The sequence below is a fragment of the Trichosurus vulpecula genome, chromosome 3, assembly GCF_011100635.1.
Source record: "Trichosurus vulpecula isolate mTriVul1 chromosome 3, mTriVul1.pri, whole genome shotgun sequence".
NCBI classification, from domain to species: Eukaryota; Metazoa; Chordata; class Mammalia; order Diprotodontia; family Phalangeridae; genus Trichosurus; species Trichosurus vulpecula.
This window is the reverse complement of record NC_050575.1, coordinates 382,794,416-382,938,594: the sequence shown is the minus strand read 5'-3', so window position 1 is coordinate 382,938,594 and position 144,179 is coordinate 382,794,416. Positions and strand designations below refer to the sequence as shown.

General features: G+C 38.3%; 1 protein-coding gene across 2 annotated transcripts; it reads right to left on the bottom strand.

Annotated features, from left to right (window-relative positions):
* Positions 1–38,415: 38,415 nt before the first annotated feature.
* On the bottom strand, positions 38,416–123,391 carry USP10 (ubiquitin specific peptidase 10). Of its 2 annotated transcripts, XM_036750518.1 has the most exons (16): positions 123,265–123,391; positions 78,935–79,003; positions 76,960–77,020; positions 76,694–76,708; positions 73,614–73,712; positions 70,125–71,156; positions 56,256–56,347; positions 55,603–55,712; positions 55,148–55,203; positions 54,753–54,856; positions 53,256–53,355; positions 52,405–52,579; positions 47,907–48,072; positions 43,294–43,438; positions 41,331–41,396; positions 38,416–39,476 (listed from the first exon to the last, which is right to left on the bottom strand). In XM_036750518.1, exons 1-16 carry the CDS (start codon positions 123,283–123,285, stop codon positions 39,289–39,291), a joined length of 2,499 nt encoding a protein of 832 aa, XP_036606413.1. In that variant the 5' UTR covers positions 123,286–123,391; the 3' UTR covers positions 38,416–39,288. The 2 variants fall into 2 exon arrangements, with proteins under 2 accessions (XP_036606413.1, XP_036606414.1); XM_036750519.1 differs by lacking the exons at positions 73,614–73,712; positions 76,694–76,708.
* Between the last annotated feature and the right edge of the window lie 20,788 nt (positions 123,392–144,179).

The window sequence follows — 144,179 nt, the reverse complement described above, 5'->3', positions numbered from 1 at the left end:
ACAGTCCTGGCACATGTTATATAGGTACAGTTTGTGTGTCTCAAAAATGATTACAATAGTAACACCAAAAATCACTGATGGTACAGCCAGGTGATGCAGTGGATAAAGCACCAACCCTGGAGTCAGGAGGACCTGAGTTCAAATCTAGCCTCGGACTAGCTGTAAGAGTTAGATTAAAAATTTTTTTAAAAGTCAATCACAAATATAATAATAATAAAATAAAAGTTTGAGATATTTGTAGAATTGCCAAAATGTGACACAGAGACACGATGTAAGCACATGCTATTGGGAAAATAGCACTAATAGACTTTCTTAAACCATGGTTCCCAAAATTTAAATTTGTAAAAACACAATTGTCTGCAAAGCACAATAAAATGTGGTATGCTTGTATGTGCCAGGCACTGTGCTAAGTCCTAGAGATACAAAAAAAGGCAAGAAACAGTTCATCCCTTCAACAAGCTTACACCCTAATGGAAGAGACAACATGCAAGCTATATGCAGGATAAATTTGTTATTGCTCAGTCATTTCAGTCATGTCCAACTTTGCAACCCCATTTGGGGCTTTCTTGGCAAAAATACTGGAATGGTTTGCCACTTACTTCTCCAGTTCATTTGACAGACAAAACTGAGGCAAATAGGGTTAAGTGATTTACCCAGGGTAACACAGCTAATAAGTATCTAAGGCCAAATTTGATCTCAGGTCTTCCTGATTATAGGCCTGCCACTCTATCTACTGAACCACCTATGTGGTATGTTAAGATCACACTGGAAAGATGTGTTAGAGACATACCATGGGGACAGGAGGTAGAGGTTGATTTCAGGCATAGTTCCCTTATTTGTTTGATCAAACCCTTCGATAGGCAAGGTCAGAATCCTAACTAAGAATTCACGTAGCTGGAGCAAATTCAGTTGAATGTGGGAGGGATAATGGAAGCACCATAGAGGTCAGTCAGACAGCAGTTGAGAATAGTTGGGAAAGGGAATTTCCACTCCTTCAGAATGTCTAGCTCTCAATTTCACAGGACTCAGGACAACAAACCGCCCACAGGAGGGGAGGGACACAGAGATAAGACACAGGTGGTTGTTACCCCAAAAAACAGCCACACTGTGGCAGTGGAAGACCAGGTGGCAAAATTTAGGGAGAGCAGTCACTGTTGGGAGAAAGTGTACCTGCTCCGCCCCAAAATGCAGTCCCACTGATGACTATAGAATTTAGAGCTATAAGAGATCTCAGCAGACACCCCTCCCCAAAAGGATCCCTACTACCAGATACCTAATAAGAAATTATACAGCCTCTCCATGAAGACCTCCAGTGAAGGGGAACCCAATATCTGCCAAGGCAACTCATTTTAGTTTTATCTCTAATGGCTAGAAAGCTTTTCTTGACATCAAGCCTAAAATAGTGTCTCTGTACTGTTTACCCATGGTGCCTAGTTCCGAGCTCTGGGGTCGAGCAGAGGGTTACAGGATAAGCCTGCAGCAAAGGCGTTCTACTGAAGTCCAGAAAACCAGGAGCATAGCTCGGAGGGGGAATGTAAGCTCCTAAATCAGGGATAGGCTAGGTTTTTTGAGTAGAACTCCTATTACTATGCATACAGTAGGTGCTTAGCTATTACTGAATTGAATTAAACAGCACTGTAACTAGATAATTTTGTGTCCAAGGCAAGAATGTCAAATCATACCTTTTCTATCCTAGCTAGGCAGTATGGTGCATTAGAGCATTAGGCTTAGAGTCAGGAAGAATCACCTTCCTGAGTTCAAATCCAGCCTCAGATACTTCCTAGCTAGTGACCTGGGCAAGTTACTTCACCCTGTTTGCCTCAGTTTCCTCATCTGGAGAAGGAAACAGCAAACCATTCCAGTATCTTTGTGAAGAAAACCCCAAATGGGGTCATGAAGAGTTAGACATGGCTGAACAGCAATTTTATATTTTTATGTACCCATAATAAAGATCCTTATAACAAGTCTAAAGTTGCTTTGAGAAAATGAAATTACAGCTACATCCTCAGTAACATCTCTCACATCCATCTCCTTCTCTCTACCCAAGGCCACCACTCACTTCAGGCCACCACCATCTCTCTCACCTAGACCATTCTAATTGTTGTTGTGGTTGGTCCTTCAAGCCCAAAGAGGATTGATGATATCAAGACAGTGGTGTCTTGATTTACAAATGAATTGGATTTAAGTGAGGCAGAGCTGTAAAAAGTCATCAGCCTCACTCTCTCCTCCAGAGTCATCCAACTCCAGTGGCAGGACAACACTCTAACTGGACTCCCAGACTCCAGTGTCTCCTTCCTCTTATCTGTCCTCAAGACAATGCCAAAATAACTCACCTAAAGCAAGAATTTGGGGATGTCACCCCTCCTCCACAAGACCTTTCCTGATCTTCCCAGGTGACAATGTCTTGCCTCCCAAATTACTTTTAACATAGTTGTATTGACTTACCTGTAGGCAGGTTGTTTCTGCACAGTAAAATAGAAGTCCCTTGAGTGCAAAGAGAGTTTCACTTTTGCCTTTGGATCCCCAGTGGCTTATTCAATAAATGTCTGTTGAATGAATGAATTGACTTTTTGGGGACTCCCTATTGCCTCTAGGTTAAAATTCAAATTTAAAATTCTTCAGCTGGGTAGTGAAAGCCCCTTATAATCTGTATCCAGCCACCTTTCTTTTTTTGGCACATCATGACTTCACATACTCTGCCTCCCAGTCAAACCGACCTAGCAGCCAGTCCCTGGATATGGCATTCCATCTCTGCCCCATGCCTTTTTCCCAAGCCCTCTCATGCCCTTTCCCACCTCTCAGATCTCTACCTTCTTTCAAGGCTCAGCATAAGTGCTACTTCCTATGGGAAACCCTTTCTGATTCCCTCCCCTCCAAAAGCTGATTTTCTCTCCCCCATCAAAGATCAGGTAGTTAGTTACTTCTCAGTTAGATGTTGCATTCCCTCATAGGAATATAAACCCCTTGAAGGCAGGGATAGCTTTTCATTTTCTGATCGTACCCCCAGCATGCAGTAGAGTGTCTTACACATAGTAAATACTTACTTGTTGGAGTGGGGTAAGGATCACAGGTGGGGCAAATTGCATATGGCCTCAGACCTAGTACTTACAAGACTTAGTTTTCTTTCATTGTTTCTCTTTGTTACAAGGATAGACTCTTTGGCAGGGGGATGACCACTGGGAAATGTCTATGGTATTTCTAAAAGGCATAAATAAAGCATGGCTTTGAAAAGGAAAAGAAAGAAGAGGAGAGAAGAAGAGAAGAGAAAAAGAAAAAGAGGAACGTTGAGCTGGATGTGACCTAGGTCTAGCTAAAGTAAGAAATGAGACTCCTAGGGCTCAATTTCTAAATTTACATCTCCCACTGGCACCCTAAAATGTCTTGTCCCATAAATACAGTTTGTTCCTGCTGTGCCCTTCACTCACCAGCCTGTGATATGGATCATTAAATGGCATACTGGACTTTTCAGCTCTCCATAAAAAAGGCTGTCAAGATGAGCTCCAGGTCAGGGTGGGGACCTGGGAAACAAAAGGATTGGGCTCTTGCTCCTGGACGCCATGACCAGAGTAGCCACAAACTGCTCATTCTTCACTGGCAGAAATCAGGCAATAAACCTGACCCAGTACAGAGAAATCCAGCTGTCAGACAGCTCTTCACATTTGTAATCAATGGAGTCCTGACAGGGCTATGAAACAGAGACGGTTTAATCTTCCTTTCTGAGAGCAGCTGGTAGGGCCATTAATTACACCTACCCATAGTAAAGGGAACAAAACCCTAGACAATATTGTTTTTTTCCTTTTTCGACTGAACTTGATCGATTCCAACTTCATTTTCAAGGCAAGAGCCCAAGTCAAGTAGGCGGTGGATATTGGCTCCAGAAAAACATTCCTATGGATTAGAAAGCTTGCCTTTTCTCAATGAGTAAGCAGCTTCTGATACCTACAAGCCCAAACTCTTGCTTTGACCTGAGGACAGATGCAGGTGGGATCTCAGACCTCCTTGCCATGCACTCTGGATCGTTGTAACCAGTAGGATTACTCAGCTCTATGTTACATTGATTTGCTTTCAAACCAAGTCAAAGTGAGAAAATAGAGAGGGCATCCACAGGTATTCAAAGAATCTATGATCTTGTCAGATAAAAAACACCATGAGGGAGTGTGCATACTAGAAGTCATATCCCTTTTCTTCTTTTCCTTGGGAAACCATCCATTGCACAGTTTTGCTGGTGACCTGTTTTTTCCACCGAATTCTTTGGGTAGCAGTCACTGTGCTCTTCAACAATAAAGATTTGTTATTCAATTCTGCCTTTTCGTGGTGTAGAAGAGTCTCTGGGCTCTCACAGATTATGACAGTGAATTGCAAGTTCTGGCACATCCTACTGTGGACCATGAACTTTTTTTTAATTTTTAGAATATTTCAATAACTGTATTCAACATAACTGGTTTCCCTTGTATTTTATTTTGTCCATTTAAAACCATTGTTCTGAGAAGGGACCTACAGACTTCTCCAACCTGACAAAGAGGCCTCTGACACAAACAAAGCTAGGGAGCCCTCCCCCACCCTTTCCAGCTCTCTAGCTCTCTATGATCCTACTTTGAGGACAGGCCTGCAAAGTACATCCGTGACTAAAGAAGTGTCCACTGGAAGCAGTCATGAGTCCTTGAAGCATCGAAGTCTACTGTAGAATTCTAGATGTAATTTCAGGTCCCAAAGGGCAAGTTGCAGAGGCAATGAGATGCCAGGGCTCACCCCACTCTGATCGCATCTGCACTTTGTAGAGAACAAACTCTTTTCAGATGTGAGTGGATCATTCTGGCCTCACTCTGACAAGTAGAGGGTGAGATTCTTAAGTGATGGTGGATCATCATAAAACTAAGGATTCTTAATTTTTTGTATCATGGAGCCGCAGTCTGGGGAAGCCTAGGAACCCCTGATAAGAATCTTATTTTTAAATGCATAAAATAAATTTGTAAGATTACTAAAGAAATTAATATTTAAATATAGTTGTCAAAAACTTTGAAGTTCCCAGATGGTTCATTTGTATATGAAAAGGCCTTTAGAAACAATAAACATCTTGTATTTGTTCAGTCGTTTTATTCTTATCCTATTCTTCATGGCCCCATTTAGGATTTTCTTGGCAAAAATACTGGAGCAGTTTGCCATTTCCTTCTCCAGCTCATTTTACAGATGAGGAAACTGAGGCAAACAGGGTTAAATGATTTGCCCATGTTCACACAGCTAGTAAGTTTCTGAGGCCAGATTTGAACTCAGGAAGATGAATCTTCCTGACTCCAGGCCTAGTGCTCTGTGCACTATGGCACCACCTAGTGTTGACTCAATGAACTTACCCCAAGTAAAATTGCCTCACATCTTTTCTCTAGTCGCTCATTCATTTACATAGCTCAAAAAGGAAACTCTTAGAATTGGAAAAAAAACAACAACAACAGAGAACCCTGAATCCCAGAGGTGTTTGGTGATTATTGAGCAAACAGTCATTGCCTAATTTGGGATTTGTACTACAGACTTGGGGAAGTTTTGGGAAATGTACTATGTGGTCTCTATATGTCAGGGTGAAGTCTCTCCCTGAGGGGACCCAGACCTAAAGTAGGAAGTTATCCGGAGGAAAAGCTAAATCTTCACCTTTCATATCTAGCCTAGGAGATGGCAAACCTCAAAGCTGAGACTCTAAAGGAATAGAGCTAGAAGGGAAATATACAACAAGATACATAACCGAAGATTGCTGCTAACCCTGAACCTGGAGGTAGCAGTACCTTCAGCTGCCCTTGGGAGCAAGAGAATTTGTGTCCATTCTCCCCATGTACAAAGTATCTATTTGTACATGAGTTCAATAATGATGTCACTATTCCTCTTGCTATGCCATTTAAGTAAATGGCTTTTGCCAAGAACCAATAAAGTCTACTGGCAGATTGAATCACATTGGTGGGGGCTCAGGTTGCATTTTTATAAGGGTCTACCATCTCCAAATTCTAAAAGTAGTTACTCTTCTGTGTCCCCAACCTACAAGTACTGGTTCAAGGGTGGGGTTATTACCTAAAAGGGCTGCTACATATTGTGTAGAATAATTGAATAATAATTCACCATCCCTGCAAAATAATTTCACAAGGTCAACGCAGGCTGGGAAATGAGCTTTTTTCTTTGTACCAAAAGTGATTCACACTGCAAACCAAAGAGACCCAGAGATGTTTAACTCCAGGCCATCTAACATTTGGCAAGAAAGCCCAGAAAAGTACTACAGGACCACACACCACTCTCCTATAACACTGAGTCATCTGGCTCTGAAATGGTACCTCATTAATGCTTTTTTACCAGAAATGTCCCTATTTCTTCTTGCATATTTTTCTACAGATCAAGTAACAATTTCCAGATCCACAAATCTGACATTGGCAATTCTCAGACTAGCCAATGTCCCTGGGGCTTTGAGTGTGCGGAGCCTCAGCTGTCCCCATGTTCTTTAATTAAAGTAACAGCCTAGTTAACTTGCAAACCAGAACCACCAAGCAAAACACCATGGGCAATCCTAAACTTCAGGACCCAAGAGCAGAAACTGAGTGGAACCTATGCTGGCTTGAAGAACTCGATTCAATCCAATTCCATGAGCATTTCTTAAGTGCTTACTGTATGCCAGGCATATAGGGTCACAAAGAGGAAAAGAAGCAATCCAGGCCATTGAGTGTATATTCTATTAGGTGGAAACAGAATGTACACAGATAAGTCAACATAAAATTAGTACAAAGTAGTTGGGGTAGGGAGGCTCAAGGAAAGCTCAGCATTTGAGCTAAGCCTTAAAAGGAGCAAAGGATTATAAAATGCAAAGCTCAGGAAGGAGAGCATTCCACGAAGAGAGGACAAGCTTTGCAAAGGCGGGAGATGTAAGGATCTTCAACAGGTCTAGTTTGGCCAGAGTATCTTGCAGGAAAAAACAGATAGATGGGTGATAAATAGATAGATGGGAGATAGAGTATTTATTAAGCAGTTATTCTATACCAGACACTGTGCTAAGTGCTGGGGGTGGGGGGAGGAGGGAGATACAAATATTAGCAAATACTTCAAGGAGCTTGGAGGAAGACAACACATAAAGAGGGCCTGGAAAGCAAAAAGGGAAGCGTCCAAAGAATGAGAGTAATACAAGCATGGTTTGAGCCCCTCTTGAAATGGTGCCAACTAAATGGCTCAGTAGATAGGTCACTGGACTGAGAATCAGGAAGACCTGATTTCAAATCCAGCTTCAGACATTTACTAGCTGTGTGGCCCTGGGCAAGTCACTTAACCTCTCTTTGCCTCAGTTTCTTCATCTGAAAAAAGGTGGGAAGTAATAACACCTGCCTCCTAGAGTTGCAGTGAGGATCAAACAAGATAATAATTGTATAACAATTAGTATAGTGCCCTGGCACATAGTAAGCGCTGTATAAATGTTAGCTATTACTATTAGCTATTGTGGTGGCCTAGGCTAGAAACGCACAAAACAGGAGGCCCAGCCTCAGTGTGGAGTTTTCTCCAGAGTAGAAAGTTGGCTGGAGACAAAATGGAGAAGTCCAGAGAGTGAGTAATTTGAAATTAGTTTAGAAAAAAAGATTAGAGCCAGATTATAAAGAATTTTAAATGCCGAATAGAGGAATTTTTGTTTTTCTTGGAGGCAACAGAGAACCACTGAAGCATTTTGAGCTGTTAGATGACAAGGTTGGACACATGCTGTAGAAATTTCTGTTCGGCAGTTTAGTGGAGTTTGGATTGTAGAAGCAAAAGAGTCTGGGAGACCAATGAGGACACTCTGGCAATCATCCAAGTCAAAGGTAATGAGGGATTGATGTAGATCATTGGTCATGGGAGAAGAGAAAAGTGCTTCAAGAGACGTCAGCTAAGTAGAGTCAGCAAGAGTTGGCAACTGATTGAATGTAGGGGGTGAGAGAGAATGAGGAGCTGAGGATGACTCCAGAGTTCTGAACTGGGATGACTAGAAGATTCCCCTTGACAGAAATAGGGAAATTCAGAGATGGGGTAAATTCTAGAGGAATGCTGATCAGTTCTGTACGGGACATATAAATTTTTGGATGTCTAAGAAACATCCAGTTGGAGATGTCCAACAGGTAATCAATGGTATAGGACTAGAGTTCAGAAAAGAGACTGAACAGGTAGATTTGGAAGTCATCTGCATAGAGCTGATAAATGAACTATTTTTTTAAAAAGTTTTTCTTACCACCCCCTTTAAAAGAAATTACTTATCCTCCCTCCCCACCCCAAAATCTACTTTCTTTAACTCTTTAATGTTTTTTTTTTAATTTGCATCATTTCAAAAAATACATAAAATATTTTTTAAATGATGCATCTTAAATTTAATATTTTATTGTAAATTTGTGGTGTTTTTTCCTGCATTGAAATTTTGATGATACAATATTGTTTCGTGTAACTGGATAGTACCATATTGTAAACAAGTCATTACAAACACATATTCCTGCCAATGCATACTAGACTTCCCGAAAATGAGCAATATGCTTGCCTGCCAACACTTGCTTGTTAAGACCTGTCAGTGGACGTGACCACTGATCAAATATAATTTGCATATTGTGTATTTATTTGGAAAATAATGTAATCACTATGACTTTAATTCTGTTATACAACAGATGAAACATGTACAAATGGTTTTTCAAAATTTTCTTCTTTCTCTATCCTTCCACCACCCCCTTATTTTTATTCAATAACTCTCAATTGTACCCAAGGCTACTACCACCCCCCCTGATTGTTCCAGTGTCCCCCAAGGGATGGTATCTCCCACTTTGGGAACCTATGATAGAGTGACGCTCAGCAGTGTAATACTATACCAAATAAGAATTGCCATGGGGAAAATCAAACTGAAGCTTCTTGAGTAATCAGATTTTTAGATATGCAAATTTGAATTGGTTTCTGAATCACTTGGCTAGGGGAGGAATAGAACCCAACTCTGGTCAGATAGAATTTGCAATTTAGATTTTATCATTACCACTTTAAAACTTATCACTCTAACAAGTACAGGCAGACTGCATGCTCCCTCAACCAAAGTTGTTTCACAATAACAAAAATGATACATAACAATAGACCTGACACTAAAGTTGTGAAACTACGCAGAAACATTGTGCAACTGGTCTCTCATCTATAACATTGTTCCTGTGGCATCAAATGCCCCCCAAAACATTGTTTTGCCTAAAATTGTATTTCATCTGAACTAGCAAGCTATACTTGGTAAGGTATTCTTGTATTTTTCCATTACTTCTTTTTAAGCCCATGACCTAATTAGTGCAGCTAAGTCAAGAAGAGCTATGGTGGACTCAGCTCCTGACCATGCCAATAGTGGAGGGCAGGAGTCCAGAAGACTCTGACTCCATAAAAAAGGTGAAGTTTGGAGATGACAAGTTGTTAGTCTATTTCTTGATATTCCTTATATCTTGACTACTAATCTGGTGCTGACCTAGTAGCCTGAACCTCCCCTCCTACAACCAGTTTTCATGTTTCCATTTGAACTTCCTTGGGTCTTGCTTCCTCTGAAGAAACCCTGGTGCTGACCCACTCTCATCTTTTTGGCTTGAATATTAAATCAGCCTCTGTCTTTCCTCACATCAAAGGGCCTTCCAGGGGTGTGTTGGAGTTTTCATGTGCTGGCTCCAAGCTGGTTGTTAACATTTCGTTGCGAGCATTTACACTTTGGAAATTGGCAAATACTACAAGTCAGAGTTTGGTTTATTGTTTTGTTGAGGGTCAGTTTGAGAAAGTGAGGGAAAAGATGGTAATGCTGCAGATTAAACTTAAAAGTATGTCATACATACTTTTTGAGGGGGAGGAGAGGCAGAGCCAATTGATCAACATTTAGCAGCACAGCACTGAGACTTTCCTTCTTTACCTATTCTCTAACATGTCCAATCCAAAAAATATATGTTAATATCTGGTCTTCGAAGGTTTCTTCTTACTTGAAATTCCTGGGCAAAATTTTAGTTTTCTTGTTAAAATTTGATCAAGGATTATCTGTGTTATTTGGAACAGGACTTGGGAGGAGAATGGTATTCATGGCTTGGAATTTGCAACCAAGGTCCCTCTTACTCTCCTCCAAAAATATACCAAAACCAATAATATTGCAATGATGGTTACTAGATGGTTGCAAGAACGTCATCCTACCCTCTGGATTTTTTGGTCAAAGAAGGCACACAAGTAAAACATAATGAATCCCACTGTTCAGCAGCCAAGAGGAGAAGAAAGTAGAATGTAGTGTAGGAAAATCTGACAATATTGGCAATTGAAAGAAGTTAGTAAACTCTGATATGTATACAATGTCCTCAGTGGGATTCTGAGGATAACTGCTGGGAGAGAAATCCATAGTGGAACTTGTAACTGAGATCAACCAGGACAATATACAAAAAGAGGTGGGGGGGGGGGGGCAGGGGAAGAACAGGGACTAGTGTTCTCCGCTGATTAAAAACTCTAAATGATAAGTAAAGATTCCCTCCTGACCTTTTATGGCTGACCTTTTATGATAACAAGGTAAGAAATTAAGTCAAACATATATGTGAAATCTCATTGTGGAGCAAGGTACTGTTGTAGATGCAAATGAACATATAAAGATGGTCTCTGGCCTCAAAGAGCTTATAATCTAGGAAGTGTCATGAGACATATAAATGTGGTCATTCAAAACAGAATATGGTGAATGCCTAAGAGAGTACAAGATGCTGTGAGAGATCCGAAGTGAGAGAGATTTCCTTTGCCTAGGTGGATCATGTAGAAGAAGGAGCATTTGAACAGAGCCTTAAGAGATGGGTGGCATGCTTCCTTCCTACTTACCTAGAAGGTTGGAAGGATTTGTAAGATATTGTCTTTGCAAGGGATAGATTTAAGGAAAGGCAATAAAGGTCCTTGGACCTATACTGACCTTATAACATTATCCAAAGTTGCTGGCTTACACCCTGAAATTATGAAGTTCTTCTATGATTTGCATTTGACCCAGATGTCTCCAATTTCTTAGAATTCTTCATATAATACGATCATAAATTTCAAGCTGGAAGGGGCCTTGAAAACTGTCTAGTCAGTATCATAGAATCAGAATTGAAATAGACTTCAGAAGCCACCAGAGTCACCTAACATTACCTACCAAATAATCCTTCTAGCACATACCTGACAAGTAGGCGTTTGGTCTTTACATAATGATCTCCAGGGAGATAGCATTCCTTCCCTCCTAGGGCCATCCATTCCACTTTTGGAAAGCTCTAGGTATTAGAAAGTCTACATGTGTCTCTTTGCATATTCTACCCACTGTTCTTGATTCTGCCTTTGAAGGCTCAAGAGAGAAAATCTTCTAACTCCTCTTTCACATGATATCCTTTTGAATTCTTGAAGACAACTACCATTCCCATGCCCCCCTCCAAATGTTCTCTTCTCCAGGCTAAATATCCCTAGTTCCTTCCACTGATCCTTATATGGCATGATCTCAAAGCCCTAGTTACATCCTGGCTGCTCTCCTCTAAACATTTTCCAGTTTATCAACAAGCTTCCAAAAATGTGGTGTCTAGACTGAATATGACACTCCAGATGTGTTCTGACCAGGGCAGAGTATAGTGGGACTGCCACCTCCCCAATCCTGAACACTAGACCTTCTTTAATGTAGATGAATATTACATTAGGTTTTTCTGCCTGCTGTATTAAACTTTTGACTCATGTTGAACTCAATGTCCACTAAAAACTCCAAATAATTTTCAATTGAACTGCACACCTTGTCTATTTGTGAAGCTGATTATTTGAACCCAAGGACAGGGCTTTTCATTTATCTATTAAATTTCACATTAGTAGATTCTGCCCAGAGTTCTAGCCAGCCAAGACTTTGGATCCTGACTCTGCCATCCAACAGGGTAGCCATTGTTCCCCAGTTTTGTATCATCTGGAAATTTGATTCTATCTCTCTCTTCCTTTAAGCTACAACTCAGACACTACCTATGAATCCTTTCCATGTTCTTCCCAACTGCTAGTGCCTTCCTTCCCAAGCCACCTTGTATTTAACTACTTCATGTGTGTATGTATTATTTATTAACTTTCTATTTATGCTATATATATTTATATGCGTGCTTGTCTCCTCCACTAGAATGCAAGTTCCTTGTGAGTAGGGATTGTTTAATTCTGTGCCTAGCACAATTCCAGGCCCATGGCTCTTAATGCATGATTTTTCATTCATTCATTTGTTCTAGAAGTAAGCTAGACATTTCTGTATCCTTCCAGGAAAATTTTTGCTCTGGGTAATTTAGCTTTATAAATGAGTCACCCATAGTTACTTGGAAAATCCATTCTTGCCCAGTAACTGAAGTGTTCTTGTATATAGTAAAGACGTTTAGATCTTGAGATTATCAGTAAGGATATAGCATAGAAGAACACATGTATAGACTAAGGATGACGTTAGTCAACGTGAAAACTCTTGTCTTGGGTTGACTTATTTCAGAGTAGGATGACCATATTCCTAGAGATATCTTTTTGTTTTCCATTTAAACTTAAGCACCTGGCATAACTGACTTTTGCCTTCTCAAAGAAACCATCTGGGTCTAGAGGAAAGAACACAAGATTGACATCAGAAGACCGAGGCTTGGATCCTTCCTTGGCCACTTGATATCTGTGTGACTTTGGATGACTCACCTCATCTCTCAACATTTTCTTCACTAGGAAATGGTCAACCTTAGGGACACATGATTTCTTCAGCCTGGGAACTTCTTCCACCAATCCCTATCTGCTGGATCAAAGATGTCTGTGTCTTACAGTCTTAGAGAGCTGCCTGAGACTCAGAGAGTGTAAGTAGCTTGCCCACAATCACAGGGAGTGAAAGAAGGAAGAATTTGAACCCAAGTCTTGCTAATTCCAGAGCTCTCTCCACTGGACCACACTGCCTCTCTTCATTTGTCAAAGTGGATAACAGTATTTGATTTACATCTTTCCCAGGATTATTGAGAAGATCCAATGAGACAATGTAAGTAAAATGACTTGTTATCACAAAGCCTTACAAAAATTGTCATCATCACCACCACCACCACCACTATCACCTCCATCATCATCATCGGTCCCAGATGTGACCTTGGACAAGTTATTTCTTACCATCATTAAATATTTATTGAACGCCTACTATGAAATCATGTGCAAAGCATTGTCCCAAGTGCTGGGGAAAGAAGTGGATGGGATTAGTATTGGGGGAGATAGAGGGTTACACATAGTCCCTCTCCTCAAAGAATTTAGATATTTCTTTGGGAGATTTGTGAAAAGATCATAGGATCATTGATAGAGCAAGAACCAGAAAGGATCCAAGAGGCCAACTAAGCCAACCCCTTTATTTTACAGATGAGGAAATGAAGACCCAGGGAGGTTGTGATTTACCCAAGGTCATGTGGGCAATAAGTGTTAAAGATGGGATTTGAGTCTGACTCCAAAGCCAGCAAAATTTCCCCTCTACTACAGACTCTCACTAAGGGATCACTCATACTGTGTGATTCTCCAGCTAGAAAAGGGGCATATTAATGCCTATTACCCCTTTAGCAGGGTTATAGAATCATGAATATCTATTATGTGTGCATAGGTATACATATATAATACATTATTTATATTACATATATCTAATAAATGTGTATGTAACAAATAGGTTATAGATCGTGAAGTATTCCAGCTAAAAGGAACTTTAAATTCACTTAATTCAGCTGTCCAATATTATAAATTGAGGCCCAGGGCATGAGAGCAATTTGTCCAAGCTCACACAGCTAGCAGGGAGTGGAACAATAGACATGCCAAACATACACAGGCTTAACAAAAATAGGGAAGATTATTCTTTCAGTTTGGGACACATTGAGTTTGAGATGTGAACAGGATATCTAAATAAACATCTCCGGGAGGCTACTGGTTGCAGAGCTGGGGTAAGCTGTAGATAAACAGAGATGGGCCAAAGGCTATGGCATAAGTCCCCAGGACTGACCGGTAAGATGAGAGAGGGGGGGAACTTGACTTGGCTCAAGAGCTCCCCTACTTTCACCCAACCTCCAACTTCCCCAAAATAAAATTCTCCGAATCGATGCCTCCTGAACTCCAAAAGGAATAATACTCTACTGAAATCTCCCCCTACCAAGCCAAATTCATTAAGTGTCAATTAGAAGGAAGAACAGGAATACCCAGATTAACTTGGTTTGGCAAAATATCTTCAGATTGTTTTCCAAATGTTTGATGAAACCCAAGATGTATTTTTCCCATGCATATTTTCCCCCAGAGTTAGAAACCCATATACATTTAAAGGAAAACTTAATCCTTATGTTTGGAATTCACTTATGCTTAGCTCATCAAGATGTAACCTTATAAAAGCCAATAGATGGCCAAGATGTCTCAGGAGCCTTTTAAGTCTTAGAACTAGATACTTCCATGTTGCCCACACTAAAGAGAACTACTATTTAATTCTAAAGCTGGTTCTTGGATTTCAAGAAAAGTGGGTCTGTACTTGGCAGATTTTTTCCCCATCCCCAATAAGTAAAATCAATATAAATCCTTTCAGTGTGTCAGGGCCAAAGAGCATTGAGTTTATCAAAGACAATGATTCTGTGATCAATCCTGGATTTGGAACCAAAGGATCTGGCTTCAGATCCTGACTCTCCCCTTGCTACGGGTGATTTTTTTAAACAAGGCTCTTAATCTCACTGGTCCTTTGTTTCCTCAAATGCAAAATAGGGGTATTTGACTCTCTGATCGTAAAGGTCCCTTCCTTCCATCTTTAAAACCATCAGACTATAAGGTTGAGACTGTAGAGGGAAAGCTACGAAAATCCACTGTGAACTTTTTAAAATGCCCAATTCTAGGGATAGAGATAAGCATAAAGTTCAGTCTCAGAAAGAACAAACCCATGCATGCAAAGGTGACCTGACTTAGGCTTATAAAGCATCCTAATAAAGTAAATACACGCATTATTTCAGTTGATATTTATACAACTCTGAGAGGTAGGTGGTTCAAATATCCCAACTCATAAATGAATATACTGAAGGCTAGAGAGATCCAGTGATTGGTCCCAGGTCTCACATAGAGCCCAGACATCTGACTACAAGTAAAATGCCCTTTCTACCATACTAGACTGACTCTTTATTTCAGGTAGCCTAATGTGATCTTAGATAGCATCAAAAGAAACAGAACTTCTTAGAATAAGATGGAGAGAGTCTCACTGTCCTTTGTCCTGATCGATAGAATGTTAAGTTACTTGATATCTGGGAACATTTCGTTTTTGTCTTCATATTCCAGCACCTCACACAGTGCCTGACATACAGCAGATTCCTTTTTTCTGCCTTTTTTCTAATTTAATATATTTTATTTTTCCCTAATTACATGTTAAAACCATTTTTGACATTTTTAAAGTTTTGAGCTCCAAATTTTATCCTGCCTCCCCTCCCCACTTCCTGAGACAGTAAGCAATCAGATATAGGTTATACATTAGCAATCAGGCAAACCATTTCCATAATAGTAATTTCATACAGTAGATTCTTAATGAATATGTAATGACATAATGAGGTGAGCCCTGATCTGCTTGACTGGGGCTATCCCTGGAGCATATATGGGAATGGACCTGAACATGCTCCGTGTTAAAGGCCACTCATGGTCAGAGTTCATAGTAGTTGGTCACCATGTGTTTGGAAACACTGGCAAGGAGGGATGGTTGCACTCCTCTGGGCTTCATTAGAATCTCACCATTATCCGAGGTTAAATCAACTCTGAAACACACCTGCTCAGCATCCCTTGCCCCTGGGACCTCTTCCTCACTCTGATTGGAGAGGATGGGTGATGGAGGATGGACGGGGGAGAGCTCTTTCCATATCTGCCATTTGAGGAGGGAAGGGGGGAAGGTAGCACCTATGGCAGTCATTTCTTCATTTCCCACCCAGCTGCATCCCTCTGAACTTCATCACATCATCACATCCCTCCTGCCCACCTCCCACCATGCCCAATCACTACCTCACCCTTTTCAGGTTCTTTTTACGTGTTGTCTTCCCCCATGAGATTGCGAGATCCTTGAGGGCAGGGACTGTCTTTTGTCTTTCTTTGTGTCCCAAGTGCTTGGCACATCATAGGCATTTAATAACTGTTTATTGACTGTTTAAAAGGAATGACTCTGCCCTATTTTGCTCTCTTTCTTTCTCTTTTTAGAGCATAATTGCCCAGATTATCAGAAGAAAAAAAGACTTAAATAATCCTATCTTAGAAAAAGAAATTGAACAAGTCATAAATGAATTATCCAAGGGAGAAAAAAAAACAGGACTAGATGGATTAAAAAAAATTCTATCAAACATTAAAAGAACAATTAATTGTAGTAGTATATACACTGTTTGAAAAAATAGGTAATGAAGATTGTTGTTGTTCAGTCATGTCTGACTTGTCATGATCTCATGGACCATATTGTTGTAGCCAGAATGGACTTTGTTTTCTTTAAATGACTCAGCTCGCCTCGTTGAGCTTCCCCGGACGCTGGGGCTTGCTCTTCCGGGGCAGGACCAGAGCTTCCTGTGTGATGAGTCGTGGCTCTGGCTGAGGGGAGGTGTGTTAACGTGGTCTACGCTGGGGGAGGGGCCAAGTCAAGAACCAATCGGCCCTAGTCGTTCAGGTGGCGCTTGATGATGTCAAAAACTCTATAAGAGGGGAGAGGACAGCTTGAAGATCCTCCTTTCCTTTTCCAGTTGGAGCCAGAGACACCTACAGCCGAAGCTGAGCTGCCGGTAGCAGAGCTGACTGGAGGCTAGTGGGTAATCTTCTTACCGTAGAGGGGAAGCATGTATACGATTTTGCCTTATACCATCTCGCTTCTCTGTGGCCTCCTAGGTAACCCTTGTGAAGCGGACTTATTGGGCCTGGAAGCTTTTGATGAAAATATCAAAATGGGGATGCTGGTTTGTGGGATTGTTACTGTGGAGTGTAAATACATGCTTTAGTTCTCCTGCCTTCTGCCTAGAGAATTCCTTATATCCTGCGGTTCCGGACCTTTTAGGCACATATGAGATTCTCTTTGAAATCATAAATTCTGCCTTTCTAATAAAATTGTCTATGGGGTTTTCTTAGCAAAAATCAGGGAGTGGTTTACCATTTCTTTCTCCAGTGGATTAAGATAAGCAGAGGTTAAGTGACTGGCCCAGGGTCACACAGCTAGCATGTGTCTGAAGTAGGATTTGAACTTAGGGCTTCCTTACTCTGGGCCCAGCACTCTATCCACTGAGCCACCTAGCTACCTCCAATAATGGAGTCCTACCAAATTCCTTCCCTGACACAAATATGGTTTTGATACCTAAACCAGAGAGAGCAAAAATAGAGAAAGAAAACTATAGACCAATTTCCCTAATGAATATTGATACAAAAACTTTAAATAAAATTCTAGTAAGGAGATTACAACACTACATCAAAAAGAGCATATACTACGACCAAGTTGAATTTATACCAGGAATACAGGACTGGTTAGGAAAATTAAATATTTAATATTTATAAAAATATATTAAAAATATTTATAAAAAATAAAATATTAGGAAAACTATAACACAATTGACCAAATCAATAACAAAAACAACAAAAATCATATGATCGTATCAATAGACACAGAAAAGCTTTTAACAAAATAGTTATTAAAAACCCATTCCTATAAAAAACACTAGAAAGCACAGGAATCAATGCAGCTTTTCTTAAAGTGATAACTAGTGTCTATCTAAAACCAAGAGTAAGCATCATCTATAAGGGGGATAAGCTAGAAATCTTTCCAATAAGATAGGAGTGAAGCAAAATGTCCATCACCACCATTTTTATTCAATTTTGCACTAGGCATGCTATACAGCAATAGGACAAGGAAAAGAAATTAACTCAATATGCATAGGTAATGAGGAAACCAAACTGTCACTGTTTGCAAATGACATAATGGCGTACTTAGAGAACCCTAGAAAACCAACTAAAAACTAGTCAAAACAATGAACAACTTTAGCAAAGTTGCAGGATATAAAGTAAACCTACACAAATCATAAGCATTTCTATATATTACCAACAAAACCCAGTGGGAAGAGATAAATTGCACTTTACATAACTTCAGGTTGTGTAAAATACTTAGTAGCCTACCTGCCAACACACACATAGGAACGGTATGAGCACAATTATAAGACATTCTTCACACAAATAAAGACAGATCTAAGCAATTAGATATATATAATTTGCTCATGGGTGGGCCGAGCCAATATAATCAAAATTACAATATTTGTAAGTTAATTTATTCAGTACCATTCCAATCAAACTACCAAGGAATTACTTTATGGAGCCAGAAAAATGATAATAACAAAATTCATCTGGAGGAACAAAAGGTCAAGTATATCAAGGGAATCAATGAAAAAAAAAGAAATGAATCACAAAACAGTAATCATCAAAATAAGAAGTAAATAACTCTGGTAATTTAGTGTTTTATAAACTCAAAGAACCCAGATATTGGGGCAAGAACTCACTATTTGACAAAAACTGCTGGTAAACCAGAAAGCAGTATGGCAGAAACTAGGTAGAAACCAAAACCTCACACCATAAAACAGCATAAGCTAAAAATATGTACACCATTTAGAGATAAAAGATGATATCATAAGCAAGTTAAAGGAGCTTAGAAAAAAAGTTACCTGTCAAGTCTGTGGATAAGGGAAGAATTTATGACCAAAAAAAGATAGGATCATGAGACATAACTTACATTACAGTAAATTTAAAAAGATTTTGCATAAACAAAACCAACGCAGCCAAAATTAGAAAGAAAGTAGGAAACTGGGAGAAATTTTTTACAGTAAGTTTTTCCGGTAAAGGTCTAATTTCTCAAATATATTGGGAACTGAGCCAAATTAATAAAAATAAAAGCCATTTTCTAGTTGATAAATTATCAAAGGATATGAACAGGCATTTTCAGAAGAAGAAATCAAAGCTATCAATAGTAACATAAAAAATGCCCTAAGCCACTAATAATTAAAGAAATGTAATTTAAAACAACTCTGAGGTACCACCACCCATCAAATTGACTAAGATGACAGAAAAGGAAAATGACAAATGCTGGAGGGATATGAGAAACTAGGCACACTAATGTACTGTTGGTAAAGCTATTCATTAGTCCAACCATTCTGGAGAGCAATTTGGAAATATGCCTAAGTGGCTATAAAACTGTGTATACTCTTTGATGCAGCAATACTACTACCAGATCTGTACTCTCAAAGAGATCAAAGAAGAAGGAAAAGGACATTTTTGTACATATGTACAAAAATATTTATAGCAACTTTTTAGTTATTTAGTTATTCATGGTGTCAAATAATTGGAAATGGAGGGGATGCCCATCAACTGATGACTGGCTCAACAAATTATGATATATGATTGTGATGGACTATTGTATTATAAGAAATGATGAAGAGCATGGTTTTAGAGAAACCTGGGAAGACTTATATGAACTGCTAAAAAGTGAAGCAAGCAGAACCAGGAGAACATTGTATACAACAAGGGCAATACTGTAGTGACAATCAACAAATGAAAGACTTAGCTATTCTAATCAATGCAAAGATCCAAGACAAATCCAAAGGCCTCATGATGAAAAATTCTATCTACCACCAGAGAGTGAACTGATAAACTCTCAGTGCAGATTGAAGCATATTTTTTCTTAATTTTTCTGCCCCCACCTCACACAACATGACTAATGTGGAAATACGTTTTGCATCACTTCAAATGTATAACAGATATTGTATTCCTTGCCTTCTCAATTGAGTGGGAGAGAGGATAGAGGGATAGAGAGAATTTGGAATGAAAAATTAAAAAAAAAAAGTAGTACCCTGGCTTGCCAGGAGATTGGACTTCTGAGTTGGGAAGACAGCATGTCAGACTTGAAAGTAAAATATCTGTTCAGTAGTTCCATGAGTGTCCTTAGAAGTCTGCCTTCCAGGATGATAAGAAAGAAAGGTCACTGTTTCATGGTTTAAGTATTTGTCAATATATGTTTATGATTTTTTGGTATTTGAAGTACTTATTTTGTGGTAAGAGGAACAAATTACTGTTCTATACCTAGTATAGACTACTCTGTACATTGATTAACTTTCTAGAAGGGATATTTGTTAATTCTTTAAGATGAAAACTGAGACATGAAGCATAACTAAGTATCATTTAAGAGATTCTCCCAGAGTTCTGATCTGGGGGGTGGGTCAGAATGCAAGAAGAACACGTTCCCTATGGTTTGGGATCAGGCTCCTTTTAGGACATAAACTCAGTCCATGAGAATCCATCACTTGGGACCTTTGGGAAGAAGGTGTCTCCCTCCCCAGGCTACTGTTGACAAATAAATTGAATGAATGGCCAGATCACCTCTAGAGTATTCTATTCACGTCTGGGTACCAGATTTTCAGAAAGTTATTGATCAACTGGAGAGCAACCAGGATGGATAATGGCTTCATGATCATACCATATGAGGGTCCATGAAAGAACTAGGAGAATTTAGCTCAGAGAAAAGAAGGCTTAGGGAGGAAGTGGTAGATATCATCCAGTATTTGAAGGACTGTCATGTAGAAGGGAAAAGCAGACTTGGTCCTTTTGACCCCAGAAACACAATGAGCAGAAGTTGAAAAATTCAAATTTCGGCTTAATGTGAGGGAAACTTATCTAACAATGAGAATGACCCCAAAGTGATTTCCTCTCACGTAAAGTTTTTAAGCAAAGACTGGATGACTACTGCTTAGGAATGTTGTAGAAGGGACTCTTGTTCAGTTATGGGGTTGATTAGTTGGCCACTGTGGTCCTTTCCAACCCTGAAATCCTCTCATTCTGCTTGTGAGTGGCAGAGACTGAAAGACCTGGAGATGTAGTGGTGGAGAATGAGTTCATTCGAGTAAATATTGTGAATAAAATTTGTTATAGACATAGTGAGTAACTTGGTGCTTAGGACAAATAGTGAATACCATGTAGGTCCTAATATAGGCCACACATTTCCCCCAAAGTCTGGTTTGCATAAAACCTGAGTGTAGTCTATAATCAGAATTATTTTTCAGGACAAGTCTGTGCTTCTTTTTCCTTTCAAAGAGATCTTATTTTAGGGGGCTTGAATGTAATCAAACCAACATGGTAGCTTATTGGTCCCAATATAGGTTGCCCCTGGAATCAGTCAATCCACAAAAATTTATTAAATGTCCACTATGTGCCAGGCACTGGGGATACAAATATGAAAAATGAAATGTTCCCTACTCTCAAGCAGCTTATATTCTCTTGTTTCTCTAACAATTTATTTAAGACCTGGTTTAAAAAGTACCACTTCTATTTAACTATCAAGACTGCAACCCAAAAAAACACTGGTGGGGGAGGGGAAAGGACAGAAGACCTCTCTGTACCAGAGTATTAATAGCTGCTTTATGTGTAATGCCAGGAGAATTGGAGCAACGACCTCAAAGAGCATGAGGAGCCCAGCAGAGAAAGCCCTGGGTTTGGAGTCAGAAGAGCCATGTACCACCTGTGTGACTTTGAAATATTCCGTTGGATTGATGATCTCATCAAGGGGAGACTTGAGCACTGAACTTGAATTCAGAGGACCTGGGTTCAGATCCTGCCTCTGTCATTTACTGCCTTGGGCAAAGTCACTTATCTCTCTGAGAATATAAAAAATGAGAGGGTTGGACGAATGGTCTCAGAGGTCTCTTCCAGCTCTTGATCTCTCTGTGTCTCTTGACCAGGGTAGATTACAAACCTGCTAATCCTAAGCTGCTGTCCCCTGCTTCTTTTTGCAAATTATCTGGAGTGGGTTTGACCAAAGCTCTGGTGGTCTTCCTCTGATTCTTTTCATGTTCTTACGGATACTCCTGAAATAAATCAATAGCTCAGGGGTCTGCGGTTTCTTCAGTGTGGGAACTCCCTGCACTGACAAATTATAACTTTGCTATAATTCAAGAGATAGTGTTGGAGTGTTGCTATGGTCAAAAAAATCCCACCATGAAATTGGTGATGTGCTGAACTTGGCTAGGCAGATATTTGGAATATGGAAATATGGATACTGGACTTCCGAATTTATTCATTTTTTAAGGGGGAAGGAGGGAAGAGTCTGTTCTGTGATCTCATTGGGAAACTCCTACCAAAGCAGAGCAGCAATTCTTTGTGATTTTTCATCTTAGTGAGTTACCCCAATGACATTGAGAAGTTGAGAGCCTCACCCATGACTACACAGCTAGAATCTGTCAGAGACAGGTGAAGTCAGATCTTCTTTATTGCAGGGATGGCCTTATATTTGGGTACAATGGGAAAAGGAGATGTTCTGGAGCCAGAGGACCAGGGTTCAAATTTCACCTCAAACTCTTATCACTTGGATGAACTTGGGTAAGTTGCCTTATGTCCCTGGGCCTTGGTTTCAACTGTAAAATGAAGGGGCTGGACAACCTGGTCTCAGAGGTACCTTCCACTTCTACAGCCTTTTCCTCTAATCATCTTCAACAAACTAGGCTACTTCTCTAGTCTTTAGATAATAAACCTGTGGTCTGTCACTGGGTCTATCCTAGATCCCTTCAATCCCCATGAAAAGAGCTCAAGTCAGGGGCCAAGTTTTATATAAGGCCTTTCCAGACTCTTCTCCCAAGGTCCTAGAGCTTCCACCCTCCCCTCCCTACAAAATTTCCTATGTATTTATTTATTAATATTTATTTATATATGTACATATTATCCTCCATTAGCCATATTGTAAGAAGCTTGAGGGCCGACTACTTTACTTTTGTCTTTTTGTCTCTAGTAACAATCACATACCTGGTACATAGTAGGCATTTAATCAATGATTATTTATTGATTGTTCCTCCATGCCATGCTTTTGCAAATGAAAAATAACTTGATTTGGGATTTTGAAAACAATTACATAATATTCAATCAGCCATCTTTCAGGGTTAAGAATAGGAAGCCAAACTTCATTTGATACTTGGATGGATTTCTGATCTCACTGATATGACTATTGCCTGATATCAACCAACCCACCCATGTCTGCCCATCCTACAACTCTAGTGCATGAGTTCACCACAGGGTCCACCAAACTAAGGGTCTTCCATTTTTCCTAACATTGAAACACTACCATTGGAACTCACAAGATAGTCATTGCTTTATCCCTGGTTCTTTCAATACAACCAGCCCATCTTTTTTACTTACACATTTCTTTGATAAGAATATGTTTCACATCTGTTTTGTTTACTTACACATACCTACCCAGTGATTTTCTGTTGCCTTTTTAGTTAAATGCATTTTCAGTTCTTCAATGATTGTTCATTGGAACACACTCATTCAAAGAATAAAATAATTTAAAATGACTTTATTTCCATGGTGTGGTCCATTAAAGGAGAGAAGACTAGGAAAGGTAGTGGAAGGGAAAGAGGAGAGGAGACAACAGGGAAGAGGAGAGAAATTGCAAAGGGAAACAGAAGGGAACAGAAGGGGAGACCAAAGGGAAATGTCTTAGAAATAAACTCTTGTCACATTCCACTCATCATGGCTATGGACATCAAAGTCGGTTATTACTTGTTACTATTCCCTTTTGAAATTCAGATTAGCGATCCAGTAATTTAGAGGACTCCTTTCTGTACTAGGAAACAGCTTGTCTGCTTTGATTTCCAACTTCAGAGTTTATTTTTGAAACAAAGTTTGCTTGCTGGAAGTTTTTCGCTCTGTGAAGGAGTGACAGATTTGAGAAATTAACTTTGGAATCTTGAAGGTGTCTGTCAATTTACAAGCTACGTCAAAAAACTTCTTTGACATTCAAAAGCTGTCTGGTTGGCTTATTTTTGTTCTTGGGGAAATTTTGCCTTTTTCCAAAATGCCTTAAGGTCACCTTCAATTTTAGCATTTTTTTTTATTCTTCTGCATCTTTTTGATTCTAACTCCAAATTATATCCAAACTATATTTTATTTAGTTGAATCTGGTTGGGCATAATATATAATGGAAACCCCTGTTCCGTCTCCCTAAAAATCAATAATGAAAAAAAAAACTTCTGGATTAAGTGGGTTAAGTACTGTTCATAACACTTCTATTGTCCTCACTAAACGGGCAGAGGCTTAACTTTAATAAGGTAAAGCTTTCTAGTCTTCAGCATCATGGCCAGAGGCTAGATGGAATTAAACCAAATTAAGAACTACCCAAAGGGACAATTTTAGGAGCTGATGGACTCTGGGTCGATGCAATACGGGGACAGAGCACTGGATCTGGAGTCATTCAGACCTGTGTTCAAATCCTGATTTTGCTACTTACTAAATGCATGGCCTTCAGCAAATCATTTAATCTTTCCGGCCCTCGCTTATAAAAATAAGAGAGCTGGACCAGATGACCTCTAAGGTCCCTTCCGGTTTTAAGTTTGTGTGACTCTGTGTGTATGTGCCCGAGCAACAAACGGACTGGATCTTCTGAAACATTCCTGTCAACTCTTTGGTCTTTTAAGACATTTGTTTTGGGTCGTAGCAAATTATAGATGTACTAGACTTTTTGCATATTTTCGGGAAAATGATTTTTTTTCTGCATCAGCATTGCCAAAGTAATAAAAGAAGATTTAGGGGAGCCCATAAACGCTAGGTGCTTGAGTCTGCTTGCTCGCAAACAGCAATGGTAGTGGTCTGGAAAATATTGTGAAAGAGACTGAGATGGCTACCATGAGTCTGCACGTTCATATGTTTCATATTTGACTTGGAATATATAAAAACCAAAACCCCTTAATTTCACAAGTGATCCATTTACGAAAATGTTCTGTCCTACTTAACTGTGAGAGGCGGTAAGAAAGATGATGTCATCCCAAACATTGAGCAGGCATTTGGTTTGAGTATCATCCTTGTTTTCAGTCTTTCTCTAGTGATAATGTTAATCTTGTGAAATACTTGATGTGTATTCATTTTTAATTCCATTTAATAATAGCTCTACATTATAATAGCTACTGCCTGGAGGCAGAGGTTGGAGGGCCATAAAGTTTAGCTGACCATCTTACTGTGTGGAGGGGACCGATGTCTAATAACTTTGGAAAGGTAGGTTGAGGACAGGTTGAGACAGACTTTAAAAGCCAGAGAGGAATTTTTATTTGACTCTGGAGGTAATGTGGGTCAACTGAGTAAGGGAGTGACATGGTGAGACATGCACTTTAGGAAACTCACCTTGGCACTTGTGTGGAGGATCAGCTGAGAAGGGGAGAGACTTGAGACAGAGGGACACCAATTAAAAGGCTGTTGCAATCATTGAGGCAGGAAGGGATGAGGGATTGCACTAGGTTAGTGGCTGTGGGAGTGGAGAGAAGGGGTCAGATGGAAGAGGCACCATAGTGAGAGAATTGAGAATGTGTCAGGGCAGAGAGTAGGAGGTGATGCCAAGGTTGTGAACATGATTAACCGGGAAGATGGTGGCGTCCTCAATATGAAGGAAAGTTCAGAAAGGTGGTGGGTTTGGGGTGGGGGAAAACAAAATGAATTCTACTTTGGCTAGTTTGAATATGAGATGACTTCCAATTAGAAATATTAGAGGAGACTAGATAGATAGATAGATAGATAGTTGGATAGTTGGATAGGTGAATAGATAGATAGACAGATAGACACAGACAGATAGATAGTTGGATAGATAGAGAGATAGACAGACACAGACAGAAAGACAGAGACAGATAGATAGTTGGATAGATAGATAGTTGGATAGATAGATAGATACACACAGATATAGATAGATACACACAGATATAGATAGATACACACAGATATAGATAGACAGACACAGACAGATAGTTGGATAGATAGAGAGATAGACAGACACAGACAGATAGATAGAAAGATAGAGACAGACACAGACAGACAGATAGGTAGTTGGAGAGATAGATAGTTGGATAGATAGTTGGATAGACAGTCGGATAAACACATAGATAGATAGATAGATAGATAGATAAGATATAGTAGGCAGACATAAATAGCTATATATGTGTATATGTATGTATATGTGCATATACACACTATTATATTTTTTGTATATTTGTATACACACATTTGCAAAAATTCCTACTGGCATTTTTGGTTGTAGCAAAAAACCTGGAAACTGAAGCAAAGAGGATTAAGTGACTTGCCAAGTAAGTAGGCATTTGGTAATGGGCTACTTACTGGAGCTCAGGAAAGACAATAGGGGAGGAAATAGAGCTCTGGGAGTCATTAGTATAGGAATAATCATTAAATCCATGGATGAAGTCACAGAGTGTTGAGAAAGGAGGGCTATTGATAGAGATTTTGGGGATATCCAAAGTTAGAGAAAGTGATGTGGGTGATGGTCCAGCAAAGAGGACTGCCTTGGCAGATCAATTCTGGCTTTGGAGAGGACAGTTTCAGTTGGACTGTGGAGGATTGAGAAGGGAGTGGTACCAACTCTCAGTGCCCCTCAGGCAACTCCCTAGTGCTTGGCATTACAGAAAATGGTAGAGGTGCTTACATTGATGAAATCACAGGTCTGCCCCACCCCACCCCACCCCCACCCCTCAAAAAGTGAAAGAAGAGAAAGTAGAGGCAAGGAGAACCAACAGGCTTGGGGTTTTGTTTGTTTCAGAAGTTTGGCAGTGAAAAGGAAGAGACAAAGGCTAATAGTTTGAGGGTCTAGTTTGAGGTTTTCTTTGTAGGCAGTAAAAAAGTTGATTAAAAGGGAGAAATTGAAGGCTAGAAAGGGGAGGAGTATGATTGAAGGAACAATCTACCAGAGAAGACAAGAGTAGGGATGGGACCAATGGTACATGGAAGATTCAGAATAATTCAGCTTGTGTCATACAGGACAACATTTCTCCATTAAAGAATGTGGCTGAAAGTTTTTAAGTCATAAACAATTCTTACTGTTTTTTAAACCTATCTCTGGGAGGCCACGTGCAATAGTAGAAAGTATACTGAATTTGGAGTTGGGATTTGATTCAAATTCTGGCTTTGTCACCTATGTGACCTTGAACCAAACCGTTAATCTCTCTAGGCCTCAGTTTCCTCATCAGTGAAGTGGAAGACTACAACAAATGGATGAAGATGGTAAAAGACAGAAATCACAAATCCCAAAGGGGCTATAGGCAAAGGCACTAAAATGGTTAGTGGAGCTATGAACTGGTCCAACCTTGATAGAAAACAATTAAGAATTATGTGAGATGTTACTAGGTGCTTTGACTCAGGCATCCCACTACTGGAGATATGTGTGTGTGTGTGTGTGTGTGTATACATACATACACACACACACACACACACACACACACATATATATATATATATATATGACATAGAGGACATCTTTTCATCTGTCTATCCATATATATAATACACATATGTATGTACATGTGTATACATACACACAAATTCCTAGTGGCATATTTTGGTTGTAGCAAAAAAAAACCTGGAAACCGAGGCAAACAGGGTCAAGTGACTTGCCCAGGGTCACACAGCTAGTGTCTGAGGTCAAATTTGAACTCAGGTCCTTCTGATTTCAGGACTGGCACTCTAATCATTGCACTACTTAGGTGCCCCAAGCATGGGTTATCTTTCCCCAAGGCCTGTTTAGGGCTTTCTTCGTTTTCTCCCTTGATAACCTCATTGGCTTATGATTGAATTATCACATTTATGCTATTATCATCGTTGTGCAAATTTCTGTCAAATAGGTATCTGGTCTCATTCATTACATCCTACCCACTCCAAACCATCCTCCACAGTTGTCAAAATAATTTTCTTCAAGAACGAGTCTAACCACAAACTCAGACTCCAAGTGGCTCCTTGTTCTATGGTTCGATACAAAGTCCTCAGTCTAGCATTAAAAGCCCTTCATAGAATGACTCCAAATTTCCAGCCTTTTTATGTTAATACCCTTCACACTCTCTACAATCCAACCAAACTGGTCTTCTTGCTTTCCTCACATGCATAATCTCTCACCTTTGCACAAAATTCTGTCACGGCTTGAATGCACCCCTCTGCCTCAGCCTTTTAGAATCCATAGCATGATTCAAAGCAAATCTCAGGCTCGTCTACATGAGGCTTCTCCTGACTTCCCTCTTCAACCAATCTCATATTTTATATATCTATTTATCTATCTGAGATATACACATAGATGAGATATATGTATCTCATATACATGATGTGAAATATATGACATCTGTATGAGATACTTCATATATCATATATGAGATTATATTTGCATATACTTATACATCGACCTGTTTTCTCTCTGGAAATAAAATAGCTTCCTCAAAGACAGGGAATATTTCTTTTTTTGGTGAGGGAATTGGGGTTAAGGGACTTGCCCAGGGTCACACAGCTAGTAAGTGTCAAGTGTCTGGTATGTGGTCACATTTGAACTCAGGTCCTCCTGACTCCAGGGCTGGTGCTCTATCCACTGCGCTACCTAGTTGCCCCCATTATTTCTTTTCTTCATATCCCCAAGTGCCTAGCATATATATATATATATAGCATATATAATAAATACTTGATGATTTATAGATTACACTCTATCCTCTCAGGAAAAAATTTAAAACAAATATTATAAAAACAATCATATGATTACAGATCCAGAGCTGGAAGGAAATCTTAAGCGATCATGGAGTCCAATCCACTCATTTTACAGATTTAAAAAAAAAAAAACTGAGGTCAAGAAGTTTTGGATAGGGGCCTTTATTAAAAGATAGACTTGTATTGATACCTTTTGTCTTGACATCCACCCACCCCCTTCCAGAGAACCATCCTTTATAAAGACAAATAGAGGAAAGAAATAAAAAGAGGAAAAACCTTTGAACAAAACTAACAAACACAAAATTATATTTATTTTTTCACATGGACCACCTCTGCAAAGGATTAAGTATGTGGGGGGGAGAGGAAGGGGAAAGGGAGAAGGTATTTTCTTGTATCTCTTCTTAGGGTCATTATAATTTCACAGCATTCAGTTGCAATCATTTTGCCATCCTCAGTTTTTTTTTTTTCTATTTACATTGTTGTAGACATAGTTTTCCTGGTTCTGCTTACCTCACTTTCTGATAGTTCACCTAAGTTTTTCTAGGTTTTTTGTTCATAACCCTTGTCATTTTTTACAGCACATAAAATACTCCTTTATACGTGGGTATCTCAATTTCTTTAGATATTCTCCAATCAATAGACATTTACCTTGTTTCTTTCCTACTACAAAAAGGGCCACTATAGTTTGGTGCATATGGAGGCTTTCTTCCTGGCAGCGACATCTTTAGAGTATATACCTAGCAGTGGCAATTCTGGGTCAAAGGATGTAGATGGTTTAGTAATTTTGTTTGCATAATTCCAGCTCCATCCACAATAAATTCATGTACCCTTTCCACAAACCCAGCAGCATTGACTATTCCTAACTTTTATCACCTTTGCCAATTTGCTGGGAGGTGAAACCTTGGGGTTTTGATTTGCATTTCCTTTATTATTAGAGGCAGGGGTATTCTTTCACATGATTGATAATACTTTGAAATTCTCCTGAGAACTAATTTTTCCTGTCCTTTGACCACTAATTTACTGGAGAGTGATTATCAGTCTCTTATACATTAAGACTTCTCTAAATTTCAGATATCAGATTCTTATCAGTTATTTGATACAAAGATTTCTTTCTTAGCTGACTTATTCTCTGTCTAAGATGACCCAATGATTTTGAGTGGAAAAAAGTTTTAAAATTTTATACCCTCAGAATTATCCAATTTAAGCTTTGGTAATTGCCCCTACCACTTGTTTGGTTTAGGATTTACTCCCTAATAACACAGCTTTTCAGAACGGTGAAGATTTTTTTTAACATCTCCATTTCAGCCACCTTCTCAAGCTGGAGAGGGGTTTCAAGCATGGAAGGCACACCCATGAGCACTGTTTCTCAAGCTACTTAAATTCTTTATTTCTTTAAGAGGTGAGTGTTATGTAATTGAACCTTCAATGATACTGAGTGGATTCTGGTAAAAATGAATTTCAACTGTTTTGTTCATTATGTTCTTATTCTGAGTGGAACTTTCTATTATTGTCTCTTAGGTTTTATTATATAGAAATGCTGTTGACTTTTGAAGTTTTATTTAGTAGTTGGCAACTTTGCCAAAATTATTGTTTCGATTAGTTTCTTCACCAATTTTCTAGGATTTTCTAACTAAACCACCATGTATGTCATTAACAAATAGGATTGTTTTGCCTTCTCTTTGCTTATCTTTATGCCTTTTTGTTATTACTAGCATTACTAGAACGCTATCAAATAGAGAGGTGTGAAAGGGCATCCTTGCTTTATCCCTGTACTTATTGAGAAAGCTTCTGATATTTCTCTATTGCATATTGTGCTTGCTTTTGGTTTTAGATATTTTGTTAAAAAAAAAAACCTATATGCCTGTAACTTAAGATTTAAAAAAAAAAATAAAAAATGAGGGCCATATATTGGCAAAAGGCTTTTTCTGGCATCTATTGCAGAACCTAACTAGATCATGATGATTTTTGACAAATTGCTATTCTTTTCACTAGTCTTTTATTTAAAATATTTGTATATTCACCAGTGATATTGATCTATACTTCTCTTTGCTTTATCCTTTGCTGGTTTAAATATTAGAACCCTATTTGTCTCATTAAAGGTTATTAAAATTCTAGTAGAATACTGCTTTTGTTTTTGAGAATAATTTGTGCAGTATACACAAGAATTCTTTTAAAGTTTAACAGAATTCTCCAAAAAAAATCCATCTGGAAGGATCTAGTTCTGACTGGCCTCTAGTCCCCCCCACCCACCCAAGTTGGTAGCTTAATTATCATTTCATATACATCCATGTCAACAGAAGTACTCAGTTGTTACTAAGGATATTAGAAATACTAAGAGTCATGTAAAAGGTGGCATATGATAGAATTAAGCATAGAAAACAGGACAATTGGGGGGCGGAAAGCAGGGACTTGATTAAGCTCCCCACCAGGTCCCTCCAAACACCTAGAAAAACGGATCTGAACAAATTCTAGAGCTGCAGAACCCACGAAATAGCAAAGGGAAGCAGGGCTCCAGCCCAGGACTGCCTGGATGATCGCTGGTAAGGGTGTATTTCATGGAGCTGGGAGCAGACCCCAGCGTGGACCATGCCACAACCAACCAGATCAGGAGCCAGGCTGAGTGGGTCCTAGTGCCCTGAATCAGTGAGCTGTGGCAGTTACCAGACTTCTCAACCCACAAACGCCAAAGACAACAGAGAAGGTTAGTGGGAAAAGCTGCAGGGAGTAAAAGGAGTTCACAGTTCGGCCACTGCCCCAGGGGCAGCAAAGGTGGTGCAGCTCTGAGGCTGCTTCCAGAGCTACAACTGCAGTTGCTTCCAGGCCCAGGCCCACCTGGTGGGAGGAATTAAGTGGAAGATTAGAGCTGGAGTGTAAAGCCTGCTTTGCCCTGCCTGGATCTGGGCTGCAATCCTGGTTGGAGGTTCTTGGGGGAGGAGAGCCAATGTGCCAGGGCTTGCTGTGTAGAAGTACTCTGAAGGGAGCCAAGATGGCAGCTGGAACGCAGGGACTTGCGTGAGCTCCCCTCCAAAAACCTATAAAAAAACGACTCTGAACAAATTGTAGAACTGCAGAACCAACAAAATAGCAGAGGGAAGCAGGGCTCCAGCCCAGAACAACCTGGATGGTCCCTGGGTGAGGTCTATTGAGCACAGAGCTGGGAACAGAGGGGAGTAGAGCCTAGCGTGAGTGGTGGCAGGACCAACCATACTGAGAGCCAGGCAGAACAGGCACTAGCGCCCTGAATCAGTGAGCTGTGGCAGTTACCAGACTTCTCAACCCACAAACGCCAAAGACAGCAGAGGTTAGTGGGAAAAGCTGCAGGGAGTAAAAGGAGTTCACAGTTCAGCCACTGCCCCAGGGCAGCAGCGGGGGTGGTGCAGCTACAGAACTACAGCTGCAGTTGCTTCTGGCCCCAGGCCCACCTGGTGGGAGGAATTAAGTGGCAGATCTGAGCAGGAATGCAGAGCCTGCTTAAGATCTGAGTCAGGTCCCGGTTGGCAGTTCTTGGGGGAGGAGGAGAGCTGGTGTGGCAGAGCTGGCTGTACAGAAATAGCTCTGAAAACAGCACATCCCCTCAAGGTTGGAACAAAGTACTCTCTACTCTACAAGCAGTCATACCCCAACAAAAAACTCAAGGGTCAAGTAGTTGGCTGGGAACATTAACAGGCAGCGAAAACACTCTCAGATTCAGACTCAGACTTTGGAATCTTTCTTTGGTGACAAAGAAGACCAAAACATACAGACAGAAGAAGTCAACAAAGTCAAAGAGCCTACATCAAAAGCCTCCAAGAAACACATGAACTGGTTTCAGGCCATGGAAGAGCTCAAAAAGGATTTGGAAAAGCAAGTAAGAGAAGTAGAGGAAAAATTGGGAAGAGAAATGAGAGTGATGCAAGAAAACCATGAAAAACAAGTCAATGACTTGCTAAAGGAGACCCAAAAAAATACTGAAGAAAATAACACCTTAAAAAATACACTAACTCAAATGGCAAAAGAGCTCCAAAAAGCCAATGAGGAGAAGAATGCCTTGAAAGGTAGAATTAGCCAAATGGAAAAGGAGGTGCAAAAGACCACTGAAGAAAATACTACCTTAAAAATTAGAATGGATCAAGTGGAAGCTAGTGACTTGATGAGAAATCAAGATAACATAAAACAGAACCAAAGGAATGAAAAAGTGGAAGACAATGTGAAGTATCTCACTGGAAAAACCACTGACCTGGAAAATAGATCCGGGAAAGATAATTTTAAAATTATTGGACTACCTGAAAGCCATGATCAAAAATAGGGCCTAGATAATTATCTTTCAAGAAATTATCAAGGAGAACTGCCCTGATATTCTAGAGCCAGACGGTAAAATAGTAATTGAAAGAATCTACTGATCACCTCCTGAAAAAGATCCCAAAAAGAAAAGCCAATTTTTTGGGTAGCATCTTCAAAATGTCCTTGTTCTTAATTCTGATTAAAGAAAGCAAAGAAACCAAAAGGGAAAATTCTGACGGCAAAACTTTATAAATGAATCACAATTCTCAGAAACTGTGGAAGGAATCCAAGAGACTGTTTTAGTCCACTGGTGTGAAATTCAGGCAGCTAGTAACTCCAAAACTCCCCCATTCTCGTCTGAGCCAGATTAAAATGAAATTGGGAAATGTTTAACATAAAATAAAAAATATAATACAACGTAATGTTTCTCTGTGGTTTTCTAAGTCCATATGCTGCTACAGAGATGACTTTCTTTTTGAGTTTGATCCCAGTGTTCTAGTCCACCCTTCCCTGAATTAAATCCCAGGTCCAATATTTACTAGTTGGGAAAGTCATCATATATTAAGAACTGAAAAGTCATCTAATTCAGCCCTCTTATTTTGCAAATGAGAACATTGAGGCCTGGAGGTGGTTAAATAACTTGACAGAATCACAGGATGATAGATATGAAGCTGGAAAGGGCCTCAGAGGTCATGTGATCCAACATCATTTTACACTTGATGAAGTTGAAGCCCAAGGACGTAAATGATTTGCCCAAGGTCACGAAGGTACTAAGTGGCAGATCCGTATTTTTAAAATTCAGATTGTCTAACTCCAAATCTGGCATTCTATGCTATCTCATCACTATACTTTTCTAACGTTTACTTTTCTCATTTGCAAAATGGAGATAACATTATTCAAAGTACTTACTTCACTGGGTCAGTGTGAGGAAACTGCTTTATAAAGGGTTTATGAATACAAGTACCACCTCAGAAATTAAACAACCCAGCAGGCAAAATAGTTTAAAGTACCTTTAATGTAAATACAATGACTTAAAGTATAACTTGGGAGTTGAGTGCATGGACATTTTGAGCTGTAAAAGACCATTCTGACAAAATATCATATTTAGTAAATAAGCACTTGGCTAGTCACCCTGAATCATGATCACAGCATACAAAAGGAAGAATTAATTAAAACAGGAATATAACAATCTTGGACCTCAACTGCAAACCAAAATATGAATTTAAAATTTATATCCATACAAAATTACATACTTACCACGGTTTTAAATAAATTTATCTTATTAGGAGACTTAAAGACATACATTTCATAGAGAGGATAGGTAGAGGTTTTGTTATTTTATAGGATATTAAAAGAAAAACATTGCAGTGGTGATAAATTTTTCTACAAAATAATTTATTTCCTTATAAATGGCCAGTCCCAAAAGATAACCATGTTTTGTTTTGAAATGTTTATAGCTCTATGTTATAAGTAACATATGCTATATGGTTACTTTTCTATGATTACTTTTAATCAAATTGTTTTAAATGTCACAAAATAAATGATAAAACAATTGATTATTAAATACTCTGCCTCGCTAAGGATGAATTTTTAAAAATGAAAATACAAATGCAATGTCACTGTCTTTCACATCCATTATCTTATCAGTGTTTTTCAATGATGAGCAAATAGTCTTGAAATGTCACTTGTGTCTTCAACATAACAATTTCAACTGGCATTTCTATCTTCATAGAGAACCAAGCATATGAGAATGCATCAGAAGGGGTACAATCATCCACTGTACAAAGGAGGAAATTGGGGACCCTGGAATTGATTTGCCCAAGGTCACAGGTAGAATTAATAATGAAGCTGGGATTTGAACTTAGCTGTATGGACTCCATAACCTATGATCTCTTTCCACTTTTTCCAGGCAATGACTACTATAAAGAGCACTGGACCAGAAATCAAGAGACCTGTATAATCTGCTGGTAACTGTGTAACCTTGGGACTTCTACCTTTGAACTTCTGTTTTTTCATTTGTAGACTGTACTATTAACTACTTTTTGTCTCTGGGCCTCAATTTCATTAGTAAAATGAGGCATTTGGATTAGATAATCTCTAAATACTTTTTGCTATGGCAAATTATCTGTTTCTCCCTTTATCCCCAAAGATGAATTGTTGCATTTTCCAGCCCACTTCCAATGTTATTTGCTGACAATTATATACTAACCCCACCAAGGAAATGTTAAATAATTATCTAGTTGATACCAAGTGTGGCAAAAACAGGCATAGTTTACTAATTACTGATAGGGATGGAAGTAAACTATACACTCTCCAAAATACATTCTTTTATTCAGTCAATTCAATAGAGAAAAATCCAATGGGCAAACCCATCTGCAGCCAACAACAGTTAAGTCAAACCCAACCAAACCAAACCACCAGCTGACTGAATTTTTCTCTTTTAACTGGTTGAGCTGGTGTCAGGTAGAGACAGCCTATAGGAGTTAGATATTTCAGTTTCATTGCAACTTTAATGACGTAATGTTTCCTGCAGCTATTACAACAAAAAGCAATTGGACTGATTTGAAAGTTTAAATTAACTAAAAAATATTTTACTATCGAACACTCTACCTTACTAGGCACATGGGTTTTTTTCTTAAACCAATTAAAATACAAATCTGTGTCATTCATATTCACAAGTATCCATGTACTGAGCAAGTGATACAGAACAAAAAAGACAGTGTCCCCCTCTGTGGAAACAACAAAACACTGGATTCCATTAAACATGACAGATAGGGAGAAAAGAGCCTCTGTGCACAAGTGTGGAAATTAGGCTTCCCCACCCCCCACCTCACACCCTTTTTAAAAATAAAATTTATAAGCCCAGTCTTTCCTGGACAATGAATAGGATGTCTCTTGTCTGCTTTGTTAGCAGATAATCATTTCAACTTAGTTACTTCATCAACTCTTTCATTACAAAGTAGAACTATATTGTGAAATGCACTAAAATGCCTTCTTTTCAGTAGGAGCTTAAATATTAAAGAAAAACAATCCTGTCACATACATTTTCAGATCCCTTTGTATTTATGCTGGGAGTCGTGACAAGATTACAACGTAATTCACTACCGTGGGAATGTAACTTCATGTTTTGAGCGCAAAATGAGAAAATGACCAATATGAAGAGGTCCACACACTAGGTTAATAATTCACTTCTGGGATTTTTGAAGTCTTTTGTCTGGATTTGCTGACAAGAAGGCTGAAATACTGTCATATACTGGAATGTATAAACCAGTGATTCTCAAACTTTTTGGTTTCAAGACCTCTTTACACATTTAAAAATTGAGGACCCCAAAAAGCTTTTACTTCTGTGGGTTCTATCAATATTTATCATATTGTAAATGAAAATACCTTAGGAAACAGTTTTAACCTGGAAGATCTCCTGAAAGGTTCTCATGGACCTCAGTTTCCCCCAGACCACACTTTTGAGGACCTCCAGTATAAACTGTAACAATTCATTGGGCAATCAATTCTCAATCATGTTAGCCAATTACCCACTCTGGCAACCATCTGTGGCCAATTCTTAATTCCAACCTAAACAATTCAAGATATTTCTAAGCTCTGTTGGCTTGCTGGTAATTGATATGTGCCCAGGGAATAAAAACTCATTTCACTATCAGGATGACCAGAAAAGAATATCCAATTCTAAGTTACATACAATGCATTCCAAAGTTAAGTAGTTTAAGATTATCAACCACTTTGCTGCCTCTATTAGTTGAATGATGAAGAACTGACTTGAAAAAATCTCCAATCAGCATTTCAAACAAAAAATAGAGAACCTAAAGGATAGATATTAATACCATCTGGATCACTGGCAGAAAAGAAATAATTAATTTCCAAACTCCTATTAAAGACTAGCCTTGTTTCTCTTGTAGTTAGCATGTACAAGTAGGAGAGAACAGTTAATCTATTGACTACTAACAGCCTAATAACCTAATGCCCAGATGAATCCAGTGACGGCGACAATTTAGATACTTTAATTAGAATTTGGTCAGAACACTAAGGTTTTTTTGTTGTTGTTTACTACTATCAAATTCCCAACATTTTCCCATTATTTTTTTCTTCATAGAAAGTGATATATAAGGTTTTAAAACTAAAATGACTTTTGGGGGCAAGGGCAATATCTTGGGGAATAATTTTTGCATTTAAATGTATCTAATAAGGCCTCACCCTAGATCTGCCTCCCATAGATTATGTACCTAGCTGTGTGCACACACACACAAACACATGCAGAGTGTATAAATAATGGTTGATATGATTCACTAACAATTACTCAATAGCTAGCTGAAGTTTAGGAATTGTGGGAAGATAGTGGCATGAGTGGAAGCTGAAAAGGGACAAGGATAAAGAAAACCAGAGAAATAGCTATAATACTGAGGTTAAGGAACAAAAACCACCGTCAGATTACACAGGATGAAATAAGCTCTCTATGATCATATCCATGAGAAACAGACTTAACCCACATTGTAACTGAATTTGTGGTTTAATGAGGTGCTTCAAAATTGGATTTTACATGATCTTTGGCCGAGCTGTTGCTGGTGTGGCTTTCCTTACAAGTAATTTGACTTCTAAACATCATATAATTCCTAAGTTTTAGGAACTGAATGTGACATAATTTATAATTCAGGGAAGAAAACCAGAGTTAGCTATAGGTGTTGAATTTGAATTGTAGTTGCCCACGTATTTTTTTTCAAAAAGGAAAACAAGATTTCTAGGCCAGTGATGTCAAACTCAAATAGAAGTAGAAGCCATTAATCTATACATAAGAATCCCTGTAGGCCACATAGACTTAGTTTTAAAATGTAACACTATTGACATTTTATTATATTTTTGTTTTTCTAAATATTTCCCAATTACATTTTAATCTGGTTCGGGCCACACTCGGGAATCTTTGCAGGTCACATGTTTGACATCCCTGCTGTAGGCTGTCACCAGACCATAATCAGAAACCACAAGGGGCTTTTACAGGCTCTTAAAAAAACATTCAGGACTATGGGCGTACAAATTACTAAAGTCCATAGTGGTATGGGGAGCCCAAGACACTGGTGGCTAATGGAGAGCGTGGGTGTTAAGTCATGGTTGGTGACACACCATTATTATGTTCACCTTTCTCTTTATTCCTTTGAGTCTCTTATTTCCCAACTACCGCTTAATGGTGACAGCTCAGGATTTAATCCCGCCAATGGCACTCCAGGCTAAAAAAGTTCTTGACTTCTATGAGGTTTATTTTAAATAACATTGTTGGGCAAAAAAATGTAGATTTTATAGTCACTTTACAAACACTCTCTTGTGTATTCATTTATCCAAAATCACTATAACTGTAGTGAAAAGTACTGCTCAAGTTCTAGTCAGGCTTGTATAAACAAGAAATAGGATATAACATTTAACGCACATGTGACCTTGGGGAAGTCACTTAACCTCTTGGTCTGTTTTTCCATCTGTAAAATGGGAAGAGTACAAGCCCTGCCTACTTTATAAAGCATTATGGGAAAAGTACTTCACAAACATCAAAGCATTAAAGAAGTGAGTTATTATTATCAGATTAAACCAGTGTTCATTTTAACATCAAGATACACAGTTCTCAAAATGAATCCCCTAATACTGAGGTAAGGCGCTTATATTCAAAGAAACACGCACCTCTTTAAACCAACTTTGTGATTTTTATTGATGGGTGATAACTTTATATTCCTAAATATCACTAAACTGTGTACAATTAGAAACTCAACATTAGAGAAGAGCAGACAGCAAAATTAAACAAAGCAGACAAAGAAATATCAAACTTCATTATTTTGCCCATTTTAAAATCTTGTGTACACAGAAGCATAAATGCAGTTCGAAATCTTTAATAGCAATAAAGTTACAATCACCCATCTATTTAGCCTAACATCTTAACTCCAAATATTTGATCTGCAATGTATACTTCAGCAGTTTCCCATCGCATAATTATTAAAATTTTTTCCTATTTAGAACCAGCAACTTATTTTTTGTTCTTTCTGTACATTTTCTTTTAAAGTAAGAACTCTTTCTCCTCTAAGAACTGGCTCATATTTATCCTTTATCAAAAACTAAAGGGGGTAGGGAGGAGAAGGTGTTGCATTTTAAAAAGTTTTTCACTTTTATAAGGAAAGATAAAATTCATTCTCACAGAAATTCACAAGTTGTGTTGCTGGTGCAGGATTTCTTCTATTAGGCAATTAAATTGGGAATCAGATGCAAATCCCCCTTTATCATCACAGGAATCAGCATTATTCAGAAATAAAGGGGCTTTTGTATTTTTTTAAATCAAGCAATAGTCTTTCAACCAAATGATTTTGATTTGGAAGTTAAAAATCAACATAAACTATGCTGTGCACAAACTCCAAGGGAGTTAATTTCTTTTCCATTCTATCCCATAGTTGCAAAGGAGAAATAAAGTTTCACTCAACAGAGCCATTAGAGAGAGGAAAAAAAGTTAGTAAGAGTTGGTATTCTAGAAAGCAGGTATCTTGCACACACAGCACAGAGAAAGGAGTTTTAGAGCAAGTCAACTCGGCGATAGTACAGGAGGTAGGCTGTGCGCTCAGCAGAAGGCTTCACCACCTGGTACTGGTTTATTACTTTCACTGCCTGGTCATCAATACGTAACCAGCCATTCAGACCAATTTGGAAGACATCCGTAGTATAATGACCACCAGTTGCACTGTTTCCATGATGATAGACCACTGTGAAAAAGAGAGACAGTAATAAGCTATAGCATTTCTGATTTGAATCAAGCACATTTAAGACAGAAATTAAAAGTGTGAGAAAAATTTCTCAATTTACAAATACTTTATAGTGTACAAGAGAAGCAGACAAATAATAACAATTTCTGTGTTAGGGTTTTCTGACTCAAAACCAAGAAACCTTAATTAATGGACTAAGATACCTACTATTCATTTTAATACTTCATTACAATTTACAAGAAGAAATTCTCTTCCCTCTCCTCAAAATAAAATAAACACACACACACACGTGTACACATGCGTGCACCCACACACACAAAAAGTAGTAGTTATTTTAGAGTAGAAAGAATGCTGGATTGGGAGTTTTGAAGACCAGGGGTCAAATCCCAGCCCTTTTTATGTGGCCATATAAACCTTTCTAGATGTTTGCTCATTTGGACAACGAGGGGATTGGCCTATATGACTTCTAACGTCTCTTCTAGCTTTAAATCTGTAAGCCTATAAGTCTTTTTTAACCAGAATATTTATTAAGTAGACATTTTTATCTTCAAACATGAAACCTCAGGGAAAAAACAGTGATACAAAATGTTAGGCTATGACACAATTGGGGCTAAATCTTCTTTTGGACAAATAGAACTCTGGCTTAATCTATCACTATTTAGCTGATATATTATTTTAGTAATGCAAATCTTCACCCTAACCAGATTTCATCTATAACTGTGGCTGCCACTAAATATTACTTACCACTTTCACACACTTTGTCCTATGACCTCAGGTCAGGCTATATATATGAGCTTATATATATATATGTATATATATATATATATATATATATATATATATATATATATATATATATATATATATATATATATATATATATATATATATATATATATATATATGAGTATCTCTTTCACAAATAAAAACTGGTTAGAAGTGGGACTAAGCAAAAATATGGATGGCACAGTAAAGTCCAGCAAAATATCAAGCGTGCATGAGTATGCACAAATGCACACACACATGTACGCATGCAGTAACATGTTTAACATCACTCCTCTGCGCTATAAAGCATATTCAAATTCAGATTCACCTTTGTTTCTTTAAACACACACACACAGAGGTCAGTTTGGGAACTTTGGTATTTTCTGGTGTTGTGTTTTTGTATTAACCCGATAATATATCCTGATATCAAGTATGTCGATGGGAACTACAGCTTAAGGCCAGGATGGGATAAGTTTTGCCCATTCTACCACTAATCAACATCTATAACAAAAAGCCCTCACTCACTTCCACACCACGCTGTCTGCTTTCTGCCCATCATCCTCATGCTCTGAGTGGGCAGTTCTCCCCTTCTTTTGCAGGACCCAGTCCTCCTACCTTCACCATACACCATAGGATATGTGAGTGCATGTGTGTGTGAGAGAGACCCTTACCCCCTAGAATGTACGCTCCCTGAGGTAGGGACTACTTTGCTTGCTGGTTTTTGTCTCCCAGTGTTTAGCACAGAGTTTGGTGCATAGTAAGAGCTTCATGTATCATATCATATCATACCATATTATATCCATCCATCCATTAAGCATCCGTCCCTTGCAATGTCTGCTCTACACGTGTCCATAACCTCATAAGAAACCGCAATTGCAATTACCATCTCACACAGTCAAAAGGCCAAAAAAATTAAAATTCTGAGCTAGGTCCTATTTTGGATTGTATTTTGGAACTGGCTCAGGGCTAAGAATCATTTTCAAATTATAGAAACCTAGGTTTCTAGATGAGGTATACCTGATTTAGTGATTCCTTAACAAGATAATTATGAAAGCTACACTGTTCAATACATTACACAAATTTACATACCTGCAAAAAGTCGATAGTTTCTGTGGCCTTTAAAATTTTTATTCTTTACACCTGGAGAAAGCAGCTCTGAAAAACAAAATGCCAGCAGCTCTAAGGCACGGGAAGATTTCTAAACACTGAACACAACATTAGAAAGTCATCAAGATTTCAACGTAATTTGAGAAACACCAGGGATCACCCAAAAGACTAAAATATTTCAAGGGGCTTAACAATTGAGCCATGACCAAAGCAACTCTGCTTAATACAGTAACGTCAGAGTTTTTTAAGCTGTTTAAAAACTGTCACCAGAGTAAACTAAGAAGTCCATGCTAGAAAAAAAAAAAAAACTATACATTTGCCTCCTCAAGAACAGCTGTTCAGACCATCAAACAAAGGAAAAGTAACTTCAGAAACTGTTCTCATGTACTTTTCAATCAGAGGTCATAAAACAAACCTACCATCTGCATCCACTCAGGCCCACTTAAATCTAAGACATCAATTAGGATTATTGAGAATCAAAGTTAACCTACTTGCTGGACATCATGTGAAAAATAATGTGCTGAAACTTTCTACCACCTACTTCTGTAAGTGTGTTCTGCAGGGGATACTTATCAGTTCAGATCATGTCTAAGTTTGTCTGCTAATTAAATGACTCCAAAGCAACTTCAGATGTATGTCTGTCTGCTTTTTCAGTTGTCTCAACATATTACCAGAATCACCTTTACATTTGTATAACCCTACTCAAATTTTTCCTCTGTATTCCCATATATTATAGATTCTGCTGATGCCTCATGCTTTCTTCTAGTGAGAACTCTTGGGGAAAGATTTTGTTCTTCTATCAAGATGTATATTAGCTAATAAAATCATCAAGACAACTCTGTAACTTTGTATTTTCTTAGATGTCTTTTAAAATGCATGGGAACTGATGATTATTTTGGTTAACGGATTAAAAACTTCTCAATTTGTCGCTATAGCTATACTCCTATGAAAGAGCCCCAAGGACAGATCCCACTGAGTAACTGGCTTTAATTCACTGAGCCAGAACATCCCATTCCTCAGTCATGCTGCTTTACTTACAACTGGATTTAGTGTATTACAAACCACATGTGCTTATACTGGTGTAGATACTTTGCCCTTCACTGACACAGACTGAAACACCTTAACAGGCTGGCTTTGTGAATAAGTATGACTAACTCTTCAGTGATGAGACTCTGAATTTGGATAGTCTGGTTCTCTCGGATGGCACACCCAAGCTGGAAGCCTTTTGAGCTTGGTAGTGGCAAGTAAAGCTTCAACCATTGGCATAGCTTTCAAAAACCCTAATCACAAGGAATCAGACTAGCACTTCAGCAGAGGGCACTTAAGATATAAAATAATCAAACAGTAACTACTATCAGAAGTTATCCTAAAGTTGGAAAATTAATAAATTCTACCTTTAATGACCATAATAAAATAAAAATAAAACCTAAACAACGAATGATAATAATATACAAAGTTAAAGCACGTTTACAACTTTTCCAATGTCTACCACCAGAATAAAATCAGGAAAATAAGAACAAGGTCCTCTTATAAAAAGTTTTCAATTTTTTAAATGAGAAAATGCAGGATCAGAGTAAATATTAACATAGCATAATGATGAACAATAACTAGACATTTCCCTAATCCAATTTTGCACTCTTTCAAAGCAAAAAAAAATGTAGACTATGGTTTGCTAACTTAAGAAATTTTCCTCTTTGAGAAAACTTAAGACATATCCACCAATCTTCCTCAAGACAATATCCAGTATTCAAAAATACAAAATAATATTCAATCAGAATGTTCATGTAAAAACCTAACAGGATTTAAAAAAAAAAAAAAACTTTTTTCAATGTTAACATGAAAGATCAAAACAAAGGTCTTAAATCAATATATCTTTAAAATATCCTATCTTTTAAAAATATCTTTAAAAACTTTACGAAAACATGTTTCCGATATTGAATATTACCTCTGCTAATTTCCAAGTCCACAGGATACTCGATATTCTTAATAAGCTTTTGACACCCACCAGTCTTCTCATACACAAACCGTTTGAGGTGTAGAACGAGAACAGGGGGGAGCTTTTCCAGGGTCACTCTCCGACTAATCTCAACCTAAGACACAGAGGGCAAGTGAATGCATCATGCCTGTCTGAAAGCAGAAGACAACCTGTTTGCTAACTGATGATCCCTCATCTCCTACAACTGTCTGCTTTGAAATGAGATGTGAAACAATCCCTCGAAGTGCTTGAGTTGCTTAGGGCAATAACGAATTTGAGACTGAAACCAAAAGGAATTAGAGAGAGAGTGACTGATTCCCTTTGCTAGTGAGAAGTCTGTCTGCTTTAACATTGCCATGACCCAGCCTCTCTCTTGAGCCCACACACCTTGTGACAGCTTTACCATGGCTGAAGAATTAGTCACCCGCTGCCAACCTGGAGGTAGACAACAAGAAGGTTCTCAAACGACACCCATTTGCTCTGTCACCAGTTGCACACTCTAAGCTTTTCCAGAAGTCCACATACCACAAATGAGTTGGACCCTAACTTCTGGTAGAGCCAAAAGAGCAGCACAGTTCCAGACAAGTGGCTAAACTGCATTGGGAAAGGGGGTTTCCATAGAATAAGACACCAGGTGTGAATCTTCCTTTTTCCCCTGCTTTTTTTCTCTCTCTCTTTACTGGACCTGTGACTTCTTTGGTCTGGGGAGCTGCCAGCAGGCTCCTGTCATTTGCTCTGAAACTGTGGTGCTGAAGCTCTACTAGGGACTCAAGGAATTTCAGTGACTAGCCTGGGGTCACACATCATAGGCAGGGCTTGACTCTCAAGACCAGTATTCTGCACCAGTCTCAAGACCAGTCACATACCATGCTCCTCCTCCTAAACAATTATACTTGTTAATACAAACAAAAAGTGACTGGAAGGGGGAGAGGGAAGGAAACGGGACAGTGCACTGTGAGTAAGGAAGCTCTGCCACCAACTGCATGCAATCACTTGGGCAGTCATTTCTCCAGCTTCGGTTTTTTCTCTGTAAAATGATAGTTGGACTGAATGATTTCTGAGGCCCACCTGGACTGACCTTCTAGGTATAGGTCTAACAATGACTGCTGCTTTTATACTTGGCTGCGTTTCTACCACATTTCTCTTTAAGATACACCTTTTGTATTACAGTAATGTTTCTGTACACCTACCAATCCAATAATTTTTTCGTATTTTAAATGATTTTACTGCTTTCCGATCTATCAAACCTTTACTCAAAATTTTAGATGGTAGACTCTAAATAGAGAACAGAAACAACTTTCAGATGACAACACAAAATTCCAAACAAAAAAAAGCCCTTTAAAGACATTAGCCGCCAAAAGGAAAAGGACCGTCATTTAACATTTATCCCCAATTCTCTTTACTGCTAATTAGGCAATGTGTACATCTAATACCTAAAGGGGGAGGCTCTTGGAATTGAGCTTTTGTGTTTTCTCATAATCATGTCTTAAACAAAGCAGGTGCTTAACAAATCGCTGACCAATGAAAAATATTAATGCATTTATTTTACCAGTTAGTAAAAGATAATAATTTAAAAAGATAATAATAATTAGTAAAAGATGATAATAATTAAGTCATAAGAAGTGAAAAACCACTATGTCAGTTACATCATCTGAAAAACTGGTTTTAACATGTTTAAATGTTTATTTCATACCTTGGAAGCAAATATCTTTTTACTAAAATATTTTTGTATCCTATAAATAAAATTATTTTATACTAAACTTTTTCTCATTTTCTTATTCAGTTTTTCATGTTTTCATTAAGTCTCACGAATTTCAGAGGGCACACCTAGGTGATGTAGTCGATAGAATGGCAGACCTGGAATCAGAAGACTCTTCTTCACAAATTCAAATCTGGCCTCAAACACTTCCTACCCATGTGACTCTGGCCAAGTCACTTCACCCTGTTTGCCTCAGTTTCTTCATCTCTAAAATGAGCCCGGGAAGGAAATGGCAAAGCACTCCAGTATCTTTGCCAAGAAAACCCCAAACGGGGTCATGAAGAGTCAGACATGATTGAAAAACAATTCAACAACAATTTGAATTTCAAGTTACAGTAAACAATTTGTAGCTAAAGTGAAAATGGTCTTTTCAGATATAGTACTAAGCATAGTTTAATCCTACGAGTCCCAGATCCTCACATTTATGAAATAATTGTTTTAGAGTGTAAAGTATACTACCTGTTCAGTTCTCAGCTAGATTGAGTGCAGCTAGTACCAGAATAAAACGTAAATGGAAACTGTTTAACAAAATAAGTAAAAATACAATATATCACAGATAATGTTAATCTGTGGTTTTCTAAGTCAGCATGTGGCCTGCAGGAATCTATTTCTATTTGACCCGACTTTAGGCCCTAGAGACAAAAAGATACCATAAAGGACCTTACAGTCTACTAATTGAGAATATGGCATGGCAACAAATAGTATGGGAAAGAACAAAAGTACTACAGGAAAAACTGACTAGGGACAAAATAATTTCATATATACATGTGTGTTTCACATATGCATATAATGTATGTTTGTGCATGTATGCAGATATAACAATAGCATATTCTATGTATGCATATGTGCCTATACACATATACTCACATGGATATAGACATACATGCAAGTGGGTAACCCTTCCCCACCCCCCCACCCCCCATTTCTGCTGGGAGTTTCTAGATAGGCCTCACATAAAATATTAGACCTGAGCTAGGCTTTCAAAAAAGGGGATTTTAATAGGTAGAGATAATGCATCTGGGCAAAACCCGTAGGAATAAAAGGGATAATCATGATGATACTAATAGCTAGCAGTGATACAGCATTTTAAGGTTTGCAAGGTGCTTTGCAAGTATTATCTCACTTGATTCCCACAACCTTGGAAAGGAGGTGCTATTATCATCCTCATTTTACAGAGAGGAGTCAAATGAGTTGCCCGGGGTCACACAGCTACTATGTGTCTGAGGACAGATTTGAACTCAGCTCCCCCTAATTCCTGGTTCAGCACTCTATCCACCGAACCACCAGCTGCCTTTTGAATACACAAGATTCAAGAAAACAATATAGAGAAAGGAGATCAAAGGATAATACTACAGAACAGATATTAGTTCACTTTGACTAGAACATAAGTATTCATGACCAGAATAGGGTCAAATAAGGCAGGAAAGATGGCTTGGAATGAGGGTAAAGAATCCTCGGCTAAGGAGTTTGTAGTTTCCTCTTGCAAGTACTAAATAAAAAGCCATTTAAAGCAATTATTGAGTAATCAATTAACTGTATAGGCCACATCACACAGAAACCACTGTAAAAAGTAGCAGCATCTTATTTTTGTTCAGCAGCACAGATTAAATTATAAATTTCTTTTTTCCTCACTTTCCATTCTTCACATCTTGAAGTAGTCTTCTCTCCCTAAGCTGTGGTTACAACCTTAGAGAACCCGGATGATGGAAACATCTGTTTCTTTATGTGTGTCAACTAGAATGAATCACCAGGTTCACAGAACTTCTTAAAAAATCAAAATGGAAAGGAACCTTGGCTCAACCCTAGCTCAATTTTCTCCTTTTACAAAAGAGAAAATTAACCCTATTTCTCTGGGATAAAGTATAAACTCTTCCGTTTGGTTGTCGACGCCTCCTACAATCCTGCCCCAATTTTTCTTTCTGGTCTTGCTTACACAATATGGCCCTCACCGTGTTCTCTGGTTAAGCCATGCTGGCCTTCTCTGTTCTTCACACAGAATCGGCACTCCATCTCCATCTGTGCGACCTGACAATGGCCATTCTCGAAGCCAGGAAGGAATGCCCCACCTCCTACCCATCATCTTGGAATCCCTTTATTCCTTCAAGATGCAGATCAAGCAATATCTTCTTTCTATCTGAAGCCTTTATGGATCCCTCCCAACTCTAACACCTTCAGTAATCACCTTGTCTTCTGTATATCTTTAATATGTATATGCTTGTGTATAATTTTATCTCTGATAGTATGTAAACTTCTTGAGTAGGAATTAACTCATCTTTTGTATTTGTACCTCTAAGGGCCTATCATACTGCCTGGCACATAGTAGGAGCTTAATAAATGCTTGTTGATTGACTGAAATCCAGAAAGGGAAGGTAATTTAGCCAATGTCATACAATACCACGGGATCATTGAATGCTGGGAATCTAAAACTGAATGCATGTTTAATTCACATTAAGGAAAATAGTAAATGGCATTGTAATGAATCCAAGGGAACCTGAATCTATTGGGTTCCGTCTTCTTAGGTGAGGCTAAATTAGTAATATAATGATTACAATAACAATAACAAGTTATTGGTAGTTTTAGGGGGAAAAGTGAAATCAGACATGTATTTTGGATAAAAGAATTAATCCTTTCATATTCTCTCCCCTGGAGATCTAATTTTTAAATTTCAACACCGACAGAATTGTTTTGAACGATCTGGTGTAATGGCATAAACAATGAATTGCGAGTTGAATCTGGGGACCTTGGTCCAAATTCTTGCTCTGCTCTATTCTCCTGGCTAGCCCAGGGTTCTCTCTCTCACAGCTTGTTGTCCCTGTGAAAATACCTCTTGCTTGGTTTTTGTGGTATATCCCTGGACAGACTCTCTTGCCACCAGACTTTCCAATGCATCTTGGACTGTGTGGATCTTCTCAGACTGGATATCCAATTGCAAGGTAAAAAATGGCTGCAAAGTAGCAGATTCCTTTGAACTCTGCTGGTAAACTACAGATCTAAAAGAATAGAAAAACAAAGATTATAGAAAAATATAACTTTTGCCACTCACTACCTCCTGAAGCTAATCATTAAGGGGGAAAGAAGATACAAATTATTTATTTCAAAAGACCAAATAACCAAGATAATCTGAAATAGAAGATACCATTTCCACCAAGTTGAACGTTACTGACTCCTACAAACACTTTCAATACACTTCTAAATCTCTAAATCTTTTGAAAGAGAGCGGACTTCCTGCAGACAGCATAAAACACTTGGGAGTCAACCTGTCAAGACATACCCAGGAACTATATGAACACAATCACAAAACACTCTTCACACAAATAAAGACAGAGCTAAACAACTGGAGAAATATTACTTGCTTGTGAGTAGCTTGAGCCAACACAATAAAAATGACATCTCTACATAAATTAACTTACTCTCAGTGCTATATCAATCAAACGACCAAAGAATTACTTTATAGAGCTAAAAACAAAATTCATCAGGAAGTAAAAAAGGTCATTTATCAAGGGAATCAACGGGGAAAAAAAGTGAAGAAAACCAGCCTAACAGTACTAGGTTTCAAACTGTATTATTAGGTGGCAATCATGAAAACAATTTGCTAATGTCTAAGAAACGGCGTGTTTGATTAGTGGAATAGATTAGGCGCACAGCCCAGCCGTAAACGACCACAGTAATCTAGTGTTTGATAAACAAAAAAAATCTACATTTTTGGGACAAGAACTCACTAATTGACAAAAACTACTGGGAAAACTAGAAAGTGGTTTGGCAGAAACTAGCCATAGACTAATATCTTACACTGTATACCAAGATAATGTCAAAATAGGTATGTGGTTTAGACATAAAGATAATGATAAGAGCAAATTAGAGGAGCATGGAAAAATGTGCCTATCAAATATATGGATAAGGGAAGAGCTTATGACCAAACAAGAATCATAAAGGATAATGGGAAGTAAAATGGATAATTTTGATTACATTAAATTTAAATGTTTCTTGCACAGACAAAACCAAGGCAGCCAAAATCAAAAGGAAAGCAAGAAACTGGGGGAAATTTTTACAGGTAATTTTTCTGATAAAGGCCTTATTTCTCAAATGTATTGGGAACTGAGCCAAATTTATAAAAATAAAAGCCATTCCTCAACTGATAAATGGTCAAAGGACAGAACAGGCAATACTCAGAAAAAGAAACCAAAGCTATCAAGAAAAAATGCTCTAAATCATTACTGATTAGAGAAATGCAAATAAAACAATTTTGAGAGGTACCCCTTCCACCCATCAGATTAGCTAACACGACATAAAAAGAAAATGATAGATGCTGGAGGGGATGAGGAAAAAGGACAATAATGCATTACTGCCAGAGTTGTGAACTGATCCAACCATGCTGCAGAACAATCTGGAGTTATGCCCAAAAGGCTATAAAACCATGCACACCCTTTGATCCAGCACTACCACTTTTAGGTCTATATCCCAAAGAGATCAAAGAAAAAGGAAAAGGGCCTATCTGGACAAAAAATATTTATAGCAGCTCTTTTTGTGGTGGCAAAGAATTGCAACTGGGAGGAATGCCCATCAATTGGGGAAAGGTTGAATGAGTTGTGGTGATTGTGATGAATACTATTGTGCTCTGAGAAATGATGAGGAGGATGGTTTCAGAAAAACCTGGGAAAATTTATGTGAATTAATACAAAATAAAGTGAGCAGAACCAGGAGAACACTGTATATACTAACAGAAATATTGTAAGGATGATCAACTGTGAAAGACTCAGATGATCCGATCAAGACAATGATCTGGGGCAGCTAGGTGGCGCAGTGAGCAGAGCACCGGCCCTGGAGTCAGGAGGACCTGAGTTCAAATCCGGCCTCAGCCACTTGACACACTTACTAGCCGTGTGACCTTGGGCAAGTCACTTAACCCCAACTGTCTTCCCTTCTCCCTTCCCCCCCAAAAAACCCAATGATCCAAGACAATTCCAAAGGAACACGACAAAAGATGCTTTCCACCTCCAGAGAGAGAACTGGACTCGAGTCAGATTGAAGCATATTTTTTCTCTTTATTTTTCTTGCTTTTAATATTTTTTTTGCAACATGGCTAATACAGAAATATGTTTTACATGGCTTCACATTTCAGGAGGGTGGATGAACACATTACTCCAAGTAAGGAAGTACCAATTCTACCATGTTTTCTTAGCTGTATTTTCCATTATATTTTTCCTATTTCTGATGCTTGAGGTGGCAGGGGTATAGGAGGGACACCAGCAGTTGACTTGATATTAGATGCTCTCTGTCTCTCATCTTGCCTCAGAGACAAAAAAAAAACCAAAACATTCTAGTAGTTCAACATGTAATACTATTTCTGTGGTCTGCTGGGTGACTAAAACTGAACATGGTCTTAAGTACAAGTATCTCTTCCTTTATAAAACAAACATGATGATGAAATAAGTTAATTATTTCCCTTGATTTGTTTCTATATTTAAAAGAGCCTTGTCCATTTGAGATTAGTGTCATAGAACAAGCTAACTCAGTTCTACCGTGTGCAAAAAAGCTTAAGCAATACCCGGTCTCTCAGATCTGAGCGACTTAAAGTCATGAGGACAGCTTTGACTTTGCATTTTCTAATGATTCCAGCAAAATGCACTGGCATTACTGATGTTTGTTTTTGTTCCTAGATTGGATCACAGAATTTTGAGCTAGTAAAGGGTTTAGAGATCATCTAGTTCAAACTTCTTTTCTAGAAAGAGAAACTGAGGTTCTCAGAAGAAAGTGACTTGCCCAAGGTCACATGACAAGTAAGTAGCAAAGCTACTCATTCCAAATCTACTACTCTTTCTGGATCAGTTACATCTCCAGGTCTTGTCATAAACTGTAAAATGAGAGAGTTCAGCCAAACTCTGTTGTTCTTTCCAGTTCTAAATCCTAGAGTGCCTAGTGAGGCAGAATTTAATTTCAACCTAGAGGGCCCACTGGCATGCCCCAGGGAACCGTGTTTAGGCCTGTGATATTTCTATCAGTGGTCAGTATTTTTAATGTCTACAAAATGCTACACACACACACACACACCATGACCCTCCCAACCACCCTGGAAGGTTTCTGCATTTTACAGATGGGTAAACTGGGTCAGAAAAACCCAGATATTCCTGAGTGCTATGCCCACAGGTCTACCAGCTTTGCCAGAATGCCCTCCTTATGGCAAGTTTCCAGGTGACACCAAGCCAGTAGGGAGAGCTAACACACTGAGGCAGAGCCAGGATTTAAACACACCTAATGAAATTAAAGTTGATGGGGATAGATGTGAAATATGGGTTCAAAAGAATAAACTTCCCAAAATTTAAACGGGGGTGGGGTCGGTATAATTGCCTGAAATGTGTCTAAACAAGGTCTCAACTACAAGCTTCCAAGGAGCCCGCAATGCTGCATTCATAGGGCAGAGCTTCCAGGCAGAGGTGGCAATGTCTGCCCCATCTCAGGTCACACCCAGAAAACAGTTCTCTGTCCCACACACCACATTTTTGGTAGGAAACTGATGAGATGGACAGCATTCAGAGGAGAGGGAGCAACCAGGAGAGTAGAAGGCCTTGAGTTGTTCTTGACACATGAGGACTGTCTAATGAGACTTGGGGGAGACAGGGCATTTGTGGAACAGGAATTAGACTTGTTCAGTTCGGCCCGGACAGGATGAATAGGAACAAGTGGTGAAAACTCAAGAGGAAAATGTCTGACGTTGCAAGGAGATATTCCCCAAGAATTAGGGCTATGCTGAAGTGGAACAGGCTGCTGCAGAAGGCCAAGCCATTGAGGTCCCCTTTGTAACAGCAAGGCAATAAATCTTCTATTCTGAAGAGCAATAAAAGCGTTTTGGAGCCAAATAATATTAAGAAGTCAAAGTATTGTGAGGCTCTCACTCACTAGAAGAGTGTGTGTGAATCGACTAGACGAGACTCTGGGCAGCCGTTGTTAAGAGCTCCCTGACTTTGAAGAAAACCCAGATGTTGGTGCTTCTCTTTTTGGTAACTATGAATACCTCTCCCAAGATCAACGACAGAAAACTTTATGAGCCAAGCTGATGGACCACCATGCAACACCTGTGTACTCTTCACACCATGCTTGCTGACCATCATCCACACTTGCTCACTTTCTTTCACTGATACCAGCCTGGGTTACTGATCAGCCCATCATGATTCTACTATTTTGCCCCCTAGAGAATGCTCAGCCTCCACCCCTCATGTCTTCCCCAGGGACCAGGGTCTTAGGATACACTAAATTCCATGCAATTCAAAAAGTCAAAGTACTGAAGCAGCTATATAAATGGTAAATCTTTTAAAAAGATGATGTACCTTATGTGTCCCCCAAAGATGCCAGTAATTGGAGTCTGAATAAAGTCAGCTTGCCGAGTGACTGATGTTTTGTTCCGGGGGCCGACTTGTTCCCACTCATCTTCACTACCTTCTCCTTGTCCCTGTTCATCTTCAGGTATAGACTGTGTCTCAGGTCCATTGGAAACTGAAAATTCTGAAAGGGAAATATAGTTTATATTTTCGTTTATAAAAAAATGTTAGTAAAATTTTTAGCTACTTAAAGACTTCTAGTTTAAATTTTTAAAAACTTTAGTCAATACACAAACTACCTAATCAAAATAAAAAAGAAGAGTTGATGTTTCTCCTTGAATTTATTTTGAATGCACATATTATTTTTAAGGTAGAGGTGCTAGAATTCAAAAGATAATCATTTGGAATATGAACTTAGTTTGGTGGAAAAACCTCAAAATTCAGCTTTAAAAATTTTGTACATTAACTAAAACTGGTTTAAAAGTACAAATATTCTGACAAAAGCTTTGGAAAGTATTAACATAAAATGGTGTTCAGATTTTACTGACCTGGGATATTATCTAACATTCACACCTTACATGTGGCATGTACTTCAAGTCTGTCAGTAATGATGACAGCACCTTACGTTTCTTGAATATATTTCTTCTCCAGAAATAACATTCCTTTTGAATACTTTGTAAGACAATTTTCTAGAAGTAGGCCCGTAGCTAGGATCACCAGACATTTAGTAAGTAAACTACTGTTTTTTAAGGAAGGCAAGAATGGTGGGAAAAAACAGCCACCAAACATTTATTTGAAACAATTCTTGGGAACTTTCTCAACATAGTTTTGTGGCAAATAGAGCAATATGGATAGCCTACTTTCATTATTTGGTAAAAGAAGCTTCTTTAAATTCAACATTTCTTCATGTAGTCCATTTAGAATAAATCCTAGATATTCTTCAGCATCTTCCTGTCGACCCTAAAAAGAAAAACCAAGACTTATCACTCTCAAAATATTTGCAAGGTATGCAGCAAACTATTCACCTCCCCATCTCTCCTTTTTGAGGAAACAAGGTCATCTATATTTAGATTCTGAATACCCCTTTGGGAACTTATATCTGATCTCAACAGGGTACGGGAAAATGTGTAAACCTTGTGTCAGGGATTCAGGATTATAAAGCTAGAGTTGCAAGGAACTTCAGAAGTCACCTCGTCTAACTTCCTTATCTTTTTTGTTTTTTTAAAAAATGAGGCAAGAGAAAAATGGAGAGGTTAAAGAGGTTGCCTGAGGTCTTACAGGTAATAAATGGTAAAAGCTGAGATTTGAACATAGTCTGTCTCAATTCCATCACTCTTTCTGTTGCCACACTGTAAGAATGCAGAAGGACTAGAAGGGATACAAAAAGGTGGTGAATTGGTGATAACTAGCTCCATTTGAGATCAAATATCTATGAAGCAAGGTGACTTAGTGGAAAAAAGTATTGAACCTGGACTCAAATCTCACCTCTGACACTTACTGGCTGCCTGACTATGGGTATACAACCTCTGAGTCTCACTTTCCTCAACAATAAAATGACAATGTATCTGTAATATTTATCTCACATCAGTATGTGGCTCTAACAAGATAATTTATATAACCAGCTTTGTAAGTGCTATCTAAATATTAGCTGTTAGAAACCCTAAAATAAATGCAGATATAATATGTTAAAGAATTGATTTCAAATGCCACCATAGTTCCTTAAATAATTAGGTATTTAAAATTAAATTCCGAGTAATCCAAAGCATTAAGTTCTGCACTGAGGCAGGTGCCTATTAGTGTACTGTTACATTACAATGTAACAACTATCCATCTTTCTCTTTCACTGCATACCTTGATCCAACTTCAGACTTGTGGAATAAATGCGTTTGTTTGTTTTTTTCCCCCTCTGAATAAATACTCCTTAAGCATCAATGATCCCACACTGATGATTCTAGGCTACACTTGAATCTGATCCAAAGTCCTGGTATTCCTAGTATTTAATCCAATGCCAGAAAGTATTTTTTACATAGAAGACTAACAATCAGACTGGCAGTAAATACAATTAGTAATCATAATAGCTCAGATTTATAGGGCACTTTTAAGGTTTTCAAAGAGCTTTACGAATGGCTCGTTTTATTCTCAGACACCCCTGCGACACAGATGCCATTATTATTCCCATTTTATAGATGAGGAAACTGAGGTAGACAGGTTCCGCGATTTGCCTGGGGTCACAGAGCTACTACAGTGTCTGAGGCCAGATGTGAAATCAGGTCTGCATTACTCCAGGTTTAGGCTCTATCCACGGAGGCCCCTAGCCACCACAACTTAATATTAAATACACTAGAGAAATCTCCAACCTTTTCAGAGATGCTTGACTTGATAACTGTCAGTAGTCTATATATGTAAGTGGGTTCAAAGGCAGCTCCAGGGCGGATATCCCTCACTATCTTATCGCCAAGAGCTACAAGAGAAATAAGAAACAAGATATAAAAATTAAAGCATATTCAGAAATGGAAGGAAGCAGTTACAACAAAAGAAGCTTGGTTTGCCTATTTCAAAACCAGGCATATAACAAGTACTTATTAGTTGTTGACTGATTGATATGTACCCAGATCTCCTAACCTATAATGAAGTATTTTAAATAAAATGAGAATATTGTTTTATAAGTAGTTTAAATTAAGCGAATTTAGTCCTTATCCTTCTCTATTATTCATTTTCTATAATGAGAGTATCACTTAACTAATCAACTTACCTTGTTTGGCTTTTGGAGGTATTGGCATATTGGTGAACTCATTCATTAGTCGAACACTAGAAGTAAAATGAAAAGGATGTAAAAAATGCAATGGAAAGGGTTTTTGGATGAAGTTTAATTCCACATCACAGAATATCATATTAAATGATACTTACAACCAAAATAGTCCCTAAAAGCCCAAAACCAAGAGAAATTGAGCCTTCAATCGATAATTCTTCAGAACCATCTCCTTTATGTCTATTTTTGAACATGCTATTTTTTTCCATAATGGTTTTAAATACCTAGCCTCTGGACACAGTGGCCAAAATTAATCCATAAGCTCATAAAACAGGCATCACAATACTCAAAAGAAATGCATATTCATTTTCAGAAAGCACATAATCCTGTTAAATTACTCAGTCTCTTAGTATAAAAGACAAACCACAGCAATAAACACTCCTAAGGACACTACTTACAAACTGTCTATCATGGGTGTCGATGTGCATGGCCGCTGCACTTTGGAATACAATGGAATGAACTTCATTAGATGATACATTGGGGGGCAAGCCACCAATGCCTGCAGAGTCTAGATGACAGCATTAAGGAGAGATAAAGGAAAAGCAAGAAATGATCTTTCCTTAAGACAAATCAAACTCACAATCACTTAAAACTTCCATAAAATAAGAAAATCATAATGGTTCAGTTTTTGAGCACACATAAGGATTAACCAATCATATAATCTTTTCCCTTTCTCATGCAAGTCAATGTAAGAATTTATTATGAAAACAAGATTGTACATATAAAATGTTTTTAATAAAAATTCTAGCTGATCAAAAAAGTTTTAATTCCATTTCAATCTGGTAAATCCACCCTGATTACACATGACTAGTGATGAGTAAATCAAACTTTGAGCAAGCTCCAAATGGAAGGAACCTCAAAATTTTGATTCAACACATCAGTCTTGGTTTATCATCATTTACAAGCTAAAGGAAATCAAATCACACTGAAATAGCTATCAAAATATTTTTTAAAATAAGTTCATAGTCCTCAAGTTAAGCGCTCCTGGATTAAACTGAATAGAAAGATGATTTGGGAAAAAAAAAGGTAAGTAAACTTTGGGAAAGGATACAGCATTGATGTAGCACCAGTTTCCTTTATTGATCAGTCCCCGGGGTTGCAAAGATACTGGTTTATGTATTAGCGTTACATTTTCTAGTAATTCTGTAAATTTAAAGATAACACACATTTAATAAATGAAGACAAGTGTCATGTAAGTCAATTTTTTCATTCCATTTTCCAAAGTCCTACCTTTAATAAATACATACACAAAATGGAAAACATTAGTTAAGTTGCAATTATTTTTCCCTATAAATTTTAAAAATAACAATTATTTATTTTTGGTAGAAACAAAATTGGAGTTAACTAAAAGAAGAATGTAACTGCCCAAATTTATAATCTTTTTAACTATTCTACACTAATTCAATTTTATTTTCCTAATGAAAAGCATCTTTTTTTCCCCTAAATACTTAGTTACTGTCTATATCAATGATGTCTAACTCAAAATAGAAATAGGAATCACTAAACCACACATAAGGATCCCTGTGGACTGCATACTGACTTAGAAAACCAAATATTAATGTTATCTATGTTCTATTGTATTCTAAGTTATTTTGTTAACTGTGTCCCAATTACATTCCAAATAGTTTCACCGTGTCTTGGGACTGCATGTTTGACACCTCTGGTCTATATCACAGTAACATACATAACAAGATTTTAGATGTTCAAAGAACAAGCATAAAAACTGCTAAAAAACAAATAAAAACTGTCAAGACCTTAGTATTTCCCCTCAAAAACCCAGGATCATGGGACTTTACGCTATCAGATCCTCCAGTAGAACTCTGAAAAAACTGAAGCCCAGAAAAGTTAAAACTATTTGCCCAAGGTCACACAGATGGTCATAATTCAAACCAAAGTTAGGACTCCAAGATCAATGCTATTTCCATTATACCACGCTGCCTCCCTGTTTTAAAACTGATTTAGAAAAAATTCTAAATAGAAACATTTCTGATACAGCCATGCAAAGAATAGTATGGAATTAAAGATCAACTTTTTTCTAGAGACAAATCATTCACACAAGACAACCCTCAATTTAAAAACAACTGGCTTTCAAATCCCATCATACAAAATTTTGAGTCCAAAGTTACCACCATTTATAGCAGTAACTTCTCCCAGCTCCTCAATTCAGAGTGCATGGAGAGTGACTAACTTAGAGAGGTTAATTCTACCATACAGATGTTGGGAATATAATGACTTCTCTTGTACAGATGTATATAAAGTTAAAATTTATTGGTTCCTCCTCCACAGCCTCTACAACCTAACCCTCTCAACAGGGTGGACAGAGTAGTAGTGTTTTGAATTTGAACTCAGAATGCAAGTATAAGATTAATATAAGCTACTTTGAAATGTAGAGAAACGAATCTAACTTAAAAGTTTTTATTAAATAATTCCCTTGAAAGTCTGTAGCTTTTTGAATGCAGAGAACATGGATTAATTATACAATCTTCCCTTGACTCCCCCCACCCTAAGTATAAGCAATTATACAAATGTAAATTAAAATTCTAGTTATGGTAGGTTTTAGAATTTCCATTACTAATATAATGCTTTACAATTTTCCAAAGCACTTCCACATCTACCTGATTCTCCATGCTATAAAGTAGGCACAACAAATATTAGTATCCATGGGAAGCTGACTTGCTCTATATGGCAGCTAATAAGTGGAACAGGTTAAAACATGTGTTTGGGTTTTCTGACTCTGGCCCAATAACTTTCCATTATACCATATTTAACATGGGTTTTCATATTTTGCTGGGGACTGTAAAGGAGTGCTTTCCCTATAATGAAGACGCTTATACAAATTTTCCTGTGGTTACTAAGTTTGTGAAACTAACAAAGTAATACCACACAAGGCAGTATTCAGGAAATGGAGTAAATGAGTAGCTGATGTGTTTGTGACACCTGCCATTTCCACCTAAATGAGAATGAAGCACTTTTCATTTGTTACTTCATAACTGGGAACTTGTAGGATCAGTTCTATTGTACTCCCTGAGCCTTCTTCATTCCCTGAAAATTTTCTTTCCTTCTTTAGACCTTGGACAGAAATTTGTCTATCTCAGTAAACACTGTCCCAAATTGGTTAAGAAAAAATTTAATAGGCATAAATGCAAAGTCTTATAGTTTACATATCTATAAAAATGAACTGCAAACATATAAGATAGGGTAGGCATGGTTAAATAATATTTGCCTGAAAAAGATCTGAAAGTTTTAGTGGTTTGAAAATTCAATGACTCAACAGTGTGACATGGCAAACAATAAAGTTCATTCAATCCTAGGGTGCATGAAAAGGAGCATAATGTCCAGGATTAGGGACATGATATTTCTTGCTATACTCAGGCCTAGACAGACCACAAGTGTAACATTATGTTCAGTTCTTGGTATCACATGTTAGGAAGGAAAGCAATGAATTTATTAGGTCCAGAGATGAGTGCCCAGGATGGCAAAAGGTTTTAAGATAATCCCACATGAGGGTTAGTTTTAGGAACTAAGGATATTTAACTTGTACAGGGTGTTCCCAAAGTCTGGACACAGAGGCAAAAATACGTATTTTCAAGAAATGTAATGAAATTTTCAACATTTTATTTAATTGGAATAATAACAAATAACATCTTCAATATGATTTCCATCATTTGTGATGCAAAGGTTGATGCACTTTGCAAGAGTCACACGAACGTGATGCAATAACTCCACGTTGCTGTCAATTTTAGCACATTCACTCCTCGTGCTTTCAATCAAGTGTGTTGCATCTGTGATTTTCATTGAGTACACCTTCTCCTTTATACTCCAGAAAAAGAAGTCAAGAGGGCTAACGTGTGTTAATATTCTGATTAAATAAAATGTTACTGAAAATTTCATTCATTTCTTGAAAATATGCATTTTTGCCTAAGTGTCCAGATTTTAGGGATACTCTGTAGAAGGGAAGGCTGAAGAGAGATGTCATGACTGCTATCTGCAGGTACCTGAAGGGGCATCTTGTATACAAGACTTGTGTAGACATGTTGCATCTGGCCTAGAAACAATGGGCAGAAGTTGCAGAGATAAGGAACAACTTCTAACAATGAAATCTACCAAAAAAGGAATGGAGGGCCTCAGAAGGCAGTGATTTCCCTTTCATTATATATCTACAAAGACTAGATAAGCACTTGTCGAAAAACAGTAAAGAATCTTTGTTCAAGTATGAGTTAAACTACATAGCCTTCTGAAGTCTCTTCCAACTGTAAGGTTTGGTGATAATAATTACATTTCAGTCTATTCTGCTTTATCGTGACACTAATTTTATGTGGCGTTACATATAAAATACAGATATCTCACAGCATTAAAACTACATTATGCAATCATGGTATAGGTTTTGTATAACCGTACATGGGCCATAGATTTACCTTAATCTCACTCCCATTAGACAGAGTTCCATGAAGGCAGACAGGCTTTAACTTCTACCTTTCCCACAGTCTAACACAACACTCTGGACATAGAAGGCATTTTGGAAATGGATACTGAATTTATCTGAAACTTGTATTAATTAAAAGTGAGTTTTAGAAACACAGTCAAAATATTGTACTACAATCTAACAAGCGGACGTCCCATTCTCAGAAAAGGGAATTTACCAATTAAACAACACTCAATAAAAGACAACTTGATAACCTACTTCTCTCTACAGGAGGCTTAGTCCAATTGCATTCGGAAAAATTTTCCATCTTTGCCCTAAACTCAATCCCTTTTAATTCTCATTGGAGCAATATACTGCTTAGACTAGAATATATACTACACTTAAAAGTAACGAAACTGCCTATGTGCTTAAATTCCATTAATTCAAACTTAATAATTTAGACTCTTCTCTCTTACTGCCTGTCAATGAAATTTTACTTTTTTAAATAAATGATCATGTGGTCATTCTTTTATTGATCTCTTAATAACAATTCTCCACAGCAGCCAATCTAGACATTTATCTCCTACACTCCCCTTACTTGAGAAGGTTGAGGCCATGTGATACTCTGAACTTCCCTCCACTCTATAAAATTTCAAGAGTCACGAAACAATTCCCTCCAGTTTCAGAAAGCGGTACCCTCCTTGACAAAGTTAACTCCCCTATCCCCTCAATGGCCCTGCTCTACCAATCAAGCCCTTTCTGATGTTTCTTCAAGTTTGAACCTTTCAAAAAACAGGAAGCACTAAAAAATTATTCTATAAACAAACATGCAATTTTTCTACATATAGTGAGATCATGTTACATTTTCTTCATAAGAGTGAAGTTCTTGAGATGATGTATAAGATTGAAATCTTACCAAATATGTCCTACATGGGGATAACAATATCCAGAATTAGTTATTTCAAATAGGATCCTGGTCTCCAGAAACATCAAAATTTTAATGTACATATGGAAAATTTCAAAGGCAAAAAGACAATTTCTAGTTAAACTAAGATTTTTTAAAATCATATGCAAGTGCCTCAATTCTTCACAAAATATTTAAATGCAGTAAAATATCTATTTGGGAGGCATTCTGTTTAGGTCATAATTATCCAGGGGAATGACAAGATGTAAATTCAATGGTTCTACAACATTAAAATCAAGTCTCTGGCATCCCCTTGTGGTTTCTTTACTAACTGCAAACATGTTTCATCCATTTCAAGACGATGGTGTCAATTTACAATCTGACATAAAAGATCATAAAATCATAGTTATGATAACTAGAAAGAACTTTAGAGGTCACTTAGACAAAATCTAGAGATTAAGAGACATATCCAAGGTCACACAGGTACTAAGTGAAGGAGGAAGAATCGAAACACAGGTCACTGAACTACTCCAAATCCAATGTTCTATCCTAAACATATTTTAAAACACTGGATTCATTTATTACAGTTATATAGCAGAAGACTAATACAATTCTAATGTTTTTCCATACAGAAGAATCTTCTAAAAGAGAAAAATTGCTTCATGTAAATACCATACGGACCAGTGTAAAGAGAACTGAACTTGGAGTGGCAGATCTGACCTTAAGTCCCAGGTGCAACAATTACTAACTGCGTGATGCTGGGCAAGTCACTGAACCTCTCTAAGCCTCAATTTCTTCATTTTAAAAATCAGAATAACACTTATACTATGTCGTTTTTTGTGAAGAAAGTACTTTGTAAAATGTCAAGAGACACATAAATGTGACTACTGTTACAATCACTTTTCTAATTTCTTAAATGATAGAACTCAAACAAGGACTGTCCACCGATTACTATTTATACAAGGCAGCATGATATAGAAGAAAGTGCTCTGGTTTTGGAGACTAGGATCTGAATTGATTCCAAGTTCTGTGATTCATTGGTTGTGTGACCCTGAGCAAATCACTTCTCCTCCAAGTTTCTTGACTTTTAAAACCAGGATAATACTGCCTATTTCCCAGGAATGTTGGGGAGGATTTTATAAACTTGAGAAGTTAACAGAAATGTAAATTAATTAAAACATAAAAGGAAATTGTCCCTACTCAACCTTAAAACACAAATTCAATTTTAAAAGATTCTGCCAAGTGTCCATCAGTGTACTACACACTCTGAAATATTAAACTATATAGGACATACCCTCAAAGAAGCTTAAATATTCTCAACTGACTACTGATATCTTAGACCATTTGTTTCTTTACATTTCTTACTGAATTTTGCCTCAAAGTAAAACACAACCACTCATATATCTGAAATAAAACTCCTTATATACCACTTATCTTTCAATGAAATGTCACTACTTCAAATTATATGAACCCTTAAATTTTCCTTCTTTCCTCAAAGCATGTAATCAAATAATAAATACTCATCTGCATGAAAGGAAGGGCTACTACAGCAACAAATTTCTTTAAAGTGAATGGAAACATTAAGAAAATAGTTTACAAAGGGCTTTCATTTACAATGTAATCAAAGAAATATATGATACGAAAAAACGATGGACTAATCATGTGTTAAGAACACAAATAACCTAAGTTCAGTCCATATGCTCTCCTGGTAACCACATAATGTCAAGAGACACAGAGGAAAGCCTCCACTATATTTGGTGAATATGGACAAGAGTCATAGAGGGTGGGAGGGAATTGGTAGAAGAGGTCTCTGCATTAATAAAATCACAGTAGATCCACTCAAGTATCCAAGTTCACCTATACCATAATTTTCATTTGGTTCTCATGACAACCCTATGGCAAAGTCATAGCAAATAATAATAATAATAAAAAATAATATTCCACTTTAGAAAGGTGAGCTTGAAACTTAAATAATTTGTTCAACTATGATACAAGTAAACCTAGAATAACTCTCCGAGCAGTGCCCTTTTCATCCATTTCAAAAAGTTTATAGAATGTCTACTTAACGAAATATCACAGGAAAAATATCAACATTAATTCTTTAAAATTAAGCTTTTATTTTTTATAGCCTTCTTATGATTCTAAATAATTTCCCTTTCAACAAAAAGATTTAAAACTAGGCCAAAGGTTACTAACCTATTTAATATTTTAAATAGTAAGACCATTAAGAAGGTATTATGGTCTAGTTACACTTATGATGCCCATTGATTAGACATTTGCTTGGGCAAAATAATTACAAAGGCCACAAAATAAACAAGCTATGGATTAATATTGTAAGTGTTCACTGATGAATGTCCTCTCCACCTTGTGGTCAAAGAATACTACTGCACAAAAAGATGAAACATTCTCATGCTACCATTCAAAACAATCAATTACTGATTATAGGCAAACTAAGACAAATTTTCCTTAAAGTTTGCAGTTTTATTGTTTCCTTTGCTTAAATGAAGCTCACTATTCTACTGTGTTGAGCCTTTAGTTCAGTGAAAGAACAAATGAGTCTGAACACATAGTCAGAAGCACAAGGCAGAGTGATACAGGCTACTAAGTCAGGAAAGAAGTCAGTCCACAGTAATCAGGTGGGAAAAATATAAGAGAAGACGGAGGATACAGGACAGGGAATGAGGAATACTGGTATCAGAATCAAAGAGAAAAACAGATAAGAATAGGAGACTCAACAAGGGCAAGAATAGGGCAGGAGTGTAAAAAAAAAGTAAGGATAAGAACAATTCTATACAACAAACATTAAACACCTACCATGTCTAAGACATTGTTCTAGGTGCTAGCAAGAAAGTAAGAGAGAGGGATGTGGAGACAGAACACATGGGTATCATCAGTGATTATGAAAAGGCAAGGAAACAAGAGAGAGAAGAAAGGGAAGAAATTAGAAAAACAACCCTAGGTCAAAAGTTAGAAAAGGTTTATAAACCTTTAAATTCAAAATGAGTAGCTCTCAAGGAGAAATTTCCCTTAATTGTCCCCTGACAAGTGGCTGCTTGGTTAGTATTCTTATTGATGGGGAAAGAAAATCGGGAGGAGACAATAAACTGTGATATGGCTTACTGTATGACTATGAGACTTCTGGCATGATGATCTGATATAGCTCACATTTGTATAGCACTTGACAGTTTATAAAACGCTTTCTTAACAGCCTTGTGAGGCAGGTAATTCAAGTATTATTGTCCCCATCTGTAAAATGAGGAAATGGTAGCTCAGAGAGATGAACTGACCTACACAAGGTTACAGAACCCAAGCACCTCAACATCAAGTCAAGGTTTTTTCAGCAAGCTCTGATGCATGTTCTTCTTATTCAAAGATGAAGCAATCATTTATGTCTAAAAAGTAATGCATTCCTCCCGCCACCACTCTCCCCCATCCCCTACCCCTGCTCAAACAAAGAAACTACAAGATGTTAACTTCTGCATGGAATTTACATATTTTATACATCTTTGGCAACTCAGAGCCAAGTTACTTGGGATATATTTATGGTAACAAAGTATCCCTTCGTCAACTATAAACCTTAAGCTATGTCACGTGATCTGTACCTGACTTTGACCAATGCAAGTAATCAGGAGTTGACTATATTGACTTTTTATTTTGTTTGAGAGGTAGCATTCTTCCATTAGTACACATTTCCAATACCTTACTGGCAACACACTACAATTTTAATCAGCAACTCTATGTAGATGATACCACACATCTATCCATCCTTTTCAATGTACAATACCACCTAGCTGCAGAGGATTTCAGAAAAGGCTATAATTAATAGAATACTTTATACTATATAATCAAAAAAAAAATGAGAACTTAAAAATAATCAGAAACACAAGTGCTGGTTCAAACTACACTCAGTGAATGAAAGAGTTCAAACTCTCTATGAAATCTGCTGAAGCATAAAAAAATGCAGTCACTTGATGACCTATTTTTTTAATGTACACCATATACAGCTGGCGCACATTAAATTTCTATATATCATTCAATTAGTTATAATGAACTCTGTGTCACTTCTCAGGCATTGTACATTTTCTTATACAAACAGTAACATTTTGCTATTATGCATATTTTATGCATCTAAAATTGGCTTCCCCATCAAAATTAGGATTTAAAGGTCATATTACCATTTAAAAATCCATGAAAACTTCAGGTGCAGAACTTTCATTGATTCATAAGACTCATTAATTGACACGTAACCGACATTCAGATGTTCTTGACCTGCTTTTCTGTGATCTTCCTAACTGTCCAGAATATGCTCCAAGTCTCTTTCTTTTCCTCATTAACACACATTTGGTAGAACACGCTATCTTGGTCACCTGATCTGGTGAAGGACAGCAAAGTGACCAACATTTACTACTACCTACTGGCTATAGAAATAGCTTATGTCTTATGAGTGGAAGTGTTGAACTTTAGTTCCACGGAATAGAGACGCACACATCATAATTATCTTTTTTGGCAATTTTTGGCAAAAGAACACAATACGGCTTTGGTAATGTCTTGAACTACCAACACCTCAAATCTACAAGTGATTTTTCTAAAAACCACTGAAGCAACTGGGCAATGTAAAGATTTAAAATGAACTTCAACTGCTTTGTTCATTTTTAAGCCAAGAAGATAAAAAATATTTGTTTACTTTTGAGACTACATAGGTTTTTAAAAATTATACCAATGTAGAACACACGCTGGTAGGTTTTACCAAGGTGAAAAGGCTTTGAGTCTGTCCTAATTGACAAACCATGGGCTGTCCAAGAGAAAGCTTAAGTAAATTATGAATATGATATGACATTTTCATCTCTAATAATACAAATAAAGACAGGATGAAAGGCATCGTTTAACGAAAAGGCACTGCTTTATGAATTTACTTCTCTGGGACTTCACTTCCTTATTTGTAGGTGGACAGTCTCTACTTCAAGATAGTCAGACTGAACAGTCTCTAAGGTCCCTCCTAACTCTGATATTCTATGACTGCATAAGCTTTATTAGGGAATTCTAATCTCAAAGACATACAAATAGGCTCTAGTTAATGATGCATTGTTAGCACCTCGCCTCAAATCATAAATGACATACAGAGCAACAAAAACTGAACATCAACTATATTTCTTCACTGAACAAGTTGAATCATTTTTTTAAACATCAAAAGGGACCTTAAGAGATCATCTAGTTCAACTCATTTGTAAGATGAAAAAATTGCAGCCCAGAGAAGTGCCTTGTCCAGAAGTCATGTGGGTAGCTAAAAAAGAGGCAGAGGCAGTGCTAGAACCAGTTAGCCACTTTTCCTACCAATTTTGTTCTATTTCATTTAAACATTTACCAAATTATATTTGTTTCCTGTTAACTACATAGTTGACAATTCTTTTAAAGTAATCCAAAACAAATTTTGTCTAAGGAAATGTAAATTACAAAAGAATACCCTTAACAAGGTTAAGACACTTTACAGAATGGCTATGAGATGATGTGTCATGCCACCCCCACCTCCTACCCCCCAAAAAGTTCACCTACATGGAAATAAACAATGCAAACCTTTAAAAAAAATCCAATTTTGAAAAAAACTTAATAAAAAGATCAAACTCTAGTAAATACATCAAAGGTACAGCAAACTCTTCATTATCTAATGGAATAATGAGCAGTCTAAATGATACACTGTAAATATATGGTTTACTTATATATCAACATAAATGATTCAAAGTAATTGACTTGGGACAAGCTATTTAAGTTCATCTGGCTTCTCACATTGAACACCTGTTCAGCTGCTTCCTACTCCTTGCTGGAAAGTATAAGAAATTACCCTCTGAAGCTCTATCCTTCTATTCCCTTCCCCATTTCTCTTCTTTCTGGCTCAAGCCTTCCCTGGATATACCTTGCCTGGATATAAGAGGAAACTTAGTGTTTTGCTTTCTAAAAACCTTCTCTTCCAGCTGCTACTTCAATGCAGAATGCATAAAGGAAGTAACAGTAAATAGACACAATTGGTAGTGTTAAGGGATTTGGGAAGAGTGAATGATGTCAACAAAAAGATGGAAGCAATAATGGCAAGAAAAAACTATCAAGAGTTGATTGTAGTTGGCTTCAGGATACTCTGTGGTTTTTATTTCTTTTCCAAATAGTATACCTTTACATTTCGCCTTTATTTGGCCTCTGGTGATTTTGAAATTAGACTGTATTCCTCCCTCAGCACACACCAAATAATGTCAGAAAGGTGCTTACTAGACAGCAGGGAGGAGGAGCCAGTTAGGCATAATAATGGACCGTGGAAAATCTTCAAAAAGGATAGCCCATAAAGATAGTTTATACTTGACTTCAAACTAAACTCAAACAACAATAAACATAAAATTACAATGCAAGTGGTATATCCATCTTAATAATTTAATATAGGTCAAATCTCAGTACAACAAAAGTCCAAAAAACTTTCTATGTAACTAGAATTCAATATCTTATTTTAAATAAGTCGACTTGAAAATCCTAAACATTTTTGATGTTATGACCTTTACCTAAAACAACTTAAAATCTTCTCCACTGTAAAAACTAAACTGTCTAATATTTTAAACTACAAAAAGGGGAAACTTTAATGAAATAAATGTTCATGCTTTTCATGTCACTAGGACAGAATTAACATAATGGGAAAGCCATCACAGACCTAACTTTAAGAGAAGTTAGGAGAAAATTTTGAAAACTGCCATCAACTCATTACAAGTATTCCCAATAACTGACACAGAAAGACAAAGCAAGGGGTCTATGTGAAAAAAGAATTGTACTTTCAAAACACACTAGAGTTTTGTTGTCATGTGGCTTCCACAATTTGCATTATTTTGAATGAAGTTGAATAAATTTTTGTAAATTGCTACCAAGTATTTTTAATACCTGACAGAAATATCAAATCAAATATATATATACATATGTATGGCTCTTCTCAAGAAGTATGTCATAGAATTAGTTCACAGGAGTAATCTAACATCATAAAACTTATTTAGGTTACATAATTTCCCTTGGCAAAGGAGTGATAGGGGTGCAGGTCCAAAGACCAACATGGGACTTCCAGTGTATTTCCTCTTCATGTTAATCTCTTAGTAGACTCATTTCAAAAGAGGAAGCAGTATTAGTCTATTTCTTAATTATCTGAATGTAATCAACTCTGAACTAACAGTATATCTATTAAATGGAAATTTTTAAATTTCAAGCTGATTTCCCCTATATGGGCATCATGCTTCACAGGGAGTCTTCTTCAATTGTTGGTATCCAAGCATTAAAAAATTCTAATACTGGCCTAAACAAAACATGAGAAAAGTCAATTAAGAGCTGCTAAGAGAAAAGAAGGGAAAGAAATTAAACACATGCTAAACCTCACAATGAATTGTACTGGGGATATCTGATGAAGTTTTTTACTCTGAACCAGGATGACCAACATAGTATAGATCACAGTATTATAATCACATTTAGAGATAGAAAGGACCTGACAAGTTATCTAATCAATCCAACCTCATTTGTTTTAAAGATGAGGAAACTGAGGCAAAGGAAAAGTTAAATGACTAGCCCAGGATCAGAAAGGTAATAAAAGTAGCAGAGCCAGAATTTAAACCCAGTTCTTCTGACTCCAAAGGTCACATAAAAAATTTAAGACTGAATATAAAGCATTAAAAATTGAATGCTTCCAAAACTAAACATGCAAAACCGAAAAATGAAAGTTTATTTCACCTCAAAGGCATCTAGTTATGGAAATAACATTTGTAGAAAGTGACAAAAATAATAATTTTTGTAGAAGTAAAAGTAAAATACAGCTGGGAATAGGGTTTTTCCTCAGGAACAACAGTTCTGCTATAGGTAATGATTTTTACTTTGGTATCAGAAAGTCTTCCCTAGTTTTTAAGCATTTTTTAAATATCTGGTTCTAAGAATGCCATTGTACAAACCACTGCCCTTTTAAGTTTTATAAGGGCAAAAAATAAACTTTTTCTGTTTTATCTGTAATAATTGACACTGTGTTTAACTCAAAAGTATGATTCTTTTACTGATGTGGTAATGAAAAAGCTCACATTCACATCAATATACTCTGCAACTCAATAAAAACTAAAAGGTGATGATTTACAGGTTTTTTTTTTAAACAAAGTACACTGCTAAACGAAGTAGAATTAGTTGACTGAAAATGAGGGATTTTTAACAGGATTCTAAAACACCAAAAGAAAAAAAAACAACTAAGTAGCTTTTATACATATAAGGTAAAATGCCCTAAAAATTTTTGAACCAAAAATACTGTACTGAATTTTCTTTTCATAAAAACTTATGTCAACCAACTGTTATATAAAGAATTTCCTTTTTAAAAAGATAAATTCTTTGATGCTTTGTTATTCTGATGTAACAAGCGAAATTTTTGAAATTCTGGATCAAAAGAAGTTTACTCAAGGCACAATAATTCCAAAAAAAATTGGGGGGGGGGGGGGGAAGAAATCAGGGTTAAGTGACTTGCCCAGGGTCAAAGAACTAGTTCAGTGTCTGAGGCTAGATTTTAACTCAGGTCTTCCTGACTTCAGAGCCAGTTCTCTATCCCCTGTACCACCTAGCTGCCCCAATAGTTCAATATTAAAACACTATGCCAAATGCAAATTTGTTTGAAAGGGGCAGTTACATAACAAGGCAGACTCAATTCTGGATATGATGGAATTTTTTTTTCTTGGTGAAGGGGGTGGCGTGCCAAGGCAAGGTTAAGTGACTTGCCCAAGGTCACACAGCTAGTAGCAAGTGTCTGAGGCCGGATTTGAGCTGAAGTCCTCCTGACTCCAGGGCCAGTTATAATGGAATTTTTAAAATAATTATCTTTCTTTTTTTTGGTAAGTGTATACGTGCCCTGAAACCACAGTAAATTTTGAACATTTAAACAGAAAGGAGCCTTGAAAGTGAATTGTGTCATTACTGTGAACACATAAAACCTAAGCTCAGATTTTTTTGCATATTGGAGTTTTTAAAGAAAAAGTTACCTCTGGACAAAAGCATTCCATATTTTTTTTCCTGTCCAAATCTCATCTTTGGTTTGTTGAAATACTGAAGAAAATCAATTTCAATTTCTCATATGCTGGCATTCCAAAAGAGGTACTTTTAAAAAGCCAACTATTTGCTTCATAAAACTTTCTCACAATTAAAAAAAAACTTGGAAACAGACTAAAATGATACAGTACAAACTAGAGAAAGTATATTATATTAAGCGTATGTAACCCTTATAGACTAAAGCGGCAAGGCTACTTCATACCACCATAAAACTGCTAGGCAACAGAATGGAACTACTTAATCAAAAACTGGAGAAAGAACAGTAATGAGACTTTAAACATTTAACACTGAATTGTAATTATTTCTTTGTGCTTAGAAGTATGTATTTCATTTTAATCATAAAGTAGGCAGATGATTTATAATTGCAATACTTCAGAATTTCAACAACTTAATTTTGGCCCTTCAATCCCAGATTCAATGTTTAAAATATGACGTTGCATTTTATTTATAAAAACTTTAAAATTCTTAATCAAAGATCAATCACAATTGCTCATGTCTTCACTTTCAGTTGTAATCTTTGTTAACTATACCTGCAATCTTTATGGCTACAGGATCCTCTGAAACTGGAACAAGCCCTTCTTTGACTTCAACCTGTTTTTCAGGGACCAGAGCAGATGTGGCAGGAGGGGAATATTTAGTTTCAACATAAGCCACAGGTGTGGAAGCAGAGGGCTTAGAATTGTGAAAAAGGCTAGCCCAAGATTTAGCAGGCTGATTAACAGAAACCGATCCTGTAACAGGGGTTGTGACTTCAGCAGTAGGTGAAGCACTGTCATGCTTAGCTGGATCTGAGTCAGTGCTTTCCACAGTGTACAATTCCACCCCATTGGCAGCTGGGCCCTCAACAGAGGATTCAAGTGTTTGTCCATTAGCAACTCCAAGATTTTCAGTAGTACCAGTAAAAGGCTGTGCAACAGCTGTCCTTAATGGGCTACTCCTGCCAGCCTCCGAAGGGATGCAAGACTGTTCAAAATTAGTAACATGGCATACCTCAGGCTGCCCTGCAGTCCTGATATTGTCTAGTGCTCTAGGAAAAGAATCATCAGTCACAGTGTCACTGATGAAGTCCACAGAATTTTCAGGGCTATTACAAGTCCTTGGTATAGCTGATGGTGGTATATTTCTCATAAATTCTGTATCCTCTGTGCTTATACTGTTCAGTACTGATGAATTTGCATGACCATTTAAAAGGGTTTCTGTAGGGATATGGTCATTGCCATCTTTCAAATAACTGTAGTATCCAGGTGGCCTTTTTTTCTTCTTTTTACGTTCTCTTTGTCCAAGGCCTCCAGAAAGGCTGTCATTTTCTATATTTTCGGCTTCGGCATTAGAACCATTATCCAAAGCAAGTACAGGGCTTGTGAATTGGCAGTCGATGGAGTTGTAGTTGGTTTCACTGTGTATGTCATCATGGTTCTTTTTGGAAGTTGTGCAACCGAGAATAAATTCTGGGGCCTGAGGATTCAGTGTGCTTGAAATACTGTAGTCAGTGTTATTCAGTAAAGATTCATCTTGTTCAATAACTTCAGTAACACCAAACTCAATTCGTTGATACTCTTCCCCTGTTTAAAAGAAAGGATAATAACGTCCCTAGTTAAGTTCAATCTTTAATGAAAAATCAAAATTAGTTATCCTTCATATTATTCTTCTTTCCTATCTGTTTTGAGCATTTACAGTATGCTCTTTTTGGTAATTAACAAAAATCTATGAAATCCATCATCACTGCAAGAAATGCATCTTTTGTAACGAAACAAAATTAGTTCTAAAGTGTTATGGTATCATGAAAAGCACAATCTTGTGTTTTTATTCTCAATTACCATGCTATCATCAATATTTTCAGAAATCATAAATCAAAGGAATTTCCAGTCAAATTAGCCAAATGGTATCCTGCTGGTTTCCTTAATACGTATCTTCAATAATAAATTCATATCTTCACTACACTATTTTATGTAGTAGTAAATGTCAATTTGGCCAATTTATTTTTTAAGTATTCACAGTAAATAGCTTAGGAAAATTCAAATCACCATTAACAGAAACAAAACCAAACCCCCACTTACCACAATCAATACTACCTTCTGTAAAATTTTATAGATTCTGTACCTCAAAAAATAATTTTAAATTTTTAAGAGACTACATAGCTTTTATAAAATGAATAATATTTTATTCTTTCACAGGTCCAGACCAAAAATCTTTCTAAAAAGTGAAAAGGAATCCATTTAAAAAGGCATACTTCTGACAGAACAACATGAATTGCAAAGAGGATTCAAAGTCCCAATCTCATCCATTAAATTCCTCAGTGTGGAACTGACCTCTATAAACTATTGAGCAAAATTATTCTGAGAAGAACCTTATTTGAGTCACTCAGTCTTCATGCCATGTAATCATCTACATTCATATGTACAATTTAGACACATTAAAATTTATAAGGTTTGTCCAGTGAGCCTTTATGCTAAAAGATTCTTCCTTTCAAAACCTCTACCTACTCAGCTCGCTAAGTGAATAAGAAAGTTATTTCCCCCAATCTTTCTACCTTGAAATATATTAAAGTAATAAAACCTGTTTCATTAAGTGTCAGAGTAGCACATACAAAAATCAAACTATTCAAATGCCTTAACTTTAAAAATTAACATAATTAATGATGCAAAGTACCATAATTCAACTTGCACCTACCTAATTGTACTTAACCATGATCATCCTCATCCAGGTGGCATGTAAAAGTCATCTACTTAAGAAATATCAACATTCTATTCCCTTCTCACTAACATAAACTTACATGGGAGATGTGAAAGTTTAGATATAAAAATGAACTTGGAGATTAATTTGAAATTATTATTTTGAGTGCCCAACAAAGGCAAATAAAATACATACAAATCCTCACAGCTGCTACAATTCACTATATCTTCTTCTTTATTTTAACACCTGCATCAAAACTCAACAAATAACTTTTAAAAATACACAATCATTTCCCTCCCTTCAACCCAGGTATAATGTAAGTCACTGTCAGGTTCCTTCTAGCCTGTAAGGCAGTTCTTCACTTGGGGTCCATGGACTTCCAAGGGGGTCTGTCAATCATTAATTCAGAGGGTCAATGAACTTGGATGGGAGAAAAAAATGTTATCTTGTATTTCAGTAAAATTGTTCTCCTTTGTCATCTTATTTTATGCATTTAAAACCATGATTCAGAAAAGGGGTCCACAACACAAAAGGTTAAGAACACCTGTTTTAAGGTGATGTATACTCCCACAAGGATGTGTAACAGGATGGGGCAAATGGGTAATATAAACGGACTCTTCCTGAAGGAGGCTTCTTTATTTTAACTGCTATCAATACTGAGGTTATCATATAGACAGTATTCAAATGCAACACCAAAGTAGCCTAATGTAAAACTGACAAGAATATAGTGTCTATATCCACACGCACATATGTATGTAGATATGTGTGCATGGATGTATTTACCTATATCCACACACACGTATAAACATGCTTCTAAACACTTCATACACATGGAGCTCCATGACGAGGCCATTTCCTAACGGGCTGTTGTTCAGTCATTCAGTCGTGGACCACAGCAAGCCAGGCCTTTGTATCCTCCCCACACTTTAAACAAATGCGCTTTGTAAATCTCCCACAAATTCCTCATACTCAGCACACATAACCTATTGCTTAAACCTCGAAACTGCCCACAAGCGCGTGTCCTCCCTTTTCATGCCTAATTGTGGAGAGCTAGATGCTGAAGTCCACACCTTTTCTAAGTCTACTTACAGAACAGTACTGTAACGTCAGAGGAAATGTGCTTCAATACGTAATGAGATGCAATTTGTTTATAATACATTCGACCACTAGTTATTTCTTTAACAACCAAAATAAATATTCATAATGCCTATACAGAGAAAGTTTAAATAGAAAGCAGTCACTCTTATTTCACTGCTAGTGTTCATCACTTATGGATCTAGTTGCTTTTTTAAAATGAATACTAAAGGAATGACTATTTCAATGAAATCAACTTTTCATTATTGTACCTAGAAGTTGACAGTCCACTTTGCTTCCACGCATCTTTGTTTCAACCCATTCCGTGATGTTTCGAGGATGCAATGTTGTATGGACTGAAATGGATGTACCTGAAGGTATGAAGAATACTACACATTGACAAGATACCCCTTGGAACAGTTATAATGTATCCTGTCAATGCGTTATGGTGTATGCTGCAAATGTATATTAAGAATTAGTATGCGCTGTCATGCAGCTTGAGCAGGATTTGGATTATTCATAAGAGGCAGAAATAGCTCCTTCCAGCATGTGTATTGTCAATTTTAAAAGTGGCTACTGTGTAGTAAATACAGATGTACAATGTGGTCTAACATTAATGGAACTTTGTGACCATTTCAATCGCTGGTGCATCATTAAATATTGACTGAGCACTAAAACGTGTTTAGATTATTAACCTTAGAAGAGAACAAGACACACCTGCCCTGCCTAGTTAGCTTGAATTGCTCATCATGTTTCTATCACAATGGACATACTCATGTACACTGAAGGGCAAGAGAGTTAAGACAAAGCCCAATTTATCAATTCAATATACTGGTAGGGAAAGAAAGAAGGCCAAGAAAAATCTTTTTCTAAAAACCCACATTTTGGGTAAAAGTTAAATGAGCAAACAAGATAGTTAGGCAGTCAGTTTTCTAGAAAATAGAAAGACACCTCAAGTACTGACAAAAACATTTAAGTTTTAGTGAAGTCAACTTTGATGGTTTACCTAGTACTAACTTCTTATAAAATGATTTTTATTGAAAATGGCTTTTTTTCCTGCCTGGAGGAATTAAATGTAACCAATTCATAGTAACAAATTTCAAATAGGGTTACAAAATAGCAATTTTTCTTTAAAAAAAAAAAAGTCTTAGAGCTCTTTCAAAATACTAGAAAATTTAACCAAAAGCTGTTTTAAAATTTCAGAGTAAGACCTGCACCAGGATAACACAATTTCAAACTGTACTATATACTCACTACTAGAAATTACATGTCAATATACAAGGTACCCCACAAGTCTTAGTGCATTTTAAAGTTACTAAAGTTCAGAGGTTCCCAAATTTATTTGGTCTACTGCCCCCTTAAAAAAAAAAAGTTACTTAGTACCTCCCCTGGAAATCTTTCTTTAACCTTTAACCTTTTAACCTTTTTTTTTTAAATTTGCATCATGTCAAAAATATAGAAATTTTTTTAAATGACCCATCTTAAATTTAATAATTTATTGTAAATTTGTGGATTTTTTCCTGCATTAAAATTTTGATGGTGCAATATTGCATTATGTAACATTTATATATAGTATCACAGTAAACAAGTCATTACATTTCTGCTAATGCATGCTGGACTTCCTGACAATGTGAAACATGCTTGCCTGCCAACACTTGCTTGTTAAGACCTGTCAGCGGACTTGACCACTGATCAGTTATAACTTGCTTTTTGTGTGGTTATTTGGAAAATAATGTAATCACTATGACTTTAACTCTGTTACACAACAGATGAAACATGTATGAATGGTTTTTCAAAATTTTAACTTCTCTTCTTTCCTTATGCTTCCATCACCTTTTTTTTTATTCAATGCCCCTCAAATGCACCCAAGACTACTACTGACCCCCTGGATCATTCCAGCTCCCCCCAGGAGGTGGTATCGTTCACTTTGGGAACCTCTGCTAAAGCATTTTTAATACATTTAATCTACTAAAACTTAAAAATACACTGAGAATTTTGGAGTACTCTGTAAATGTACCATTTTCCTGAGTCCACTAACAGATCCATTGCTGTAGAGCATATTAAGAGAGTTGAAAACCAATAAGCCTGGCTTACTACAGTACTACAGGCTCTTTAAAAAGGACAAAAAGATCTACACAAAAGGTCAGTTTGGGCTTATCTATGTTCTTTTAAAAATATGACTTTTAATCTGTGTAAGAAGCAATGTTTTAAAGAGTGCCATGTTAAAATGCACAAAATAAGAGGGCTTTTCCCCACTCTAAGCTTAAGACCAAACTGCTAAGGCCTCAAAGAATTTCACGTAAGTGAAATCATTTTAGATAAAGAAGCCATTTATACCTGTATTTGGAAAAAAATCCATTTAGTCACATGCAGCTTCAAAAGGTGCTGATGTTCAAGCAAGTTATTTTAAAAAAAAAACCCTAAATCTGGTTTTTAATTAGGAGAGCTTTCTCCTTTACTGATATGTTTTTTGACTAACACCACCCTGGTAGGGGGAGGAGGTAGGAGATTTACAAGCTGAACAGTTTAGTCAGTGACCCTATTGTAGCATTTCAATGCCTCTTAACACTCCTGTTTTATTTTCTTAATTATCAATGAGTAAAATGTCTCTTACAGCTTTGACTTCCTAGAACTTCACACAAGCCAAGTAGATAAATAAAATTTGCCTTTCCTTTTTCTTTCATCTTGTTCCTTGCTTCTTATAGGGTTGAATGACTTTTTAAGATGGAATCATTTTTAAATTTTATTTTAGCCCAAGACTTTGATCTGACTTTTAAAAGAGTATACATCATTATGAGTTGGATAGCATACATTTATATCCCTTAATGTGAGAACTCCATATGAGTTTAAGCTCCTTAAACCTTCAAGGAAATTTCTGGTTGACAGGTTTTTTTTAAGGTCAATAGGAAAGTTAAAAGTGATCCAAACTAAAAACACTAGAGAAAGTAGAACTCTCTGCCAGCCTCAAAAGGGACATCAGGCCTACATCACCTACTTCGTACTGTAATAAAATGGTATACTATAAAGGCAACAAAGTGTTCCTATCTCAATAAACAAGGTCTACAAAAATCAGCTCAGGTAAAGAAACAAAAGACCCACACTCAAGTGACAAGACATCAACAAACTGGCAGGCCAACAAGGTACCAAAATTCCCAACATGGCAATAACAGGCTCAGAACAATTTTAATCTATGAGAACAGCCAACCCAAGCTACCACTCACCAGCAATATGAACACATAACATGCTCCAAGATTAGCAAGCCCCTGCACCTGGCAACATCACCATCAATGCAAGAAACCCTGTGGCAAACCTTGGAGGAAGAGGAAAGGTGGCAATGAAAGATAATACATACCTGTGACACTGAGAACTGTTAAGGGAAAAAGAAAGAATTAACCACTACATGCCTTATGCTAAAGCAAAAGTTGTTTTTAAGATGGAACAAACAGTAATAAGACATCAGGTTTGCTTAGGTACACAAAAATAAAATATTAAGAAACAAGGTAACAAATATTTCTGAAGCAACCTGCCAGGCAACAGTACAGAGTATACAAGTCTAGAATATACAAGAGGGGAAAACTTTGAATGAATTTAAAAATAAAAAGTAAGGAATTAACTTACCATCACGTAATTCCTCTGGGGTTTCAGTGTCACACAAAATTGTTTCATTATATGGTGGAAGCTACAGACATATTTGAAATAATTTTTTAGTTCAAGAAATTTCAACCCTTCATTATAATATTATTTTATCGCAACTAGAAAACCTGGGTTGCCTCTCATGTACTTTCCTATGTAACAGCTGCATTTATAAAAATGGCACAATCATTTAAGAAAGCAATTTTATAGGACTAGCTCAGTGCTTTAATGTTTTTATCAAATAAACTCTTGTACCATTAGAATACCACTAGATATATGTTGCTTGTTACTGAATTTGGACTAGCTACTACTATGTACATGAATATATATGCCATAAGCAACCTACCATCAGTAGGGTATGTTATTTTTCTGTAAGAAAGTATTATTCTGAAGCTGATACAGTCATCCTTTCCTGCCTAGTCCTGCACCCTCACGATCAAGAGTACAAAGTCATGGAACAACTAGTAGAGGACTGGAAGTAAGAAAAAAAGTTAAGTCACAAGCTGGAAGAGGCAATGGAGTGGGAGTTACAGGGCCTAGAATTGGACCCTGAGGCTGCCACTAATGTGTGGTCTTGGGCAAGTCATTGAATTTCTCTGTGCCTGAGTTTCCTCATAAAATGAGGGTGCTGGACAATCTCTAGAGCCATTTCAGTCCCTTTGGAACAACAGCTACATCCTGGAGGGCTTTTAGGGAAGGAAGGTAATGGCTAGATACATGACTGTTCTGTAGAATAGAGAGCAAGAACTGAGCCGTAGTACCCTCCCTCTCCACCATGAATGACTAAATGGAATCTAGGAGGGAAAGTCAAGAGGCATGTACAGACAAGCTCATCCCTCCCCCTTTCTCCTTCTTAATTGATGGATTTTGTGTCAGTTGTTTTTGTGACTGGTACAGAAGTATGGGGAGCTTTATTTAGGTGGTTACAAGGTCAGAGGTAGAAACAAATGAGGAAAAATCAAAGTAGGGGGGAAAGTACAAATCTGTATACATCAATGTAATTCTGTTTATAACCTGTCATCTTTTTTTAAGGAAAAGTAATAAAGGCATTACAAGTACTACATATAAGGACTGCTGTTCTCTATTTTTATTCTAACTAGTTAAGTACCACTACTCAATTCTAACAGGATAAAAACACACATGGAAGGTAAATGACAAAATGAAATGAAAAAATCTGAAAAAAGGGACTAAGGAGAATCCTACATAATTTGTTCACAAACACATGCAGTAAGTTTGCTCTACTGGGCTGCCACTCTTGTCTTTGAAGACATAACACCAGCTGACATTCATCCTGTGCTTTGTTTACAAATTGTTTCTGCACACATCTTACTACTTGATTCTCATTACAACAAGTATTACCCTCGTTTTGGAGAAGAATAAATGGAAAACGAAAGAGGTTAAGTGGCTTGCCCAGGGTCACAGCAACTGAGTCTCTGAGGCAGAATTCAAATGCAGGTCTTCAGGATTCCAAGCTCAACAATCTATCCAGTTCCCAACATATTTTATTTGGAATCAAACTGTTCAATTAATGCTGGCACCAGTTAAGTGGGTATTAAATCTATAAGAAGGCCATATGCGATCACAGAAACCAAGATTTCAAGGAAAATTTTCTTTTTAATTAAAACAGCTAGCGATACAAATGAAGAGGAAAAAACACATTAATAAAATGCATTTGTTTTCCATAAGCCAAACTGAACAAAAAAAGTATCCATGCTCAGATTGTGACCAGTATAGGTGTTTGTATACATATTACATACACAAGTTGCATGAAGAGAATACATTGTGTATTTTATTCATTATTATGATTTTTCCCAATTTTGCCTTCTTTTTTAAAAAAGTCCAAATTTCAACTAGTTTTCATGTTTGGAAAATAAAATACTTCCTGACACTTTTAACCAAAAAAGTAAAAACTGAAAATAAGATCATTAAATATGCCTAATATACAAAATGGAGATCTTACCTCAACAGAAGAACGAGGAGTCACAAAAAATTGATTGAACTCATCAGGAGTAAAATCTCCAAAAACATACTGAGGAGGAAAAAAACATATTGATTACATAAAATGTAAAAGTTTGAAATGTTAGCAAAATCACTACATGTTTTAACAATTCATCAAATATACTTTGGTAACAAAATTCTTGAGACCCATTTCAGCAGGCTAAACCATGGAAAGCTCTGATACCTAGGATTTCTTATAGTCACTGAGCTGCTAAATTTTCCCAACCTATAAAACATCAATAATACTATTTAACAAATTAAATAAGTAATGCTCCAAAACTGAGGTCTATTAATAACAATTTTGAAAACATACTAAAACTTTATACGACAAATTCACTACAAAACCTTTTTCTAAACTAAATCAATTTCCAACTAAAGACTATTCTGTAGCCTATCAATTTCTGACTTGCTTCTTTACTCTTCTGGTTCTCTATATTCACCTTTGCCTCCAATTTTCTCTAGCAAATAATGCAGTCTATGCCAACACATGATAACAGCGAAAACCCAAGAAATTAATCTTTAAGCAGTAGCAAAAATGCAAATTTTTAGATCAAAACAGAACAAATAAGTTATTAAAAAAATTCTTATAGAATCATAAAGGCATTTATCTAGCAAAACTTATTCATGAAATAGTGAAATTAAAACCCATGGAACCATTAAGTAAATGTCTTCCTCAAGGTAACACAAAAGATGTAGGATTAGAGATATCAGGCCTTCTGGCTGCCATTCCAGTGTTCCTTCCAAGAACTAAACCCAGGAACTTTAGGAAATCAAAATTATTATTATTGTTTGGCTGCTTAAGTTGGATCAACTGCCAGCCAACTGCCAGGGCAGGCAAGCCAGCCTAGCTTAAGTAGCAAGTCACCCTAAGAGAGGGAGAGGAGGCAGCATGTGCCCGGCAATTGAAACTATCGCCACCACCTTCAGACCCTGAACCCAAGACATTTTGCATCATCAGTGATTCCATGCCTGCAGCCATCATCCTAGGAAACAAACCATGTGGAGATGTACCCTGGTAACTGTTTCTGACACAGCTACTGAAGATCCAGAAAACAAAGTTCTTGTCATCAAAGTCTTTGGCACTATTAAAAGATTCAACACCAGAAACTGATAACTATTTGATCAATGGAAATGACATTAAAGGAGGGACATTACAATTTGCTTTGCCACTGTACCCTAAGGACCATGGGACCTTACCATGTGATTTGTAGCTGAAACTTTCCATAAATGTTGTCTCTCCAATTAGCATGTGAGCTCCCTGAGAGCAAAGACTATCTTTTCTATTTGTATCCCCAGCAGTTGGTGCTTTGACCATATAAGAGCTTAGTAAATGACTGATTGATTGATTGATTGATTCATTCATTCATTCATTCATACTGTACCAGATCTCCCAACAAGATACAAATCTGATTTTGTCTGGAGGGCAGCTTGATTTAGGAAACATAAATTCACTTTTAATCTTTTAATTTTTTCCAATGTAATATTTTTATTGAAGAACATTCTAATTAGAAACCTTTTTTAAAAAATTCTTTTCTTTAAACTTTTAAAAGCATATATCAAAGTATCATCAGAACTTGACTAGAAGGAATCTTTGGACATTATTTTGTCCAATTCCTTTATTTTGTACATGAGGAAACACTGACCAATAAAAGGACAGTGACTTGCCCAAGGTCACACAGATAAGTAAATAGAAGGCATAAGTCCAGCTTTTCTGATTGAGAATTCAGCGTTCTAACTTCACATTTTAATATTATCTTTGGGGGCAAATATCTTTGTACCACAGGAGTACATATCTAATTTTATTATAAAAGTTGAGATAGGTGTAATATACAAAGTTCACTGTTCAAATAACTCCAGCAACTCATCTATTTCATATACTGAGATCTAGTTGTTTAAAATTAACTTCTTTTGATTTGTCCATAGTGTATTATGAAGATCACTGTGGGCTCACAATCATTTTAAGCAAAACAGGTTCCAACTTGAAAATATTTTATCCTTCGCAGAGTCAAGCAATTGCTACTAGGTATGCTATGTTTTACTGTTTATAATTGACAAATGAAACTATCTCTTTAAGAAGTTAATAAACTTGGTAAATGGTGTAAGATGCTGGCCTATGCCCAATTTCTGCCAGAATGCTTTCCAGTTTTCCCAACAATTTTTACCAAATAATGAATTCTTTCCCCCAAAACTTAAGTCTTTACGCTTGTCAAATGCAAGGTTACTATATTCATTTGCTGATGTAAATTTTATTTCTACTCTGTTCCATTGATCTACCTTTCTATTTCTTAGCCAGATACCAGATAGTTTTGATAATTATTGCCTTACAATATAGTTTAAGATCTGGTATAGCTAAACCTTTCTTTACATTTTTTTTCATTAGTTCTTTTGATATTCTTGACATTTTGTTCTTTCAAATGAATTTTATCATTTTTTCTAATTCAGTAAAATATTTTTGGTAATTTAATTGGGATGGCATTGAATATATTAATAAGTTTAGACAAAATTGTCATTGGCCCTGCTTATCCATAAACAATTAACATTTCTCCAATTATTTAAATCGGATTTTATTTTAAAAAAGCTTTTTATCATTTTGTTCATATAGTTCCTGGGTTTGTTTTGGCAGGTGTACTCTCTGGTATTTTATACTGTTAAGAGTTATTTTAAATGAGACTAATATGACTGAAGGGGAAAGGGATAAATGTTGAAGGGGATGTGGAAAAATTGGGACACTAATTCTCTGTTGGCACAACTGTGAACTGATCCAACCATTTTGGAGAGCAATCTGGAATTGTGGCCAAAGAGTTATTAAACTGCCTATACCTTTTGACCTAGCAATACCACTACTAGGTCTATTTCCAAAGATGATTAGGGAAAAGGGGAAACAACCTTTATGTTCTAAAATATTTATAGCAGTTCTCTTTGTGTAGGAAAGAACTGAAAATTGGGGGGAGGGTGCCTATCAACTGGAGAATGGTTGAACCAAGTTGTGGTATATGATCACATGATACTGTGCTATAAGAAATGATGAGCTTGTTAATTTTAGAAAAACATGGATAGACTTGCACAAAATAATGAAAAGTGAAATGAGCATTTCAATGAGCAAATCAAGAGAATGTTGTATACAGTAACAGCAATATTGTTTCAAGAACTTTGAGTGACTAAGTCATTTGATTATTATAAATAACCAAATTAACAACAACAACAAAAAACCTAGGAAGAAGACACTATGTACATCCAGAGAAAGAACTGATAAATAGAAGCATATGTAAAGTATATATGTACATACATATTTGTGTCTAATGGAAACCATCTTGGAGGGGGAAAAAAATGGGGAAAAAAGAAAGTTACATGATAATTTTATCACATATTTAAAAGGAACAGCAAGTTGTACATAACAGATTTGCAATTTCATACACAATCAACTTTTTTATTCTACTATGTTGTAGAAATTTATTTCATAAATTAAAAATAAGTAAGTTTGCAAAATGTGTTTAAAAAATGTAAGTGGAAGTCTGTGTTTTAAATAAACGTTTAGCTTTTGAAAAGCTAGCTCAACTCCAGTGGCTTCCTATTCACTCTAGGATAAAATATAACTTCCAGCTTCAGTGGAAATGACTCCATTCTAGCACTCTATGGTCCATTCAGCCAAAATGGCCTTCAGTCTTTTCCTTTCACAAGGCACTCCATCTCCTAAGACAGTGCCTTTGGGCTATCTTTTCCATATTCTTGGAATACCTCACCTGGCCTTAGCGTCACAGTCCCTCTCTTTCCCTTGAGAAACTCAAGCACTATTTTTCTATATAAAGCCTTTCTAAATTCCCCTAACTCTTTGAGCCCTGTCTTATAATCTACTTTGTATTTAACTACTTTGCATGTATTTATAGTCATTAACTTTATACTTATGCGGCATACTTTTTGTCTTCCCAACTAAAATGCAAACTCCTTTCAAGAGGGAATTTTTCATTTTCTGTACTTTTCGTTCTCAGTGTCTGAAGTAGAGTAAATGTTTAATAAATACTTGTTGATGGCAAATTATACCAATACATATTAAAAATTCTTATCTGTAAAATTAGAGGGCTGGATTAGATGACTATAAAGTCTCATCTAGATCTTTAAAAAGGAAAAACTTTAAAATGCAAAGGACACAAATGTATCCTAATATTTTAAAGTTGAAATACGGAATAGCCCTTCAGACAACTACATATCATTACTTTGTTTGTGCTTATGGAGGGGGGAAGGAAGGCAATTGAGATTAAGTGACTTGCCCATGGTTATACAGCTAGTAAGTGTGTCAAGTGTCTGGGGCCTAATCTGAACTCAGGTCCTCCTAACTCCAGGGCCGGTGCTCTACTCACTGCGCAACCTAGCTGCCCCCGTATCATTACTTTTAAGGTACACTCTTTGACATTATTGCAAATGCTAATAAATTTCTTCTTCTCAAAACTTGGTTTTCACTTTATGATTATCATACCCATAGTACACCTGCATATTTCTATATCCAGTTCATTTTATGTGCTAGGATCAGATCAGTCTGTTCCCCAAAGTGAGAGCTCTACATCTGCTTGTTTGTGGCACAAAACTCCAAAAATTATTTACATTTTCTTTAAAAGAGCATTTATAAATAAAAGTGTGTGTGTGAATGTATATTAAAACATAAAGTTTAAGTTGTTTATCAATGTGTGATTGGTGTTTGGCAAATCAACATTTCAAATGTCAGAAAATCTCAAATTACTCAAAGTTCCATGCCAGAGGAAACATTAAATAAATTTACAGACTTATGGAGTGGAACAAACCTCAGAAAAACATTTAGCTCACATATCAAGAAAAGAGAAGCAGTGTGACACAGTAGATAGAGCACTATACTAAGATTAATGAAGATGTTAAGTTCATCTCTAGCCTTAGACACTATTTGACCACAAACAAGTAACTTAACCTTGATCTCCATGTTTAAAGAGAGATTCAAGATGACAAAAACCACAGGTCTTTGATGAATAAAAATAATGCTGAAAATGCAATTCTGGCAATTAAGAAAAAATGTTTTGTAACAGTTCTAATAAATATATTTAGTACTAAACTCTAATACAATCGAACACAGACCAAGTGGTCTACTTATTACATACTGTCTCATAAGGTTAATGTCAACTTAATTCAAGGTATCTCAACGTTAATGACACTACAAGTTTTACTCAAAAAACTAAAACTGAAAGGTCTCTTTAGCCACACGAAAATGAGAAAGTAGGCAGTCATTAATCTCTACTGGCCACAAATTAACAAACTGACCACGACAATTACTTCGACATATTAATTTGTTCTTAACTAGATCACTATTAAATATCCCTATAGTTTGAGAAAACAAGGTAAAAGTCGAAAGTCTACAAATGGTTCACAACAAATTCAGACAAACACTGAACACCTATCATGTTCTGTAACTAGCCATTGAACTTTTGCCAAGATGACGGAGTGCAAATTTTGTCAGCTTTATCATCAACGAAAAAAATGTAGCTTGGTGAGTCTAGAAAATTTACTGTAGAAATTTCAGGAAAGGGTGATTTCTACTAAAATTACTGTAAGCATACTAAAAGAAAACCTTATGACAGATGAAAGCAATAGCTAGAACATTTGAAAATGTGCCTTCAAATACAAACTATTACTGTGTTCAATTAAAATAATTCTCTCAAACCTTAAGACTGTCTAAAAATCCAAAACATTTAGAAAATCACCAACTATGATAAGCATTGGAAAAGTTACAGAAACAGATTGACAATTCTCGCCAATTTGATCAAATATAGCACACAGCAGAAAGTACTGATTTAGCTGTTCCACTTAGTATAAACACCTTAAGAATTTATATAAAAGATAAACCATGAGGCTGAGAGAAATGAAATAGGTAAATTGAGAAAGTAGAAAGCAATTTAACTATTTACAGCTTCATGCATTAGTGAAATATCTTGTGAGACCTTAAAAGTTTTACGTTTGATTTTAACAAAGTTAAATCAATCAAACAAAAATTTATTAAACTATGTATTGACCCAGAAAATACTGGCGTTATCTCTGACTCTTCCTTCTCCCTAACATCTTATACTCAGTCACCAACCCCTATCAATTTCACCTAAAACCTCTATTCCCTTTCACCCACACTGCAAGCACAGGCCCTCATTACCACTCACCCAGTCTAATTAAAACAGCCTTTAAAGCTCTCATCTTCAATTGATCCTTTTGATTACTACCAAATTATATTCTCAAGACATGCCACATCTCTACTCAAAAATCATCAGTTTCTCTAGCTTACAAGGTAAAGGTGACACTTCTCTAGAGCTCCTGCCCTGGGCCACTGTTTTTTGACTGGTGAGAGGTCTCCACTGTTATGTCTACTCAGATCCAGATCTATTACAATTCTGCCGTTCAGCCATGACCCTTCCAATGCCTCTTGCCTCCAACCCAGTTCCTACTCTGAGAAGAGTTCTCCATTACTAGGGCACCTAGACCCACCAAACTGTTCTCAAGCCATCTTTAATGCTAGGCCTCCCACCACTGGCCTTTCTACCTCTCTAGGAGCCTTTAGAAATCTTCAGGACATATAGCCCTGAGTAACTGCCCCCCGCCCCCCGCTTTTGACCTCTAGCTTTGGTAACAGTAATCAAATCAACACTACCATTTTACAGATGAAGAAACTGAGGCTGAGAAGTTGGGTGACTTGCCCCGAGTCACACAGCTAGAAACTGAGGCTAAATTTTAACTCTAGGCTTCCTGACTCCAGGTTTCACTTTTTACCCACTTTAACATCTAGCTGCTTTTCTTTGTATCCATAGTGCCTGGCACAGTAATTGTTTAATAACTCCTTAGCGACTGACTGACCTTTTCCAAACCTTAAGATCAAAGTGTTCCACCCTTTGTGTGTGGTCTCCCGTTAGAAAGTGAGCTCCTTGAGGCTAGCTGATGTGTTTGCTTTTGGATCTGCATCCTCATTCCTCTTCACAGGGTTAGGTATATAAGAAGTGCTTTTTTACTCATTTGTTCTTCCAAGGCCCTTCACAATCTGGGGCCAGTTTGTTTCTCTACCTTACTACCTAGCATAGCGTTCTGCTTGATTATTAATTTTTGGACTTGAGCTCATTGCTATCAACTATAGAGCAAAAAGTGTAAGAGAGGTTCTTATACTCAGCATCTTGAAACAAAATACTTTATATACTCTCATTATTCATTTTTATCTAAAGCAGCCTATATGTCCTCAACTTACGAGTCTGTGAAATTCAGAGACAATTACTTGCAAAAGTTCACAAAACAAGTGGTAGTTAGCTGCTTTAGGACAAAGATCCAATACTAATACAACAATTAACAAAATATAGTTCATTTTGTCACATAGCATAAAACCTTCAAAAATGACAAAACCATTTATAAGCTCATTTTAAACTCTAAGTGCTTAATATTTAAAGAGAACTGGTAAGGTGGTTAGTTCAAGTATTACTCCCATTTCAAACATGAAGGAATAGGTTCAAAGAGGCTAAGTCTGAAGTGACATACGAAGTAAAATAAAACAGGAAGATCCGGCTGGAACATGCGTGAAGTGGAGTTATATGCAATAAACCCAAAAAAGTGGGGTAGAAACAGAATGTGAAAGACTATATATCAAACAACATATAGAGGTAATAGGTAACAACCGGACTTTTATGAGGATGGAAGTAGAATAGTAAGACCTATGTTTTAGAGGTACAGTCAGCCCTGCTATAATGTGTTTCAAAAATGTGATTTTTTTTTTCCCCAACACAACTGATAGATACATCAGGGGATGTTTTGGGCATAATGCAAATTTTAGTTTGTTTCTGTGCTTTTTTTTTCCTTATGAAACAGTGAAAATGCTGAAAACGTCACCACTTCACAATAACTCCCTTACAACACCCACTACCACAAGTATACTTCAGGTCGTTGTCAAGGTAAAGTGACATATTTATTGTATATTTTCTGTTGCAGTAGGAGTTGTGAAGGAGGAACTGGTCTGAACTACACAACAACCACTCCCACCTAGACTTTAGCCTGTCCAGGACGCAGATGCAGCCTGGTCACTGTGGAAGAGTGAGGAATATACCTTGCTCACCACTGCCAGATTCTCCCTCTAATTGCTTCACTTAGTACCTCCATGTCTCTTAAAAGTTATTAAATACAAATTTATTACCCACAATCAAGATTCTTATAAACTGTTATTTACTGCCCCTCTCTTTGCCCCTTCTCCCCCAGAACACTGTCCTTCCTTTCTCAGTGAGTCTAGTGCCTCGCTCAGTCGCCCCACAATAATTCCTGTAGTAATAATAAGGGACTTCAAGATACATACTGATACTGCCAAGTATTCTAACTTCTAAATTGGCCAATCTACTCAATTCCCAAGAGATTATTCCACCTCAGATTACTTTATTTCACCTCAACTACACAGTGATAAAAGGTCATACTCTTGATTTTGCCATCACTCATAAGTATTCCACCCACTTCAATGCTCAGGAACTCCAAAATATTTTTGCCTGATCATAATCTTTTAATATCCCATCTTTTCTTATAACCCTGACTCACTGTGACCTCTAGTCCTTCCCTCTCCCAGTTCTTTCCTAGGCCATCACCTCTTATTGGCTATACTTGCCTCTCTTTTCCATCTTGATCCTTTGTAAATCAGTTCAACTCTAAACTATCATCTACATTTGGTACTTTGTCTTTCTGTCCTATTGCTGATCATGCCTACTTAAACCTCCATCATCCACTAATTCTGCTGCTATTCACGTATTGCTGAAAGAAGCTGCAGAAAATCATGAAACCATGTTCATTAAGTCCATTATTAATGAACTGCAGAACTTCAGCTGGGCCCTCACTGTAATCCATCTCCTCATTCTGTGCTTTTTCACTAGAAATCTTCTATGCTCATCTCTGCCTCTTCACTTCCTTTAAGACTCAACTTAAAACTCACATTCTGAGGAAACTTCCTGGTCTATCTCCCTCACTCCACTGCTGTTTTTCCTCTGAAATGACCTTCAGTTTACACAATATATATCTTATACAATTTTTTTTGCATGTTGTCTCCCTTCATTAGAATACATGCTCTATGACAGCAGGGACCATGTTTTCGCCTTTCCCAGTGACCCTAGAATTGAGCATAGTGTCTGACACATAGTAATGGTTTTATTAAGCAATCATTAAGTGTCAAATATGAATACTTACAAGGAAACACAAGTTGTACATAACAGAGATTTACAGTTTCATGTTTTTCTGTTTTTTCTGTTCAACTTTGCCTATGGAAATACTCAACTTCTTTGGTGCTGAACTTAACCAAGTTCAGAATACAAGAAGCATCTAATACGAAATGCAGTATACCTTGAGTTGGAGGCAGTGTAAAGATAAATATGACATGGTCCCTTTCCTTAAAGAGTTTAGCAACAGCTATAAAACATATTTTAAAAAACTATATGAGTATACTGTGCTAAGAAACACATAAGGGGAAAAACATTTTCAGTTGAGGAAAACAGGAAGGGGTTCCTAAAGAAGATGGGGAGGAGGGGTAACATTTGTGCTGAGTCTTGATCCCAGGCACAAGAGGGACCTATGAAGCATGCATCTGTGAGACACCAAGAAATATTAAAAGAAAAATCGAGACTGGGGCAGGGGGAGGGGTGGGGAAGGAGGTGGAAAGGGAGAGGAGAAAGAAGGTATAAAACAACTGACCTGGAAAACACAAGGAGAAAAAAAATCATTGGACTACACAAAAGCCATGAGCACAAAAAAAGAACCTAGACATTGTATTTCAAGAAATCATAGAAGAAAACTGCCCAGCTCTCTTAGAACCAGAGGGTAAAATAGAAATACAAAACAACCACAGTCACTTGCTGAAAGAAACACCAAAATGAAAACTCCTAGTAATATTGTAGTCAAAATCCAGAGTTCCCAGGCCAGAAAGAAAGAATTCAACTACAAAAGTGCCACTGCCAGGATCATAAAAGATTGCACAGTTACCCCTATAAAGGGGCACACACCTTGAAATGTTATATCCCAGAAGGTAAAAGATCTAGGCTTACAGTCAAAAAACTTAAACACTGAGTATAATTTCACAGGCAAAAAAAATGGCCCTGTAATGAAACTGAAGATTTCCAAACACTCCTAATTAAAAGACCAAAGCTAAGTAGAGAATCTGACATACAGAGGAGTTAAAGGTCAAGTAGAAGTCTATACAGAAAAGAAGGAAAGAGTAGGTGGTATAGGGAGACAGTTATACCTCATTCTCATCTAAAGTGATTAAAAGAAGATATATATATGTGTGTGTGTGTATATATATATATATATACACACACACACAGATAAGTATATAAATATATGCATAAGTACATTAAGTAATACAGAAATCTATTTCACTCAAAAGGGTAACAGGAGGGAAAGGACAGCAGGAATAAGATTTAGGATAAAGGGAAAGATTAGTCAGAAGTAAAATAAATGAAAAGTGGGGGTAAAAGAAGAGAAGGAAAAACATAAGAAAATAGGTTGGAAGGAAATATACATAGAAGAGTTCATGACCAAACAAGAAACAGAAGTAAACTAAACAATTCTATGCAAAATTAAAAACTTTTCCATAAACGTAACCAAATGCAACTAAAATCAGAAAAGAAGATATTGCAAAGAAAGATTTGTAGCCCTTATACCTATCAAACTGTCTAATATAACAGAAAGGGAAAACGATAAACAATGGAGAAGACATGTGAAAATTGAGATACTAATGCACTGTTGGGTAGAGTTGTGAGCTGATCAACCATTCTGAAGGGCAACTTGAAACTCTGCCCATAGAGCAATCAAACTGTGCATACTCTTTGATCCAGCAATACCCTACTAGGTCTGTATCCCAAAGAGATCATAAAAAAGGGGAAAGGACCCACATGTACAAAAATAGCAGATTTCAGAAAAACCTGGAAAGACTTAACAGCAACACTGTTAATGACCAACCCTGACAGACTTAGCTCTTCTCAGCAATACAATGATCCAAGACAATTTCAAAAGAATCAAGATGGAAAATGCTATACACATCCAGAGAAAGAACTATGAACTCTGATTGAAGCATACTATTTTCACTTTTTGTTATAATTTTTCATGGCTTTTCCCTTTTCTTCTGTTTCTTCTTTCACAACATAACTAATGTGGAAAAATATTTAACATGATTGCACATGCATAACCTCTATCAGATTGCTTACCATCTTGGGGAGGGAGGGAGAAAAATCTGGAACTCAAAATCTTATAAAAAATGAATGATAAAAACTATTTTTACACATAATTGGAAAAAACAACACTATTTACTAAAAAATAAACTTTAATCCAAAATGAATTTTTTTTAAAAAAGAAATATTTACAGCAAGTTTCTCTGATAAAGGTTTCATTTCCAAGACACATATGGAACTGAGTCAAGTTTATTAAAAAAAAAAAAGAGCCATTCCCCAATTGATAAATGGTCAAAGGATGTGAACAAAAATTTTTCAGAAGAAATCAAAGCTATCAATAATCATATGAAAAAATGCTCTAAATCACTAATTAGATAAATGCAAATTAAAACTCTGAAGTATCCCTACCTACCCTATGATATAAAAGCAAAATAATAAATGCTGGAGGGGATGTGGAAAAATAAGTACACTACTGCACTGTTGGTGGAGCAGTGAACTGATACAGTCATTCTACAGAACAATTTGGAACTATGCCCAAAGAGCTACTGAACTATGCATACCCTTTGATACAGCAATTCTGTTACTAGGTCTGTACCCAAAAGAGATCAAGGAAAAAGGAAAAGGATCCACATACACAAAAATATTAGCAGCTCTTTTCATGGTGGCAAAGAATTTGAAACTCAAGGGGTGCCCATCAACCAAGGAATGCCTGAATAAGTTGTGGTATATGAATGTAATAGAATACGATTGTGTTATCAGAAATGATGAAAGAGGGGGCAGAGCCAAGATGGCGGCTGGAAAGCAGGGACTTGCTTAAACTTCCCCCAGGTCCCTCCAAACACCTATAAAAATGGATCTGAACAAATTCCAGAGCTGCAGAACCCACAACATAGCAAAGGGAAGCAGGGCTCCAGCCCAGGACTGCCTGGATGGTCACTCGGAAGGGTGTATTACATGGAGTTGGGAATGGAGTAGAGCAGACCCCAGCATGGGCCACGCCAGGTCCAACCAGACAGGGAGCCAGGCAAAACAGGTGTAGCGCTCTGAATCAGTGAGCTGTGGCAGTTACCAGACATCTCAACCCACAAATGACAAAGACAACAGAGAAGGTTAGTGGGAAAAGCTGCTGGGACAGAGTGAAAGGAGTTCACAGTAGGCCACCACCCTGGGGGCGGGGGAGGTGGTACAGCTCTGAGGCTGCTTCCAGAGCTACAGCTGCAGTTGCCTCTGGCCCCAGGCCCACCTGGTGGGAGGAATTAAGTGGAAGATTAGAGCTGGAGTGCAAAGCCTGCTTTGCCCTGCCTGGATCTGGGCTGCCATTCCTGGTTGGCATTTCTTAGGGGAGGAGGAGCACTGGTGTGGCAGAGCTTGCTGTGCAGAAGTAGCTCTGAAAATAGCAGTGTGGCCCCTCAAGCTTGGGACAAAGTACTATCTCTACTCTACAAGCAGTCATACCCGACAAAAACTCAAGGGTCAAATAGTTGACTGGGAACATGAACAGGCAGTGAAAATGCTCTCAGATTCAGACACAGATTTAGGAATCTTTTTTTTGGTGACAAAGAAGATTAAAACATACAGACAGAAGAAGTCAACAAAGTCAAAGAGCCTACATCAAAAGCCTCCAAGAAAAATATTAATTGGTCCCAGGCCATGGAAGAGCTCAAAAAGGATGTGGAAAAGCAAGTAAGAGAAGTAGAGGAAAAATTGGGAAGAAAAATGAGAAGGATGCGAGAAAACCATGAAAAAAAAAGTCAATGACTTGCTAAAGGACACCCAAAAAAATACTGAAGAAAATAACACCTTAAAAAATAGACTAACTCAAATAGCAAAAGAGCTCCAAAAAGCCAATGAGGAGAAAAATGCCTTGAAAGGCAGAATTAGACAAATGGAAAAGGAAGTCCGAAAGACCACTGAAGAAAATACTACCTTAAAAATTAGCTTGGAGCAAGTGGAAGCTAGTGACTTGATGAGAAATCAAGATATTATGAAACAGAACCAATGGAATGAAAAAAAAATGGAAGACGATGTGAAATGTCTCCTTGGAAAAACCACTGACCTGGAAAGTAGATCCAGGAGAGATAATTTAAAAATTACTGGACTACCTGAAAGCCATGATCAAAAAAAGCCTAGATATCATCTTTCAAGAAATTATCAAGGAGAACTGCCCTGACATTCTAGAGCCACAAGGCAAAACAGAAATTGAAAGAATCCACCAATCCCCTCCTGAAAAAGACACCAAAAAGAAAACTCCTAGGAATATTGTCACCAAATTCCAGAGCTCCCAGATCAAGGAGAAAATACTGCAAGCAGCCAGAAAGAAACAATTTGAGTACTGTGGAAACATAATCAGGATAAAACAAGCTCTAGGAGCTTCTACATTAAGGTATCAACGGTCTTGGAATATGATATTCTGGAGCTAGGATTAAAACCAAGAATCACCTACCCAGCAAAACTGAGTATCATGCTCCAAGGCAAAATATGGATTTTCAATGAAATAGAGAACTTTCAAGCTTTCTCAGTGAAAAGACCAGAGCTGAATAGAAAATTTGACTTTCAAACACAAGAATCATGAGAAGCATGAAAAGGTAAACAAGAAAGAGAAATCATAAGGGACTTACTAAAGTTGAACTGTTTTGTTTACATTCCTACATGGAAAGATGATGCATGTAATTCATGACACCTCAGTATTAGGGTAGCTGAAAAGAATATGAATGAATATATATATATATATATATATATATGTATGTATGTATGTAGACAGAGGGCACAGGGTGAGTTGAATATGAAGGGATGATATCTAAAAATAAAATAAAATCAAATTAAGGCATAAGAGAGGAATATATTGAGAGAGGGAGAAAGGGAGAGATAGAATGGGGTAAATTATCTCACATAAAAGTGGGAAGAAAAAGCAGCTCATTGGAAGGGAAGAAGAGGCAGGTGAGGGGGAATGAGTGAATCTTGCTCTCATTGGATTTGACTTGAGGAGGGAATACTATACACACTTAATTGGTTATCTTATCCCACAGGAAAGGAGGAAGGGGATAAAAAAGGGAGGATGATAGAAGGGAGGGCAGATGGGGGAGGAGGTAATCAAAAGCAAACACTTTCGAAAAGGGACAGGGTCAAGGGGGAAAATTGAATAAAGGTGGACAGGATAGGAGGGAGCAAAATATAGTCTTTCACAACATGAGCACTGCGGAAGTGTTTTGCATAATATGTGTGGCTTATGTTAAATTGCTTGCCTTCTTGGGGAGGGTGGGTAGGGAGGGAAGAGGGGAGAGAATTTGGAACTCAAAAGTTTTAAAAGCAGATGTTCAAAAAAAAAGTTTTTGCATGCAACTGGGAAATAAGATATACAGGCAATGGGGCATGGAAATCTATCTTGCCCTACAAGAAAGGGAAAAGGGTATGGGGGGGAGTGGGGTGACAGAAGGGAGGGCTGACTGGGAAATGGGGCAATCAGAATATATGCCATCTTGGAGGGGGAAGGTAGAAATGGTGAGAAAATTTGTAATTCAAAATCTTGTGGAAATCAATGCTGAAAACTAAAAATATTAAATAAATAATAATTTTTAAAAGCTGAACATAAACTTTAAACATACTGCAATAAAGGGAAAAATCTGAAAAAAAAAAAAGATGAAAGAGATGGTTTCAGAGAAACCTGGGAAGACTTGGATGAACTGATGCAAAGTGTAGTCAGCAGAATCAGAAAACTTCATACTGTGACAACAATATTATAAAGACAAGCAACTCTGAAAGACTAAGGAACTCTGATCAATAAAATGACCAACCATAATTCCAGGACTCAAGATGAAAATACTGTCTACCTCCAGATGGAGAGCTAATGGAGTCAAGAGTACAAATTGGAGCTTTTTTTCCTTTGATATGGCTAATGAAGAAATTTGTATTGCTTGACTACACATGTTTTTAAAGGATTTTGTTCTTGCTTTCTCATGTTAGGGGAGGGGGAGGTAGGAAGGAGAGAAAAAATAAGAGGAAAAAATGTGGGGAGGGGTGGTGGTGATCAGCAATCCAGTTTGGCTAGAACACACAAGAGTGAGGGAAAGTATAAGATAAGGCTCTTAAGGTATGTTAGAATCAGTTTGCAGATAGACTTGCATGCCAAAGTAAAAAACTGATAAATGAATAGATGAATGATAGAATAACAAAAATTTATTAAGCATTTATCATGCTCCAAACACTGTGTAAAGGGTTGTGGATAGAAATACAAAAGAAAGACAGTCCCTTCCTCTCCCCTTGCATTCTAATAGGGGAAGTGGATATAAACAGGGGAGTATGGAAGCCAGGGAGAGGCATTTTGGTCCAGAAAGTTAGTAAGGCCATAGGGAAGTAGACTCATATACCCCTTCCCGGAACAATGGCAGAGTAGATTTGATCATGGCTCCAGAGCTGCAGGAAGGGAGGGAAGTGGTAATAAGATGGCCAGGTAGTAGGGAATGAAGCATGACTGGGACTTGCCTGAAATACTGGGCCAAGAGAGGCAGTCACCAATTGGGGGATAGGAGGGAGAAGTAGCAGAAGCTCTAGAGATTAAATAGCTAAAACCTCCAAGTATTTGCCTGATCCTTGTGGAAAGGCAGTCCCAAAGATGAAAAAATCCTATCCATAACTTAGAACTTCAGAAATTAATAAAAAGTAAGGGTTAACCTAAAAATAGCCTGATGATACAGCAGCCCCAAAAGCTACTGTGATTTTGATCTGCATTAACAGAGGCATAGGCACCCACAGCATGGGGAAGAGTCCTACAATCCTCTACTTTAGTCAAATGAAGGTCCAATATGTCCAGTTCTGGGCAATACATTTTAGGAAGGAAATTAGCGAACTGGAACAGATTCAGAAGGGTGGCTAGGCTGATGAGAGAACCAGATACGGAACTAAATAAATGCTTTTGCCTAGAGAATGAGAAGGGGAGAGTCTAAAATTCAGTGAACAGGGACTGAGGAATCTTTTAATGTTTTTGAGTAAGAGCACAGACATGATCAGAGACCAACCTGGTTTGACAAAGATGGCTCTTTTTACCTCTCCAAAGCATAGGCACCTAAAATCCAACTGGCTTTCAGAATAGCTATAACTTAATAGCACAGGCAAATGAGAGCTGAACGACTGGCTCACATAAGAAAAAAACTTTTTTCCTAGCCACAATAACCTAATTTTACAACCCGCCTCTAGGCAGAATTGGACTGCCTTAATTATATAGTCTTTTGTTTCCACCATATTACGACACAATGTGGTTGGGGGGGATTGGGAGATGGTAGCTATAAGGAGGCATTTAAACATTTTACATTCTAAGAACTGGGGTTATAGTCAAGACTAAGTAATAAACATTTAAGTGCCTACTATGTGCCAGGCACCGTGCTAAATAATGGGGGTACAAATACAAAAAATGAAAGTCAGTTTCTGCCTTTAAGGAGTTAAAATGTAATGAGGAAAGACAATACACTTAAGAAAGTTGGGGGGATGGAGAAAAAGAAAGGTCGTAGGAGTGGGATGTGGTTTTAAGTCCCAAAGTAGTACAAGTCAGATGAAAAATGAGATGTCTGAGTTGAGCTCCCTCCTTAAAACGAGGTTTTAGAATTCACAGTTCTACCCTCCAATCAGAGAAACAGAAGGCAGCAAGAGGTGAAGTAGCAAGGCTGATAGATCTCTTCAGGATGATGACGTTTTCCCACGGTGGAGAAATCAGGGAAGTTGCAAAAGTAACGTAGCCAGATGAGAATTGAGATGTTTGAGCTGAAATTCCTACTTAAACAGAGGTTTTGAAGTTCATAGATCCATCCTCCAATCAGAGGGATACAGAATAATGATGAGGTGGAGTACCAAGACTGATGGGATCTTGCAAGATGATAAATTTTTCTCAATGAGGTTACAAGAAAGTAATGATCCCTTCTTTGGGTGCAAGGAATGCTTACGGCAGGAACAAGCCCAAAGGATACAGAGTGGAAGTTGATGCCTCCCCTTGAAAGCCAGATACAGGCCATGATACCTTATAAAAAGATATGTCACTGCTCTAAACATTTTATTATCTCACCTACAAATAAATTCCTAAAACTTAAAGCAGTGGTAGACTAAGTAGGTCCCAACCACAAAACAAACATAGTCTCTCTTTCCCAACAGATGGATGTACCACAGATGACACAATGATGTACTTACTGCTTGTCATTCTACAAAACAATCAAGAGCAGAGTCACAGACAAACCTTTAATTCCAAGTACTGGCATGGCTCCTCTTCCAAGAATGTGGTAGTATATATAACTTTATATAATCACAAGAAATAAGTGTGACCTCATTTCCAGGGATCAGAAAAATATTAAATTAATAGCCCACAGGTGGTAATGAAAGGAACTACAAGGAGGATCTTCTGGAGGGTGAGGAGAAATGCCACTAGGGGGTGACAGACTGAAAGAATACAACATACAACATATCAAAGAACCAGAGAACCTTTCCAGAAATTAATATTGTATCAATAAGCATTTATTAAGTTCCTACTACGTATATGTACCAGGCACTGTGCTAAGCTAAATTAAAGGGCATATCCAAAGGTGTCGCGAACGCTTTCTTTCCAAAAAGAGGAATCATTGTTGCAGTTTAGACTCGGATAAATTCAAGCTTTTTTACACTATTTAAAGCACTTCTACAAAAGTGTTCAACTGAATTAATCTCATTTGATTTTTTCCCCATGAATAAGACCTTTGATTTGGTATAAGGAACCCTAGATGGGAAAACTCCTTCTTACCAACAACCGCTGTGTAGATCAGGTCCTCACCTTCTCTGCAATTTAGACTCTTAGCTGTCTAAAGCAATGAATGGTTAAGGGTCAAATAAAGGTGGACTGTTTCCTATTTTAGTTTATTCACTAGCTTGTAAAACACAGATTTTGTCTAAATACAAAATTGCATATTTGGTGCTCATGTTCTCCAGAAATACATAGTCATTACTCACCACTAACACACCTACACCATATTTTGTATGTACAAATCGGGAACTACTATGGAAAGATTGAAGTCTACAAACTAACTTTAGCAGGGTAAGAAAAAAAAGTTTTTAAAGAAATAGTATATTATAGTATAGTTAATTGCTCTAATCATTCTTTCAAAATCTTCCACAAGGGGAAATTATATTCCTGGCTATATATAGTGCTGCTGGGTTATACAGGTATTCAGTGCGAGGGCTGCCAAGCCCTTTTCAGAGCTGCTTTCCACCTTTAGTGTCCACCTGCCACCCAACTCTCACTTGTGGCTCAAAGAATCTATAGCATCTACAGCAGCCACACCCTGGTTTGGCAGACCAGCTAAACCAGTTTGAGGGTAACTGGCGGGCCTCAAACCTGTCGGTGAGTTGGGGGGTGTCTACCCTAAGCAGGTGAAGACTTCGCCCAGGAGAATGGGTAGATATGAATAATCTGTTCCAATGGGCCATGAGGAAGGCAGAAGCAGGCACTGTGGAGCTCTTACAGCTTGGTTAGACATCAAAGATGCCAAGGTCATCCATGGCATCCCAAGTCATTGCCAATTGTCTTGACTTTTGTCTTTCCACTAGACTCCAATGACTCTGGAAGAGAGAAGTGAGGCTGAAAACTCTGTACAACTCTGCCTCACTTAAATCCAATTTATGTGTCAAATTGTGAGTCAAAAGACATCACCCATACCATTTTACCATTTTTACCTACCTCAAAGTCCTGTGAAAACAGGCAAGTGACAAAGCAGCAGGTGAAGATACACTGTGAGCTTGTAGTCATGACCCTGCACACAAGTGGCCCAGGCCACAGGGTTGTTGTTTTCTCACTGGACTGAAGCAGCAGTGGGATTCAGCAGCCCCCAAGTGTCTGAGCAGCCTTTGTGAAGGACCACACTGGTGCCCTAAAAATTGTGTGCTTCACCTAACCTGACCCTAGACTGCTTAATGCAGCAGTTGGGGATTCTACCCTCCAGTTAAACAAAAAAATATACAAAAACTTTTGTGAAGATGATTCCACTCACCATTGGTACATAGAATGTGCACATGCCTATGTACAACAAGAAATCCGGTAGACCTGAATGACAAACAGCTCTTGTTGCTAGAGAACTCAGCAGGTGTCACATCCAAATGACAGCCCTGAGCAAAACAAGGTTAGCAAAAGAAGGCCAGCTTACCAAAGTCAGAGATGGAAACTTAAAGAGTGGCTGCAGTGACAGGCAATGCCATGCAGCTGGTACAGGTTTTGCAATGTGCCAAAAGAGGACAAGCATGTAATTCTGGATGACTTTAATGCTAGAGTAGGCAGAGTATCAGACATGGCAGAGAGTCTTTGGAAGGAATGCAGTCACAGACTGCAAAGGCAATGGTCACTTATTACTGAAGACTTGGTGCATCTCATGACTTTCTTATCACCAACATTGTCTTCCACTTAACTAAACACAACAAAACTTCGTGGAAGCATCTCCATAGCAAACAGACATTTAATAGATTATGTCATTGTAAAGACAAGAGACAGGATGTGAGAGTAACTAAGGTAATATGCAGAGTGCTGGACCAATCATACACTTATCCTCTCAAGCTAAACATTTACATTCAACAAGTGTTGGCCTCAAGGCAAGATGACTATCAGAGGACTTACCATCAACAGATTAGAGTACTCCTCCATGTGTGAATAGTTTGCTGCTGATCTGTAGGGAAAGCTGAGCCAACACATGGTTGGCAACAACAGAACAGAAAAGGAGCGGGCAACTTTCAATGATTTGGTCTACAGCACTGCATTTACTCGTCTGGACAGAAGGCTTGCAAACATCAAGACTGGTTTGATGAAAATGATTCAGAAGCTGCTAACTGAAAAACAACTCCAAAGAGTTTACCAGCAGAATATCTGCCTATATCTAAGAAGGTAGCATTTAACTCCATCAAAAGTAAAGTGCAAGGGAAGCTTAAAGACATGCAGGATTCTTGGCTTAGTAAGAAGGCAGATGAAATTCAATTTTACTTACTGACAGTAAGAACTCAAAGCACTTTCATGATGCCCTCAAGGCTATTTATGATGCTTCTCAACTACTCAGCACTAATGGAACCTGCTGGTTAGTGGTAAAGATTTGATCCTGGAGAGACTGTCATCCATCAATGCTAAAGCCACTGACCATATACCTCAGGCTGAAGTCAATCCTTCTCTGGTCGAACTTCTAAGTGAAGAAGAGATTTTGAATGCCATTCAGCTCCTCTCATGTGGCAAAGTGCCTGGTGCTGATTCTATTCCAGCTGAGGTTTACAAGATGGGGTCCGCTGCTCGTATAAAAACTGAGTGAAATTTTCCAGGGTATATGGCAAGAGGTGGTTATCCCCCAGGAGTTCAAGGATGCTTCCACTATCCATCTCTATAAAAGGAAATAGGTTGTCCTGTGACAACCCTGGGTGGGGGGAGTGGAGGGAGGTGTCTCTGAGTCACTGCCAGCAAGATACTTGTCAGAGTCCTCCTTAACAGGCTGATCTTTCACCTGGAAGATGGTCATCTACCCAAGGGCCAGTCAGTGTGGCTTCAGAAATGAGCCAGGAATGGTTGATACGGTGTTTGCTGCCTGACAACTCCAAGAGAAATGCCAGGAGCAGAAAATAGGTCTGTATACAACCTTCATCAGTCTGACCAAGGCCTTTGATACTGTCAGTCATGAGGGCATGTGGAAAATCATGGCAAAATTTGATTTCCTGGAAAAGTTCATCAGTATTGTACGTCAGTTTCATGACAGCATGCTTGCTCAGGTTCTGGATAATGGACAATGCTCTCATGATTTCCGAGTCACCAACGCAGTGAAACAGGGCTGTGTGCTTGCTCCTATGCCTTTTAGCATGATATTTTCAGTGATGTAGTCAGATGCCTTTATCAAGTACAAAAATGGCATCAAGGTCAGCTGCGGCACTGATGTTAAATTCTTCAACTTGAAAAGGCTAGAAGCCAAGATTAAAGTGCAGGGAGAGTTTGTGTGTGACTTTTTGTTCACAGATGACTGTGCACTCGAGGCAACCTCGGAGGCTGAGATACAAGAGTAAGAACCGATTCTCTGCTGCTTGTGCTAATTTTGGCCTAGCAATTAACATCAAGAAAACAGGTTCTCCACCAGCCAGCACCACATCATCCTTATGTAGAAGCATTGATTACAGTAAATGGATAAGTTGTAAATGCTGTGGATAAATTCACTTACCTTGGTAGTATACTTTCCAGGCATGCACTGCCAGAGCAAGCTCAGTGTTTGGGAAGTTGCAAAGGAAAATGTGGGAAGGAAGAGGCTGCCTACCAAACGGAAGGTCTACAGAGCTGTTGTGCTAAACCTCATTGTTGTATGCCTGTGAAACCTGGACAGTCCACCAGTGCTTTGCCAGAAAATTCAACTGCTTCCATGTGAATTGTCTTAGGAAGATTCTGAAGACCACCTAGCAAGATGAGGTACCAGACACTGAGGTCCTTTCTCAAGCTGAGCTGTCAAGCATTCAAATTCTACCACAGAGAGCACAACTCCAATAGGCTGGTCATGTTGTTCAAATGTACGTTTGTCTAAAAGACTGTTGGATAGAGAACACAAGTGCTCACACAGATGTCAGAAGTGATACAAGGACTACCTGGACTATTGCCAATAACCTCCTAATTGGTCTCCCTACCTTAAAGTCTGTCTCTAATCTATCCGCTATTCAGCTAATTTTCCTAAAACACAAGTCACTTCTCCTACAGATAAAGAAACTGAGGCATAGAGATGCTAAGTAACTTGTCTTCAGTCACCGAATTAGTAAATGTCTGAGGCAAGATTTGAACTCGGATCCTCTTGAATCCAAGTCCAGCACTCTAACCACTTCACTTACCTGCCATAGTGACTACTCTGTGATTTGAGTACCATGAGGACAGTGTTTTTTCCTCTGTTTATATCCTCTGTACTTAGCAAAATGTAACAAGCATGTGTTACTTGTTAACTGAGAATGGAGAGTTAGGAGGGGGAAGGAGGGATAGCTCCCAAGAATAAAGATGACTTCTAAAGACCTTTCCAGTCCTAAATCTATGATCCTAAACAAATGCTGCACAAAACATAACCATTCCCATCACCAGATGTTTGGGATATAAAGACAAAATTAACTAGACTTGGGAAATCAATGGATAAGCAAAGGTGAAGCAGAGTGAGTAAGAAAATTCCTAGTATATGAAAGAAATAAGACAACTTTCTTTGGATTAAGTCTAACACAAAGTTTCTTAACCTAGGATCCATGAACATTTTTTAAAAAAATATTCTGATAACTCCATTTCAATATAATTGGTTTTATTTGTAATCCTATTGCTTTTTATGTAATCAGAAACATTATTCTGAGAAGGGATCTGGAGGTGTCATAGGATTGCCAAAGGCGTCTATAATACAAAAAAGGTTATGAACCCCTGGTCTAAGGGAACGAGGAAATAAACTCAGGAAGGGTGTTTGGGACAAGAATCTGAAGGGCCTTGCATTTAAGGCCTGCTAATCTGATAAAGGCTATCACCAACCAGTCAATTTTTTCCTCAAAAGCTTCCTTGGAAGGAGCCCTGAAGATTGGCTAGGATAAGAAAACAAAGGGAGACCAGGTTGATGGCTATTAATAATACAGATAAAAACTAAGTTCCCAGTATCTATGAAATGGAAAAGAGATGGACAACGAGAGCGGAGCCAAGATGGTGGAGAAAAGGGAGCTATTGGCCAGAGCCCTCCCCAAAAACCTTTAAAAACAATGCCATAAAACAATTCCTGAAGCAGCAGAAACCACAAAAGGACATGGTAAAATAATTTTCCAGCCAAAGACAACTTAGGAGGTCAGCAGGAAAAGTCTGTTGCGCCTGGATGAGAGTGGAGCACAGTGTAGCAACGGGTCACACCAGCTCAGACCCACACACTGTAAGAGGGTCAAACGACTGATCCAAAGGAGATTATAGGGGTCCCTTTGCTAGCATTGGGGGCAGGACTGTTGCTTTGAATCTGGGTCATGGCCCTGGGTGGCTGTCCAGTAAGAAGGAGCACTAGCACATCAGAGCTTGTGACCACAGTGGAGCAGGGACTCTCTTCACAGTTCCAGGGCAGAAAAGAGTGCTTGTGGTAGCTCACAGACCAGAGTATTCTGGCACAGGCCAGAAGAGTAGAAAACACACCTCTCCTTAAATCATACTACTTTGAAAGAACTAAAAACTTACAGGTCCCTAGAAGTATCTCTGAAAAACAGCTGCACAAAACCCCTGAAGCTTGGGACAGTGTGGCTTCCACCCTAGAAGCAGAGCCCTACTTTAAACCAAGAGTTTAAAGTCAAAACATAGGCTGGAAAAACGAGCAAACAACAGGAAAAAAATTTTGACCATAGAAAGTTACTATGGTGACAAGGAAAACACACTCAGAAGATGATAACAAAGTCTGATGCATCCAATGCCTCCAAGAAAAATATAAATTAGTCCCAGGACATGGAGGAGGTCACAAAGGATTTTGAAAATCAAGTAAGAGAGGCAGAGGAAAAACTGGGAAGAGAAATGAGAGTGATATAAGAAAATGATGAAAAAAGAGTCAACCACTTGGCAAAGGAGACACACAAACAAAAAAAAAATACTGAAGAAAATAACATCTTAAAAAACAGACTTAGGCAAAATGGTAAAAGAGGTCCAAAACTCAACGAGGTGAAAAATGCCTTGAAAAGCAGAACTGGTCAAATGGGGAAAAAAGCCTCCTTAAAAAGTAGAATTGGCCAAATGGAAAAGGTACAAAAGCTCATTGAAGAAAATAACTCCTTAAAAATTAGAATTGAGAAAATGAGTGACTTTATGAGAAATCGAAAAATAATAAAACAAAGCCACAAGAATGAAAAACAGAAGACAATGTGAAATACCTCACTGGAAAAATAACTGACCTCAAAAATAGATCCAGGAGATAACTCTGAAAATTACTGAACTACCTGAAAGCCATAATCAAAAAAAAAGGGCCTAGGGATCAGTTTTCAAGAAATTATCAAGGAAAAGTATCCTAATATTCTAGAACCAGAGGGTAAAATAAAAATGGAAAGAATCCACCAATCACCTCCTGAAAGAGATCCCAATGCACATTCTATCAAAAATTTAATGAATGATTAATTCTAAAAGGCAACAAACATGGCACAGTAGAAAAAGACCTAAATTTGGCACCAAAAAACCTGGATTCAGAATTTAGCTCTGTCACTTATCTCTGGAAAACCTTAGGCAAGTCAATACCCTTTCAAAACCTCAGTTTTTTTCATCAATAAAAATGAGGTAATTGGTCTAAGTGACCTATGAGATTCTCGCCACCTCTAAATATATATATGATATATATGTATATATATATCATATATATATAATAATGTACCAAATTCCTTCTGATTCCTAAGCCAAAAAGGAATGAAGCAGATAAAGAAAACTATCAATCAACACTACTAACAAATATTGATGCAAAACTATTGAAGAAAATATTGGCAAAATAACATGCAAAAATTATTAAAACAAAGTTGCATTTATATCAAGAATGCAGGGATGCTTCAACATTAGGAAAGCAGGCTAAAAAAAATTATGATTGTATTAATAAATACATAAAAAGCCTTTGATGAAATATAGCATTCATTTAAATTAAAAACACAAAAATAATGAAAAGACCTTTCCAAAATATAATTAAAAATTACCTGAAACCAACACCTTGCATTATTTGTAACAGAAAAACACCAGAAACTATCCCAATAAGGTCAGAAGTGAAAGATACATTGTCACCATTATGTGACATAGTAATGGAAATGCAGGAAGACAAGAAAAAGAAAAACAATGACAAAGAGGCAAAATTACTTATTCACTAACCAAAAAAATTAATCAAGGCACCTAATAGACTCAATAAAGTAGGAAGATATGAAAAAAAAAATCAAACCACAAAGGTTTTCTGTATTTGCCAGCAAAAACAGGGAACAAACAGAAACAGAAATGTTACTGAAAATAATAACCAAAAAACCCCACAATGAATATGCCTCGGAATTAATATACCAAGACAAATAGAGAACTTATATAACTGCAACTCCAAAACAATTTTCACAAAAATCAAGACAAGTAAATAGAGAGATGTTCAATGATAATGACAAGGATGTGCCAACATACAGACATAACACAGAGTTGGGTACAGAAATACATTTCACTAAACATTCACTTTCTTCTACAGCTCTCACTTCTTTTCCAGTTTTTTTCTCTAATGTTCTCATTTCATTCGGTAAAAAATATTTTTAATTTTTTTGAAATTCCTGCTTCACCTCTTCCAGAAATTCTGGTTGAATTTGTACCTAAGCTCTGTTTTTCTTTGATGCTTTCTTTGTAGTTTTGGAGTTATTCTCTTCTGAGTTTTTGTCTTAAATTCCCCTGTCCCATAATATCTTTTTATTGTGGAACTCATTTTTGGTTGCCTTTTCTTTCAGCCTACTTCCTAACTTCAGACTGATGTTAGATCCAGGCTCTGCACAATTCTGGAAGGAAGATCTGCTCTGATCCTGTTGCTGTTTTCTTTGGGTGTTGTTTGTTGTGTTATTCCAGGATCTCAGGAAAATAGGAGGGAAAGGAGAGAAGGAAGAATTAGAGGGAGGTAGACTGAGTCTCAAAACGAACTCATAACTAAAGACATATAAAATATTTACTACTTTTTTAAAGAGGGCTAAGAATAATAGTTAGCATTTACATAGTGCCAACTATGTGGCAGGTACTGTATTAAATGCTTTACAAATATTATCTCTCATTTGATCCTCACAATAACCTTGGGAAATAGGTGTTATCCCCATTTTACAGTTGAAGAAACTACAGCAAACAAAAGTTAAATGACTTGCCAAAGATCAAATAGCTAGTAAGGGTCTAAGGCAGGACTTAATATCAGGTCTTTCTCCCCCCAGGCCCAGTGCTCTCTCTATCCACTGTACCACTTAGCTGCCTCATTAAGTTAAGGGGGTGCCCATAAATTGGGGAATGGCTGAACAAGTTATAGTATATAAATATAACGGCATATCATTGTGCTGTAAAAAATTATAAACGGAATGGTTTCAGAGACACCTGGGAAGACTTACATGAACCGATACAAAGTGAAGTAGACAGAACCAGGAGAACAATGTAGATAATGAGAACCATAAAGACCAAAACTTTGAAAGACTTTAGGAACTTCTAATCTGTGTAATGACCAATCTGGGATCATATAGAGGTCTAATGATTAAACATGGCCCCCACCTCCTGATAGAAAAGTGAAAGACTCAAGAATACAGAATGAAACATACATTTTTGGACAGTCAATGCAGAAATTTGTTTTGCTTGATTATACATGTTTCTAATGAGAAGTCTCATCTTCATGAGTTCAAATCTGACCTCAGACACTGTACTAGCTCTGTGACCCTGGACAAGTCACTTAACTCTGTTTGCCTCAGTTTCCTCATCTGTAAAATGATCTGGAGAAGGAAGTGGCAAACCACTTTGTCAAGAAAACCTCAAAAGCAGTGACAAATAGTGGAGAAGGGCTGAAAGAACAGAACAACAATAATCATAGAAGAAACCAGTAAATGGCTATTGACCAGTAAGTGAATATGAAAGAGAAGATTATTAAGTGGGAAAGCAGTTAGAGGCAACAGGATCAAGGATACATGTAGAAAAGCTGGACTTAACAAGCAGAAAGGCCAAATGATAATCAGAGCCAAATAAAGCAAAGACTAAGTAACCAAGTCAAGTGGTTATGATGAAGAATTAAGGGAAGTAAGATCTCATGGCAAACATCTTCTATTTTCTCAGCAAAGTATTAGGCCTAGGTCCTGAGCTGAGAGAACAGAGAAGAAAAAGGTTTAAGAAGTGAAGGTCAGACTCAGGGATGGGGAACATGGGGCCTCAAGGCCACATGGGGCCCTCTAGGTCCTCAAGTGCAGGCCTTTGACTGAATCCAAACTTCGCAGAATAAATCCCCTTTATAAAAGGATTTCTTCTGTAAAACTTGGACTTAGTGGGGGCCACTGGTTCCCAAGTTTTGGGCTTTATGGTTGTCACAGGTTCAGAGAATAGCCTCTGTGGAGAGTGGGATAAAGAATCAATTAAGGGGGGCGGAGCAAAGATGGCAGCTGGAAAGCAGGGACTAGCATGCACTCCCTGCCAAGTTCCTCCAAAAACCTATAAAAAAAAGACTCTGAACCAATTCTAGAACTGCAGAACCCACAAAATAGCAGAGGGAAGCAGGGCTCCAGCCCAGGACAGCCTGGATGGTTGCTGGGTGAGGTCTTTAGCGCACGGACTGGGAGAGCAGCAGAGCAGAGCCCAGCGTGGGCTGCGCGGACCAACCAGACCAGGAGCCAGGTGGAGTGTGCCCTAGTGCCCTGAATCAGTGAGCTGCAGGCAGTTTCCAGACTTCTCAACCCACAAACACCAAAGACAACAGAGAAGGTTAGTGGGAAAAGCTGCTGGGGACAGGGTGATAGAGTTCATGGTCCAGCCACCGCCCAGGGGGCAGCAGAGATGGGGCGGCTACAGAACTACAGCTGCAGTTGCTTCCGGCCCCAGGCCCACCTGGTGGGAGGAATTAAGTGGCAGATCAGAGCAGGAGTGCAGTGCCTGCTGAAGATCTAAGTCCAGTCCCGGTTGGGGGTTCTTGGGGAAGGAAGAGTGCTGCTGTGGCACAGCTGGCTGTAATAGCTCTGAAATCAACAGCACATCCCCCCAAGCTTGGAACATAGTACTCTTTACAAGCAGTCATACCCCAACAAAAAAACTCAAGGGTCAAGTAAGTTGGCTGGGAACATGGCCAGGCAGCGAAAACACACCCAGATTCAGTCTCAGACTTTGGATTCTTTCTTTGGTGACAACGAAGACCAAAACATACAAACAGAAGAAGTCAACAAAGTCAAAGAGCCTACAACAAAAGCCTCCAAGAAAAACATGGACTGGTCTCAGGCCATGGAAGAGCTCAAAAAGGATTTGGAAAAGCAAGTTAGAGAAATAGAGGAAAAATTGGGAAGAAAAATGAGAAGGATGCGAGAAAACCATGAAAAAAGTCAATGACTTGCTAAAGGACACCCAAAAAAATACTGAAAAATATACTGAAGAAAATAACACCTTAAAAAATAGACTAACTCAAATGGCAAAAGAGCTCCAAAAAGCCAATGAGGAGAAGAATGCCTTGAAAGGCAGAATTAGCCAAATGGAAAAGGAGGTCCAAAAGACCACTGAAGAAAATACTACCTTAAAAATTAGACTGGAGCAAGTGGAAGCTAGTGACCTTATGAGAAATCGAGATATTATAAAACAGAACCAAAGGAATGAAAAAGTGGAAGACAATGTGAAATATCTCATTGGAAAAACCACTGATCTGGAAAATAGATCCAGGAGAGATAATTTAAAAATTATTGGACTACCTGAAAACCATGATCAAAAAAATATCTTTCAAGAAATTATCAAGGAGAACTGCCCTGATATTCTAGAGCCACAGGGCAAAATAGAAATTGAAAGAATCCACCAATTGCCTCCTCAAATAGATCCCAAAAAGAAATCTCCTAGGAATATTGTCACCAAATTCCAGAGCATCCAGATCAAGGAGAAAATACTGCAAGCAGCCAGAAAGAAACAATTTAAGTATTGTGGAAACACAATCAGAATAACCCAAGATCTAGCAGCTTCTACATTGAGATCAAAGGGCTTGGAATACGATATTCCAGAGGTCAATGGAGCTAGGATTAAAACCAAGAATCACGTACCCAGCAAAACTGAGTATCATGCTCCAAGGCAAAATATGGACTTTCAATAAAATAGAGGACTTTCAAGCTTTCTCAGTGAAAAGAGCAGAGCTGAATAGAAAATCTGACTTTCAAACACAAGAATCAAGAGAAGCATGAAAAGGTAATCAAGAAAAAGAACAAGAAAAAGAAATCGCAAGGGACTTACTAAAGTCGAACTGTTTTGTTTATATTCCTACATGGAAAGATGATGTGTATGATTCATGAGACCTCAGTATTAGGGTAGCTGAAGGGAATATGCATATATGTGTGTATATATATGTATATATATATACATATACATATATATATGTGTGTGTATGTATATATATGTATATGTGTGTGTATGTATGTATGTATATATGTATGTGTATATATATATATAGAGAGAGAGGGCACAGGGTGAGTTGAAGATGAAGGGATGATATCTAAAAAAAATCAAATTAAGGGATGAGAGGGGAATATATTGAGAGAGGGAGAGAGGGAGAGATAGAATGGGGTAAATTATCTCGAATAAAAGTGGCAAGAAAAAGCAGTTCTGTAGGAAAAGAAGAGAAGGCAGGTGAGGGGGAATGAGTGAATCTTGCTCTCATCAGATTTCACCTGAGGAGGGAATACCATACACACTCAATTGGGTATCTTACCCCACAGGAAAGAAGGAGGAAGAAGATAAAAAAGGGGGGGATGATAGAAGGGAGGGCAGATGGGGGAGGAGGTAATCAAAAACAAACACTTTCGAAAAGGGACAGGGTCAAGGGAGAAAATTGGATAAAGGGGGATAGGTTAGGAAGGAGCAAAATATAGTTAGTCTTTCACAACATGAGTATTGTAGAAGGGTTACATATAATGATATGCATGTGGCCTATGTTGAATTGCATGACTTCTTAGGGAGGCTGGGTGGGAAAAGAAGAGGAGAGAGAATTTGGAACTCAAAGTTTTAAAAACAGATGTTCAAAAACAAAAAAAAAAGTTTTTGCATGCAACTAGAAAATAAGATACACAGGCAATGGGGCGTAAAAATTTATCGTGCCCTACAAGAAAGGAAGGGAAAAGGGGATGGAAGGGGAGTGGGGTGACAGAAGGGAGGGCTGACTGGGGAACAGGGCAACCAGAATATATGCCATCTTGGAGTGGGGAGGAGGGTAGAAATGGGGAGAAAATTTGTAATTCGAACTCTTGTGAAAATCAATGCTGAAAACCAAATATATTAAATAAATTAAATTTTAAAAAAAAAGAATCAATTAAAAAGTAAAGGGATTGCCTTATTTCAATGAGGCTTAAATTGAGATTCAATAACAAATTTGTAGAGGACCCAAGTCAGCTCAGTTTCTTAAGTTCCTCCAACTCCATTAAAGCATATGAATAGGTGAAGAGGTAGTAGATGGTGTGAGTAATTCAGGGTTGGGGTGGAGCAAATCCTGGACAAGGCATAAAGGAATTCTAAAGTAGAGAGCAGTGTGGAGCTGAATTGGTAAATTATAGGGTTGATAGTGGAAATGGAAATCACAGCAGCAGTAATGAGAAAGTACAGAAACTGAAGGGACAACAAGCAAGATGTTTTCTAAAAAGGGAATTCTCTCCACCACTATTTCTTTAAAGAAAGTGATAGAGACCTAAAGTTTTTAGAAATGAAAAGCCAATGAAAACTTATAAAACTCTCTAACTCATATATCTGGATTAAATTTAAGTGGACAAAATGAAAATAAAAATATACTGCTTTATGTACTACAAAGGATGCCAATTTTACACAAGAAAACCTAAAACAAGATATAAAATGTACAGCATTGAAAACTTAAGAGTTAAAAAGTAACAAAAAGGGTTTATTTCACTTAAAGACAACAGATGTGTTCATGAAAAAGCTGTACAAATCTATCTTTTTCTAAATAGACTAATTTCAAATGCTCCAAGGCTTTGTGGTCCATAAAAGGATGCAAAATGCAAGCTAACCCTAACCCTAAGTCCTAACCCTAAAACCATACCCACAGGCAGGGACCTGCAGACTTGGAGGTAGGGGCGGGGAGGGAGAAAAGGTGTTAGGTGAAATTAGTCTAGAGTGGTCAAATGGTTGATGAGCATTTTTAAGTGCTTTCTAGGTGCCAGTACTGTTCCAAAGACATACAAATATAAGCAGAAAGACAGTCCCAGCCATCAAGGAGCTTACATTCTACTGAGGGCAATGCAACATATAGGGGCCTGAAAAGCAAAGGAGAGATGAAGATGGAAGGGGTGTGATTGTAAGAATGTCTGTGAAAATAAGAAGTACAGCCTGGAGAGGAATGAAGAAAAACATGGCTGGCCTAGACCACCTTAAAATGGAGGTTCTGGGAGGAACCAGCCAATCAAAGAGCCTTCTTGTAGAAAGTGAGATTTTACCTAGGAACCTGAAGGAAGTCAGGAGGCAGAGACAAGGCAGGAGAGAGTTCCAGATATGGGGGATGGTGAATGACAATCTTGTGCCCAGAGCTGGGAGATAGACATTTTGCGTGAGGAATAACAAGGAGGCCAGTACATGGAGGGGAGTGAAGTGTAAGAAGACTGAAAAAAATGGGGGGAGGGAGGATAAGGGCACCAGGTTATGAAGAGCTTTAAACCTCAAACAGAGGATCTTGGTCCTAGAAATAATATGGAGTTAACTGAACAAGGAAGGATGGGGATGATATGTGCAGACCTGTGCTTTTTAGGAAAATCACTTTGAATGCTTAGTATGCAGTGGACTACAGTGGGGAGAGACTTGTGGTAGGAAAACCATCTAGTAGGCTATTGCAATAGTACAAGCTTGAGGTGATAGGTGATGAGGGTCCACAAAGGGTGGTAGCAGTGTCACAGCATAGAATAAGGTAGCATGACAGATGTTGGAAAGATAGAATTGACAGGACCTCATAGCTGATTAGATGACACCTAGATTAACTATATGGCTGAATTTCCCTCTCAAAGTAACCCCCCAAAATGCTAATGTTATCATAAAATGGTCATTTCTCTCATGAAATCCTCTTTTTTTAGTATAGGAAAGAAGATGGCACACAAAGCCCCACGTGTATCTCAGTTTTATCACTAAATAATTGTGATTTTTTTTTTGCTAGACATTTATCTCCTGCCTCGGTTTATCTCAGAAGTGCCAGATTAGAACAAGGATTCTTGGAATTCATAGACCTCCAAGGGGTCTACAGATATATAGATTTCAGGGATTCCATGAACTTGGATGGGGAAAATAATTATTTTCATCCACTCATACTAAATGAACTTAGAGGAGTGAGATGATAACCAACCTTTTTTGAAGCATTATGATCTAGAGGCCATAATTATCATTAACAAATACATATATATCTTTTTTTTTAAAAAATGTAATGCCAATCAATATTACTTCAATCCATTTGCCTCCACATAATACAGGAAGCAAAGCAATATTAGCTCCTTAACTAAGAAGGGCAAACTAGAATCAGCTAGCACTAGCCAAGAAAGAACACAGCCAGATAAATATGGAGACCTGTTGGGCAAGCTACCCTGGGAGAGACTAGAAAACTTACAAAGAACTGAAATAGAATTACTCAAATCTAACTCTTAATCACCTCCTTTTGGATACTCTCTCCTCACTCTTTCTCATGACACTGCTTTCTCTTAGTTCTCTTTCCTTTGCTGCCTCATCTCTGTCTCAGGTCCTCTTATCTTTTCCCTCTATGGGTCACTTGGTGATTTCACTGACTTCACGGGTTTAATTAACATCTCTTATAGAGATGATTTTCAGATCTACAAATCTAGCCCTAATATCTCTCCTGAGTCCCATTCCCATACCACAAACCAACCTATTTTGGGGCACCTAGAACTGAATATCCTGTAGGTATCTCAAACTCAACCTGGCCAAAATGAAACCCGTCATCTCTCCCCCAAACCCTATTTCCTAACTTCCCTATCAATGTTGAGGGTACCACCAATCATCCTCCCAATTACCCACGTTCAAAATCTTAGTGTTATCCTCAATGTTACTTCCCCCAATATACAATCCATCACCAAATCTTGTCATTTCTACCACTACAATATCTCTCATATACATCCCCCTCTCTCTACCAATACAACCACAATCCTAGTTCAGGTTCTTATCACCTCTCTCACTAAACTACTCCAATAGTCTTTTGCATAGCACTTATACCACTCTATCCCATTACCTACAGGATAAAGACCTCTTTGTTTGGTATTTTAAACTCTTCACCTGGTCCCTTCATATCTTTCCAATTAACTTACAATTTATTCTCCTCTACACACTTTGAAACTGGCCTACTTGTAGTCCCTTGTAGTCCATGTCTTTACACAAGCTGTCCCCCATGCTCGAAATTCTCTGCTCTTTCACCTTAGCCTCTTACTTTCACTGACTTCCTTCAAGACTCAGCTCACATTTCACCTACTCTGGGAGGCCTTTCCAGATTACAACAGATGCCAATGTCTTTCCCTCTCAGATTGTCTATTTGTTCAGTATATACCTAGTTATGCAGCAGTGGATAGAGCACTGGGCTTGGCATCAAAAATAATTCAGTTCAATCTGGCCTCACATACTTACTAGTTGTGTGACCCTGGGCAAGAAACTCAACTTCTCTGCCTTAGTTTCCTCAACTGTAAGATGAGAAAAATATTAGCACCTACCTCCCAGGGTTGTTATGTGGATCAAATAAGATATTTATAAAGTCCTTAGATAGCATATAGTAGCCACTTAATAAATGCTTGTTCCCTTACCCTCTTTCCTTATTTATATATTGATTATCCCATGACAATTTAAACTCCTTAAGGACAGAGACTATCTTTCTGCCTTTCTTTGGCAGTTGACACAAAACTGTGAACACTAAATGCTTGTTGACATGTCTTGACCCTAGGGAAGACTTCAGGAGATATAGGGCTGGCATAGAACTAGAACCAGAAGAATAGACTGAGGAAATCCTGAAATGAGGCCAGTAGCAGCAAGCAAAAAACAAAGAGAGGGACCTAGGAATATCCACATTAAAAACTAGAAAGGAAAGGTAGAAGAAAAACTCCTCCCAAAGCCTCCATTTAAAGAGTTCACATCCAGCTAGCTGTTTTCCTTGGATTTGACTCCACTATCTTCAAGCTCCTTTTGAAAAGCTCATCACCAGGAAATTCATCATCCCCGAGATTACATCAGCTTTGGTACTCACAGCTTCTCTGTACCCTAAGTAGCCTGAGCCCCTTTGACTGCACATCTAGGGGGCAGAGCAAATAAATCCTAAAGTTTCTGTTTAAAGAAGGCTCACAGCCTATTTCCCACCAGCTGCACTCCCTGGGACTCTACCTTCACTGGACTGAACAGAACTGAATTGGCCCCAAGAGAGAAGAATGGTAATACTTCACCCATTCATATTCCTAAACTCACACACATACTCATCCATGGAGGCTGATTTTGAAAAACAGCACAAGGTACAGGGCTCACAAGCTGTGACTGGGATCAAATTACTCTCTCTACATCTCAGTTTAAAAACAAAAATACTTAGTAAACTGTAAAGTACCACATAGAGTATCCCAAGTCTTAGTGCAGTGTTCACCTCTAAATCAATACTGGAGCTATTCAAACTTATTATTAGAGCTAAATAGCTCTAATAATAATAGCTCCAATATTGATTATAGCTTTAAAATGCACTAAGAGTTTCGGTACACCCTGTATAAATGTGGGCTGTTATGTACCCATTCTACTACCTACATTCCCCAAGCTTCTTCTCCTCACCCAAATACTCCAAAACACCTATTATGTCAGCAGTGTTCCCTCCTACAATATACTTCACAATCCAGTCAAGACTTATCATTCATGCTTATCCATGTCCTCTAATAAATTCAACACAAGGTACATGGTGGGGAGCTTTTCCCAAAATCTCTTCCCATTACACGGATGTCAAAGAACAAGCAGGCCCATTTCTTCATTACCTGACTGGCCCATTATTTTTACAACCATGTATTTCTCTGATGATATTCTTTACATCTGTAGTGTCAAACTCAAATAGAAAGAGGGTCACTAAACTGGGGGCGGAAACTGAGGGCTGATATACTTAGAAAACCACATATTAATACTATCTATATTCTTATGTATTTATTTATTTTGTTAAATATTTCCCAATTACACTTTAATCTGATTTGGGGGAGCGTTATGGGCTGTGTGCTTTACATCACTTTTCCAGAATTCCCTCCCTGTAATTGTTTTAGCCCGTTTACACTCACCATGCACAGGTCTCTTCAAAGTTATCAATTATCTTTTAATTATTAAATGTCTTTTCTTAAGCTTCCTCCTTCTTGACCTCTCTGCAGCCTGTGATACTGTCAATCTTCGCTTTGATAAATCTCTTATTCCTAGGTTTCCATGACACAGCTCCCTCCCGGTTCTCCTACAACCTGTCTGACCAGTACTTCTCTTTTGTTGAATCTTCATCTAAGTCACATTCACTAATGGTGGGTGTCCTCCAGAACTGACCTGAGCCCTCTTCTCTCCATAAACTATTTCACTCAGTGTTCCCATAAGCTCCCAAAGTTTCAATTATCATCTCTCAATGCAGCTGACTCTCAGATCTACTTGCCCAGACCTAACCTCTCTCCTGACCTCCAGTCTTGCATATCCAATTGCCTACTGGATATCTGTGATGCTAATGTGATCAAAGATCTTCCCTGCACATTCAACAGGCCTCAGGTTAAGGGAACTTTGATTAGGAGAGGCTTGCTTGTAGGCATACCCACACCCTTTTGCTATTAGGCGCTAAGCGCCAGGCCTATACCCATTTGCTACTAGGTGCTAAATCCCAGACCTACATAGGGTATATATACCCTGGGGGTAGCCATTAAGCTCAGACTAGAGAGCTGTGGAGACTAGAGAGCTTCAAGAAGAGGAAGATGAAGAAGAGAGAACTGCAAGAGAGGATGGAGAGACAGAGAGACAACTGGAAGGGCTCTGTGAACAGCAAGGGCCTTCAGAATTGTGGGAGAGGACAATGCAGGCAAGCAGACAGTTAGGATTCCTTAGAGAGTGTTTATGGGAAGGCCCTTGCAGAAGGGAAGGTTACAGGATGGTGTGGCTCTTTGCTGTGATACTGCGTTTTAATCTCTTTGCTGTTACATTGAAGTGGACATACTGGTTTTGGGATACAATTGTTGCTATGTCAAAATGGAATTATTGGTTCTGGGATTTGATCCTCTGGTGTATGAATAAATGTTTTACTTCTTCTGTCTTCTATACAGATAGTCTCTTATACCCTGCGATTCCGAACTATACAGGCATATTCATGGTCACCACTGATATCACAAATCTTGCCTTACTGATACATTTCAAAATGGATGTTCTGTATACATATTAAAATCAAAATGTCAAAAAACTAAACTCATCATCTTTCTCCCCAAACCCTCCCCTCTTCCTAATTTTCCTATTACTGTCCAAGGTACCATCATCCTCCCAGTCACCTATAAACTAGGCTAGAAACATACATGTTTTTCTCAACTCCTCACTCTGTCTCATTCCATTCCCCCACCAAAGCCAATTAGTTGTCAAATACTGTCAATTCTACCTTCACAACATATTTTGCATAGGCCCCGTCTCTCCTTATACTGCCACATCATAACTGGACTACTGCAATAGCCTGCTAGCTGGTGTCCTTGCTGCAAGTTTCTCCTCACTATGGTCTAGCCTATACTCACCTGCCAAATGGATCTTCCTAATGTGTAGGTCCGACCATTAACATTTTGCCTTAAGCATGAGGGGTGGGGGGCACAAACATAAAATCCTGTTTGGCTGTTAAAAGCCCATAATACCTTTCCAGTCTGCTTTCGCTTTACTTCTCTTCATATACCTTGTGATCTAGTGACATTGGCCTTCTTACTGTTCCATGCATAAGACACACTACCCCACGACTCTTTGCATTTTTACTGGTTGTTTCTCACTCTTCTCTACCTCCTAGCTTTCTTGGTTTCCTTCAATTCCCAGCTGCAAGAAGCCTTTCTAGGTTCTCCTTAATTTTAGTTACTTCCCTCTGAGGTCACCAACAAGTTATCCTGTATAGATCTTGTTTGTACATAGTTTGTACAGTTTGTACATAGTCATTGCCTTCATTAGTCAATGAGTTCTTTTAGAGGAGTAACTGCCTTTTGCCTTTCTTCGTACCAAGAGCACTTAGGACAGTGCCTGGAACAAAGTAGCAACTTAATAAATGCTAGATGATTGTTTAATTATCTTTTAGATAGATCCTTTGAAGATTGTAGTATATGAATTATGCCATCTAATATCACTAGAAGAATTTCAGTGTTAAAAAGATAGATCTTTATTTCAGGGGAAAATTGGAGGTTCTTTCCCAACCTACTCTCTTCCTATCTAATTCTGGATTCAGCTCACAGTCTATCTGCATTGTCTGCTGAAGATGCATATGCTAAAGCATATGCTAAAGATCAAGCTCTTCAGGTTGTCCACCCATCCAAACACACAGTTTACTCTAGACCAGAGGTGTCAAATTCGTGGCCCACAACACTCCCAAGTGTGGCCTGAAGCAGACTGAAATCTGATTTTAACATGTTGATGTATTAATAAAAAAAGAAATCTATAAACATGTGTGGTTTTCCAAGTCAACATGTGGCCTGCAGGGATACTTATGTACAGTGCAATGGTCAATTTCTATTTGAATCCGCCACTACTGCTCTAGACCCAAACACATGCCCACAACATTCTCACAAGAGCCCTGAGTACAGCTCTAACCAGACTAAAATATAATTGGGAAATATTTAACAAAATAAATAAAAATACAATAAAACATAGATAACATTACACTTTAAAACACATATGGCCCACAGGAACTCTTACGTATGGGATTAGTGTGCCTCATTTCTATCTGAGTTTGACATAGACAACAGACTTTTTTTCATCTACTTGTTTTTAACTGTGTGGAAAATCAGGGATCTCATTTAGAAGGCTTTGCAATGTTCCAGGGCTTGAGGCAACCTGCACAATGTCATGCCCAAACAGGAGTATTAAAATGGCTGCACTATCTATATGAAATCCTTCTCTGACTTAGACTGAAACACAGAAGTTCAAGATGGATATAATACAAGTTTGAGGAGAGAGTACTCGAGGTACATGATGAGGGATCAATTATCCCTCCTATGCAAAGATGGATTCGACCTTTCTCCTTTAAAAGAGCAGAGAATACCTAAATCATGGGGAAAGTATCAGATATTATTATGACCAAAAAAGACATACAACAAAGAAAATATCAACAACTACTGGCCCATAAATCTTTTCCCTCCCAGATACACAAAATTCTTATGAGAATTATCTACATATACAGAGGGTATCCTTGGTAAGGTGATTAAAAGAAACAGGTTTTCACAAAAAACAGTCCATAGACCACATCTTTAGAATCATACAAATGACTGCAAGGTATAAGAATACAAGATCTTACTTCTTACTGTAACATTTGTTGACTGCCAAAGGCACTCAAATGCTACAACCTACAAGTCATAAAAAGGGATATGTGCTATATGCATACGATACAGAAGATTATCTACTTGTGTTCTCCAGCCTACTTTTCCACTAGTCTTTATAAAATTATTACCACATGAAACAAATTCCCCCCAGAAGTCTATATTCTGAAGATCTTCCATTCATCTGCTCTTTGCTTCATATACTATTCAGTAATGATCCATCCACCCCCATGTGTATGTTCACACAAAGTCCCAATAAAAAAGGAAAACTGCAATATAAGCATATGTAATTCTTTGGAAACTAACATCTACACTGCTGAAGTAGCACTAAAGTGACAAAAGACTGTAATCCAATGGTCCAGGGCCAGCAAATTCTATTATAGATTTATCTGTTTTTCACAAAACAGAATGTTGCATATATGGTAGCCAATAGAAATATAACAATAGAGTTTAAAAAAACTTCTAACTAAAATTCCCGATTGCTTTTCAATTCTTTAATATGTTAACATAGGAACGAAGAATTTGGCAAAATATTTAACATACAACTATAAAAGCTCATGCATAACAAAATCCTCACTATACAAAAAAGGTTGGTTAATGAATCAAATCCAAAGACAATCCATGACTTTCAACTATAAAATCAGAGAATTTACAGAGTTAGAAAGACTGAAACAACAGTCTAGTCCAAAAGAAATTTCCACTATAACATATTGGATAAATGGTCATCCAGTCTCTGCTTAAAGATCTCTAATTAGGAAAAATCCACTATCTTCTGGGGCAATCCATTTCACTTCTGGATGGCTCTAATTATTAAGAAATTATTCCTAAAATCAAGCCTAAATTTGCCTCAAAATTTCTATTCTTTGCTCCTGGTTTTGCCATCTAGGGCCAAATAAAACAAATTTAATCCCTCCTTCCATGACAGTACTTCAAATACCTGAATACAGCTATCATGTCTCTCTCATCTAAGGAATCAAGGCCCTTCATCATGTGACCTCTGCTCAATCAATTCAAATGGCTTCCTAATGGCTTCAGGATGAAATATTAACTCCTCTCTTTATCTTTTAAAGACCTATATAACCTGGCCCCAACCTATCTTTCCAGCCTCAGAGGACATTACTCCTCCTCTTTCACACTCTGTGATCTAGCCAAAGTAGTCTGCTTTCTGCTCTTCACACAGGACCCTCCACATCCTATCTTCAAGACTTTGGGCTGGCCATCTGATATAGTTGAAATGTGTTCCCTCTCCTTACCTCAGCCTCACACTCTCCATCTTCTTTTAAGAGTAAACTCAAGCACTATTTTCTACATGACCTGACCCAATTGCTAGCTTCCCTCCCTCCCATATTTTATTTTGTGTACATTTGCAAGTATTGACTTTATATTTGTATAAGTTTTCTAATGTATTTGTCTCCTCCATTTGAATGTAAGCTCTTTGAAAGCAAGAATTGTCTCATTTTTTGTACTTGTATCCTCAGCACTGTGCTTGGCATGTAGTGCTTAAAACTTATTGACTGATTATTACTCTACTCTGAACGATCTCCAGCTGGTCAATATTCCTCTTAAACATGACCCAGAACTGAACATAATTTTTAATACTTAAGCCACATCTAGGGTATTGCTTTTACTCTTCCATCACTTAGCAATAAACATGCAGAATAAGTTATCCTTCTTTGATATTTTTCCCTCTGAGGTCCTTCATATGAAAACAATTAAAATTCGATAAATTCTAAATAAAAGATATCCAAAAATACATATAAAATCAAGGACGTACTTAAGAACCCCACTATAAGACTATATGGAGCAGAGTAGAATTTCTATTGCTCCAATACTGGACCCCATTCCAAGGGGTTCCAATTACCTAAAGAATGGATCTCACCTCATTATATGGGTAGGCACAAAAGGTTACACTTATAATAAAGATCCAATTTAATCTATTGAGAAATTTCATAGAAACTATTTTTAAAGTAGTAAAAATGGCCAACTTCATAAATTTAATATCTAGGTCTTTTCTTAGAACATGTCTAAATTATCTATTTAATATTAAAAGAAAAACATACACCAAATATTCAAGAAAACAACTGTTCATTATGTCTGAGAAGCCAACAAAGGTTTATAAATGATATGTATAAAGAATACATCAATAAAAACAGTTGTTAATCATAAATCAAGGGCATTAACTAATGTTTGGCTTCAGTGAGAGGCAATGTGATTTAGTGACCTAAAAGCCAAGAAGACCTAGGTTTCCATCCCACCTGACAGTCATTTAACCTTTTTGTACTTTAGCGCTCTGCAACACTTAAGTTGTAGGGAAGGTACTGAGTGACCTGCAGCAATTTCCTCACCCACCAATCACAAGTCTAGTCCCTATCCCTATCCTTGACATCAATGATTACACAATCTTTGCACTGTATAAATATACAACTTGGGGGGAGAGAGGGGTTGGGTTGGGGAGAAGAGGGAGTAGGGAAGTGGAGGGAAGCTTTCTCAACTTAAGTCAAGAGCAAAGAAAATAAAATTTTAAAATTAGTGGTTAATGTATATTTCCAATTGTTGAAGCTAATCATTTGAAGTGGAGGGAAGCTTTCTCAACTTAAGTCAAGAGCAAAGAAAATAAAATTTTAAAATTAGTGGTTAATGTATATTTCCAATTGTTGAAGCTAATCATTTGTGTACCTTCATATTAGCATCCAGAAGCAAATTAAAAATGTTTTTAAATTCCACATTAGAATTTATTCTATAGTCTGGACCTGGGCTCAGGTCAACACTTTCCTTTTATCAAAGCACAGGTTCTAACCAATTTAAATTCAAACAGCTCTCCAGCCATCTTCATGCCATACTCCCTGGTTCCACCCTCTGCCTCAGCTCCAAAATGAAACAGAACTCCAGTTCCTTACCCTGGGGCCACAGGCTCCAGGTTGGTGAGAATTTTCCATATTTAGCCCTACCCAGGTCCTAGCATGCTATTCTCTGGACATCTTCATATGGCCCTTCCACCCCTACTCACTGCTTTCCACCTGTAGCTCTGAGTACAGTAATCAAATCAATACTACCATTTGTGGAAAAGATATATCGGACCGATCGCCTATGACTCTATTCACCATCCCTGTGACTTCTCCAACACTCCCTGTCTCAATACTTTATTAGTATTGGTCTTCTCCAATTAGAATTTTTGCCCTCCTTAAGGGCAGGGACCATGATCTGTGATGTTTTTATAAATATGTATGCAAGGTACCAAGAACAGAGTCAATGCTTATTAAGTGCTTTATCATTAATCCAGAACTTGTTATTCTTCAAAGATGAAGTACCAATAGGACATTTATTTGTTCTTTTTTAAATCTCTCCTTTAAATACCATTAATATTAAGCATCTATTAAGTAAATCATTAGATACTAAAAAACGAACTTTGATTTGCAAAGGTTAGTAAACTTTGACAGAATCCTAAATTCAGGACTTAGTGTTTAAATTACTGCTTGATAAGTAGCTTTCTTTAAATAATGGGTTATCTAATAAAACTCTGGATAACATAAAAAAGTAAAATTATGAGGAATATACTAAACATTTCCCTTTGCTGTATTCTCTACAAGTTTAATATTTCCTTGTTTCTTCAACAGTTTCTTAAAACAAAATTTTGTAAATATTTTAACAAATATTTCCTTTACAAATGATGCAACTATATACCAAAGACAAGATGAGCCAGTTAATTCAAATTAAATGATAAAAGTTATTAATCAACTCTTTTTCTCACAGATTTTCTCACAAACTTACTGAAGATGCATTAAAGAGCACTGTATTTGGAGAACTCAGCTTACTTACTCCTTGCGTAATTTTAGGCAAGCCACAAACTCTTTGGGCCTAAGTTTCCTCATGGGTAAAACAAGAGATTTGGATTCGATAACCTCTAAGTTAACTTCCAATTCTAAAACTATGATCCTAATTGTGTCTAGCACAGGGCACAGACAGAACCAATCTATGCCTAATAATGCTTTCCCATGTCAAATTATGTTAGGCAACAGAAATGTGAATTACTACTAGTAGTATTGTACAAGAAAGCATGCTCACTGTTCCATTAGGAAGAATAAAGTTGTTATTTTTTGCAAAAACTGTGGAGAAAACAAATGTGTACTTAAAATGAAAGCAAAAAAAGCTTGTTGAAAGAGATAAAAATCTTATGCCACCAATTTTACAGAATCCCATAAATGTTACCTCCTATAAAAAATGTCTACTTTAAAAAACTCAAAGAATCTAAAGAAGAAAATAAGATGTTCATGTTTTCCAATTTCACACTACATACAATTTCATTACTGCCAACAGGTACTAAAATCATTATCATATAAGGAAAATATATGAACACTCTGGATTAACTCCATACTTTTAAAAAAGAGGTCCTATTATTAATAAAAACTTATTCCCCCTGTTATTAGCTTTATGGTTTGATTTTTTAAATATTTGATATAAAATAAAATTAAGCCTTTATAGAAACTGCAATCCCTTCAATGGTGCAGGTCAATAAATCAAGCTCCAGAAGTAATACCTACTACACACTGATTTTTATCGAGTGTAAGTTTAATTTTTAAAAAATATAAAACCTCAGGTAAGCACTTCCTCTTTCACACTGAAAAAAAAAACCGCCCTCTTCTAAACTTAGCATGAAAAACAGGTAACATTTTAGTCTTTCCACTATTTTTTTTCACTGTATCAATGAACTATGCAATTAAGCTTCTAAAACTTAAAAGCTTACAGGGTAGTCTTACAGGTAGGTTCTTGGTAAGTATTCATAGAATAAACTGGAAGGGGCTGAACATCATCCAGTCCAAAGCTGTCATTTCACAGGTGAGAAAATGAGGGGCCAGTGACTCATCTAAGGTCACACACCTTAGGATTTGAAGCCCCCTTCCCTGACAGCAAATCCAGTGAGCTCTCTTCCATTACTGTCACTTAACTACTATTTATTAAACGCCCACTATGTGCCAGAAGTCATGAGTAAGCTTAATAAGGGGAGTTGGGGGGCAAAAGATGAAAACTCAAACCCAAGCTGCACTGCAGGACCTGTACTCCCTATCAACGAGGGTCTATAACCCGTAAATTTGGGTCGGGAGGATTTGCCTAAAAGATGTCACTCACGATTCAGTTAGTGCTGGGGACTTCTAATAGTGTCCTTACAGGAGACGCAGAAAGATAAACTTTGTTGAAAAAAAAAAAAGAAAGAAAGGTGGGGAGGGGAGGTAGCAGCCCCCTAGGGGGCCATGCCCCCACAAGCTCGGGGGCTCCCCTGCTCAGGGATGATACAGAGCCCCCCAAGCAGGATCCTAGCCGCCCTACACGCCCCCTCCCCTCCCCTCGCTGAGCAGGCGGCTGCGACGGCTCTGGGGGAGACGGTGGATCCCCGGATCCCCCAAATCTGTTGGGCTTTCATGCAACCTCCGGGGCGCCCCAAAGGAGAGACTTGCAGAGGAGTCCGGGGGTGGGGGTGGGAGGCGACCCTCCCCTCCCCCTCCCCTGGCTGCCCGGCCACGGAGGGAAGGAAGGATGCGATCTCCCCGAGGACGCGAACAGACTTCCTCGCCGTCCTCCTCCTCCTCCTCCTCGCCCCCCGCCCCCCAGGCCCGGCGCCGGGGGCTCCTCCCTCCTCCCCCTCGGCCGGCTGGGCCGCCCGGGAGCGTGGCCGGCCGGGGGGCCGGCCTGCGGAGACGGGTCAGGGTTCCCTGGGCCTAGGCCTAGCCCCTCTCTGGGAGGGCGAGGACACCCCCCCAGCCCTCCGTCCGTCCGTCCGTCCCCACCGCGGCCCGGCCGCAGCCCGCTCCGTCCGCCCGCTCTCTCACACGCTCCCTCACACGCCGCCCGCCCTCCTGGCCGGGACTGGCGCCCCCGGCCGCCAGCGCGCCTCCGCCGCCGCCGGCCCCCCGCACCCGCCTCGGCGGGTGCCCTGAGTCACCTGGGGGCCGCGGAGGGCCATGTCGCCCCCGTCTCAGGGAGACCCTGCTCGCCGCCCGGGCTTCTCACGCCGCTTCCCCCGCCGCCGCCATCTTCTCCTCTCGCTCTCATGCAGGCACACTCGCATCGGCCGCCGCGCCTGCGCACGGGCGAGGCGGGGGAGAGGAGAGCTGCTGCTCATGCGCGGCGGCAGGGGGCGGGGAGCGGGGAAGGCGCTCCTGGGCTCGCCAGGCTCTCTGTGGGGAAGGAAAGGTTGCAGCCTCATCTGCCCGTTCTGGCGAGCTGTCGGGTATTGCAGATAGTAGGGGAACGAGATCCCCAGCATCTCGCCGGAAGGAGAAAGGCAGGAAGAGATAAGAGGAAGAAGTCCTCTCTGTGAGCGCGGGACTTTGGAGTCCCAGGACCTGGGTGCGAATGCAGCAGGGCACAGTGCCTTGGGCTGGATCTCTCTGTACCTCGGTTTCTTCTTCTTGTCTAATAAAGGGGTTGAATCAGATCTATAAAATGACGGAAGCCAAACCAGAGACAGGTGACCCCCTCGGTCATACAAGTCCCCTTTTTGACTAGACCTCACGTGTTCTGTCTGGACTACTTGTTGCCTGAATCGTAGCAACTTCGAGGAGTTTAACTGCAGCCTGGCCTCGTGGGTGAAGGTGTACCCCGACGTCTTTAGCAGTGCCTCAGACGGAGTCAGCTCCAGGGACCCTTCCTCTCCCCGTCCCCCCACCCACCGCCACCTCGATAAGTTTCACAGTCTCCAGAGGAGGGGAAACAAGATTTCCGAGAGTAATTTCAAGGGTTTCCTTCGGGGCTCCTCCAGTGATTCATTGAAACTGAGACGACTGACCGAAACTAAGCGTGGGGAGCTAGGTCGAAAAGGAGAAATGAGGGGAGCAAATATTGGAACCGATGCCTAAAGTTAGAGGGAAAAAAGCTCAGAAATATGCCGAAGGAGGAAATTTCTGGTTCTAAAAGTAATTTGTTTTTAAAAAGATTCAGAGGGTAGTGGGAATTTAGACCTAAAGGGCGAAAGGAGACAGAGTAGCTAGCACAAGGAAATGCCAGTAGGTCAGTCAACCAACTAGCATTTATTAAGCAACTACTATGTGCCAGGCACTGTTCTAAATGCTAGAGAGAGGTAGCAGGATGTAGTAGTTGTCAGAGAACCTGGAATTTGGAATAGAACTTGGTTGGGTTGGAATCTAGCCATTGCTACTTGCTAGTTCTGTGACCTTAGAATGGATAGATAGATCATTAATCTCTTACTCTGTGCCTGGCACTCGCTAAGCCCCATTAATATCTCCATGGGCCAATTTCTTCTATTAAATGAAAGGATTGCATTTGATGACCATTAAAGCCCCTTTCCAGCTCAAAATTACATGAAGGAATTTCGAGCATGTTTGTGTGTGTGTATATATGTGTATACACATATACATACACACATATATATATACACACACATAAAATGTATGTGGGTATGTCTGTCTGTATGCGTGTGTGTATTCCCCACTAGGGTTTTTTCAGGGGAGAGTGTTGGGAGAAATGGTGTTATTTGAATTAAAGCTAACAATGTACCTTGTTCTCTTAAATTGGAGAGCAGGAGGAAGAGGAAGAGGTAGACTTACAAAGATTGTGGGAAACGGTTTGGCAACACCTGGCCAGTACAGTGCTGGCACATAGTAGGCACTTAAATCCTTGTTAACTTGACTAACTTGGAAAGAGGATCTACAGAAATGTGCTAAGAGTACCAGATATCTTGAATCTAGTTCTGATCTGCCATTAATTTACTGTTTGACTTCATACAAAATGCTCCATCTCTCTGGACCTGTGTCTTCATCTATAAAATGGGGAATAATACCTCTCCTACCTATATCACAGAGATGTTGTGAAGGTTAAATGAACGTAAGTGTATGTTTTAAAGAGTGCAGTTCTTTGAAGTTCTATATATGTTGGATAATATAATTAATATAAAAGCAGTTATATTATAATTTGTTGTCATTGAAGCAACCAAACCCATTAGTACTCCTTTTCCTCCTTATTTAATATTTTTCTGTTTGTTTGTTTGTTTCATTTATTGTCAGCAATCACATGAAGTTTGTTTGGTACCAAGCATCTCTTTCATATCGGTATGCTAATTAAAGAAAACAGGTATCCTTAATTGACTCTAGGCTTTTATCTAGGTGTTGAAGTAGATAGAACCTCTGCCCTGAAGTCAAGAAGACTCCTCTTCCTGAATTCAAATCTGGCCTTAGAAACTAGCTATGTGACCCTGGACAAGTCACTTAATCCTGTTGGCCTCAGTTTCCTCATCTGTAAAATGAGCTGGAGAAGGAAATGGCAAACCACTCCAGTATCTTTGCCAAGAAAACCCTAAAAGGGGTCATGAAAATGTCAGACATGACTGAAAAATGACTCAACAACAACAAACTTTTAACTGGTATTTGTTTCTTAATTTCTTTCTCCTTTGGTTTTTTAAAATAAATTATTAAGTAAATAATAATTTGGCATAATGACCTAGCATCCTTTATCCTTTGGCTCACAGTATGCTTTCCAAACAGCTGTGGCAGCTAATAAAGGTGCCCACTTAGAGATAATAAAATGAAGATAGAAATTAAATTATGTTCCCTGGGTCACACAGAGTTGAGTTAGTATCAAGGCAGGAGAATCTCCTGATTATTCCTCAGACACTGGTGATGATAACTACTCAACACCTAGTATTTTGGGATATCACTTGCTGGAAAGGCCTATTACAAAATAAATGTGAATGGCAGGTGGCATTTTAGTTTGAGGGAGGAAAATAATTCTAGGATCTCAAAAGTCATCCTCCAATTCCTCTGATTCTCAGAGTTCCATCATACTCCTTAAGTCTCTCATTAGGCCTCAGTTTCCTCATCTAGAAAATTATCAAATTGGACTCCATGATCAAGGACACTTTCCGTGTTATGATTCTCTGATTCTAGAAGTTTGAGACTGATGGAATAAAAAATATGTTATTGAACCAAATATAGCCCATACTTTCTCCCCAAATCTGGCTTATATAAAATTTGACTTTGCCCTACACAATTGGTTTTTGTTTTTTTTTTTTTAATGTTTAGCTATAGTTTTTTTTTTCCTTTCAAGGAGATCTCATTTCAAGGGTGTTGTGTATATTTGGAATTAACCTCAAAGCCCGAATACCTAGGTTCAAGTCCCACTTTTGACATGTACTGTCCTTGTGCCCATGGACAAATCACATAATCTCTTAGTGTTCTAGGCCAAAAGTTCTCTAACTTTTTTGGTCTCAGGACTCCTATAAACTCTTCAAAATTGGGATACCCACCCCAACCCCAAGAGTTTTTGTTTATGTGGGTTATATCTATTGGTACTCTATTAGATGTTAGAATGTCTTAGTACTAATATGAAAATAGTTTTGAACTCAAAGATCCCCTGAAAAGGTCTCAGGATCTTTGGTCCATGGTTTGAAAATTGCTGTGCTCCAGGTAACTCTATAAAAATAACCTGACTTGCACTGATAAAGGGAGTTTCTTCACCTGGGAGTTTCCTGTATCAATGAAATCAAAGTTCCAGACTCTATGCTTAGCTTATATTCAGATTTAGGTGGTATAGAATTTAAGGAAATGGGCCATTGAGCCTGTAACATGATGAGAAAAGTGTTAAAGTAAGATTAGTCTAGCAGCTATACATAGGATAGGTTAGAAAGGATGAGGTGGAATACAGTTAAGATTAGAAGGGAAACAGTTAACCAGAAAAAGATCTTTATAGCACATTTCTATGATAAAGTTCTCCTTTTCCAAGCTATGTTAGGAAATTATTCACATTTATTAGAATAAGAGACATTCCCCAATTGACAAACAGTCAAAGGAGATGTATAGCCAGTTTTCAAAGGAAGAAGTTCAAGCTATCTACAGTCATATGGAAGAATGTGCCAAATCAAAAATAATTGTTGTTGTTCAGTTATGTCCTACTCTTGGTGACCCCATTGGGGGTTTTCTTGGCAGAGATACTGATGTGGTTTGCCATTTCCTTCTCTGGCTCATTTTATAGATGAGGAAACTGAAGTAAACAGGGTCAAGTGACTTGATCAGGGTCACACAACTAGTAAATGTCTGAGGCCAGATTTGAACTCAGGAAGAAGAGTCTTCTTGACTCCATGCCCAACACTCTATCCACAGCCCCATTATAAGTTAGAATGTAATAAAGAAGAAAGGAAACAAGCATTTATTAAACACTTACTATTTGCCAGGCAATGTGTGCAGCACAAATGGTCATTCTATAAGTGTCATCTCATTTGATCCTCTCAACAACCCTGGGAGGTGGATGCTATTATTATCACTATTTCACATTTGAGGAAATTGGATGAGAAAGAGGTTAAGTGACTTGCCCAGGGTCACAGAGTAAGCATCTGAGGCCAGATTTGCACTCAGGAAGATGAGTCTTCTTGACTCCAGGCCTGGCATTCTATCCACTTCACCACTAATAATTAAAGAAGTATAAATTGGAACAATTCTGAGGTTCCATCTCCTGTCCATCAGATTGGCAAAATTGCCACAAAAAGGGGAAATAACAAATGTTGGAAGGGATGCAAGAAAACAGACACTTTGGTGCATTGTCAGTAGGTTTGTAAATTGGTTTTAAAAAAACCATTCTGTAAAGCAATTTGAAATTATAACCATCATCATCATCATTATAGCTAGCATGTACATAGCTCTTAAAGGTTTGCAAAGTACTTTACAAATATTATCTCATTTAAGATAATAAAGTTACTAAACTATGCATACTCTATGAGTGATCCACTACTACCCCTATATCCCAAAGAGTTCAAAGAAAGAGGAAAATATCCTATATGTACAAAGATATTTACAGTAGCAAAAGCCTGGAAATTAAGGAGGTCCCCATCAGTTGGCGAATGGCTAAACAAATTGTGGCATACGAATGTAGTGAAATCCCATTGAGCTGTAAGAAATGATGGAAAAGATGATTTGCAGAGAAACCTGAGATTTGTATGAACTGATGGTGAATGAGAAGAACCAGGAGAACAATTTATACTATAACAATAACAAATATGAACAATTTTGAAAGACTTCAGACTTCCAATTGATGCAAAGATCAACCATGTTTCCAGTAAATCATTAAAGGTTTATTAGGCACTATGTGCAAGGCACTGTTCTAAGACATGGGGATATAAATAAGAAAAAGACAGTTCCTGCCACCAAGAAACTTACAGTCTAGTAGGGAAGACAATGCACAAAGGAAACTAAAAGTGGAGGGGGGGCGGAGCATAGTGGTATTATGTTCCACGGAGTTGAAACCAAACTGAACTGCTGATGGAAAATGTAAAGTTCTGAAAGTTCTGAGCCCTCTATGGAGGAAGACTTTGGGAAGAATTTACTGCTCTACCTTTCAGTGGGAGACCAGAGGAGAGAGGCAATTGATGGAGCTAAGTATCAAAACTTGAGTCAATCAGCATGGTGATGAGATTTCAGATGATCAACTTATCCTGCGGGAGGTGTGAAGTTTTTTACCCACCTCCAGACACAGATATGATATACTAAATATTCAGAATGAGACACATTTTTGAGCAAGGCCAACATGAGGATTTATTTTATTTGACTATGCATTTTGTTACAAGGGTTTTTGTGGTGTTTGGGTTTTGGTTTTATGGTTTGTTTGGTTTTTTTGCTTTTTTTAAATCTTTGTTTTTCCAGATTTGAGGGTTTGGGGGGAACAAGAGGGAGAAAACTAAATAATTGACCATTGAAAAAAGAGAATGTAATTTAAAAAAGAAAAGAAATTTCTAAAATGAAAACTCTAAAGAATCTGTAATTTTTAAAGCTCTCGATTCAACAGAAGGAAACCGATACCATTTCAAAGTATTAAGGCCTGAGCATTTGATATTCTTGATAGAACAACATTATCTTCTAAAAGATTAGAATCTAGGTAAGTGTTGCTTTGGGCGATTACATTTTACCCAACTAAATGGAATCTCAAGAGATGATTCTGTCTATCCTACCGGGAGCGCTATTAAATAATGATAACATGTTTCTTTTGGGAAAAGATAAATGAAGCAACAGAACTGGATACAGTAACACCAGCAAGAAGAGGGTTGTAGTAAACCCTGCATGAAATGATCATTTCCTACTTATCTTGTAGATTTCATGTTTATACATAGTTGTTTGAAGGCTAGATTGTGAGCTCCTCCTGTTTGCCTTTCATAGTGTCCTGGACATAGCTTAGTTGTTTGTTGTTCAATTTTTGCTGGGTTTTTTTTTCAGTCCTGTCCTACTCTTCATGATCCCATTTGGAGTTTTCTTGGCAGAGATACTGAAGTGGTTTGCCATTTCCTTCTCCACCTCATTTTGCAGATGAAGTAAACAGCTAGTAAGTGTCTGAGGTCACATTTGAACTCAGGTCTTCCTGTCTCTAGGCCTGGCACTTTATCCACTGTGCCACTTAGCTGACCCCAGGATATGGTAGGCATTTATTAAATGTTTATTGACTAACTTATTATCAATAATAACTGCTTTTTGACTAACAGAAGACTCCACTGGAGAGCTGTGGAAATGGTCAATAAGAAAAGTCAGGAAGGATAAGAAAAGGCCATTGAATGAATGGATAAATGAATGAGTAAAAAAGCATTAAAAAAATTTTTTTAAGCATTTATTTTTTACTATGTGCCAGCCCCTTTGGTAAGAGCTAGGATACAAAAAGTAAAACACTCTCTGCCCTCAAGGAGTTTATATTCTAACAGGAAAGGATAGTATATGCAGGAGATGGTGGCTGTGTTGTTCTGAGAAGTCACAGGGTAGTCAGTGGAGTCACAGGACAATTAACATGGCCATTCCAAGAATACTATTTGATTCCTATTTCCAGAGTTTCCCTCACAAGGAAAGTGGGGACAGGGTCATGCAGCACCTTGGCAGGAAGATGGCCAGGCTGCTGCTTGGTGGGTCTGGGGCAAACAACAGTGAACTCTCACCAGTAGCCAGAGTAGGGTGCCAGGGTAAGAGCTAGAAGATTCAATTAGAAGCAGAGAGTAGGAAAAAGACATATCCAAGAGACACTTCTGGGAAAGGAATTATCAGGTTTTTGTCACAGCTCTGATGTAAAAAGCGAAGAAAGAAAATTTTAAAATTCCACCTCCAGATATGGCTTTGAGGAATGGTGGTACCATCGAACATGATGACAAAAACTGATGGATTTGGGTAACAGAAAGGGATCACCTCTTACAGGAGAAAATAACAGCTTCAATTTTCATAGGTCAAGTGTCAGTTTTTACCAGGACATCTAAGAGACGCACAATTTATAACTGCATAGAACAGAGGCAGAAGCAGGAGGTGACCAGAGGAGTAGAGAATTTACAGGTAGAATCCATAGCTCAATTCAACATTCACTGAGTTCCTCTTGTATGAGAGGCGCTAGGGAAAATACTTCCATACATCAAGGATTTTTTGATTCCTCAGTCTTATCATTCCCTGCATTGACAGAGATTACAATTCCTCTGGTCTGCCGCCAGAGTTTCTGTAGTGGGAAACATTCATCACTTTACCATCAGCCTAGTGATGAGCCTTTTAACTTAGCCAGGCTGCTCCTTAAACACCAGAGAACAGCCATCTCTAGATCTGTCCTTGAAACCCTCCTGGCTTAGACCACCCTGTCAAAGCATTGGCATTACCTCTAGGAATCCAGGCTCACCTGCCTGCCATGATGATGCTGTTGAGGAAGAGATACAGAGATGAAAGAAAAGATAATCCTTGCAGCTATCATAGAATCATGTATAACCAGACTTCCAACCAAGCTCGGGGGCTGAGAAGGAAATGTGACTCGGGATAGGTAGAAAGGGCCGAATACAATACTGTATACCTGCATAAAAGAGACAATAAAGTGAGAGCTAGAGTTTCTATGGGTAGAGACATGTAGTTCTTAAGTTTTTTGTGTGTCATGGACCCCTTTAGGCATTTGGTGAAATCTATGGCATCACCTCGCTGACAAAGGTCCATATAGTGAAAGCTATAGTTTTTGGTTTTTCCTGTAGCAGCGTATGGCCATGAGAGTTGGAAAGGAAAGGTGGATCAGTAGATAAGGAAAGTGGATAGGATAAAGAAAAGCAGATAAGGAAAGCTGAGCACTGCAGAATCAATGCTTTCAAATTATGCTATAGATTTTGAAGAGTCCCTTGGACAGCAAGGAGATTCAATCAGTCAATACTTAAAGAAATTGACAGCCTATTCATTGGGAAGACAAATACTGAAGCTGAAGTTTTAATTCTTTGGACATATAATGAGAAGATAAGACTCTTTGGAAAAGACTGATCCTGGCAAAGATTGAAGGCAAAAGGAGAAGAGGATAGCAGATGATGAGATGGACAGATAGTGTCATGGATTCAATGATCATGAGCTTGGACAGACTTTAGGAGATAGCAGAGGACAAAAGGGCCTTCTGTCTTATGGTCCATAGGATCACAAAGAGTCATATGTGACTGAACAGTGGAACAACAACAAGAAATGCACCCTTTTCAGATTGTTTTTAAATGTACGAAACAAACTACATAAGCGTGTAAAGGAAACTATATGAAATAACAGTTACCAAAATATTTTTTAAGAAATGAGTTCATGGACCCAAGGGTAAAAACCTCTTAAGAGAAACAGAGAAGCAACAGACACAGAGGAAATCAGTTCCTCAATATATTTCTGATTACCAGCCTGCCTCCCAAGAGATTGCTATAATGGATCTCCTCCAGCGAGATGGGGCCTCCTCTCTTGATTTGAGCTGAAATCTCAACTCACTCCCAGCTAGAGAACTCATTCAGGTTTGTGTATTTATTGGTTGATTCTAATCTGCATAACTTTTCCAATTTCCCTTTGCTGCTTGCTTGGATGAATGCTTTTTATGATTATCTTTTGCATAGCCAGTGTTCAATGGGAAGGAGCTAAAGTGTGGAGAGTAAGGTAAGGGTTACAGCAAGGGGCAGAAGGGGCAGCTGGGTGGTGCAGTGAGTAGAGCACCAGTCCTGGAGTCAGGAGGACCTGAGTTCAAATCTGACCTCAGACACTTGACACACTTACTAGCTGTGTGACCTTGGGCAAGTCACTTAGCCCCAATTGCCCTGCCTTCCCCTTCAAAAAAAAAAAAAACCAAGAGTAACCAGTGAAGGACCTTTCCTTGTGAATTAGACTCAAATCCCTAGACCAACTATATTTGAGGGAGCAGATACAGGTAAATCTAACCTACTATAGATAGATGAGGGAAGGAGCAAGTGCCCAATCATAGCCTTTTTCTTACTCCCCTCAAATTGGAATCTCAAACTCCTTTGGAGAGGGGTAAGCCAGAGACAACCATCATGCAATCCAAAGGCCTTATCTATTTACATTTAGATAACTTAATCCATGAGAATAATATAAATCTTACCGATAGGATCATAGATCTAGAATCCGAAGAAACAGAGTCAATGTGGTATGAGTCTCTCACAGATGAGGAAACTGGGGCCCAGGAAGATGATGTGTCTAGTCCCAGGTCCCACAGCTAGGTCAGAGGTGAGATTTGAGGTCAGGTTCTTTAACTCCAGGACCAGCACCCTTTCCATATTAAGGAATTGTTCATCTATGTGAGAACTTAAGTGGAGAGGAAACAAAACAAAGTGATATGACTGATTCAAGTAAAGAGAGGTTGCTTCCAGAGACAGCCAGGCAAGGCTTCTCTTTTATTCCCCCAACAGAATGTACAATTATCCCTTCCACATTGTAACTTTCTCCATCAAGGTTTCAATATATCATGGGTCAGCATAAGAAGTTAAATGGGAATTTGGGAGGAATTTTGCAAAAGCCCCAAACAACATATGAAAGCCAGCAGATGACACAGAAAAAGGTTTCAGAAATGCATAAAGTCTGTGTGTGTGTGTGTGTGTGTGTGAGTGTGTGTGCGTGTGATTATATAATATCAGCCCAAATTTTACAACAAGGTAATGTAAACACTCCATAAAAGAAAAAGAAAAAATTCAGACTTCTTCTCTAGTACAAAGGGAGGGCCAAAAAATTTTATGTGGATTTTCCAGATTGCAGCGGCACCAAGCCCCTAACCCTTGCAATGTGGAAAAGATAATTGTAAGCTTAGTCTTTTCAGTGCCGCAAGACAGGCTATCAGGATCAGGTAAGGGAATTGAAAAACTAGGTGAAAAAGTAAAAGTTTGTGGGGGGTTTTTTAATGGGGAAAGTTTTAAAGACCAGATGTGGGACATGAACCAAGGAGTTAAGGATAAACCCTATGTTCCTGTGCTACAGGGCACCAAGATTCAATAGCGGTCTCTACTTCTTGCTTGTCTGTAACAGAGCAGTGCAGAAAGAGTAGGGGGAGCTCTGTAATGAGGGAAAACCAAAGTTAGAGAGACAGCTAAGGGGCTGGTTTAGGAGATGAAGTGTCAAAGGCAATCAAGATGTTTTATAGCAGGCTGTAAATATTAAAGCACCATCTGAATTAGCTTTAATTATTAATAAATCTGAATTACTTTTTTTTACTGTATTCAATTAGGTTAAATTCAACAAACATTCTTTGACAGCCTTCTCCATGCAAAGTATTATGCTAGGCTCTGAGGACACAGATAAAAATGAGACAGTTCCTGTCCTCGAGGAGCTTACATTTTACTGGAAGAATAAAATATGGACAAGCAAAATTTATGTACACATAAGTAGTTTCACAACACATATATTAGGAAGAGAGAGAGAGAGAGAGAGAGAGAGAGAGAGAGAGAGAGAGAGAGAGAGCGAGAGTGAGAGAGAGTGACAGAGTCAGAAGAGAGGAGAGGGAGACACAGAGAGATAGAGACAAAGGTGGGGGGAGAGAGAATGAGAATGAATAACTGAAAAGGACTGGTAAGTCATAAACATTTATCAAGTGCCTACTATGAGCCAGCCAGGCACTATGCTAAGCACTGGGGATACAGAGAAAGGCAAAAATACAGTCCCTGCCCCAATGGGGGAGAAAACATGCAAACAACTATGTACAAATGAGCTATGGACAGGATAAATTGGAAATAATCAATAGAGGGAAAGTAATAGAATCAAGGATTGGGAAAGGCTTCCTGAAGGATCAGAAAATGGATTGGGAAAGAGATGTTATTTGAACTGTTCTTTGAAAGAAGCTAGAGTCTATAATGCAGAGGTGAGAAGTGAATGTATTCCAGATACATAAAACCTCTTATGTAAAGTTGTGGTGGTCAGAGAAAATGTGCATAGGAACAGCCAGCAGGCCAATTAGAATGGAATGGAGAGTTGTGAAGGGAAGGAATATAAAACAAGCCAGGAAAAGTAGAAGGGAGCCAGATTGTGGAGTGCTTTTAATAGTAGGTCAAAATATTTGCATTTTATCTTAGAGGTAATAGGGAGCCACTGAAGACTGAAGATTTTTGAGTAGGGACACAGTATGATCAGATCAGCATCTTAGGAATATCAACTTGGCAGTTGTGTGGAGAAGCAAGAGACAAAAAGCAATTAGGTGGCTCTTATCACAATCCAGGAAAAAGGTAGTGGTGATTTGAACTAGGCTGGAAGCTGTGAGGGTAGAGAGAAGGTGGTGAACATAAGAGACTTTATGGAGATGGAATTGCCAGACCTTGAAAACTGATGGGCTATGAGGGTGAGGAAAAGAGAAGAGGCATTGGTAACTCCAAGGTAGTGAAGTAAGACAGTTTCTTAAGGAGAAGAACTGATTGTTTACTATGGGTGTTAGTGGAGAAATGGGTGTTAGAGAATTTGATGAGAGAGTAGACAGGTAAGAAGTTAGATTGCATTGTTTTTAAGAGAGTTTGAATTGAAGATGTTTAAACAATACGATTAGATGGCTCATCCAGAATAGAAGAAAGAGGAAAGAGATGATAGAAAGGAAGAGATGAGATGATGACTGAAATGCGAAGATGGACTAATGTAACGTAACTGACATCATTAAACCAAAGTGGATGGCAAACGAAAATGTATGCTGAATTTTAACACCTCCTCATGAAGATCATCAGGGACAGGAAGGTCATGACCTTATAAGCTATCTCTATCCATTGTTGGACGGCTTTAACTAGGATAGAGGCTGTAGGAGTGGAGAGAGGGTGGTGAAGGTGATAGCAAACCAAACGTATGATGAATTTATAAACTGTAGTAACTCCATTGGCATCCACATGATGCCAAGAGACTGGAAGACCTCAATATCTCAGGTAGACCCCATGTCAAGGATTTATGGGAGGATATGGACAAAAACCAGGAAGAGAAGTCATGAAAGAGTTGAAATCTGCAGATCTATTGAGGGAGTACCAGTTGGAGGGAATATAGACATCCAAGTATTTGGGTTTTTTTCCTGTTTGTTTTGAGGCAGTCAGGGTTAAGTGACTTGCCCAGGGTCACACAGCTAGTAAGTGTCTGAGGCCAGATTTGAACTCAGATTGCTCTATATTATTTCAGTTGGTGATCCGATCAGCTCCCAGAGGTCCACTTATCATCTTCCAGGTCTGTGGATGCCTTTCCTCCCATTTGTGGAATGCTCACTAGGCTTGGTGTAGTTTCTTTCCCAGGCTCCTTGCCTAGCCATAAATCTGCATCTAATCTGTCCTCTATTCCCAAAACAGACATTGCCATTGGCTATTCTAAAGGATGCTGCTAGGTCACTGACATGAGAATGGGAAGTCTAACATCCAATGGGTCTTTGTAAGCCAGAAAAGTCTTCTTCCAGGCAAAAGAGGGTAGGGAAGGGAGACCGAGGATAAAGCTAAAACTGACACCTCTTCCCTCACCATCTCCTTACCAGGTGGCTCCTCCTTGGAGGTTGGGAGGAAGACTCTCTCCTGGCTTGCCATTTGCCAGAGCTCCACTAACTCTGACTGACTTTTTATGAGGGACCCGGTGGGGATGACAAAATCCCTCACCACACAGTAGGCACAAAAATTGCTTATTAACTTGTGACACAGTTGCTGTCAACTGGAGTGAAACATGCTCCATAACTGCCATTTGAGGGATGATTAGCATGCTGTGTTTACTTTACAATTAAATAAAACTGGGTTCTGCCTAATCACTTGCCTTTTGTTAGTGTGTCTGATAAATGAGTTGTGCAGGTCCATGTCTTTCTAGTCAAATAAATCTCAATAAATTTCCTACCAGGCAAGGCGAATAAATATGTCTTCATCTAGCAATGGCAGCTTCAGTAGGGGCAGAGTCCCAGACTAAATTGACAATAAAATAACAACAACATAAATGCTTTTGGGGGGCCCCTCTGATTTCACCAGAGTAGGGAAATGGGAATGGAAATGCACCCTCCTGAACCTGACCATTGTAGATTTAGGGAAGTTAAACAACAAGCCTGTGTCAGAAGCAAAACTTGAACCTTGATCTTCCTGACACCGTGGTTGGCATGCTACCTCTCAACTGATTACTCGATAGTTCTAGAATGTGCCAACTGCTTTCCATACAGCATTTGTCTCATTTGAACCTTATAAAAATCTTATGAGGCAGATGCTATAAGTATTATCAGCCCTATCTTACAGATGAGGAAACTGAGGCTCAGAAAACAGGAACTGACTTGTGTGAGGTAGATGCTGTAAGTATTATCACCCCCATCTTACAGATGAGGAAATGGAGACTCACAGAAAGGAGAAAGTGATTTCTGCGGCGTCACATACACGTAGCAAGTGTCAGAGGAAGAATTCAAAACAGGTCAGCCTGCCTCTAAGCCCAGCGCTGTATCCACTCTGCCAAAATGATGAATGGTCGGAGGCAAAGGGCTGGCCCAGACAATCGCTTGAGTTACTTTTCAGCTCTAAGATCTATGGCTCTCTGATGAAATCTGGTACAACAAGGATCGCCATGACAACAGGACGCCAGGCGACATTAGCAGCTCCTTGGTGTTTGCCGCCAGCTGCCAAGCTGTGCAGACACAGAACAGAGGCAGTTTTTAGGGAGGGAAATAACATCAGCTGTCTGCTTGATCACAGCAGACTAAAAGGCCCTTTATGCAGAATCTTAAGCTCAAATAGCATCCTGCACACGACTGTTAAGAGAAAGCAACAGAAAACCAGTAAGCAAGCTGGAGCTGGAGCTGGAGGCTAGCTTCCCAGGATCCATCCAGATTCGCTTCAGTCTCCAACGCCACCTGCAGCACAGTGGTACGGCTGCTCATGATGATGAGTCTGTATCCTGAAAGATATTAAATTATCTTCATTGTGGCAGCATGGTATCAGATAGAGGGCTGACCTCAAAGCCAAGAAGACTCGAGTTCACATACTAGCTGTGTGACCCTGGGCAAGTCACTTAACCTCTATTTGTCTCAGTTTTCTCATCTGTAAAATGGGGGCAGGGTGCTAACAATAATTGTGTGACCCTGGGCAAGTCACTTCACTGCTATTTGCCTCAGTTTTCTGATCTATAAAATGAGGATAATAATTGTACCCATTTCCCAAGGTGGTTGTGAGGATCAAATGAGATAATCTTTGTAAAGCACTTAGCACAGTGCCTGGCACATAGTAGGAACTTTATAAATGTTAGCTACTCAATTACAGACTGTATGACCCTGTGCAAATCACTTAACTTTTTCCTGCTCTAGGCAAATCTCAGACTCAAAGTGGAAGGTAAGGTGTTGAATTGGCAGGAGGAGCTCCCTTCACCAGTGGGATTCTAGGTCTTGTCTCTAGTGCCCCAAATACGACCTCAAATGAGGCAATGTTAGTAAGATCTTTTAACACAGTGCCTGGCATAGGTACTTAATGAATGCTGTTCCCTTCCTTTCCCTTCCCCAATTCTCTTTCTGTATTTAGTATCTAGATGATGCACTCAGCTGGGGCCAGAAGGCTGGGCTTAAGGCCTGGCTTTGCCACCTATTAGAGGTTACCTTTGGGAAATCAATCTCTCTGAGCTTGGTTCATTCGTTTATAAAATAGGGATGATAAAAACCCTAAATATCTGCCTCCTAGCATTGTTGTTAGGATCAAATGAGATAATGGAGACAGTGTTGTACTGTGGGGAAAGGAGATTGGATTTGGAGTCTGAGAACCTGGGTTCAAATTCCGCTTTAATCATTTACTCTCAGTGTGATATTAAGCCATTCTCTCCACCTCTCCAAATCTGAGTTTCCACACCTGTGAAATGAGGGGATTGGATTAGATCTCTTCAGAAGTCTCTTTTAGTTTTAAATACATAGAGGGATCATCAAAATGTTCTATACTGGTAAAGCTCCATACAAGTGTGTTGTTGCTGTTCTGTCATTTTCAGTTGTGTCTGACCCCATTTGGGGTTTTCTTAGCAGAGATACTGGAGTGGTTTGCCATTTCCTTCTCCAGCTCATTTTACAGATGGGGAACTGAGGCCAACAGGGTTAAGCGACTTGCCCAGGGTCACACTGCTAGCAAGTATCTGAGCTCACATTTGAACTCAGATCCTCCTGACTCCAAGCCTGGCACTCTAACCACTGCACCATTTAGCTGTCCTAACACAAGTATATGCTATTATTATTTCTGACTCCTTATTAGAAAACGGATTATCTCCATCTGTATGGTATGTTGTTTAATTCCTAGTTAGAATATTTGATTAGCCAGAATGCTATATTACCCAAATATGCTGGTTAAAATCAATCAATCAATAAATGTTTATTAAGCACCTACTATGTACCAAGCACTGTACTAAGCACTGGGGATACAAAAAGAAGCAAAAGTCAGCCCTTGCCCTCAAAAAGTTTAGAATCTAATGGGAGTTTACAGCAATGAGAAAGATGGAAAACACAAAATACTGGCTACAACAGTGGATATCACCTTCCCCACCCCCAACGTCCTCCTAGAGGGTTGTCATAATCACCTTAATTTTGATGGCCAGAAGCTGCCCCCTTAACTTGGGGTTTACTGGCTAGGGTCCTTCCTTCCTTCCTTCCTTCCTTCCTTCCTTCCTTCCACAAAACCTTAAATCCAGTACACTCTGAAGCTCACTGATTGGACCACAAGAGGTTCCTGCCCAAGCTCCGCTTAATGGCTGTATTTTGGGCCCTCCTGCCTTAGAGTGAATGTCAGTGGTAACTGTTTCTCTTTGGAACACCAACCCTCAGGGTCTTCCCCTCCAAGCTTGATTTTTTTTTTCTAATTAAAGGGGCCATCCCTTGACTCACTTCTTAAAGAGGTCTATTCACAGAATGGGCATTACTTCACTCTGAGTACATGAAAATACCTTAGCCTAAAAGGGCCAGGGTCTCCCATTGCATCCTGGGCTATCTTCAGTCATCCTGATGAATATCTGGTCACTGGATCCAGATGGCTCTAGAGGAAAAAGTGAGGCTGGTGACCTTGCACAGCCCTCCGTCACTCAAATCAAAGTCAACTGCAAGTCATGTCATCATTTCCCTGATGTTGTGGTCCTCTTCAAAAACAAAGAACAAACACATAACCTTGCCCCACCAATTATGTCGCCTAACAATTAACACCAAGAAAACACAGGTGCTCCATCAGCCAGCACCACAGCATCCATACACGGAACCATCAGTTACAACAAATGTTTTGAATGCTGTGGATAAGTTCACTTACCTTGATAGTGTACTTCCCAGGGTGGTACACATTGATAATGAGGTTGATGCATGCATTGCCAGAGCTAGCCCAGTCAGTGTCTGGGAGGCTCTGAAAGAAAGTATGGAAGAGAGGTATTAGACTGACTACCAAACTGAAGACCTATAGAGCTGTGGTACTGACCTCATTGTTGTATGCCTGTGAAACCTAGACAGTCTACCAGGAAATGCGTCATGCCAGGAAACTGAATCACTTCCATTTGAATTGTCTTAGGAAGATTCTGAAGATCACCTGGCAGGATAGGATACCAGACACTGAAGTCCTTACTCGAACTAAACTGCCAAACATTCAAACTCTGCTTCAGAGAGTGCAACTCTGATGGGCTGGCCACGCTGTTCAAAGGCAAAACACATGCTTGCCAAAAAGACTATTTTATGGAGAACTCACACAGGGCAAGCGTTCACAAGGTGGTCAGCAGAAGCAACACAAGAACACTCTCAAGGTCTCTCTCAAGAACTTTGGAATTGATTGTGTGACATGGGAGACACAGGCACAGGACCGCTCAGCATGGCGTGCCCACATCAAAGAAGGTGCTATGCCCTATGAGCAAAGCAGAATTGAAATAGCTCAAAGGAAACATGGAATGCGCAAATTTAGAGAATCCACCCCAAATGTTCACACGGACTATTTGTGCCCAACCTGTGGTAGAACATTCTGAGCTCACATTGGTCTGATCAGCCATAGTCTGACACATTAAAATTTGGCTCTAGCATAGTGATGTCATTTTGGTCCTCTTCAAGAGAACAAAGGACAACAACCAACCAACTAACCAATCAACAACAACCCAGAGAGGCTGGCTAGAGTTAGAAGGAGGAAGCATAGGCAAAATGTTGACTTTGAATTGCTTGAGGAAAAGAAGATAAGCTAATATGATCCCACACCAGGCCATTCCTCTCTCATAAGAATCCTTTTAATAATCCTCTTGCAGACTGGCAATGACTCACCTAAAGTCACCCAGATAATAGGTGACAGAGCTGGGATTGGAACCTGGCTCCTCTAACTCCAAATCCAGCATTGTCTCCGGTGATGTTATGATATCCCAACCTTGGACTGGAGCAAAAGAGTAAAACTTTCTGATTTTCTTTGTCCCACTGAGAGGAGCAGTGGCCATTCATTGGGACCTTTGGTAATGTTTCATGAACATGCAGTTATCTAAGACATCACAATCAGAGTAGTAAAATTATACCATGTCAGAGGTAGAAGGGATCTTAGAAATTAACTAGTCCTGGAAAAAATTCAGCCCCAGACAAGTGAAATAATTTTCCTGGAAGGTCACATAGAGATAAGGGCCAATCTAGGGCTAGTACTCAAGTCTCCTAAAAGAATCCAATGCTCTTTCCAAAACCGCTGAATGTAATTAGTAATAATAGTATTTGTATTGAGGGCAACGTGGAGAGCACCTGGAGTCAGGAAGACTAATTTTCCTGAATTCATATCTGGCCACAGACACTTACTAGCTGTGTGACCCTGGGCAAGTCACTTACCTTCACAAGATCTCTCATAACATTCCCCCTTTTCTACTCTGACACTGAAACTACTCTGGCACAAGCCCTCATCACACCATGATGGGACTATTGCCATAAATGCTGGTTGGTTTCCTTGCCTCAAGTCTCTCTCTACTCCAGGCCATCTTCTATTCACTGGTCAAACTGATTTTCCTAAAGCTTGGGTCTGACCATGGCACTCACAGACTTATTCAAAAAATTCCATCACCTCTAAGATCAAAGACGAAACCTTCTGTTTGTGCTTCAGAGCCCTTCATAGATCCTATTTTTCCAGGCTTCTTACAACTTGCTCCCTCCTCCCCCCCTTCCCCATACTCAGAGATCCAGAGACACTGGCCTCCTTGTTTCCTTGCAAAGCACTCATCTCCTGACTTGAAATTTTTACTAGCGATCTCCCCTACCTAGAATGCTTTCCCTCCTCATCTCTGCCTCCTGGCTTCCTTCAAGTCTCTGCTAAAATCTTATCTTCTTCAGGATGCCTTTCCCAGTCCTCCTCAATGCTAGTGCCTGCCCTCTGTTATTATCTCCAGTTGATCCTGTATAAAGCCAATTTGTACAGAGTGGTTCGAATGTTCTTTCCTCCTATTAGTGAGGTCCTTGAGAGCAGGGACTGTCTTTTGCCTTTCTGTGTATCTCCAGTGCTTAGCATATAGTAGGTGCTTAATAAATGCTTGTTGACTAACATCTGGAGAGCATTTGCAAACCTTAAAGTGCTATATAAATGCCAGCTATTATTGTTACTCATCTTAAGGCCAGCACTTTATCCACAATGTCATACTTTCTCTTCCAGGAATCTTTCCTTGATTTCCCTGGTCAGTAATGATCTTCCTGCTTAGACCTCACATATCATTTCTTTCCAAAACTAATTCACTAATAATATGTTATTGCATATCACATGATATGCTATTAGATATATCCATATCTCTGGATTTGGTTATACTCTCTTAAAACACTATAGACTCCATGAAAGCAGGGACTCTGCTTTGTGTAAAATTAATCTCTCCAAGGACTTAGCACAGTATTCTGCATACAGTTGGTGCTTAATAAGTTCTCTGTTAGTCTTACCTGCATGACCTTGGGCAAGTCACATCGCTTCTTTTGGCCTCATTATCCTCACTGGTAAAATGAAAGTTGAACTAGATTATTTCTTAGGTCTCTCCCAGCTCTGATCTTTGTGTTACGAAGACCCTTCCTGCGCTAACATTCTGGGATCCTGGGTTTCTTGAATGAAAAGCGCATCCAAGAGAATGACTTCAAAGGTGGCAATTTCTGACCACATGGAAGAGCTCGTAGAGGGTAATACTTCTGGGCAGGTGGTTCTGCTACTTCCCAGGCAGCTACATTGTATGCTGCTGATACACAGGGCCAACCTCGACCAGGAACCATTGCCAGATTTTGGACAGCTGGGACCCAGTTTGGTCTGGAAGTAATATGAACTGTCTGGTCACCCTCTGGCTAACCTAGGACTGACCCAAGAGCAGCTGTAGCTACCAGCTTGGTAAAGCATTTGGAGTCCTCCCTAGACACACACACACACACACACACACACACACACACACACACACACCCCTGCTGCTCATAATCTTGAGCACACTGAGCATAGGAGATAAGAAAATAACCTCCTCTGAGACCTTCCCATTGGCTCCCAACAATAAGATCTGGGACTCCAATCAGCCACTGGAAATTGTCTTCAGCAGACACATACTTCACACCACAAGACCTTGTTGTAATGGTATCACATTACTTTAGGTCTCTGCATGCTCTATTAACTAGGCAATTTCCCTTAATGGGCCTTGCTCATGTCACTATCTATACAAGATGCTAAAAAAATACAACTTTTTAATGTACCAATTCTAGATAAATTGCTACTGATTTTTATTTCTGTCTGAGAAGTTCAGGAGACCTTAGTTCTAGTCCTACATGGGTCATGGATTTAGCTCTGGCTTTAAGCAAATGCCTCCATGTTCTCAAAGAAGGATGAGTCAGAGAATCTCAACCAGGAAGGCATCTCAAGAGATCACTCAGTTCAACTCAGTGATGAATGAATCAACTTTACAATATCCCTCCTTCCAAATGGTAATTAAATTCATGCTTCAGTAACTCCCACTGATGGGGAACTCAACAGCATGGTGTAACAAAAAGAATCCTGTACTCTTAGCATTGGGAAAGACCTCAGACAAGTAAATTCCCCTCTCTGAGCCTCAGTTTCTTCACTTAGAAAATTGGAAAAATAACTCTCATACTACCTACCTCAACCCAACTCAATTCAATAAACATTTAAAGGGCATAAAGACAAAAATGAAAATCCTTGCCCTCAAGGAGCTTACAGTTTACTACCAGGAAACAATATCTACACAGATAAGTCAATACAGAATGTGTACACAAAATAAATGCAAACCAATTTCAACCAGTAGCAAGACCAGGAACGGCTTTATTTAGGAGATGGCACTTAAGCCGAACCCTAAAGGAGCTTTGAGTAGAAGGATGCAGAGGTAAGGAGGGAGAACATTGCAGATATGAAAGGTAACTTGGACAAAGCCACGGAGACAGAATTTGGGGTACAGCCTTTTTGGTTGGAATCTGGAGCAAAGAATAATTTGTAATCAGCTTGGCAAAGAGAGGTTGGAGCCAGATTCGTAAGGACCTAAAGTACCAGCCAAAGAAATTTGTATTTTTTCCTGAGTGAAATAGGACATGTAAGGGCAAGCAAAGTGGGACTTTTTGCTGTTTTTTCCTTTGGAGTGCTTCTCAGCACTAATGCCATCAAGTGCCTTTGATTAAGTCTTTGATTTCATCAAGAATCTTTGATGACCTGCTTAAGTCACAAGAAAGTCTAAGTCACATGAG

Bases quoted from the DNA above. Each gene is read 5' to 3' on its own strand.
- USP10 (XM_036750518.1), bottom strand. From the start codon at position 123,285: ATGGCCCTCCGCGGCCCCCAG. The intron at 79,004-123,264 runs GTGACTCAGGGC...TTTCCTCCTCAG, and splicing joins TGGCCCTCCGCGGCCCCCAG to TATGTTTTTGGAGATTTTAC. The intron at 53,356-54,752 runs GTTGGAGATTTC...TTTTCTTTTTAG, and splicing joins AGTCAAGCATCTCTGAAAAG to GGTCGACAGGAAGATGCTGA.